The sequence below is a fragment of the Rattus norvegicus genome, chromosome 1, assembly GCF_021556685.1.
Source record: "Rattus norvegicus strain SHRSP/BbbUtx chromosome 1, alternate assembly SHRSP_T2T, whole genome shotgun sequence".
NCBI classification, from domain to species: Eukaryota; Metazoa; Chordata; class Mammalia; order Rodentia; family Muridae; genus Rattus; species Rattus norvegicus.
The window spans coordinates 91,500,937-91,637,908 of NC_141534.1; the positions used below are offsets into that span (position 1 = coordinate 91,500,937).

Consider the following 136,972-nt stretch of genomic DNA (forward strand, 5'->3'; position numbering starts at 1 on the left):
CCCCAGCCTCTCACTGGATTCTAGGCAAGCTCTGTATTGCTGAGCTACAGGAAGCTGAACCACACCTTGGGGCTTCCCTCCCATTTGATTCATCAGTAATCCCTCCTAGTTTTTCCTCTTGCAAATGTTTTGGGTTCTTTTTTCCCTCTTTCTCCAGTGTCTCATGTAGCTCAGGCTGACCTAGAACTTGCTATACACCTGATGAAGGCCTCGAACTCTGCATTTACCATGTGCTGGGATTCTAGGCTGGATCGCCACTCCTGGCTAAGAAGACACATTTGTAAAGATGTGGATTTCTGAGTGGTGGTTTGGGTGGCAGTTCCAGGAAACGGGGTTTTGCTCTGCACTGGACCTGTCACAGAACAAAGACAGAGTTAGAGTCTTTATAAATGTGATTTATGCGGCAGGAAGAGCGAAGCTAGGCTTAGACAGTGATTTACAGTAACAGGATAACCTGAACCCCAGCATGTGGTCTTGTGGAGTCACGTGGTGATGGGCGTATCGATGTTGTTTGTTCCTGTGTACCGGCAGAGTCGTGTGGGTGGTCGTGTTTTTGTATAGATCATTCATGGTCACAGGTGACCCTGGCCTAGGTCAGAGTGCTGTAAGATTATTTGAGTCCACTACAAACCTACAAACCGCCTGGCTCTTATAGTAACAGGGACAAGTCCTGACGGTTACCATTGGTTCCTTTCTCCTCCTCTCCGTGCCCTCGCATTCCAGAGAGTATCCCGTATAGCCCAGGCTGGTCTCAAATTTCCTATAGGACTGAGGATAAACTTTACATCCTTCGGCCTCCACCTCTGTTGTATTTATTTTTTTCTTCAAGCTCTGGGGATAGGATCAGGGCTTCATCCACACCAGGCAAACCATCAAACTTCCCTTTTTCATTTGGAAGACTGCCCAGTGACCCCAGTCTTCCTGCGCCCTTTATCAAGCCTGGGGAGGAGTTTGAAATAGGGTCTCACTATGTAGCTCAGGCTGGCTTCAAACTCAATACAATCCTGTCTGAGCTTCCTAAGTCTAGAATTTTAAGCAGGAGCCATTATACCCAGCCCTCCCTTCCTCCCTCTCCCTCCCTGCCCTCCATTCTTGTTTTTATCACTCTTGATTTCTCTGCAGGTTCATTGTCTAGGGTCTGTGATTCTGTCTCATTACATTTATTTATTTATTCATTACTTGGAGTTGTGGTACAGATATGTGGAAGGCAGAAGATACTTCTTAGGAATCAATTCTTGTGTCTCTCTTTCTACCATGTGGGTTCCAGGGATCCAACTCGGGCCCTCAGGTTGGAGACAGGCGTTTTTACATGCGAACCATGTCACACACACACACACACACACACACACACACACACACCCATATACAGTCTCTCTATGCAGCCCAGACTCCGGTCAAACTTAGGTTCTGTCTTGGCCTCCTACGTGCTGAACTACAGGGAAGCCCTGGCTCAGCTTCCCAATGTACAACCAGTGAAGATCTAAGTATGCGGCCGGCGATGCTGTAGATTGTACATCACAGGCACACACACAAGGCCACCCTCCCTAGAAGGAAATGGAAGAGGCATCTTCCAGGACAAGACTCTCTGAGAGGGAACCTCTATTCGTTTTCTAAACTGACCCATTTCTGTGGGTTAGATTGGACTGTTTCAGAACTCCACATAAAAGTCACACTGTGCGCTGCCTTGCTTCTGGTTTCATCGAGTCATTGTTTTAAAGATCCATCTATGTAGCTGTATACACCATCCACTGAAACCTTCCATTGCTAAGCGACAGTGCATGGGGTGGAGGGACCACTCGTGGTTTTATTACTCAATTAATTAATTATTTATTGAATCAGGCGATGTTGGGGATGGACCCCAGGGCTTCGTTCATGCTGAGTGAGTGCTTTACCACTAAGCCTTAAGTACTACCATCTCTCACTGAGGGAATCTAGGCAGGGGCTCTACCACTGAGCCACGCCCCCAGCCCCTCACTGGGGGATTCTAGGCAGGGGCTCTACCACTGAGCCACGCCCCCAGCCCCTCACTGGGGGATTCTAGGCAGGACTCCACTGCTGACCCCTAATGCACTATCCGAACTCTCCAACCACTATTTTTTTTTTTAATTTAAAGGACTTATTAGAGTGCCCAGCACACATGATAGTTGTGCAAGACTTGTTTTCATTTTTTATTCATTTTTTGAGACTTTCAGCCATGTTTGCAATGTATTTTGATCTATATACCTTTCTTATCACCTCTCGATAGATACCCGATATTATTTCCCAGCTTAATCATATTGAAAAGTCTACTTCTCAATTTCAGCTCGACGTGTAGCCCTTTATCCGTATTCCTCCACAGCCTTAATCTCTTGTAAGTCATAACCCACTTGTTTGTTTTGGCTTTTTGAGATAAGATCTCTTTCTGTAGTTCAGTGAGACCTGGAATCACCATGCCTCAAACTCATGGCAATCCTCCTGCCTCAGCTCCATGAGTGCTGTGATTACAGGCATGAGTCACCACGCCTGACTTGTAAATAACAGTTTTCCCAATTATTTAATTAATATCTGTATCTGCCATCAGACTGGGAGCTCTGCGAAGACAGACAGTAGTTCTGCCCCAGGGTCGCCAGTCCCCGAGCGAAGGCAGGCAGGCGGGCACACCGCAAAAGCTCAGGCCCCTAGCAGACCCTGAATGTCCCTGTCTCTCTTTGAACCCTGGTACTTCCTCTGCCTCTGAAACCCACACATACTTTTATCCAGGGGACTGGAGGGAACCTCTACTCCCGCCCTTTCCCTTCTTGGCAAAGGCACAGGGCAGGGGCCGCTCTCCCTGTGGGTGACGCACCTAGAGGCGGGCCCGCCCCACAGCGGACGCTGAGTTGGCCTGGTTGGGCAAGGCCAGGGTTGCCCCGGGGTAGGTTACTCATCTAAGGCTCAGGTAAGAGGGCCCGGGTTGGAAGGTGGCACACCCAGGGGGGACTCGGAGAGAGCAGGACACAGCTATGGATGCTGCCAGGAGAGGAGATACACAGCCAGTGATGTGGACCACCAGATGGCTGCTGCTGCTACCGCTACTGCTGTGTGAAGGTGGGTGTGTTGCAGGGAAGGTAGAGTCGGGGCCCCTAAGGAAAATGACTCCCCAGCTCTTCCCAGAAAGTCCTTTAAGGAAAGTTGAACACAACCAAAGGCAGTTCAGCTGCCCCTGCCCTGGGCAGAGGGGCTATAGGAAGTTCTCCTACACGGAGCAGGCACCTGAGAGAGTCACCCCTCCCCCTCCCTAAGAGGGGGGCTTCCCCGGCGGGGATCCCCTCCCTCGGGCATAGGCAGCTAGGAGAGGGGGAAACTCTCAATGCAGGCGCAGGGTGGAGAAGGAAAGGGGTCAGTGTGTCCTGCACCCCGAAACTTGTGGGAGGGCTTCTACTGCTGTGTTGGACGCACAGTAGAATCATCTCACCCCGGGACAGAGGCCACTAGGAAAGACGTTGTCCTTGTGGGGAGAAGGCTTTAACAAAGAACACTCGGTTCTACCCGGCCCTCGCCCGCAGGAGCGCAAGCCCTGGAGTGCTACAGCTGCGTGCAAAAGGCGGATGATGGATGCTCTCCGCACAAGATGAAGACAGTCAAATGTGGTCCCGGAGTGGACGTCTGTACCGAGGCCGTGGGGGCGGTGGAGAGCAGTAAGTGCCACCCGGTGGTCCCTGACTACCTCTTCCCGACTCCTCCAGTGTGGCTCTGCCTCCTTAGAGACCTTTCTGATTCTGGCCACGCCTTTCCCTTTCAGCCCTCACCTAGACCCTGCAGCACAGACTCGCCCTTCTTTCTTTGGGCTTAGGCGGGTAGTCAGGCTGAAGGCGGGGAGTCGGAGGCGGGGTGGGGGAGGGGAGGGGGGTCGGCGCGCTCTGATAGCTGCAGCCTGTAGAGGACCCACACCTTTACCACTTCTCACTCCCTGCAGGAATGCTTTCCCACCAACAGGGATTATTATTTAGTGGGGCCGAGGTCACCGAGAGTCCTTTGAAAGGGATCACTGAGGTTCCTAGTCAGACTCCACCCTTAACGCCTCTAAGTTTCCAGACCCCTTACTCAGGAATCCCACCTTCCCCAAGTCAGATACAGGACCTCCTCTCTATGCATCCTCCTGAAGTTGTGGTCTGAAGTCAGGACCAGCACACACATGCGGGATAGGCACTCTACGCCAAGCTGTTTCCTCAGCCCGTTTAAGTTTGTACTTTGAGACAGGGTCTTGCTGAATCGCTCATTTGGCCCTTGAACTCACTATGAAGTTCAGGCAGGCCCTTGTGGCGGGGAGTCTCTTCCTTCAGCCTCCTGAGTCACCTGGTGGCTTACCACCAGGTCTGCTGGTGGCAGGGTCTCCTTATGCGGTACAAACTAGACTGGAACTCGAGACCCCACTGCCTCAGCCTTCCCAGTAGCTGGGATTGCAGACTTGTACTGTCATGTTTGTCTCCAGACCTTTTTTTTTTTTTCCTTAAAGAAAAAAAAAGTTTTGAAACTACTTTCTGAGGCTCCTTCCCCCTTTCACGTAATCCTCGAGGCTTCGGTTTGAGCCCGGCTCTTGAGGCTGTTGCGTTTGACAATCAGCCTGTTCTCTGTGTACTGTATTCTTTGAAGCTCTTCCCTTTGACCACACCACCCTCCCTCCACCTGTAGCTCTTTGCTCAGGGATCTGCTCTCTTTGAGGTCCCCGCCTGCTGACCCAGGTGACCAAGACTATTGTTCATTCAAAGCTCCGCCCCACCGAGCCTTGTCTGTTCTGACCCCACCCCTTTTTCCACCGCAGTCCACGGGCAATTCTCTGTGGCAGTGCGGGGCTGCGGTTCCGGAATCCCGGGCAAGAACGACCGCGGACTGGACCTTCACGGGCTCCTGGCCTTCATTCAGCTACAGCAGTGCACCGAGGACCGATGCAACGCCAAACTCAACCTCACTTTGCGAGGCCTCAACCCTGCAGGTCGGTCGTGGGCGGAGCCACACTAGGGCTGGGAGCTGAGGCTTACTGCAAGCTGAGGCCGGGCTGCGGAGGTGGCGGGGTTGAAGACTGCAGACGTCAAACGATGTGTGCACCAGAGGTCCATACTGGGGGTGGGGCTAGGAGATAAGGGGTGGAGTCACAGGGACAGCTGTGGTTGTCTAGATCTCTCTGCGGGACGGGCTGGCCTTGAACTTGCTATCTTCCTGCCCTAGCTTCCTGAGTAGACCGTCGCACACTCTTGACCCTTCCTTTTCTGTTTCTGCTTCCCCAGGCAATGAGAGTGCGTATGAGCACAACGGCGCAGAGTGCTACAGCTGTATGGGGCTGAGCCGCGAGAAGTGCCAGGGCGCTATGCCGCCTGTCGTGAATTGCTACAATGCCAGCGGCCGTGTCTACAAGGGCTGCTTCGATGGTAACGTCACCTTGACCGCAGGTGAGTCAACCCCCTGAAAGAACTTGAGACTTGGAGGAATTGTGATAGTTGTCCTAAGGAGAGCGCCTCACTGAAAGGATTACCCCTCTGCCCTCTCCCCACCCCAAACACTGGGAACTGCTTTTAATTTGCTTTGTCCTACAGCATCATGGGAAATGTAGGCTATAGACTACCTGTATAGACTATATAGCCTACTTATAAACTCCCGCGATGGGGAGAGAGAGAGAGAGAGAGAGAGAGAGAGAGAGAGAGAGAGAGAGAGAGAGAGAGAGAGAGAGAGAGAGACCACGCCTATAGAAGACTGCAGGATACAGAATGGAAGACCATGAATGAAGACTTGGGTTTAAACTTAAAAGCTTTTTGTCTGTGTGACATGGGGAATCCGGTTTGAGCCCTGAAAACTTAGGTGTCCCACTTGTTCCACAATATTACAGGATGTAGTCCAGAGTTGGAGTCATAGGTTCAGTGGTAGGGCCCCTGCCTGGAATCCCCCAGTGAGGGGCTGGTCCTCACTCCATGGCGGGTGAAGTTTTTCAGTTCCTTCTGGTGCCAGGTGTTTCTCGGGACTTTATTTCAGATTCTAAGACCAAATTTAGCAGGGAGCTGAGAGAGGCAAAGGCAAGGTTATGTTTGAGTTTTGGTCACAGATATATTTCTGTTAAAGCCTTTGTTCCAAGACAAATCTAGAGTTTGGATTCCACCCTTCTCAAAGCATTTTGCAGAAATACAGTCCCTCCTGAGCAGATGCCAGTAGCACAATACTTTGCTCAAAGTGGGACCAGAGTTAAGATGTTCAGACACACGAGTGTACAGCCTTCTGTCTCATTTCAGCATTCACTGCTCCTGTCTTATTCCAGAAGTCCCTAAACTTTATTTGGGCTATGCTAACCTCTATATGTCCAATGACAGACGTTTCTGTGTCTCTCTCTTGCAGCCAATGTGACCGTGTCCTTACCTGTCCGAGGCTGCGTCCAGGACGAAGCCTGCACCCGGGATGGGGTGACGGGTCCAGGATTCACACTCAGCGGTTCCTGCTGTCAAGGGCCCCGCTGTAACTCTGACCTTCGCAACAAGACCTATTTCTCCCCTCGAATCCCACCCCTAGTCCTGCTGCCCCCTCCAACCACCCCAGCCCCATCCACTCGGACCCAGAACTCCTCCAGCACAACCTCTACAACAGCTCCAACCACGGCCACCACTACCATCAAGCCCACCACAGTCCAAGCCAGTCATACTTCTTCAACCCATGAAACAGAGCACGAGGTCATACAGGAAGAGGGGTCGCATTTGAGTGGAGGTGCTACGGGCCACCAAGACCGCAGCAATATGGGGAAGTTTCCAGAAAAAGGTGGAGCCCAAATCCCATCTAAAGGAGGCTCTGACGCTCTGGGGTCCTGGTTGTCAGCAATTCTGTTGACTGTGGTTGCTGGCGCGATGCTGTGAACGTCTCCTGTCGCGGTCCATCTCACCTTGTTTCCCTGGCCCCGTGGTACCAACTCCTTCCATTTCCCACTTGACTGGACTGGCTCCGCCCCCATCCTCCAGCATCCGCAGTTCCAACTGCACTGGTTTGCAGCTTCGGGAAACAGTCTACTGTTGTAAATACTCCGCTGGGGTGGCCCTACTTTTTGGATGCGGCCACAGCATTCCCCCTGACGGTGACCAGGACAGAAGGAAGAGAAATCTACAGGCTGAGAGAGGCCCGGAGAGTCCACGGCAAACCTCCTCTTCCCGTTTTCCTGACCAGGCTAGAAGATTACCCGGCAGGTGGACAATAGATTCATCCTCTGAGCGCTGCGCTTGCCCGGCATCTGTGCAGGAATCTGGTCGCCTGTCTTCCTTAGGAGACTGTGAACAACTCCACGACAGGGTCTTGCCTCTGGCCTCTCTATGTGTTCTGTCTGGCACAAGAAAGTGTCAATAAAGATTTAGTTACTTTGTATAGTGAGTTAACTGTCTTTCGTCTACATCTTTAATCTTTCGTATCAAGGTTTTGTTTGTTTGTGTTTCCAAAACGGAGCTAAGGACAACCTATTCTTACATAGTGAGTTCTCGGATAGCCAAGGTTACACAGCAAGACATTGTCTCAAAAAAAAAAAAAAAAAAAAAGGCTGTGATCTTCAGTTTGTCTGTGAAGCCCACAGGGTGGAGAAAATAATCGCTTGTCCTCTGACCCCCACTTGTGGGCCATGACATGTGTACTGTCCTTCCCACTGACAAAATAAGTAAATACATGTTACAAGGGAATTACAGGTGGACAGGAGGGAAGGTAGGACCACTGACCACCCGGATGGCCTCAGTCCTTGTACCATTAGGAAGGCCAGAGGGTCAGGTGGTTAAGAATGTAGATCTGAGCTGCACACGGTCTACCAGCCTGGGATCCCAGCCTTCGGGAGGCTGAGGCAGGATGGCTGTGAGTTTGCGGCCTAAGCCTCATAGGGAGTTCCAGACCATCGTGAGTTACATGAGATGGTATCTAAAGTGGTGGGTTTCAACCTTCCTCTTGCTGGCTCTGTAATACAACTCCGGTATTGTGGTGACCCCGCCGCTGTAGATTATTCCATCGCTACTCCATAACTGCAATTTTGCCATGGTGATGAGTTGTAATGTGAATATCTGGCATGTAGGATATAGAGGACATGTGACAACTGTAAGACGGTCATTTGACCCTGAAGGGGCCACGACCCCCAGGTTGAGAACCACCTTTGATTTTATATCATATCACCTGAATTCAAATCATACCATCTGCATTCAAATCCTGAACTGCCAGGTGCCATCAGGGAAATGTAGAAAAGTCGTTCCATCCCTCCTTGCCTAAATGTCATTTGTTTATTTATTTATGTTTGACTTTTTCGGGGTTTTTTGTTTTTGTTTTTGTTTGGACTTGAAAGAGGGTCTCATTGTGAAGCCCCGGCTGACCTGAAATTGCTTCCTAGGCCAGGGTGGCTCTGAGACAGAATCTTACCATGTATCTGTTTCACTAGCCTTGAACTCTGTCTCCGAAGTGCTGGGATTGCAGGTATCCACCCCACTTTAGCTTAATTTTTAAAAGAGGTGAACTAGAAAGTAAAGAAATAGGGGTTCGGTGAGATGGCCCAGAGAAAAAACTGGATCTACATTGTTCGAATCCCAGCTATAAGGGGTAGAGATAGAATTCCTGGGTTACAGACCGACAGACAGGCAGCGAGTGGTCCTGGCTAATGACAGACTCTATCTCAAAACGCAAGGCGCGGGTCTGGAGGGATGACTCAAGGGTTAAGGGCACTCGCTGCTCCTGAAGACCCAGCTGAGCCGCTTACAACCTTCAGTAACGCCAGCTCTCGTAGCTCCCTCTTCTGGCCTGCACAGGCACTGCATGTACTCGGAGCACAGAGACAAAAACACTAAATACACATAAAAATAAATAAATCTTAAAAAAAATAAAGGTGAACAGTGCCTGAGGAAGGCAGATGAGGGAGAACATGTGCGCACGCGCTCACACACACACACACACACACACACACACACACACACACACACACACCTACACACAGAACATTAGGGAATATTCAAGGATGGGGAGGGGTGTGTCCCAAAGGATAAAGGGAGGCGTCTTGGGGAGGATCCCTGTGACCAAATCTAGGACAAATGGAAGATCAAATTAAATAATCTTAGTAAAGAACTGTAACCCACCAAACAAACAGGAATCCTTATAGAAAGCCGCGGGTTTGTATTGAAAGAACTACGACTCTGTACGGAGAAATATGAGTCAACACTGGTATAAAGAAGTAAATAAGGTGGGTGTCACAGTTTGTGTCAATCTAGATAGATGGAGAAGGACTCTCAGTTGAGGCACGGCCTCCATCGGACTGGCCCGTGAGCACGTCTGCGGGATATTGACTGCTGGTCCACACGGGAGGGTCCAGTCCACTGCGGGCAGCAGCAGCCCTGGCAGGTGGGGCTGGGACGTATAGGAAAGCAGGCTGAGCAAGCCATGGAGAGCAAGGGCAGCAAGCAGCACTCCTCCGTGCTCTCTGCTGCTGCTCCTGCCTCCAGGTTCCTGCCTTGGCTTCCCTTAGACTGAAATGTGGAAGTATGAGCCAAATTAACCCTTTCCTCCCTCAAGCTTCCCTCAGTTGATATCCTACCGGGGATAGGACACTGGGCTAAGTCAGACCCTGTAGATAGATAGATAGATAGATAGATAGATAGATAGATAGATAGATAGATATAGAGATAGATAGATAGATAGATAGATATAGAGATAGATAGATAGATAGATAGATAGATAGATAGATAGATAGATAGATAGATAGATAGATAGAGTGAAAAGAGATGGGCTGGGGAGAGGACTTGATAGAACATTTGCCTTAGGATGCAGGAAGTCTTGGCTTTGAACCCTAGTATGTCACTAAACTGGGTAAGTTGTTTCACACTTGTAAAAAATGCACTTGGACGGTGAAGGACAGAAATGCCAGGGCACTTCAGGTCATCCTTGGCTACATAGTGAATTGGAGGACAGCCTGGGCTACAGTGAGACCCTAAAACAAACCCAAAAGAAAATTCCTTCCTTATTTATTTTGGGTTTTTATGTGTGTAGCCCTGGCTGTCCTGGAACTCGCTCTGTAGACCAGGTTGGCCTCGAACTCAGAGATCTGCCTGCTTCTTCCTCCTGGGTGCTGGGATTAAAGGTGTACCACCACCGCCCAGCAGAAAGTTATTTCTTGCGATCAAAAGTCAACTAACGTAGAGCGCTTGCCTAGCAAGCACAAGGCTCTGGATTCGGTCCCCAGTTCTGGAAAAAAAAAAGTCAACTAATGAAAACAGAAGAAATGTCCTGTCAGGCATGGACACAATACCTAAAAGTCTCAGCTCTTGGGAAGCTGAGTCAACAAGACTAACAACCCAAGGCTGGACCTGTGACAAGGGGACATGTCTCAAAAACCAGAAAATCAGGGGCTGGGAGATGATTTGGTTGACCCATGAGGACTTAAGTTTGGATCCCTAGGACCCAGGTAAAAGCTAACTGTGGTGCACCCTGTAAGCGGGGCTGTAGAGACTGGTAGATTTCCTGACCTTGCTGGCTGATCTAGTCATGTTCAGTGAGAGACCCTGTCTCAAAAACAAAGTGGGAGGCAGAGACAGGAGGATCCCTGAGTTCGAGGCCAGCCTGGTGTACAGAGGGAGTTCCAGGACAGCCAGGGCTATACAGAGAAACCCTGTCTCAAAACAATAACAGCAACAAAAACACTAAACAAAATGGGAGAGATTGAAGAAGGAAGGCAGTTCAAGTAGAGCACTGGCTACCATACCTCATGTACACGTTCACATGCCCACACACATGCACCCACTCCCACGTGAACACAAACACGTGCACGCATTTACACTGAACACAAGAACACGCACACACCCGAGCACGTGTTATGTGTGCGCGTGCGCGCGCATGAGCGCACGCATGCACACACACACACACACACACACACACACACACACACACACACACACTGTGCTGGTGAATTTCTCTCATCCTGACACAAACCGGAGTCACTAGAGAAAAGGGAACACCAGTTAAGGAATCACCTTCATCAGATTGACCTGTGGACCTGTGGGATGCGTGGGGGGACATAAGCCACCGTGCTCAGTGCCACCCTTGGGCAGGGAGTCCTGGTTGTGTAATAAGGAAGCTGAGTAAGACACAGAAGCAAGCCAGTAAGTGGCGTTTGTCTGCTTCAGGTCTCTGCTTCACGTCCTGACTTGAGATCCTGGTTTGGATGGATGCAAACTGAAAGAACATTTCTTTCCCACGTTGTTTTTGGTTAGTGTTTACCCCAGCGATGGAAAGCAAACTAGAGTACACACAAACATGCATCATTAAAAAAAATAAAAGAAAATCTGGCCAGGCAGTGGTGGCCCACACCTTTAACCCCAGCACTCATGGAGGCAGAGATAGGTGGGGGGGGGGGGCCTCTTCAGTTCACAGCCAGCCTGGTCTACAGAGAGAGTTACAGGACAGCCAGGGCTGTTACACATAGAAACGTTGTCTCAAAAACCAAACCAAACCAAACAAAGAAGAAAAACCATGACGGAAACAAGCGTCATCAGAACAATCACTGGTTTGCTTGAAAACCACTAACAAATGCCCACTCGGTAGGCACAGGGTATGCCCACAGGCGCCATTTAGATCGACAGTAGATGCCTGCACACACGGCAGAGGGAACTAGTGATTTCAGAGTCAAAACACGACCCAAGCCGCCAGAACCAAGTAATCAGGAGCGTGCGGAGCCACGGGACAGACAGACACCATGTGGGTTGAACTGGGCAGAAAAGACATGCGGAACCTGACTGTAATCACAGCGGACGCAGCAGACAAGCCCCAGCCGTTCAGGGAGTTCAGGGAAGATCGATGACCCACAGCAGAGTTGACCGAAACAAGGTGTGGGGGAGGGGCTGGCGCCTGAACTCTACGCTTCTCATGGACAATAGTACCATAAATAAAAGTCAGATTAAAAAAAAATCTAAGCAGAGGAGCTGGAAAGATGGCTCAGGGGTTACGAGCACTGGCTGCTCTTGCAGGGAGAACCCAGGTTCGATCCCGGCACCCACATACCAACCAGCCATTCCTTCAGAGTCAGGGATCCGATGTCCTCTCTTGATCTCTGCCTGCACTAGGCACTCGAAACATTCAAACGGTAAAATAAAAAGAAATAAATAGAAAAAATAAAAAGAAATAAATCTTGAGAAACCTTCAAGAATCACTAAGAGTTCATTTATGTTCCCATATTAGTTTCCATGTGTGCATTGTGTGCATTTAAGAGACGCACTGAAGTACATTTAGGGTGAAAGGGGCAAAATGTCAATCACTTTCAGACTGTTTGGAGTACAAAATATATTACTGGGGACTGAATAAGGGTATATAACAACTTTAAAAATTTTTTTCTTTGTTTTATGTATGTGAATACACTGTCTCTCTCTTCAGACACACCAGGAGAGGGCATCAGATCTCATTACAGATGGTTGTGAGCCACCATGTGGTTGCTGGGATTTGAACTCAGGACCTCAGGAAGAGTAGTCAGTGCTCTTAACCACTGAGCCATCTCTCCAGCTCTATAACAACGTTTTTAAATAGTCTTCCTATGAAGACCCTTCTGGCTGAGACTTTTAAGTTCTGAGAGATATAAGAATTCTTTGCACTGTTTTTGTTTATTTGTTTGTTTGTTTTTGTTTGTTTGAGACAGGCTTTCTCTGTGTAGCCCTGGCTGTCCTGGACTCACTTTGTAGACCAGGCTGGTCTCAAACTCACAGACATGTACTTGCCTCTGCCTCCTGGGTGCTGGGATGGAAGGCGTGTGCCACCACATCCTGCCTCTTTGCACTTTTTTTTTTCTTTTTTTCGGGGCTGGGGACCGAACCCAGGGCCTTGCGCTTCCTAGGCAAGCGCCCTACCACTGAGCTAAATCCCCAACCCCCTCTTTGCACTTTTTAAAAGAAAAAAGTCTCCTGTAGCCAGACTGCTCTTAAACCCACAATGTATCTAAGGGTGGCCTTGAACTCTCAGTTCTCTTGCTCCCAGCACCCAAGTGCTGGGGATACTGTGCCTTGTTACTTTCTTTATAATACCCTGTTTTGGATTGGCCCATCCCCTCCTTGCTGAGTGAGTTGGAGCATGTTAAATGGTGTTTTTTGGTTTTCAGTGTGGCCTCATCTTCAGAATAGTAAATACCTCATAATATGGGATATGGGTCTGAAGATAAGATCCCATAAATCACATAAGCCAATGCAGTGTGCACCCGCTGCTCAATAAATGTTAGCCTTATAATTTCCACTCAGTCTGGCATAGGCTACATACATCAATCCTTGTAGTTTTAATGGCTGTCCTGAACTCGCTATGTACACCAGGCTGGCCTTGAACTCACAGAGATCTGCCAGCCTCTGCCTCCCGAGTGCTGGGAATAAAGGTCCGAGCCACCATGGCTAGCATTTCTCTTAATTCTTTTAAAATACTTATTTTTGCGCACATGTGCATGTATGCACATGCATCAGAGTTCCTTGGGAATGGAGTTACAGGTGGGTGTGGGCCAGTGTGGGAGCTGGCAAAAGTATACATGCTCTTAATCCTTCTCTGGCTTCTGTAGCTAACCTTTTTTTTTGTTGTTTTGGACATCTCCCTGGCCCTCACAGGCAGATTACTTTCCCCCTAGGCCCCGCCCACATAGGCCCTATCATTAAGATAGATTCTGTTGTCAGTGAACTGTAATCCTAATTGCCGGGATGAATGGCAGGATAAACTTCCCAGTGGGCAGGGCGGGGGTTGCATTTATGCTGAAATCCGTGTCTGTCCTAGGCCTGCATTACATCAAGAGGAAGCTGGGCAAGCCGTTTGCATCCTGTTTTTACTGCCTAGGTGAACTGGGCAGGTGACTTCACGGCTGTGCGCCCACTGTCTCCTCTGTGTAATCACGTGGGCTTCCGGGCGCCAGCGTGAACCTGAGCGTGCGAGTTCTTCAGCAGAGGAACACCAACAGCTACTGTTGGGTCAGTCTGCTGGGTTGGGTCTGTTTTCTCTGCTTGAATCTCCCAGACCGCACATATCCTGATCCTGAAACACACAGAGGGATCTGAGTGCCAAGCTAGTCAGTCAGAAACTTTCAGGATAAGTAGGTTATAGCTTAGTTGGCAGAGTACTTGCCTGGAAAATAGACTGAAGACGTAGCTCAGCGGTGGAGCCCTGCCCAGAATCCCCCAGTGAGGGGCTGGGGGCGTGGCTCAGTGGTAGAGCCCCTGCCCTGTACAAGACGTCATGCTTCATTTCCAGCATCACAAAGAAACCCAGTTAACTAAATAAAGAATGCCTAAGTGCTTGTGTATACTGACTATCCCAGAATTTTGGAGACTGAGTCTGGAAGGCTGCCAAGAGTTGAAGACTCCTAACTAGGTAAGGCAGTGAGACCTTGTCTCAAAACAAACAAACAAACAAACAAACAAACATTGAAGAGAGGCAGAAACGAAGGGAGGGAGAAATCCTCTGAAGTCACGGAGAAAGAACGTCAGTATCTCTTCCCTGTGTTTCCTCAAGCTTTGAGCTTTGAGGTTCATGCATGAGGAACAGATTTCAAGAGCAGGCAGGGCTTGTTATAGACAAGGGAGGTGTGACAAGGGACAGGGTGGCTCTGCTTAAACTGGCCTTGCTGGTTCTCTTCTTTCCAGCTTGTGATTTTAATGAAGGGTTCATTTTTATGTAAGCAATTTATGAATATCTTCTTGCTATAAAACATTAAACACACATTCACACACACATACACACACAGTACACACACACATGAACACACTCATTCTCATGTTCACACACACTCCTACACTTACATACATGCACACACATACACACATATTCACATGCACACACATATACGCACATTCATATGCGCACACACAGATATACACACAGACTCACAGATACAGTCATGCACACATGCACACACATGCACACAGAGACACAAATGAGCTGAGCCCTTTGAGAACTGGGCTGTCAATCAGATGGACGGGGCAGGGAAGCTGGAAAGTGCCTGCAAATGCCTTTTTTTTTTTTTTAAAGATTTAATACTTCTTTTTGGATTTTTTTATTTTATTTTAGGTAATGTTTTGCCTGCATGTATGCATGTGTGTCACATGGATGCTTGGTGCTCTTGAATGTCAGGAAAAGACATTGCATTCCCTAGAACTAGAATTATGGCTGGCTGTGATCCACAATGCTTTTGCTGGGAATCAAACCCAGGTCCTCTGCAAGAATGAGCTCTCTTAACCACCAAGCCATCTCTCTGGCCCACATATATCTTTCAAAGTAATAACTGCACACCACTTATTAAAAAGTAATAGTGTGTGTGCATGCACATGCATGCAGAATGTATGTGTGCAGGGTGCACGTGCCATGGCAGGTATGTGGAGGTCATAGGACAATTTTGTGGGGTCATTTCTCTCTTCCCATCTTTGTGTAGGTTTCAGGGATTGAATTTAGGCTGTCAGGTTTTGAGGCAAGCGCCTTTCCCCAGAAAGAGAGAGAACTCACTTTGCATGAGGACATGAGTTCGAGACCATAGAAGTCACAGAGAAAGCCAGGTGTGGCTGTGGTGGTCTGTGTTTGTAATTCTAATGGTGGGGTGGGGGTGGGGTGGGGATGGGGTGGGGGTGGGGTGAGGTGGATCCTCTCCCAGGCAGCCAAGCCTGGTCAGCAAGGCCCAGGTCCCAGTGTGAGATCTTGTTTCAAGAGTAAGGTGGGTCTGGCTCTGAGGACGTGTGCCAGCTCTCAGAAGGAAGAGGCAGGTGTATCTTTGTGAGTTCCAGGCCAGTCTGGTCTACATAGTGAGTTCCAGGCCAGCCTGGTCTACATAGTGAGTTCCAGGCCAGCCAGACTACATACTATTTTTTTCTTTTTAAAGGTAGATGACATTTGAAGAAGGACATTTGAGGCTGACCTCTAGTCACCACATGCACATAAGTCTGTGTGCACCTTTACACACACACACACACACACACACACACACACACACACACACACTCACACACTTCAATCCCCAAGAGTAACATCCACTCCTCAGATAAATGCTAGGAATACGGTAAAAATGAGGAGAAGACTAGCCAGTTCATTGGCGGTGTACTCAGATAGTTTGAAAAACCATAAGCTTAAAACGTCAATGTAGTGACACACATTTGCAATCCCATCCTCTTGGGAGTCTGAGGCGAGAGGGTCACAATTTTGAGTCTGTTCTGAACTATGTAGCGAATCGGTCTCAAAATGAAACATTTAAAAAGGCCAGGGGTATGGCTAAGTAGCAGGACACTGGCCAGGTCTGAGGCCCTAGGCTAAAGTCCCCAAAGAGCCTACGCAAACAACTAAAACTAAAATAAATAAAAATATCAGGGGTTGGGGATTTAGCTCAGTGGTAGAGCGCTTGCCTAGCGAGCGCAAGGCCCTGGGTTCAGTCCCCAGCTCCGAAAAAAAGAAAAAAGAAGGAAAAAAAATATCAGCAAATATATGTATGTATGTATGTGTATGTATATATATATCTGGAACAGTCTTAAAGATTTAAAAATGATGACTAGTTTTTTAAAATAATTTCTTTTTATTTCACATACATTATTGATTTGCTTGCATGCATGTTTGTGTGAGGGGCTGGGTCCCCTGGAACAGGAGTTACAGGCAGTTGTGAGCTGCCACGTGTGTGCTGGGAATGGAACCTGGGTCCTCTGGAAGAGCAGCCAGTACTCCTAACTGCTGAGCCGTCTCTCCAGCTCCCATGACTTTAAAGACTTACTCTTATTGTCTTACTCTTACTCTTATTATCTTAAGCCTATCCAGGTGTCTGTGACTGTGTGTGGTATGGGAAGGTGCCCTCAGAGGACAGAGGTGTCAGGTCCCCTGCAGCTGGAGTTACAGGCAACTGTGAGCTCCGTGTGGGGGCTGAGAGCTGAACTTGGGTCCTCTGCAAGAGCAGTGTGTGCTCTTGACTGCCAAGCCATCTCTCCAGCCCCACTCCAAGCCTGTCTTTTAGCCAAGGGAATAAACAGAAAAGTTTGCTATCATGTAAACGATCTCTGTATAGATGCCTGCATGCGTCTAGGGTTTATTAAGAAATATTCTCGGGGCTGGGGATTTAGCTCAGTGGTAGAGCGCTTACCTAGGAAGCGCAAGGCCCTGGGTTCGGTCCCCAGCTCCGAAAAAAAGAACCAAAAAAAAAAAAAAGAAATATTCTCGGGGCTGGGGATTTAGCTCAGTGGCAGAGCGCTTACCTAGGAAGCGCAAGGCCCTGGGTTCGGTCCCCAGCTCCGAAAAAAAGAACCAAAAAAAAAAAAAAAAAAAAAAGAAATATTCTCAGGGTGTTGCACACCGTTGTCTGTGAATGAGGACCGGGTAGCAGAAGGTGGGAGATGAAGCTTCTTCATCATCCTTTCTGTGGAATCTTGGACAAATCTAGTGTCTTCTTTGGACCTTAACGTCCCCATTTAAACAGAGCCTGGAGGTCTTGCAGAGCGGTCTGCACCCTATCCTCCTGGCCCAGGATTTTAACTCCATCCAATCAGAGTCTGGAATAGACTGCAAGTCCGAAGTCCACAGCCCTCCCCTCAGGGAGAGTGCCACCTCCTCGGTGCTCCCGGGTGAGGGAGATGCCATCTTTTCGTTCCTACCCACGCTCTCCGCTTGTCCTCCCGGTGTTCCGGAGAACCCACGTCTGTCCAGTGCACTCTCTGGAGGGGCAAGTGCATCCTGGAAGGTCCTGCCTCACCTCCCTCACTGATAGCCAGGTCGAGTGTGGATATGAAGTGCGTCCTCAAGACCCACTCATAGCGCAACAGGATTCAGGGATGATCAATCTAATGATGGGTTTAGGGACATGATCGTAAGGCAGAGGTGGGATCCCTTGGAGCTTGTCCCTGTCTCGCCTTCCTCCTTAACCTCTTCCTCATCTCCATATCCCCCCACCCATCTCTTCTGTCTCCTACTATCTCCCTCCCTCCACGTGACCCACAGTGGGCAATCACCATGAGCAGAAACGGTAAGCTCGGCCGCAGATCATATTCAGGAGAGAATGTGGGTAATGTTTCCAGTTCTGGAAGCTGAGTACACCAACCTTCCAATGGTGGAGATTTGCCAGCTGGGGATCAAGATCAAAGGCTCTTTAGAAAAGAGTCCTTAAGCTTGGTGACAGGCTATTCGAGTGGTTAGTATGTGAGGCCTAATGTATGTGAGGTTTGAGGCCCTGGGGTCCAGCCTTAGCAGAAGAAAACAGAGTCCTGTGGATTCATGGAAAATGTCCTAAAAGCTAAGAACAAACCTGCGTGGTTTAAAGGTGTGTGTGTGTGTGTGTGTGTGTGTGTGTGTGTGTGTGTGTGTGTGTGTTTCGAGATAGGAATTCTCTGGGTAGCCCTGGCTATCCTGGAACACACTTTGTAGACCAGACTGGCCTCGAACTCTGAGATCTGCCTGGCTCTGTCTCCTGAGATTAAAGATGTGAGCCACTACCTCTCAGCGACATTGTTGTTCTGTTTTGTTTTTCCTCTCAAGACTGAGTTCAGACATCTTTGTCCTCAGACAACCTTCCTGGATAGGTGCTTCTAGTGGAACTTTCCTGTCTAGGGGAGTGACCCCATCTCTGCCACTGGACTTTGTGTCCCCTGACAGGGGCATGGCTGGATGATATGGTCCACATTATACAGCTCAGGGCTGGGCAGAGAAGTTTCCGGAAGTGTCTGTTGAGCGAAGGCTAACCGGATCCAGTCTCCTCCTCACCGCCCACTTTTCAATCAAGCCGTTTCTGAGAAGTGGGTGTGTGCTCTTTCCTTCTCTTCTCCTGGTTCTCTTCTTCTGCGTGACTTTCTTCAGAACAGAAACTCGACAGCCAGCTTACCTTGTTCTAGAAGCTACTTCCATGGCTAAGGCAAGTGGCTGTGACCTATGGAAAGTCCCAAGAAATCCCCACTCCCCTTGGCCAATGGCAAACTCAGCCCAAATTCCTTGGTTGATTCAACTCTCACAACATTTATTTAAAAATTTAAAAGAAAGGATTATGTTTATGCCTATGTGAGTTTATGTGCACCATATGCTCATAAGAACCCAAAGAGACCAGGCTAGGATATTAGATCACCCAGAGTTGGGGCATGTCCCTAGCCCCTCACTGGGGGATTCTAGGCAGGGGCTCTACCACTGAGCCACGCCCCCAGCCCCTCACTGGAGGATTCTAGGCAGGGGCTCTACCACTGAGCCACGCCCCCAGCCCCTCACTGGAGGATTCTAGGCAGGAGCTCTACCACTGAGCCACACCCCCAGCTCCTCACTGGAGGATTCTAGGCAGGGGCTCTACCACTGAGCCACACCCCCAGCCCCTCACTGGAGGATTCTAGGCAGGAGCTCTACCACTGAGCCACACCCCCAGCTCCTCACTGGAGGATTCTAGGCAGGGGCTCTACCACTGAGCCACGCCCCCAGCCCCTCACTGGAGGATTCTAGGCGGGGGCTCTTCCACTGAGCCACGCCCCTAGCTCCCCACTGAGGAATTCTAAGTAGGCGCTCTGCTGCTAAGTGTATTACTTTCCCAGCTCTTTCCTGAACTCCCTTCCTCCAGCCCAAACCAGAGCTCCTTTGTTTAAATCCTCTCTGTAAACTCTTGGGTTCTTTCAATGGCCTGGATGATAAAGGCTGCTAATCTTTCCAGTCATAGTGCCTCACCAGGTTTTGTGGCTTCCTGATCCACTGTTTCTGCTCTTGTCTGCTGTCTCTTTCTTAAACGCAACCCAATGACTCAGTTTGAACTTGGTGTTTGGTTCCTGCTGAGCGTCCTAAGCAGGTCGCTGCTCCCCGACACCAGCCCTTCCTTGTGTCTGTCCCAAATGCTTTGTAGGAAGTGGCCTGTTCATTAGCCTACAGCCCGTATACGGGCAGAGGCCTGCGGAGGTTATGAAACCAGCTTTAATTTCAGAATGAAAAAAAAATGGCCCACCCAGGATTTGAATCCCGTGGGCGTTTTAACTGTCAATAGAAATTGTTGAGCAACCAGGGGTTCCTGTTAGGGTCTTTGAGCAGGGCCGTTCAGATCGCGGCTGACGGCGCCGCCCTCTGGTGGCCATGAGGAGTATTACGCGGGGAGAGTTCCTATCCAGCTTTGCTCTGCCTTGCCCGGAAGCTGCAGCATAGTCAACAATAAATGTGGACTGTCCCACTCTCCAGGCCGATTTTTCTTTTTCTTTTTGGTGAAGGTAGAGTTGGAACAGGGCCTTAAGGGGAAAGTAGCACGTGCCGAACCCTTTGGGTGATGTGGGGGAAGGGTGACCACCGTTTGACAAAGAGCCTTAACTTTTAGAACTTTGTCCGGCAAACTTGGTTGGAACAAATAAACCTCAAGGATAAAAACTGAGGGTCAGAATGAAGTTAAAAGCAACCACCAAGGTGTGAGGTAGAGAGGACTGTAATTTCAGAGCTCCGGAGGCTGAGCTAGAAGAAAATGTGAGGTCAGGGTCATCCTGGGCTACATTTCCAGACACTCTGTCTCAAAACAAAACAAAACCCACTAAGGGTAGCCTGCGGTTCTGCTGCAAAGAACTAGCCTGACATGTTCAAGGCTGAATTTGATCATGGACACCACATGAATAGACACCCCTCACCCCCAACACACACATACCTTTGTTTATTCTGATATAGAATCTCTATGTACAGCCCAGACTGGCTTGGAACTCACTCTGTAGACCAGGCTGGCCTCGAACTCACAGAGATCTGCCTGGCTCTGCCTCCTGAGTGCTGAGAAACCCTGTTTCTTGTGTAGAGGTGTCAGAGTCAGTCTCTGTGGGGACAGCCCCCTTTCTCCACCCCGTACAGCTTCCTTCGCTGTCTATGACTTCTCTGAGTGGGCGCCATGACACCTCCTCAAACCAGCATCTCTTGCGCTTGGTCTGCTTCCGCCTCCTCTGACCGTCAGTCACTCCTACGCAGTGCCATGCTCGGGAGTGCTTTGTTTTCTGTGAGCGTGGGGTTTTAGTGTTTTTCCTTTTTTTTGTTTTTTTTTTTTTGTTTGTTTGTTTTTTCTTTTTTTTTGGAGCTGGGGACCCCTTGGTTTCTTTATACAAACCGTGAGACGCTCTAAAGATCGTACTGACAGAACAATCTTGTTAGCCTTAAACAGTGAGAGGTGGGTGGGGGATGGGAGAGATGGGAGGAGAGCGGGTTTTCCTTCTAAAAGCTGTATTCAGCTAAGCAGGGGAGGGGGGGGGCAGCATCCTAGCACGTGGGAAACAGGCAGGTGGATCAGAAATACAAAGTCGTGCTCAGCTACACAGTGAGACTGAGACTAATTTATCTTTAAGATAACAAAATCAATGGTTGGGAGTTAGTGTCTTTAATCCTAGCACAGGGAGACAGAGGCAGGTGGATCTCTGTGAGTTTAAGGCCAGTTTGGTCTCCAGAGTGAGTTGCAGGACAGCCAGGAGTACCTAAGAGGCCCTGCCTCAATCCGCACTCTCCACAATCAACCAACTAAACATTAAGTTGGATGCCAAATTCACAACTTTAATCCCAGACAGAGGCAGGAGGATCTCTGTGAGTTCCAGGCCATTCAGGACTACATAGCAAGACCCTGTCTAAAATAAAATAAATAAACGAGTAGGCGATATAGTCAGGACTAGTTGAGGTTGCTACCCAGATTACCCAATTACGGTGGTTTGGGCCAATATGCTTAGCCTTGCGAAGTGGCACTATTAGGAGGTGTGGCCTTGTTGGAGGAAGTGCGTCACTGTGGGGGTGGGCCTTGAGGTCTCCTAGTGCACAAGCTCCGCCCAGTGTGGAAGAGCCCCTCCTCCTGGCTGCTTGCTGAACACAGTCTCCTGCTGCTCTGGACTCCTCTTGCACTGTGCCTGTCTGGATGCTGCCATGCTTTCCGCCATGATGCTAGTGGACTGAACCTCTGAAACTGTAAGGCAGCCCCAATTACATGTTGTCTTTTATAAGAGTTGCCTTGGTCGGGCTGGAGAGGTGGCTCAGTGGTTAAGAGCACTGAATGCTCTTCCAGAGGTCCTGAGTTCAAATCCTAGCAACTACATGGTGCTCACCATCTGTAATGAGATCTGATGCCCCTTTCTGGTGTGTCTGAAGACAGCTACAGTGAAATAAATAAATAAATAAATAAATAAATAAATAAATAAATAAGAGTTGCCTTCGTCATGGTGTCTCTCCACAACAGTAAAACCCTAACCAGGACAGCAATGGTGGACCAGAGTCACATTCTAAGGATCTGAGACAAGAGCTTTGAAAAAAAGAAATGGGTAAAAAGTGTGACTCAGATCCTAACAAAAAAAGATTCAGGAGGCAGTAACTCCTGCCTAGGGCCATCTGTGGCGGCTGAGGGTGTGGCCAGTGTGCATAAGGTTCTGGGTTCAATCCCGGGCACCAGGAAACATCAAAAGGTAAAAAGCACAATGTCTGCAGGTGCCTCTCAGAAGCTAACCAAGACCATTGGCAATCTGGGCTGGCGGCAGGAACTGAATCCACTCTGTGCTGGGGAGCTGGGTAACGTAGCAAGATTCTGTCTCAAAATGAAAAGAAATTAAAACATGCTGAGGATGTAGCTCAGTGGTAGAGAGCTTGTCCTTAATACAACATCCTGGATTTGATCCCCAGGACTACAGAAGAGAGAGCAAGGGAGAGAGAGGGGGGTAGTCTAAGGGCTGGAGAGATGGCTCAGTGGTTAAGAGCACTGACTGTTCTTCCAGAGGTCCTGAGTTCAATTCCCAGCAACCACATGGTGGCTCACAACCATCTGTAATGGGATCCAATGCCCTCTTCTGGTGTGTCTGAATACAACTACAGTGTACTTATGTATAATAAATAAATCTTTTAAAAAGAAAAGCTCAGTGTTAGACTGGGCTAAGTCAAGTTCAAGGCCAGCCTCATCATGTGAGTTTCTGTCTCACAAATAAATTATACATATTTTATTTATAATATATAGTACTATATCACAGTATTATATATAATATATATTTTATATTAAATATATTTATAAATTATATATTAAGTATATTTATGTATTATATATTAAATATATTCATGTACTATATATTATTATCTTACATAATAATATAATAGATAAATTAGTCATATACTATATTAATTATTATCACATAATATGTAACATATCATGTTCAAGGCCCAGAGTTCAATCTCCAATACCACAATAAATGCATCTGGATTGTTCATTTTCTTGTTTAGTTCATTTCCTTGGTCTCTGAGCGGTAGGGACAGTGTGGTATTTCCTGACTCCTCGGTGATATTGTTTCTTGTTGTTGCCGTTGGGACAGGATCCTCTGTGGACCGTAGGAGATAACCATTCCCTGCTTAGTCTCCTGAGTGTTAAGATAACACACCCCGCCACGCGGCAATATGATGATTGCTTACAATGAAGGATACTACAGCAAGTGATGGTCTGGTTTGGAACTGTCTACCAGGGCCAGAGGGAGGGCTCAGCAGGTAAAGGCGCTTGCTGCCAAGCCTGACAGGCTGATTTTGATCCTTTGAGTCCACGTAGTGGAAGGAGAACCCACTCTGGCAAGTTGTCCTCTGACTTCTTCATATGTGCGATGGCAAACACACTAAATAAATACGTGTAAAAATTTTTTAAAAAGAACCCTACACCAACAACCAGATGGGGATAAATGGTAGTGATTGTGAATGTGGAAAGCACCCACAGCCTGCTAGGACCTCCTGAGCAGATCAAGAAAAGGGCGGCTCTTACTTCTGCAGTCCCAATCTCCTTCCGGACCATGCCTGTTCCGGAGAAGGGAATGCTGGGAATGATCCCGCCAGTTTAGCAAGCCGACAGGCGGGTGCAAGGATCTCAAGTGATGGCGACCTTTATGTCAGTTACTTTTTTGTGTGTGACAGATGCAAATACCTGACCTGCAACTTGAAGGTGGGTGGGATATGTACTCTGGCTTCCGGTTTCAGAGGGCTCACCCTGGCTTCCGGTTTCAGAGGGCTCACTCTGCGTGTGGTAGGGCAAAACTTCACAGTTTTAGGAAACTAAAAGGATTAGAAGGGTTGGGGATTTAGCTCAGTGGTAGAGCGCTTGCCTAGGAAGCGCAAGGCCCTGGGTTCGGTCCCCAGCTCCAAAAAAAAAAAAAAAAAAAAAAAAAAAAGAGACACCCACCCCACCCCCCTCCGCCAGGGACCGTCTCTCAGTGACCTACTTCCTATTTCCTCCAACCTGGTGCCGTACCCTAGAGTTTAGGAACCTCTGGAAATAACGCCACCAGCTCAGGACCAAGTGGTCAAAACAGGAGTCCCTAGGAGGCATTGCAGATAAAAACAAACTCCCCCATGAGACGTACTTGCCCATCCAGTCCATTTACTCTACTTCTGAGCTACAACCTATTCTTTGAAGGTTTAGTTTGAGTTTCTGAGGCTGGTCTTGAACATGTGATCTTCTCTTGGGCCTCACAAGTAGGCAGACCAGATGAAATGTCTTCTCTTAATATATACTCAGAAAAGACTTCAAGCTTGTGCTGTGTCGTTTCTGTGGTTTGGAAGACTCTCCTGAAGGATCAGAGTGTTAACTAGCAGTTCAGTCACCAGGCTGTGGTGCTTCCGAGAGATGGGATGACATCAAAGGCGAGCTTTTAAAGAGGTTACTCTCTGATTTCTTCCTCTTTGTTTTGCTTTCTGGAGGTCATGCAATGAGACCTCCCGTGGGCTCACACCCTGGGGCACTTGTGCTGCCCCAGGCCCACGGCAACAGGGAAAAGCAACCATGAATCTCTGAATCCGTGAATCACATAAACCTTTCTTCTTTACAAATTGATTATCCCAGGTGTTTTTTTTTTTTTTTTTTTTGGTTCTTTTTTTCGGAGCTGGGGACCGAACCCAGGGCCTTGCGCTTCCTAGGTAAGCGCTCTACCACTGAGCTAAATCCCCAGCCCCTCCCAGGTATTTTATCACAGCAACGGAAAGCTAACACATAGGTGATATTCTAAGAACTTTATTAAGATTAACCGAACACTAGTTCCAAAAACAACAACCATATAAGGAAGATACGTGCTATTTTTCCCAATATACAGACAAAGTAACATGGAGATTAGGGGTCACATGGAGAGAAACTGCAGAGATGGGATTCTGGCCACACCATTCAGAAGAGAGACGTGCAGCTTTGTGCAGCATTTCACTCAAGCATGCAACTCTGCTCCCCATTTCTGGACAGACGGACGAACGGACGGACACACACACACACACACACACACACACACACACACACACACACACCCTCTCCCCCCCCACGCTGGTTTTAGCTGTACAGACCTGAGGGAGAGAGCTCCACCTTGTGGTGAAAGGTGGAATCACAGCGCTGCTGCTGTTTCCCAGACCCCACCTCAGCCTGGTATCACACTATTCCGGAAGTAGTGGCATGAGGTCTAGCTCAGTTGGCAGATACTAATTCAGCATACACGAAACACTGGTTTTGACAGCCAGTGCCCCAGTTACTGGGGGTCTATGGTGCTTGCTGGTTTTCCTAGCACTTGGAAGTTGGAGGTCAAATCAGGAGTTCAAAGTCACTCTCAGCTTTACAGAGTTCCCGGCTAGTCTAGGCTACATGGTACCTTGCACGAACAAATGGGCAGGGTAAGGATAAATTATACATTTTACTCCAATGCTCAACATTTAACTTGAGAATATTTATTTATATGACTTGTATGTGTGCATTAGGCACAGATAGTAGTGACCTTCTGGACATGGGTGCTGGGGATCCAGCCATCTCTCCAGCCTCAGTCATATTTTTTTACAGTCTGGGCATAAGCAAATGCTGTTGTCCCAGAATTTGGAAGGCCGTCTAAATTCACATCTCTACACCGTGGGTAAGGTAGCACAGCTCTCAGGCTTCATCTAAGAAGTTTTTCTCTTTTAAAAATAAGGCTTTATTTTTAACTACGTCTGCGTGCGCGTGGAGTCGGGTGCCTTGGCAGGCCAGAGGCGTTGGAGTTAGAGTCACAAGCTTCAGGAGATTGTAAGGCACACTGTGTTAGAAACTGATCTCGGGTTCTGTGGGAGATAAGGAGGTCTGACTGCTGCCCCACCCCCGGAAGTTCCTTCATGCAGTGGTCTGTGGTTAAACGTCTTAGTTACGGTTACTGTGGCTGTGCCGAAACACCATGCCCAAAAGCAAGTTGAGGAGGAAAGGGGTTGATTCAGCTCACACTTCCACACCTCTGTTCATCACTGAAGGAAGTCAGGGCAGGAACACAGGCAGGGCAGGAACCTGGAGGCAGGAGCTGATGCAGAGGCCATGGAGGGGCGCTGCTTACTGGATGGCTTCCCCCAACTGGCTCAGCCTGCTTTCCTTTTTCTTTCTTTCTTTTTAAATTATAGGTTAAATTCAGCATATATTTGTTTGTTTAATTAATTATTCATTTACATCACAAATGCTGCTTTGCCTCCCAGTCCCCCTTCCCAGAGTTGTTTACCCCATGCCTCCCTCCCCTTCAGCTCTGAGAGGGTACTTCCTTCTCCCCCCAATCCTCCTTCCCTGAAGCATCAAGTCTCTACAGGATTAGGCGCATGCATCCTCTCCCACAGAGGCCAGACAAGGCCGTCCTCTGCTACAGATGTGCGGGGGTGGGGGGGGTTAGGGGGTGGGGGTTGGGGAGTGGGGGGTTGAGGGGCGTGGAGGGGCCTTGGACTTTAGAAGGTAAACAAGAAGGAGGATCCAAGTGAGGATGCTTCAATCCCACTTAGAAGGGGAACAGAGGGAGGAAGAGGGCGGGGGGGGGGGGGTCTGAGTGGGAGAGGGGAGAGGGAGGGGAGGAGGGGGCAGTATCAGGTATGAGGGGAGACAGGAGAGACCCAGAGGGCCAGGAGAATGAATGGAAACATGCAGCCTCTGGGGGTGGGGGTAGGGGGAACCTCTAGAAAGTCCCAGAGACCTGGATGTGAGAGGCTTCCAGGACTCAATGGGTTTGACCTTAGCTGAAATGCCCTACAGTGGGGAGGTGGAGCCTGAAGAGAGCTCCTCCAGTAGACAGACCGAGTCCCCAGTGGAGGGATGGGGTCACCAACCCACCCTGGTTTTTTGATCCAAAATTGTTCCTATCTAAAAGAAATGCAGGGACAAAATTGGAGTCAGAGACTGAGGGAAAGGCCATCCAGTGACCATCCATCCCTGACACTATTACTGAGGCTATACTATTGAGGTCATATTGTGCATTCAGACAGGAGCCTAGCATGGCTGTCGTCTGAGAGGCCCTACCAGCAGCTGACCAAGACAGACGCAGATATTTACAGCCAACCATTGGACTGAGGTTGGGGGTGGGCGGTGCTGTAGAAGAGTTAGGGGAAGGACTGAAGGAGCTGAGGAGATGGCAACCTCATAGGAAGACCAACAGTGTCAACTAACCTGGACCCCTGGGAGCTCCCAGAGACTGAGCCCCCAACCGATTAGCCTGCTTTCTTATAGCACCCAGGACCACCAGCCCAGGGATGGCTTGGGGGCACCTCCATTGATCACTAGTTCAGTAAATGCCCCACAGACTTGTGTACAGCCTGGTCACATGGAGGCTTTTTCTCAGTGAAGGCTCCCTCCTCTCAGATATTTTAGCTGGTGTCAAGTTGGCATAAGAAGCCAGCACACTGACACAGGACGTTCAGAACCAGTCAAAGTGTGGGGACTGAGAGTCCCCTAATGGGGATGGGAAGATTTTAAGCCCCAGAGGCCAAGCTGGTTAACCCAGCAGCGTGGAGTAGCCTGCCACCTCGTCAGCTAATGGTGAGGACGGGACAGCGGATGGATGTATGCTTGTGTGAAATTCTCAAGGGATTAATGAAAATATTATGTTAAAAACGATCCATTTTCACAATGGAACACTACTCAGCTATTAAGAAAGAGGGCATCCTGGGTTTTGCAGGCAAATGGATGGAACTAGAAAATAACATCCTGAGTGAGGTAACTCAGATCCTCAGAGCCCAAAGGACATGCACAGTATGTTCTTACTAATAAGTGGATATTAGCCAAAAAACCAAAAAGTACAGAATACCCAAGATACAGTCCACAGAACTCAAACAGGTCAACAAGCTGAAGGGCCCAAGTGAGGACGCCTCAGTCCCACATGGGAGGGAGAAGAAAGCAACCACAAGGGGGGAGGGAGGGGGAAGTGAGGGAGGGAGGGAGGGAGGGAAAGGGGATGGAGTTGAGGGGGAGAAAAACATGATCTGGTATTGGGTGGGGGCAAAGGACTGAAGCCCTGAGGGCCAGCAGAAAGAATGGAAACAGGTGACCTCAGGAAGAAGGAGGTTGGGAGGACGCTCTAGAATGTACCAGGGATCTGGGAAGTGAAACACTCTCAGGACTCAAAGGGGGAGGGGCGCTAGATGAAATGCCCTACGGTGGGGAGGAGGGAACCCACCTCCCGCAGAAAGACAGGGCATCAAGTGAGGCATGGGGTTGCCATCTCACAGTCAAAGCTCTGACCCATAATTCTTCCCGTCTGAAAGAACTGCAGGGATGGAAATGGAGAAGAATCCGAGGAAAAGAAGGTCCAGCGACAGGCCCAAAGTGGGATCCAGCTCAAGGGGAGGCCCCAAGACCTAACACCTTTACTGAGGCTATGGGGTGTTCACAAAAAAGGGACCTACCATGATTGCCCTCAGAAAGACCCAGCAAGCAGCTGGAAGAGTCAGATGCAGATATGTGCACCCAGCCAATGGACAGAAGCTGCTGAATTAGGGAAAACCTGGAAAAGCTGAGGAGGAGGGCGACCCTGTAGGAGGACCATCGGTCTCAATTAACCTGGACCCCCAAGATCTCTCAGACACTGGATCACTAACCAGGCAGCATCCACCAGCTGAGAGGCCTCCCAACACATATACAGAGGACTCCCCAGTCTGGATTCAGTCAGAGAAGATGCACCTAATCCTCAAGAGACTGGAGGACCCAGGAAGTTTAGAGGTCTGGTGGGGTGGGGAGATCTTTGGGGAGACTGGGTGGGGAGCAGGTATGAGATGTGGAACAGTGGTGGTGGTGGGGTAGACTGGGAGGGAAATAAAATCTGGAGTGTAAAAACAAATAAATAAAAAATAAAAATCCTTAAAGACCAAAAAAAAAAAAAAAAAAAAAAAAAAAAGTCTAACTCAGGAGACAGAGGCAAGCAGAACTCTGAATCTGAATCTGAGGCCAGCTTGGTTTACATGGTGAGTTCTAGGCCAGCCAGGGATACACGGTGAGACTGTCTCTCCAGGATCGGTGCACAAGGGCAAAAGGAACAGGACGGGTGACTGAAGGTCTATACAGTTTTGGGGAACAGAAGGGAGGGCAGAAACATCCAGGATGGGCCAAGGTCATTGTCTGAAGGCTTAGGACATTGTGGTGCCTCATTAGCACGGGGAAGCATTCAGTCTCAGATGCTGGCTGGATGGTTCTTCCCAGGAGACAGGAAGTTGAACCTGTCGTCTAACTCAGGGTACCTGACATTCTGCAGGGAGGTGAGGGGTGGAACTCCCCAGACAAGGTCAGAGCAAAGGAAGCCCTGCCAGTGTAGGGAGTCCTCCATGAAGCTCTGAGCTCAGGGAGCTGTTGGGTCAATGGCAGACCTCGAACTTCACTAACAGTTTCCCAACACAAAACAAAATCCAGAATAACCAAGTAAAACAAGACTAAAAATCAAAATGATGCCTCCCTCCCTCCCCCCTCCCTCCCCCTCCCTCCCCCTCCCTCCCCCTCCCTCCCCCTCCCTCCCTCCCCCTCCCTCCCCCTCCCTCCCCCTCCCTCTCTCCTCTTTCTTCCCCCTCCTTCCCCATTCCTCCCCCTCCCTCCCCTCCCTCCCTCCCTCTATCCCTCCATGTTTTTGCCCTTTCTTTCCTCTATATACCTCAGGACCACATCCATCCGTTCCTGCTGCTCACCCTCTGAAGGATGCAGAGAGAGGGGGGACCCTCAGGACATGGGGGGATGGGCTTGTTAGACCTGGAGAACCGAGGAGTCTGATTTTTCTCTTCATGCCCCATGGCCATAGCTGACAGAACTCTCAAAGCAGTAGACTTTGGCCTTAAGTTTAGGTTGGGAATCCTACAGAGAAATTAGCATAGGGTGAAAGAAAAATCAGACTCTTTGTCAAATACCTATGTTTATGTCCTGGCTCCTGCCTGAAGTCATTTCTTGATAATTTCTGTCCTCACTCATATATATATATATATATATATATATATATATATATATATATATACATATATATATATGATATACATATTTCTATTCTATTATGTTAAAATTATATGTATTATATAAAATCATATATGTCATATAAAAATAAAAATATATTTAATATGATTAATTAATAATAATTGGCCCAGAACTCCCCGAGATCCACTTACCTCTGGAGTGCTGATTAAAGGGGTTGAACACCCTGCTGTTTTCTGAGATGGGGTCTTGCTATGTCCAGCAGGTTGGCCTGACATGCCCCAAGAATTGGCATTACAGCCACGTGTCACCTTGCCTGTCTCTGGCTGTAGTTCATGAATGTGAGAAATTAAAATTCATCTGAACTGTTTCCTATCTGGAAAATCTGTATTTCAGACGTTAGGGGCTCCTCTTCTTCAGCACTGAAGCCTCACTTCATGGTTTGAAGCAAACACGAATCACAAATTTGGGTAGGTGAAATGGTTCAGTGGATTATGGAAGATCTGGGTGAGGGACTGAGGGACCAGGAAGGGATAGGAACTCCACAGGAAGACCAACAGAATCAACTAACCTGGACCCTTGGAACTCTCAGAGGCTGAACCACCAACCAAAGAGCACACTCGGGCTCCCTCACACTGCATCTGTTTCTGGAGTGCTGTACCCCACCCCCCAACACGTATGTAGCTGATGTGCAGCTTGGTTTTCATGCAGGTTCCCCCAACAACTGGAGCAGGGGCAATCCCTGCGACTGTTGCCTGTCTGTGGATCCTGTTCTCCTAACTGGGCTGGTTTGTCTGGCCTCAGTGGGAGAGGCTGTGCCTAGCCCTGCAGAGACTCCATGTGTCAGGGTGTGGGGGTACCAGGGGGGGTCTCCATCCTCTCAGAAGGGGAGGAAGGATGGGGGAGTGACTGTGTGAGGGGGGCTGGGAGGAGGGGGTGTGGTGATCGGGATGTAAAGTGAATAAACAAACAAATAAATTAATGAGGGAAAAAAAGTACTTGCTGAGCTGGAGAGATGGCTCAGTAGTTAAGAGCTCTGGCTGCTCTTCTAAAGCTCCTGAGTTCAATTCCCAGCAACCACATGGTGGCTCACAACCATCTGTAATGAGATCCGATGCCCTCTTCTGGTGTGTCTGAAGACAGCTACAGTGTACTTATATGTAATAAATGAATAAATCTTTAAAACAAAAAGTGCTCGCCACTAAGCCCAGTGACCTGAGTTCAGTCACTGGGACCCTCATGGTAGAAGGAGAGAACTCATTTCTTTTTTTTTTTTTTTGGTTCTTTTTTTTTCGGAGCTGGGGACCGAACCCAGGGCCTTGCGCTTCCTAGGTAAGCGCTCTACCACTGGGCTAAATCCCCAGCCCCGAGAACTCGTTTCTAAACGCTGTCCACCGTCCGCCCCCAGCCACGCAAACGCATGCAGGCGCACACATTGAATAGCAAGTCACTAATTTTATTATTCGTGTCCAATACACATGCAGCCTCTGTTCAACCCCACCCCAATCCTTCCGATTGGTATCAGCAGGCGGAAGGCTCCCTCCTAGCCAAGGCCCCAGTGTCTGGGACTAAGGCGTCCCCTGACCCCCGGTGTCCTCTCAAGGGAAGTAGATGAGGGGCAGCGACAGCGCCGGAAGCAGGAGCTCCAGCACCCACAGTGAGGTGGGCATCCAGGAGGCCCCGATCTCTGCCATTCGGGGGTGAAGGAATGACTGGTAACTACAGGTCTCTTTCACTGTCATGGGTCCCACCGACTCCATCTTGGCCATCAGTCTGCAGCCGATTGCAGTGGTGCAGCCTTTAACATGCACGACGGAGTCCATGCCTCCTATGAGCCAGGAAAGAGGGAGCAACAGAGGAAGCTTAGTGAGTGGGGAGCCCAGTCTTCCCTCACCTCGGGCACCCGAGCACCAGCACCCTGAGCACCTTTACCTCCAGAGAGCTCGACTCTTCCCTGGTAGCACTGAGTTGTGCCATTGGCACAGGGCATAGAGGGGGCACTGGAACAGGGCTCCAGGGCCAAGCATGTTGGGCAGTGGCGGGCTCCTGACATGTTGGAGGTTGCTGGAGAGGGACAAAGAGAGAGGGAGAGAGAGTTATGCTGTAGCCAGCACCCTGGGAAGCCTGTCCTGCCTGTTGTCTCTCCCTGGTCCGCGGCTTGTCGAGGCCCCACTAACCCAGACCATTACTGAATCCCATCTACTCCTTTGATTGGTTTTCTCTTCTTCAGAACCTCAGCCACTGGGCTGTGGAGACGATGCAGAGGGTAAAGGCATTCATGGTGCAAGCCTGGACACCCGAGTTCAAGTCTCAGTGCCCATGCAAGGTGGAAGGAGAGAATCAACTCTCTAAAGCTGTCTTCCTACTTCCACACACGTGCACGCACACACGCACACTAAAAGAGAAACCCCAGGGACCACATGACCTCCACACTCTGCTTAGACGTGGTGACTGAGGAGAAGGGACAGTTCTAGCAGAAAGATTTGTGGGCAAGCAGCGGTGTTACGAATGAAGCACTACATTCAAAGTCAAGAAATGGAGGGATGCCTAACTCTCAGGAGGCTCAGCAGACATCTTCAAGGAGCTGACATCCTAGCGGAGAAGGAGGCTGTATGTGAGCGTGAGCTGAGACTGAGGTGGGGACAGGGCTGCTGTTGGGGTGGTAGGCACAGGCAGGGGTGAAATGTTTTATTTTATTTTTATTTTTCACAAACCAACACTTGTACCATCTTCATTAAAAAAAAAAATCACCTTTAAATGTGTGTGTATGGTGCACGAGCGTCTGTGTGGGGTAAATGTGGGTGCATAATGTATGGAGGCCAGAGGGCAGCCTCAGGTGTCATCCTCAGGAATTCTGTCCTTTGATCCAGGGTCTCTCACTGCCCTGGTGCCCACCAATTAGGCCAAGCCTGGTTGGCAAGTAAACCAAAAGGATGATGCTCCTGTCTCCCTCTACGTCCAAGAGCTGGGATAACAAGCTCAGGCAGGCACTGTACCTGGCATTTTCTTTTTTCTTTTTTCTTTTTTTTATATGAGTTATGAGAAATCCAACTCAGGTCCTCTGGCTTGTGGGGCAAGCACCTTATCTACTGCCGGCTCCCATCTATGGTGTTACAATTTTAACGTGAGTCTGGGAGGGGCTTCAGTAACAACAACTCGGAAAAGGACCCGTGTTTGGCCCACAGGGAGCTTAGGCTGAGCAGAAGCACAGAGAAGACAGACCAACACCTTAGTGCTCACCCCCATGTCCCAGGTACCTGTGGGCTCTGGTGCTTGCAAGATTGAAGCTAAGTTGTTCCTGTTGTTGCAGAGGGAGTCATTGCAGTAGTTACTGTAGGAGATGGCCACCAGCCCAGGAGGGGCCGTGTACTGAACGAATGTCATCGTCTCTGCTCCTTGAGGGACACAGCTCTTACTGGCCAAAATGGCGGTCTTGGTTCCTTCTGTGACACAGGAAGTAGAGAAGGTGAATGGTGGGCCCCATGCTCAGCAGGGAGAAAGCAGATGATGCAGCTATTCTCCCCCTCAAGGCCAAGGGATCCCCGTCTCTGCCTCCCCGGAGCTGGGACTGCAAGCTCATGTCACCATGCCTGGCCATTTTATGTGGGTTCTGGGGATTCAACTGTGATCCGTATGCATCCAAGATGCGCACCTCACCGACTGGGCTGGCTTCCCAGTCGCCATCTTTATTGCCACAGGGTCTCGAGGTTAGCGATAAACACAAGTCAGTGGGAGGGAGAGGGAGAAGAGGGAAAGGAAGCTGAGAAGACAGGCAAGGCATTAGGCCTGGAGGCCAAACCGGACCACAGGACTGCTGCAATGAGGCAGCAATGAGGAACTGTGGAGGCCCATCATTCTCTTCTCACCTTACCTGCTTTAATCAACAGTACCGTTTCTTGGCAAAATTCTCCAGGATTGCACTTCTCAGCCTTTGAAGTCCAGTTAAAGGTACCGCTTGGATTGTCTTCCAAACTCAGGGTTCGACTCACCTCACAGTAGATATTTTGGACCACTGGGAAGATAAGAAAAAATAAAATTGCCCTTCTCTGTGGGGTGACCCTTCCCCACTACCCTCTGATCCTCCATACGTACGAGTCCAATGCGAGGCTATCAGAAGAAAGACGAGCAGGATGTACTGGATGCGGCAGGCTCCCATGGCTTCTCTGAGTTTGGGAAGAGCTGATCAGGACCTGGGAACTGATGGAGAACAGCACACAATTCAGCCAGGCAGACAGGGATTAAATCTTACTTTTCTCCAAGTGTCCACTTTGTGGTAGGTTTATGGTGTGCGAGACCATGAAGTCTGTCTTGAAGTAGCTTGTGGGTTAATAGCAAGGTCACAGGTTGATTGTGCCTCAGTTTCCACAGCTCTAAGACCCAGCCACCTATCATTAAACAATAGGAATTCGGCAACTGTCTTTCTTCAACTTCTACACACAGGAGAATGGGGTAAGAAAGTCTTCTGCTTTAAACCTCGGGGGCTTAAACTTAACAGCAGAAACCTCTCAAGGCCTCAGCCTCTCAGCCCTTAGGACCCAGCTCCAGCAGAACTCCAATTCTGAGGGCACTGTCCTCTTCATCCTAGGATTCAGGAGTTTGAGTTTCAGATACTTTCCTCCCAAAGGACACGTGATTCTGGGCAGCCAGCCTATTTCCTCAAACTCAGAAGTCTAGGGAATTCCACTCCTTGATACTGAAATATAGACTCCAGTCTTCTCCTTCAGAGCAAAAGTCCAGAACCCAGCACTCTTAAAAGAGGAAGAGAATCTAGTTCTTCTTCCTCACACATAGGGGTCCCACACCAGCCTCCCCTGCCTCAGAATACAGGCTGAGGGCCTCAAACTCAGTCCTTCACCTTGACCCAGGGCTCCAGATCCCTAGCTTCTTCCCTCAGACTCAATAGACAGACCCTTGCCTCCTCTCTCAGACCTAGTAGCTAGACCAGACTTTAGCCTCTTCCCTTAGACACAGCCACTGTTGGCCAGATTAGACCATAGCCTCTTCCTTCAGACACAGTTAGCCAGTCTCCTCCCTCAGACCCATGAATTCAGATCCCAGTCTGACTTCCTCAGAGCCCGGAATCTCGGGCTCCAGCTTTCCTCTTTCAGACTCAGAATTCCAAACCCCCTAGGCCTCCTCCCTCAGACCCAGGAATCTGGGTACCACTCCCCTTCTGCCCCCCACCCGTCTTACTTAGTGTTCTAGAGACTCCCAACCTTCCTCCCTCAGACACAGAATTCTAGACCCCTAGTCCTGCTCTCCCAGACCTAGTAGCCAGACCAGACATTAGCCTCCGCCCTCAGACCCAGTAGCCAGATGGTGTCTGGTCCTTCAGACTCAGGCTTGTTGCTCTCCTTCCTCAGACCCAGTAGCCAGACTCCTCTCTCAGACCCAGGAGGTCAGGCTTATCCCTCCTCCCTCAGACTCAGGAGACTGGGTCCCAGGCCTCCTCCCTCAGACCTCGGGGTCATGGCACCAGCCTTCCCACTTCTGACTCAGCTTTCCAGATCCCCAACTTCCCTCTCTCAGACTCCAGCCTTCCTTCCTCAGAGCCAGGAGTCTGGTCCTCTGGCTCTCCTTCCTCAGACCCAGGGGTCCCTCAGTCTGCTTTTTTCCCTCAGGAGTCCCGCCCATGACCCCTCCTTCCTCATTCCATTTAGCTTCTCTCCTTGGGCTTGGGAAATACCTGTCTATTTCTTTTTAAGCCGGCAAATTTTTTCAGGCCACAGTGTGTCCTCTGTGCACCCAGCTTTGATGGCGACCGGTACGGTGTGCGGTGTTCCTGGTGCTGCTTCAGGAGGCACGGAGGGCGGGGCCAGCCTGGCCAGGATACTCGAGGTCCCATTGGTTGAAGATGACTGCATGGTCTTATTGGTTGAGCTTGGAGAATCACTGCACCTCATTGGTCCCCAGAGAAGCTAATCACTGACTGCGCACATGCGCCCTCCCCTGGCTGTTGCTACCCCTGGAGTAAGTAGAAGGGGTGGCTCCGGGATACATGTTTCCCTAGTTTGCTGGACACTGTCTCAGCTCCTCCAGCCGCTCTAGGTAGTAAATTTGGCCTTTGCCCATGGAACTAAATACCCGAAGGGTCATTCATATCCTCGCCATGCCCTGTTCCAGCACCCACACAGAGGCCCTAACCACCATGTGTCAACTGATCTTCCTCCCTCTGCATTCGACAATGGAGACTTTCACCCTCTAATCCTGACCTAGAGGGCTGAGTAGAGGAGAGCCCTCTTTCCTGTTACTTAAGATGACTCTAAGTACTGTAGGTATGAGTAACAATTGGATTGTCAGTCCAGGTTGCCTGAACATCAAATGAAACCATTTGTGTTTGTCAAAACTGTGACAGAGACAAACATTTGGAATAGTTACACATGGATTTAAGTTCTTGCATTACATTTTAGAGAGAGAGAGAGAGAGAGAGAGAGAGAGAGAGAGAGAGAGAGAGAGAGAGAGTGTGTGTGTGTGTGTTTTCATTTGTGTGCCAAGGCACATGTCTGGAGCTTAGAGGTTGTCAATTCCCAACTTCCAGTGGGTCCGGGGTAATCAAACTCAGAATTGTTAGGTTTGTTAGCAGGAACTATTATCTCCTGAGTTATCTTGCTGCTTCTCAATTCTCCTCCTCCTCCTCTTCCTCCTCCTCCTCCTCCTCCTCCTCCTCCTCCTCCTCCTCCTCCTCCTCCTCCTCCTGCAGTAATTAAAACAAACAATGAGCGTTGCTTTGATTTTTAAATACTTTTTACTTTGTTCAACTATTGTTTTGTTCAGGCAGAATCTTCTAGCCCAGGATGGCCTTGAACCCTCTGTGTAGCTGAAAATGACCTTGACCGAACCCTCTTCCCAAGTCCTGGATTTAATGGTGGGTGCCACCATTTGTGCAGCAATGGGTACCAGGGATTATAGCCCAGGTACTCAAGCTGGCACGGCAAGCTCTTTGCCCATTTGTGTCATCTCTCCAGACTCCCAGAAATGTCATTTTTTTTCTGACACAGGGATTCCCTGTGTATCCCTAGTTGTCCTGGAACTTGCTCTGTATAACCAGGTGTGCCTTGAACTGAGAGATCCACCTGCCTCTGCTTCATGACTTCTGGGATTCAAGGTATGTACCATGAGAGCCCAGCCCCAAATGGTTTTTTTGAATCTTAACAATGTAAGAAACAAAATATTTCATTTGTATTGTTCATTGGTCATTTTTTAAAAAAAAATTTATTTATTTATATGAGTACACTGTCACTTTCTTCAGGCACACCAGATCCTGTTACAGACAGTTGTGAGCCACCATGTGGTTGCTGGGAATTGAACTCAGGACCTCTGGAAGAGCAGTCAGTGTTCTTAACCACTGAGCCATCTCTCCAGCCCACTCATTAGTTTAATAGTAAGAATTTGGCTTCCTAGGATACAATACTCTCCAGACAGGTATGTGATTTGTGGAGGGAAGGGGGAAGAATTATGACCAGATAGACTTAAGTCCCAGGATTATAGAGCATTATGTGTTGGGGACACTGGGAATCAGGGAAATGATTTTCTATTCTGTATAGCTGTAACTCTCTTTGGAATGCGGGCCGTGGTTTATTGGAGCTAGCTAACTCAGGAGGTGAATGTTTAAATTTTCAGAAAAAAACAGCCAAGCTAGTTTCTACAAATAGACATTATTATAAATTAAGGATTTACAATTCAGTTGGACGTTTTTTTCCCCCATCTTTATTAAATTGGGTATTTCTTATTTACATTTCAAATGTTATTCCCTTTCCCGGTTTCCAGGCCAACATCCCCCTCCCCTTCTATATGGGTGTTCCCCTCCCCATCCTCCCCCCATTACCACCCTCCCCCCAACAATCCCCTTCACTGGATCCAGCCTTGGCAGGACCAAGGGCTTCCCTTTCCATTGGTGCTCTTACTAGGCTATTCATTGCTACCTATGAGGTTGGAGCCCAGGGTGAGTCCATGTATAGTCTTTGGGTAGTGGCTTAGTCCCTGGAAGCTCTGGTTGGTTGGCATTGTTGTTCATATGGGGTCTCAAGCCCCTTCAGCTCTTTCAGTCCTTTCTCTGATTCCTTCAACGGGGGTCCTGTTCTCAGTTCAGTGGTTTGCTGCTGGCATTTGCCTATGTATTTGCTGTATTCTGGCTGTGTCTCTCAGGAGAGATCTACATCCAGTTCCTGTCAGCCTGCACTTCTTTGCTTCATCCATCTTATCTAGTTTGGTGGCTGTATATGTATGGGCCACATGTGGGGCAGGCTCTGAATGGGCGTTCCTTCAGCCTCTGTTCTAAACTTTGCCTCCCTATTCCCTCCCAAGGGTATTCTTGTTCCCCTTTTAAAGAAGGAGTGAAGCATTCACATTTTGGTCATCCTTCTTGACCATGTGTTCTGCGCATCTAGGGTAATTCGAGCATTTGGGCTAATATCCACTTATCAATGAGTGCATACCATGTGTGTTTTTCTGTGCTAGGGTTACCTCATTCAGGATAATATTTTCCAGTTCCATCCATTTGCCTATGAATTTCATAAAGTCATTGTTTTTGATATCTGAGTAGTTTTCCATTGTGTAGATGTACCACATTTTCTGTATCCATTCCTCTGTTGAAGGGCATCTGGGTTCTTTCCAGCTTCTGGCTATTATAAATAAGGCTGCTATGAACATAGTGGAGCACGTGTCTTTGTTATATGTTGGGGCATCTTTTGGGTATATGCCCAAGAGAGGTATAGCTGGATCCTCAGGTAGTTCAATGTCCAAATTTCTGAGGAACCTCCAGACTGATTTCCAGAATGGTTGTACCAGTTTGCAATCCCACCAACAATGGAGGAGTGTTCCTCTTTCTCCACATCCTCACCAGCATCTGCTGTTGCTGGAGTTTTTGATCTTAGCCACTCTCACTGGTGTGAGGTGAAATCTCAGGGTTGTTTTGATTTGCGTTTCCCTTATGACTAAAGATGTTGAACATTTCTTTAGGTGTTTCTCAGCCATTTGGCATTCCTCAGCTGTGAATTCTTTGTTTAGCTCTGAACCCCATTTTTTTAAATATATTTATTTATTATGTATACATCATATAGCTATCTGCCTGCATGTATGCCTGCAGGCCAAAAGAAGGCATCGGAACTCAATATGGATGGATGTGAACCCCATTTTTTAATAGGGTTATTTGTCTCCCTGCAGTCTAACTTCGTGAGTTCTTTGAATATTTTGAATATGAGCCCTCTATCTGTTGTAGGATTGGTAAAGATCTTTTCCCAATCTGTTGGTTGCCATTTTGTCCTAATAACAGTGTCCTTTGCCTTACAGAAGCTTTGTAGTTTTATGAGATCCCATTTGTCGATTCTTGATCTTAGAGCATAAGCCATTGGTGTTTTGTTCAGGAAATTTTCTCCAGTGCCCATGTGTTCGAGATGCTTCCCCACTTTTTCTTCTGTTAGTTTGAGTTTATCTGGTTTGATGTGGAGGTCCTTGATCCACTTGGACTTAAGCTTTGTACAGGGTGATAAGAATGGATCGATCTTCATTCTTCTACATGTTGACCTCCAGTTGAACCAGCACCATTTGCTGAAAATGCTATCTTTTTTCCATTGGATGGTTTTGGCTTCTTCGTCAAAGATCAAGTGACCATAGGTGTGTGGGTTCATTTCTCGGTTTTCAATTCTATTTCACTGGTCTATCTGCCTGTCTCTGTACCAATACCATACAGTTTTGTTTTTGTTTTTGTTTTTGTTTTTATCACTATTGCTCTGTAATACTGCTTGAGTTCTGGAATAGTGATTCCCCTGGAAGTCCTTTTATTGTTGAGGATAGTTTTAGCTATTCTGGGTTTTTTGTTATTCCAGATGAATTTGCAAATTGTGTTGTCTAACTCTATGAAGAATTGGGTTGGAATTTTGATATGGATTGCATTGAATCTGTAGATCGCTTTTGGTAAAATTGCCATTTTTACTATATTAATCCTGCCAATCCATAAGCATGGAAGATCTTTCCATCTTCTGAGGTCTTCTTCAATTTCTTTCTTCAGAGACTTGAAGTTTGTTTTTTTTTTTGTTTGTTTGTTTTTTTGTTTGTTTGTTTTTTTGTTTTTGTTTTTGTTTTTTTTGTTTTTGTTTTTTGTTTTTTTTTTTTTGTTTTGTTTTGTTTTGTTTTTGGAGCTGAGGACTGAACCCAGGGCCTTGTGCTTGCTAGGCAAGCGCTCTACCACTGAGCTAAATCCCCAACCCTGAAGTTCTTATCATACAGATCTTTCACTTGCTTGGTTAAAATCACACCGAGGTATTTTTTTTTTTTTTTTGGTTCTTTTTTTTTTTTTGGAGCTGGGGACCGAACCCAGGGCCTTGCGCTTCCTAGGTAAGCGCTCTACCACTGAGCTAAATCCCCAGCCCCACACCGAGGTATTTTATATTATTTGGGATTTACTTTTATGAAGGGTGTCATTTCCCTTATGTCTTTCTCGGCTTGTTTCTCTTTTGTGTAGAGGAAGGCTACTGATTTATTTGAGTTAATTTTATACCCAGCCACTTTGCTGAAGGTATTTATCAGGTTTAGTAGTTCTCTGGTGGAACTTTTGGGGTCACTTAAATATACTATCATATCATCTGCAAATAGTGATATTTTGACTTCTTCCTTTCCAATCTGTATTCATTTGATCTCCTTTTTTTGTTGTCTGATTGCTCTGGCTAGGACTTTGAGAAGTATATTGAATAAGTAGGGAGAGAGTGGGCAGCCTTGTCTAGTCCCTGATTTTAGTGGGATTGCTTCAAGTTTCTCTCCATTTAGTTTAATGTTAGCTACTGGTTTGCTGTATATGGCTTTTACTATGTTTAGGTATGGGCCTTGAATTCCTATTCTTTCCAGGACTTTTATCATGAAGCCGTATGGAATTTTGTCAAATGCTTTCTCAGCATCTAATGAATTGATCATGTGGTTTTTATCTTTCAGTTTGTTAATATAGTGGATTGTGTTGATGGTTTTCCGTATATTAAACCATCCCTGCATGCCTGGGATGAAGCCTACTTGATCATGGTGGATGATTGTTTTGATGTGCTCTTGGATTCGGTTTGCAAGAATTTTATTGAGTATTTTTGCATAATATTCATAAGGGAAATTGGTCTGAAGTTCTCTTTCTTTGTTGGGTTTTTGTGTGGTTTAGGTATAAGAGTAATTGTGGCTTCATAGAAGGAATTCGGTAGTACTCTGTCTGTTTCTATTTTGTGGAATAGTTTGGATAGTATTGGTATGAGATCTTCTATGAAGGTCTGATAGAATTCTGCACTGAACCCATCTTGACCTGGGCTCTTTTTGGTTGGGAGACCTTTAATGACTGCTTCTATTTCTTTAGGAGTTATGGGGTTGTTTAAATGGTTTATCTGTTCCTGATTTAACTTTGGTACCTGGTATTTGTCTACGAAATTGTCCATTTCTTCCAAATTTTGAAGTTTTGTTGAATATTGGCTTTTGTAGTAGGATCTGATGATTTTTTGAATTTCCTCTGAATCTGTAGTTATGTTTCCCTTTTCATTTCTGATTTTGGTAATTTGGACACATTCTCTGTGTCCTTGGTTAGTCTGGCTAAGGGTTTATCTATCTTGTTGATTTTCTCAAAGAACCAACTTTTGGTTCTGTTGATTCTTTCTACGGTCCTTTTTGTTTCTACTTGGTTGATTTCGGCTCTGAGTTTGATTATTTTCTGCCTTCTACTCCTCCTGGGTGTATTTGCTTCTGTTTGTTCTAGAGCTTTTAGGTGTGCTGTCAAGCTGGTGACATATGCTCTTTCCTGTTTCTTTCTGCAGGCACTCAGAGCTATGAGTTTTCCTCTTAGCACAGCTTTCATTGTGTCCCATAAGTTTGGATATGCTGTATCTTCATTTTCATTAAATTCTAAGAAGTCTTTAATTTCTTTCTTTATTTTTTCCTTGACCAGGTTATGATTGAGTAGAGCTTTGTTCAACTTCCATGTATATGTGGCATTCTTTCCTTATTGTGATTGAAGACCAGCTTTAGCCTGTGGTGGTCTGATAGGACGCATGGGATTATTTCTGTCTTTCTGTATCTGTTGAGGCCTGTTTTATGACCAATTACATGGTCAATTTTGGAGAAAGTACCATGAGGTGGTGAGAAGAAGGTATATCCTTTTGTTTTAGGATAGAATGTTCTATAAATATCTGTTAAATCCATTTGGTTCATAACTTCTGTTAGTCGGTCTATGTCTCTGTTTAATTTCTGTTTCTATGATCTGTCCATTGATGAGAGTGGGGTGTTGAAATCTCCCACTATTATTGTATGAGGTGCAATGTGTGTTTTGAGCTTTAGTAAGGTTTCTTTTACGTATGTAGGTGCCCTTGTATTTGGAGCATAGATATTTGGGATTGAGAGTTCATCTAGATGGGTTTTTCCTTTGATGAATATGAAGTGTCCTTCCTTATCTTTTTTGATGGCTTTTGGTTGAAATCTATTTTATTCGATATTAGAATGGCTACTCCAGCTTGCTTCTTTGGACAATTAGCTTGGAAAGTTGTTTTCCAGCCTTTTACTCTGAGGTGGTGTCTGTCTTTGTCTCTGAGGTGTGTTTCCTGTAGGCAGCAAAACGCTGGGTCCTCATTACGTATCCAGTTTATTAATCTGTGTCTTTTTATTGGGGAATTGAGTTCATCGATATTGAGAGATATTAAGGAATAGTGATTATTGCTTCCTGTTATCTTCGTATTTGGAGGTGAGATTATGTTTGTGTGCTTGTCTTCTCTTTGCTTTGTTGCAAAATGACTAGTTTCTTGCTTTTTCTAGGGTGTAACTTGCCTCCTTGTGTTGGGCTTTACCATTTATTATCCTTTGTCACACTGGATTTGTAGAAAGATATTGTGTAAATTTGGTTTTGTCATGGAATATCTTGGTTTCTTCATCTATGTTAATTGAGAGTTTTGCTGGATCCAATAACCTGGGCTGGCATTTGTGTTCTTTTAGGGTCTGTATGTCCAGGATCTTCTGGCTTTCATAGTCTCTGGTGAGAAATCTGGTGTAATTCTGATAGGTCTGCCTTTATATGTTACTTGGCCTTTTTCCCTTACTACTTTTAATATTCTTTCTTCATTTTGTGCATTTGGTGTTTTGACTATTATGTGACAGGAGGAGTTTCTTTTCTGGTCCAATCTATTTGGAGTTCTGTAGGCTTCTTGTATGTTTATGGGTATATCTTTCTTTAGGTTAGGGAAGTTTTCTTCTATGATTTTGTTGACGATGTTTACTGGTCCTTTGAGCTGGGAGTCTTCACTCTCTTTTATACCTATATCCTTAGGTTTGTTCTCGTTGTGTCCTGGATTTCCTGGATGTTTGGGCTAGTAGCTTTTTCCGTTTTACATTATCTTTGACAGTTGTGTTGATGATTTCTATGGAATCTTCTGCTCCTGAGATTCTGTCTTCTATCTCTTGTATTCTGTTGGTGATGCTCACATCTGTTACTCCTGATCTCTTTCCTAGGTTTTCTATCTCCAGGGTTGTCTCCCTTTGTGCTTTCTTTATTGTTTCTATTTCAATTTTTTTTTTTGGTTCTTTTTTTCGGAGCTGGGGATCGAACCCCAGGGCCTGCGCTTCCTAGGCAAGCGCTCTACCACTGAGCTAAATCCCCAACCCCCTATTTCAATTTTTAACTCCTGTATGGTTTTGTTCATTTCCTCTCCTGTTTTGTTGTTTTTTTCCAGTAGTTCTTTAAGGAATTTTTGTGTTTCATCTTTAGAGTCTTCTAGTTGTTTACTTGTGCTGTCCTGTATTTCCTTAAGGGAGTTATTTATGACCCTCTTAAAGTCCTCCATCATCATTATAAAATGTGATTTTAAATCTAGGTCTTGCTTTTCTGGTGTTTCAGTGTTTGCTTTGGTGGGAGAATTGGGCTCCGATGATGCCATGTAGTCTTGGTTTCTGTTGCTTGGGTTCCTATGCTTGCCTCTCTCCATCAGGTTGTCTCTGGTTTTACTTGTTCTGCTATTTCTGACAGTGGCTTGACCGTCCTATAGGCCTTTGTGTCAGGAGTGCTGTAGACCTGTTTTCCTGTTTTCTTTCAGCCAGTTATGGGAACAGAGTGTTCTGCTCTCAGGTGTGTAGTCATTCCTGTCCACTGGTTTTCAGCTGTCCCTGTGGGCGGGAACCAGCAGGGCCTGCCCCTACTTCTCCTAGGTCCCTGTGTACAGGGGCCCCAGATGGCACTAGGCGTTTTCCTCTAGAGTCAGAAATGTGGGCAGAGAGTAGTCTCCTCTGGCTTCCCAGGCATGTCTGCCCCTCTGAAGGTCTAGCTCTCCCTCACACGGGATTTGGGAGCAAGGAGCTGTTTGACTGGGTCCATTCAGATCTGGGTGCAGTCTGGACTGCAGAGCTCCTGCAGCTTGACTGCCGCTATCTTCCTGTGCCCAGAGGCCCTATACAGTTTCCTCTTGGGCCAGGGATGTGGACATAGGTGGGCAGGAGTGGCAGTCTCTCCTGCCCTGCAGTCTTAGCATTGCCCACATGTCTGGGTAATCAGCTCTCTCTTCCACGGGGTTTTTCAGTTGAACTTTTAAACTAATTCTTGGACAGCCACCACTTGCCATATTTCCCATGATTTTCGGTGTAATTTATCTCTGTCCCAGTTGTACAGTGGGAATATTATATGATTTCTTGTGACAATTCCTGTTTATTATGTATGACAGAGTGTCCCCAGGTAAGTAGAGCTGAAGTTTGCTATATAGAAAGTCTGGCCTTAAACTTCTTGGAAGTCCCCCTGCTTCTATTTCTCATGTGCTAAGATTATAGGTTTGTACCACCCATAGTATGGTTTTCAAACCAGGCCTTACATAGCCTAGGCTGGTCTTGAACTCACAGAGTAACCAGAGAAGACAGCCTTGAGCACTTGATCCTCCTACCTCCATCTTCTATGCACTGGGATTTCAGGTATGCATCCCATACCTGGTTCATACAGTGTTGCAGACAGGACGTGTACCTTATTCACGGAGATGAGCAGTCTATAGCCACAGCCCTGAGCATTGTTTGTAAATGGTAGTGTGTCCGTGTGTTCTGGGGATCTGCTGACCACACCGTGGACATACTCAACACTACTGAACTGGACACTGGAAACGCTTACAACTGCATTTTGTCTTCTCTGAATTTTGAGGCAGAATCTCAGAGCCCAGGCTGGCTCCAAAATGGATAATAGCCAAGGATGTCCTTGGACTTCTGACTGTTCTGTCCTCCACACTGGAGCCCTTTGATCATGTCCTCACATGTGTGGTCAGTGGCATCTTGGAGGCTTGAAATCAACCCTGGTTTGGGTAAGCACGCCCCTGAAACGGGGAAATACCAGGAAGTACAGCCTTTTTCTTCCTCCTCCCTGGGGAATCACTTGTTCAGAATTTGCCAGGTTTCAGTCAGTGTTCTGTAGCACTGTAGAGACAACATCCCCCACTGACACGCTTACTCCAACAAGGCCACACCTACTCCAATCCTTCTCAAGTAGTGCCACACACTGAGGACTCAGCCACAGCAACACAGCAAACCTGAGGGTGGCTTCTGTTCGGGGAATGCCCATTAGGAGGGCATTGCCGTCTGTCACGTAGAAGCCCCTCATATAAGGTTGCAAACTTCCATAGTTGACAGCATCCTCAGACATGGGGCCTGCCTGAGCCAAGCTCACAGTGGTCCTGAGGCTTTATTTATTCTTTACATACTTGAGAAAGATCTCACTGAGTAGCCTTGGCCAACGTGGAACCCCATAGGTAGACCACTTGGCGTTGAACTTGTGGTGATCATCTTGCTTCAGCATCATCTTTCTGCTGGGATAACAGGGGTGAGCTGCTGTGTCATGCCTTCCCCCACACCTCCTTTTGTGATCCTAAATACCTTCTTGTTTATTTCTAGATGGGGTTTCTCAGCGTGGCCCTAGCATTCCTTGAACTCTCTCCATAAAGCAGGGTGGCACTGAACTCAGACATCTGCCAGCCTCTGCCTCTCCAGGGTGGGCCATGACACCTAGATCTGTGGTCCTAAACTATCTGTACTAACTGGGTTCCCCTTCCACAGATCTTTGATGTGTAGTCTTGTTTCTCTCAAGCTTTCAACCCCTCTGCCTCTCAAGTTTATTTTTAATTAAGTGTGTCTGTCTGTCTGTGGGCATGGGCATGTGAGTGCAGTGCCCTCAGAGTCCAGGGGAGGGCATTGGAGCCTCTAGAGCTAGGGTTGTGCATGGTCCTGACCATCTAACCTGGGCGCTGGGATATATGAATTTCTGACTGTACAGCTGTCTCCCCAGACACGACAACATGTTTTAAATACGGGCTCTGTCCATTGGTTCTGCACCATGCGTTTCCCCTGAATCCTGATGTCATATCTGTAGGAAAATCTGTGTAGTTGGATGCGATGGTGCACACCTGTAAGCCCAGGAAGGGATGCCAAGACAGGATGGGGTGGGCGTTAAGATGTCTTGTAAAAGGCAGTTCTGATAGTGCAGGCGCTAACACCCATTCTGAGGTGCTGTTTTCTGTAATCTCTGCCCTCTTATGCCCATGATGCAAATTCCTGGTGGACATAACATTACAATGATAAAGCAATACCTCACAGGATAGTAACTCCTCTCTATGGAAAACTCCAACATCCATCTCGACAAATAAAAAGACTGTATGATATGTTTGGTGATTAATGTATTTAGAAAGGTGATATGAAAAGGAGACAGCGGGCTGGAGAGGTGGCTCAGTGGTTAAGAGCACCCGACTGCTCTTCCAGAGGTCATGAGCTCAATTCCCAGCAACCACATGGTGGTTCACAACCATCTGTACTGGGATCTGATGCTCTCTTCTGGTGTGTCTGAAGACAGTTACAATGTAATCATATAAAGTAAATAAATCTTAAAAAAAAAAAGAGACACCAGAGCATTAATGTAGCACATCTTTGGGGCTGTGACTGCTGAGTGAGTTTTCAGAGAGTATTACCTGAGTGCGGACGACCCACCCTGAATGAGGGCAGGCACATCTCATGCCTGGGACCCACCATTCTTTTTTTTTTTTTTTTTTTTTTTTTTTTTTCTGGGGCTGGGGACCAAACCCAGGACCTTGTGCTTCCTAGGTAAGCGCTCTACCACTGAGCCAAATCCCCAACCCCGGGACCCACCATTCTAATCTCTCCATTGTGGATCCAATGACAATATCTTGGCTTCATGCCCCTTCCCACACACACACCTGGTGCCACGCCCCCTACCACAATCAGCTTTTACCCCACCAGGAAGTCTTCCCTCCATTAACCTGCTTTCTTCTGGTTTCCATCATGGCAGTGGAAACATTAATTAATCCCCTGAGGAGGATGGTGGATGCACATGGACACCTCTGGGTCTGCAGAGTCACTCTTCCTGACACGCCACATCTCAGCACTGAGCTGTCAGGTCTATGGGGACGGCCTACTGCTTTCTGGGTTCTGACAGGACAGTGAGGTTGGAATATGAACTGCCTGCTCCTTCCCCACAGAGCCACCTGTGGGCAAATTTCAGCCCAGAATGAGAACCCTGAAGCTCTGTGGAGTCAGGTCAGTAAGATGGCCACTGTGGGCAATGGGCAGTGGCTCCTCCCTCAGGCCTGACGCTCTCAGTCAATCTCCCAGAAGCCACACTGTGGAAGGAGAGAACCAAATCCACACACACAAGAGATCCTGAGGGACACAGCCTCCTGCCCTCCTAGGGCACAGTGCGTCCTTCATGCTGCAATACCAAGAGGGCTCTGGGAGGCCCCAGGTTGGGAAGGAGCCTTGGAGTGACCCATGTATCATGTAGTCCTATGTTCCCGTGCCTAGGCTGGACCTCCTAATCTGGAAGTTAGACAGTTCAAAACAAAGACTCACACACACCCCACATGCCACCGTCCTGGGTTCACTGTCCCTGCCCTCTTCCCATGATCTCCCTGCACCTGACCCCTCCACTCTCCTCCCTCCACCCATCAACCCCTCCATGGCTGCCAGAAACTTGAGATGGAGGAGGTTCTAAGGAGTCTATGAGGGTGACTCTAGTTGAGATTCCTAACAGTGAGGGATACGGAGTCTGATGTGGCCAACTCCTGTAACCAGACAGGACCTTCCGAGTGAAGCAATAAGGACACCAATCCACCCATGAAATCTTCCACCCAAAATTTGTCCTGCCTACAAGAAGTTCAGGGAGAAAGATGTCACAGAAACTAAGGGAATGGCCAACCAATGACTGGCCCAAATTGAAATCCATCCCGTGGGCAAGCACCAACCCCTGACACTATTAATGATGCTGTGTTATGCGTGTAGACAGGAGCCTGGTGTAATTGTCTTCCTAGAGGCTCCACCAAGCAGCCGCCTACGCAGCTGCAGACACCCACAGTCAAATGTTAGACCAAGCTCAGGACGTCTATGGAAGAATTGGGAGAAGGATTGAGGAACCTGGAGGAAATAGGAACTCCACAGGAAGACCAAAGGACTCAACCAACCAGGACTTTTAGGGGCTCACAGAGTCTGAGCCACCAACCAAAGCCCATACAAGGCCTAGACCTGAGCTGTCCACACATATGTAGCACATGTGCAGCTTGATCTTCATGCAGCTCCCCAACAACGGGAGCAAGGGCTAACCCTGATTCTGCCGCCTGCATTTGGATCTCATTCCCTGATTGGTCTGCCTTGTCTGGCCTCAGTTGGAGAGGATGTGCCTAATTCTGCAATGACTTGAGGTACACACGTGGGCTGATACCCAGGGAAAACCTCCCCTTCTCAGAGGTGAGGAACGGGAGATTTTAGGAAGGGGCCTTGTGAGGAGAGTGACTGGGAGTAAAGAGGGACTATGATCTGGACATAAAAGTGAATATATAAATAAACTCATAGAGAACAATTCAAAATAGCTTCAAGAAGTCCCTGAAACCAAACAGATTCACCAGGCCTTCTATGCAAGGGAACATAATAAAAGCTGCAAAGAAGACTCCAGGACAGGCCAAGCTGCAAAGGAGGCTCTGACACCAGACCAGATGTCTGGAAGCAGAACCCATTCGAGCTGCCCGCAGGAGGTTTACACCAACTGGGGCACCTGGAAGGGGCGCCCTCAAACATCAGGAGCTGCTCCCTCCTGTACAGGGTGCTCCACGTTCCCAGGTTTGCGAGCTGTCCCTCATGCCGGGTCAAGCTTTGATGAAGCAGCTGTCTTTGGGTGACTTCTGCATAGTCCTGGAATTAACTCCACTGTAAACCTCATGGTTCACCGAGTTGGACTTTGGTGGTATTCATACATTGCACTGTCAAGGAATCGCGGTGTGGCTGAGTAGATGTTACTGTTGAGTCCCCAGGAAAAGTTTGGCCACACAGCACCATGGAAACCAGGCCTTGGCAGCTCGACTCGCCATGGACCCCACTGTGCGTCCTCATCTCCTTACATAGAGAAACCCAGGATTTGGAGAAACAACAGCAACTTTATTTTTCCACATGTGTGGTTGTCTGCTCTGGAGCAGGGTGAGTTCTGCGGCTCCCATATCTAAACATGAGGAGGCAGAAGTGTGTGGGTGAGGGATGAGGGCACCCGACAGTGCAGGCCAACAGTTCCCAGCCTCAGGTTTCGGATTATGAAGTCAGAGGAGGGCTGGGTATGGCTGGCCAGGAAATGGTTCAGCAGAGAGGAGAAATCCCTGCACACAAAGGGCTGAGAAGAGCTGAGAGCCCTAAAGTCCAGGTCAGGAGAGTGCCAGGGACAAGTACATGTGAGAGTGAATTGCTGCTCTTTACCTCGAGGATTTCTCTTACACTCATGACCCCGATTGAAGTTTGGTTGTTCAATAAGACATTGCGAGATGACTCCAGGCATCCAAAAATGTTTAAAAAGATACTGAGGCTACCTGTAAGGTAAGGATGAAGTCAGGAACAAGGGTCAGGAGGCACAGTTCAGGAAAACATTAAAAAAATTATACCCAGGATTCCAGGCCCTAGCCCTCCTCCTGAGGACCCAGGAATCTTGGTCCAGGGGCAGGATTCCTCCCTAACACCCAGAGTTATACTCTCCAGCCACACTCCCTCTGCAAAGCAGTGCAGGACTCTGCACACCTCCTTCAGAGCCTGGAGTCTTGAAACCCTGGTGTCACGCTCATTGTCTGCCTAATGCAGCCCTCATCCCTTACCTCCCTGGATTCCCATGGAACTGGCATAGCATTTAGTGTTCACAGGGCATAGAACAAGGTTGGACTTCGGGTCGCACGAACCCTTAAAATGCAAGCAGACAGGACACTGAAGGGTTCCCAGCTTAGAGGAGGCTGAGGAGAGAGAAGTGGGAGCTGTAGAGCGTGCTCTCAACTGCAGCCATAGGTTGTCGCTTCAAGGGCTGGGAGCCAGGGTCACACACCTGCAAGTGACAGGGAGTCAAGTAGCACTTTGGTGCTGGTAGCTTTGTTGCAGTTTTCAGTGCTACAGAAGTGGATATAAGAGGCAGCCACTATTCCAGGTCCAGAAGAAAACACTTGGGCTTTTTTGATCTCACCGGAAAGCTTGCTGAGGCCTTTGCTCCACAGTAAGACAGATTGTTCACCTAGAGGCATAACGGGGTGAAATCAAGGCATAGAAGAGGAAGATGGTAAGAAGTGGCTGTCCAGTTCTTGGGTCCTTTGATGCTCCCACATAGGGATAGTACAATCCTCAATGACAGCAGGACAGACCATGATCTGAGTCTGCCACAGACTGAAGCCCAAACCTGGCTCGCCCTGCTCTGTCCCTTGCAGATCCTGTTACCAGGCCCCTCCTCACTGTCTCCCCTGAGCCCCTGCACCATGCTGCAGCCTCAGTCTGGTCAGCATCTCCTCTCTCCTGCTGGGTTTCTCTCTACACTCTGCCCTTCACCCCACACTTGGCTCCCTGGGCTCTGCTTCTCTCTCCTCCCCACCTCCCTGTGGAGCTGCACAAGGACTCAGGCTTAGCAGAACAGGACTCAGGCACTCAGCATCCTCTCTCCCTCCTTCCCTCCCCCTCCTCCATTCCCCACCTCCCTTTTCCCTCTCTCTTCTGGGCTCTGAGTCTCCTCTGGTCCAGGCTGCTCTTGAACTCCCTGTGTTGCTGCAGATGAAGTTGGCTGTCTCCACCCACAGCCCCATGCTGGCACTGCAGGCACCCAGCACCCACCCAGTTCATGTGGTACAAGGGTTCAAGTCCAGGGTCTCACTCTAATTAGCATAGATCTTCCTTATAACCCTCATCACAGCTCAGCAGAACAAGGGTCAGAGACAGGAGTCCCTAGGCTTGTGGGGAGTTGGGCAGAACTGTAGGGCTTATAATCCAGGACAGGGTAGGGCCTGGACAGGTACAGGAGTGTCCCTCCATCTCAGAGCACGCACCTACATCTATGAGCACCAGTGTCTCCTGACACATCACCATTAGAGCATCTGATGATGCAGTCAGCTTTTCAACCCAGTCAACTGCTTCCTTAGTCAAGTTACTGCCGAACTTCACCATGGATCCATCAAGACAGGTCAGAGAATCTGTGGAGAGGAAAATCCAGGGTGTATGAGAGTCAGGGGGTCCACCATGTCTGTCCCTGCAGTTCCTGGGCTAGGGGAGGCCATCACATTCTGAAGCATACTCCCAGTGCCCTGGCTGAGACATCACTGGCTTGCATTAAGGAGGTGCTCAGAACTCAAAGCCTCCAGGCCTGCAGCCCTCCTCACCCAGTTACTGCCTAAACCCCTGCAGGGACCTCCTCTCAGAGCCTTGCAAGGAAGGCTGGCCTCTCCACTCATGGCTCCTTTTCAGGCATTCTCTACTCCCCATCTGGTTTCATGTTCTCATTACAATAGCAAAGGAGGAGGCCCGGAGCCATATATGTCTCTGTGTATCTGTGTTAGTGCTTGGGGAGCGTGTGCGTGGGAACATACACGCAGAGGACAATGCCCACGACCTTCCTTTATCAGATTTCAGTGTCTCTAGCTGAAATGTGGACTCACTCTTTTGGCCCGACCCAGGCATCAGTAAGACCGGCTGTCTTCCCCAGTCCTAGGGTCCTTTACCAACAGAACCATCACCCTGCATAACACGAACACAAACAGAAAGGTCCTGGATTCCCAAACAAAACTGCTCAACAGCTAGTGAGCACTGAGTGCTGCTCAATGTCTGGATACAGAAATGCATCTCCACACATGAACCCCCTGCATCCTCACTTTTTGTGTTTCTGAGACAGGATCTGGCTATGTGGTCTAGCCTGGCCTCTGCCTCAGGAGCACAGGGTCTGCAGAGCAAGCTGCTCTCTCCACTGTTGGTTCAACTGTGTCATCTCCAAACCGCAGGCCCCAGCAAGTGGCAGCAATGTCAAGGGAGGGCAACAGACAGGAGGAACATGCCCAATGCCACCCAGGCAGTAAGTGGCAGAGCTGGGCTCAGAATCTGGGCTGTCACCATAGGCTCAAGGTCACCAAACAATCTAGTTTGAGGATCCTGAACATGGGCCTCCCCTAAGGGACCTTGCAGGAGCATCACGTGTGCCCCATCATGCAGAAATTCTTGTACCTGGGACAGGTGTCCATAAGCACCCTAGCCCTCTCAGTGGCCCAAGTAGGGATCTGACCTTTTCCTCACTTCTGAGCTGCCCTCCTCCTACACACCAAACCTGCACTCTCTCTGATCCACCCCACTCACATTCTCTCCATCTTGTTCAAAGCTGGCTCCTTCCCCCAGTTGCTCCACCTGCCTCTCTGCCCCCATTCTCATTCTTCGTTCCCTGCAGCCCATGTTGCAGTCCCCAGGAAACCCTGTGGCCCTGCAGACCCTGACCACAGTCCCCACCTCTAATGCCTCCAGCCAGCTCTAAGATGACACAAGGACTTTCCCCTGCCTGTCCTGGGTCTCTCTGATCACCATTCTCTTCTACCCAACTGGATGTACCCCCAGCAGCACATGGAGTTTCTTAAATGGTTAGGTAATAAGGTCAGGCCCATGAGAAACTCTGAGAAGTCCTGAGAAGGCACAAACTTCTGGTAGGGCCCCATCTTTCCTAGAATAAAATTCTGACCTTAAATGTCTCAGTGCTTAGAGCACTCACTGTTCTTCCAGGAGCTGAGATGATTCCCAAAATGTATTAGCATATACCTTCATGCAGGCAGGCAGACCCACACAATTGAAGGTAATTAAAAATTAATAAAAATAAATCTAAAAACACGAGTTCTTAGAATGGCCCCCAGGATCCTCTATGACTCTGCCTTCCTATGTCTTCATGCACACATCCTTTCTTGCCTCTATGTCCGTGATACAGTCCCAGAGACAAGGGGTCATTCACAGGGTCTGAGAAGAAAAGCAGGAGGAGACACATTCTAGGGCGACAGAACGACTCAAGGGAAGCCAAGAAGATGAGGGACACAGGGGACAACAATATGGTGGGCACCCATTATTGATGATGGGACAATGGACGTGTAATCTGTGAATTCCTGACTGAAACTGTGGGCAGGGTGCTGGTCCCCTACATTGGGTAGGAGAGCTAGGTGTTGTCAGACACAAAGTCCTTCTCAGGCCTTGCACATGGTTTCCTCCTCCGTGTCTGCAGTTCTTTTCTCCTCTGTTAAGAGACACTAAGTGATAGGTGGGACATTCCGACACTCAAATGACGACGTGACAATTGCTCTTGTTCTATCCTCACCTGAGCAGGGGACGAAGCCCAGCAGAGAGAGGAGCAGGGCGTACTGGATGTGGCAGGCTCCCATGGCTTCTCTGAGACTGGGAAGAGCTGATCAGGACCTGGGAACTGATAAACTACAGGAGTGAATTCAACCAGACAGGGATGGGTTAATCCTTGTTTTCTGGCCAGGACAGTTCTAGGGAACATAAGACTGGGAAGCCAGTCTGTCTTAAGTACTTGGAGGTTCCAGCAGGCTTCCTGTGCCTCAGGTTCTCTCTGGCTGCATATCTCAGCTCTGGGTCCCCTGAGTCCAGGATCCCAGCGACTGTGTTCCTTCAGGGTCTAGATGCAGGACAATGGCCCGGGAGCCCCTGCTTTAACTAAACCTCAGGACTTCAGAGCCCAAGCCGAACCTTTTCAAGGCCTCAGCATCTCAGTCCTCAGAACCCAGCTCCAACAGAACTCGAATTCTGTGGGCCCTGGTTTGGCTGTCCTTGGAATGTGGCATTTAGATTCTATTTTCATAGCCCCAACTCCCCTGGACCCAGGATTCTTGTCACCCTTCTTCACACCTCGGCGTACAATCCTCAGCACCATGCCATGTACAACCCAGGCCTCTCCTTTATTCATGGGTGAGCAGACCCAGATGATTCCTTAGACACAAAGTCCACAACTGAGCACTCTTCGAAGACCCAGGGAACAGCCCCAGTAAGAGCAAAGCCCTCCTCCCTCAGATTTGAGCCTCCCTCAAAACCAAGACTTCAATATCCGGTTTCCCGTCATCAAACTCTGGCGTCCATACCCCAGCCCTCCTCTCTCAAACTCAGGACCCCCTTTATGCTCCTTCTCCCTCCTTCCCCTGCTCCTCCTCACTGTTTTTTCCTCGGGGCTTGGGAAATCTCGTCTCTCAAGGCTCCGTTTCCTTGTAAGCGGCAAAATTCTTTCTGGCTTCAGAACGTTCTCACCAGAGTGTCGGCATTTGAAGACTACAGTTGTGCTCTGACGTTGTAACTTGTCTGCGCACGCGCAACTCCTCTCAGGCCTGCCCATAGTGGCAACCGCAGGCAGACAAGACCACCGAAGCCCCATTGGTTGATGAATATTCCTCTCAGTCTTTGATTGGATAAGCCTGGAGAACCGCTGCATCTCATTGGTTCCGAGTGAGGTCAGTAACTGGCCGCTTCAGAAGGCACGCATGCGTATAAAGTGCTGCGTGTTCGGCCACAGTCCGTGGCAGTTGCTGTGGAGGTCATCCTCCAATCCCAGGGTCACATGGTATCTAGGAGGGCTCTGTGAGGAACTCCCTTTGCCCTGTCACTGGAGATGCCTCTAAATTGTACATATGAGTAGGGAGCTGGTGAGGGCACAGATTGCCATCACAGATATTTACCCTCCTCAGTCGCGGGAACATGAGCATTCAGATTAGATATAGATGTCAATTCTTTTATTCCATTTAATTTAGTGTGCTTGTGGGTTGGCGCACATGTGTCATGTTGCACATGACAGAGAACAATTCGGGAAGTGAATTGAGTCCTCCTACCATTTAGATCTCAGGAATCAAAATCAGGATGTCAGATATGGTAACAGATGCCTTTACCCTGAATCACCTTTCTGGATCTCAGTTCTTTTGTTAAAAACAAATTATTTATTTATTTATTTATTTATTTATTTATTTATTTATTATATAGAAAGCAGTTATTTCCTTGCAAAGTGTTTCTGAGTTCATATAATGTACATCACTCATGTAGTCCCTGAGCAGCTAGAGCTGTTAAAATGGCTGCGCCTGTCAAAACAGCACCACCTCCTGTACCTGCAGCTGTCATGATGTATAAAAATAGGAGCTTTTTTTCTGTTTCAGCCTATGTTCTTCGAGATATACCATCACAGGAGCTGTCCCCCCCCCCCCCAAAATTCTCCACGGTCACAAGACTTCCTCTCCAGCCCACCCAAGCACCTCAGCAGTGAGGACACTTCAGCCAAAGCCGGCTCTGGCTGAGGTCTCCGCATCCCAACCCATGTGTCAGATGCAGGGTAAAGGGGTAAAAAAAGCTACCAATCCCTGAGCTCCCTAACCTCAGGACTTGAAATCCAACCTATCCTCACTCTGGAAGTCTCTGCTCTGAGAAGCTCCGCCCCTTAAGAAATCCTATACAAGCCCTGCCCTTATTCAGGTCCTTGCTGTCCACTTAGAGAAGCAGAGGCAGCCACCCTTATATTCTCCTCTCCATTCGCGACCCTCCAATAAATCTCTTTTCATGAGATTTGCTACCTGGTGTGACTCGAAGTGGAAACTTTAAGGGTTCTTTGGAGAGTCTGTTGTGTTGGTAATGTTTTGCTCAGGTGAGGCATGTACTGAGGAGAGGCCTGTAGAGGACACACGATGTTTGGAGGGCATAAATAGGACCCCACATAGTGACAGAGTGAGACCCAGGATTACTTATAGAGCTAGCTGTGCAACGCTTGTGGGTCTTCGCTGATCTTTGCTTCCCTGAGAGAGGCATGGCCTTCTCCTGCTGTTCCTCCTGGTCCCTCCTGCTGACTTGGGCTAAGGATGAGGCCTGGCTGTCTCTGCTAGGTCGGGTCACCGCTGTTGATTGGTGTTTGCTATGCTGAATCCACTGAACTGGACTGCTGAGGTGTTTTCAAGTGGATCGAGCTGCCGCTGCTGACCTGTGAACTGAACTGCCAATTTCCAGGCAACACTGACAGGAGTTGCTCTAAAGAAACTTCCTAAACAGGTCCACTTCCCCTGTATCATTTCTTTGCTGGGTGATGGGCTACAAGGGAGGTTAAAGAGTCTAAGAACTATCATGAAATGTAAGGTTTGAAAAAAATTAAATTGACATGATATCAGAAGAAGCCAAGAGACAATGAAGAGAAGGGGAGTGGACCCTTCTCATGGAGAGTAAGTGTGAGGCCAGTCTGGCCAGCTCTAGAGTGGAGAACGTGCCTCTGGCAGTCTTGTTCCTCCCTCCTGTTCCCTCTGCCTTGCTAAACAAACAAACAGACAAACAAACAAACTAACAAACAAACAAACAACCTCTTAGGTTACATTCCTAAAGCAAGCTGCTAAGGTCTACTCCCTTATTTATCTACTTCCTCCTCCTGAGCTCACTTCCAAGATCCAGAATCCAATTATTGAAATACAGCACTCAAAAGCCCCATGGCTCACCTAACTAACATGCCCAATTAAAATTAACTATGTCATCCTAACCTGGGGTTCCCCTTTTAGCCTTATGAACTGCCTTTTTCCTGTGTGTCACTTCTGTCTCCTCTGTGTCCACAGGCAGTCCTTGGTCCTCTGGGACAGATCCTCCTTTTCCTCTTCCTCCATCTCCTGTCTCTGTCCCTTATCCCTACCCTCTGTGCCTCTGGACCAAATATACTACTATGTCCTACCCCATGCTGACACAGACCACCCTTTTCTTCTCTCCTTAAAAATTATACCCCTGCCCCTTGGACTGACAAGCCAGTGTGGTGTCCCCAGCACCAGGTCAGGGTCTTCTAGTGTCACCACCATGAAGAAGGTAGTTCAGCAGCTCCAGCTGGAGCTGGGCTCAACCATGCGAAGGTTTCCCACTCAGTTGCAGATGCTAAACACATGTGTCTACAGAGTGCTCATCATGACCCTCTGCTGACTGGAGTGTTTTTAAGTTCAAATCCCTCAGACCCCAGAAGTCTACTCCTTTTTGTATTCATACAGCTTAAGGTTTCTCAAAACACCTTTCATGAGCCAGTGAATATTTAGGAGAACTGTGTTTGGTCTGTACAAAGCTTCTCTTTAACTTTAACAGGTGTCATAGTACACTGTCCTCTTCTTGTCTGTTCTTAACGCCTACCTCTCTGAATTTTCACGGATTTGTTTCACCGGATTCAACTAATTTATATGCACTGGCTGTAGCACACAATAAAACAAAAAAAAATTATACCTTAATGTCATCTGCTGCTGTTTCTCCGCCTGAGTCAGCTAGCAGCCATTTTAATTTTTCCTCACTGCTTAATAAAAGATCTCTGTGCAAATGGATCTTTGGGTGTGGTTTGTGCCTAATCCTGGGTCTGGGTTGGACCCCCCACTGTGTGGAAGGTTTCCTTCAAAGTCTTCTCTATGGAAGACTCTAACATTTTCTGGACAAAGGGAGTGGTTGATTACTAGGGCAATATTGTCTTTTGGCAACATATAAAACATGAGAGACACCAGGACATCAATGTAGCACACCTTTGGGGCCGTGACTGCTGAGTGAGTTTTCAGAGAGTATTAACTGAGTGCGGACGACCCACCCTGAATGAGGGCAGGCACATCTCATGCCTGGGACCCACCATTCCAATCTCTCCATTGTGCATCCAATGACAATGTCTTGGCTTCATGCCCCTCCCCACACACACTTGGTGCCACGCCCCCTACCACAATCAGCTTTTACCCCACCAGGAAGTCTTCCCTCCATTAACCTGCTTTCTTCTGGTTTCCATCATGGCAGTGGAAACATTAATTCATCCCCTGAGGAGGATGTGTGGATGCACATGGAAACCTCTGGGTCTGCAGACTCACTCTTCCTGACACGCCACATCTCAGCACTGTGACTGTCAGGTCTATGTTTTAGGGTCTAAGGCTCCCTGAAGGAAGACCCCATACTCAAACAGTATGCACTGGCAAAGAACGTTTATTTTGCAGAAATTTTGCAGGGGTCAAACATTCATGAAAATGATGCCACGTGTAGGTGCTCATAAGTCCCTTTTATGCAGGGCTGGGGGAATTTTCCAGAAAGATTAGCTCACCCCTAATATGATTGGTAGGAGCAAAGCAGTGACATTAGTAGAATTCTGATTAGTTGCTAAGTTAGTTTCATTGCATTTGGTGAGAGCTTGAAGAGTTTCAGAGACCAGCTCAGTTCTGACCTTGTTATTCCTGCTGTCCAGCTGTCACAGGAGCTGTCTTCAACCCGGACATACCCTCCCTAAGTCAGGGTCACCACTGAGCAACAGCTTACTGTCACTCACTTCCTCTGAGAAGCTCAGTTTGCTTCCCAGGGAATAGGAAGTTTTTATTCCCAAGAGGTTTGCACTTCTCATTGGGCCTCTCCGTCCCCCTTTCCCAAGGTCTGAACCGCTGGTGCAGGTCTATACTGAGACCTAAGGACCACGAAGCTTTAGTGTCGAAATGTGGGCCTTTCTGTCTTAGCATCTCAGCTGTAAGGTGGGACAATGGATGCCTTAAGTTTCTTCTGTAACTGCTTCCTGCTGACATTAGGGCATTGCCCAAGGGGCCCAGGGAGGCTTAAGTGCTAGGCAATGGGGCATTCATCAGAAGCACTGGATTAGGTGACCCTGTGGAAAGGCAGGGGACTTTCTGTCCTCTGGCCTGATTTACATCAGTGTTGGAGCCAGCTGGGAACTTCATAGCTTCCTTGGGTGGAGTCCGTCAGCCAGGCGAGACACTGGTGAGGCAGATGCAGACCAGGGACAAAAGTGAAAATTGTCTAGTGGTTGGGGAAGGTGAGCAATCTCAAGAACAGGAAAAAATTTCTCATTTCAAGAACAGGCAGGATTACTCATCTGGAGTTCATCAGATCTGTGGCAGGTGGGTCCCAATTCTTACCATTGTTTTGATTCCCTGAAGCTTGTTTGAACTTTAGTTTACAAACAGTTGTATATTAGTGCTAGCCATCACAAGGAAATCCATATTTGGATTAAAATAAATGAATAGGTAGATAGATAGATAGATGGATGGATGGACGGACGGATGGTAGTTGACAGGTGTCTGTGAGACAGGAGTATGCTTTTGTTTTTTGTTTTTTTTTTTGTTTTTTGTTTTTTTTTTGGTTCTTTTTTTCGGAGCTGGGGTGGAACCCAGGGCCTTGTGCTTCCTAGGCAAGCGCTCTACCACTGAACTAAATCCCCAACCCCTAGACTCATGCTTTTGAGACCTGGTAAATCTATAGGTTTGGGTTAAAAGGCAGAAAACCTTTCTTCAGGTCAGAGGGTTAGATACACAGACTGAGCAGAGGTGTTTGTAACATGACAAGAAGCACCTCTAAGTCTCCATCCAGAAGACAGCCAAAGGGAATTTAAAACCTTCAGCTAGTGATGAAATTCTAAACAGCCAGTGCTCCATTAGCTTATTAAAATTTCACTGGTTAACGTTTAAATTCTGACCTTTTGAAATCTTAGTATAATAACAGCATGGGGTAAATATGAAAGATTCCCTTTTATGCATCATTCCTTATATTTTATAACTTGCATTAATATAACTTAAGATGCCTTCTTAGACCCTCTAATTTTTATAACTTGCCAACATTAAAACATCCTCCATTTGAAGTAATTTTTCTATCCTCTAAGTTTTCTCCTTACCCCTCCACATCCTCTAATCCTTACTGTTTGTATCACTAACCTCAATCATTTCCTAGACCTTTAAATATTTTTAGAAGCTCTTATATCCTCAGACCTTACATAAACTTTTAATCTCACCTTTTTTACCCTGAGATGTGGGCAGCTAATTCTTGAGAGCAGTCATCTAATATGAAGCTTATGAACAAGGCAAACATGCTTGCCCTTTTAATAAGAGCCCTGGTAGTTTTATCTAACTAATGAATTGAGCAATGAACTAAGACGGTGGTGAATTACCTTGAGGTAAGGGGCTAGTTGCCTATTGTCTGGCTGTTAAGCTGCAGTTAGCTTAGATGTCAATGTGATCAGAGATCTGAGGAGGATACATTGTAACCTAAATAAATGTCTTATGTGTCAATTAATATGACAGATTTACCCATTGCCCAGATGGCCATCCCATTAGGTTCCTGTGATGTTGATGGCTTGGTTGGGGGCACAGGTCCCAGGACTGGATCAACCTTCAGCTGCCAGGCTTGGCAAATCCTAGAGACTTTCCTGTGGAGGAGAAAGCTGGGTTCTTCTTGTCTTAAGCAACATGTAGCAATCAATTTTCCCGGTGTCCTATTGGTTCATGGTTCAGATTAGGCCCTGGCAGCAGATGAAGCTTTAGGACAGTTTCACCAAGTGGTTAGGGTACCACAATCCAGGCGGTGTCCTCTGCTGTTGTGCCCTTTTCTTCTTGGAGACCTTGGGGATCATTGTTAGGATTTGGGCGTCTCTGTCATAGTAAGTTTAAACATCAAATGCCATACTCAGCAGATCTCTGTCTGGCTTGGGGGCTGTCACCTACTAGGATATCTGAGTTAGACAATTTTGTTCTTAGTTACCTGTTTCAAGTAGTACCTTAGAAACATAAAACAAGAGACTGAATAAAGCTTTATCTTGAAATTAACGGCATCAGTACTTGGCGTGACTTTAAATAGGTTTCTGAACTAGAGGATATGATGGTTCATAAGTTTATTTATTGACTATTAACTGGTATTTCTTAATTATAGTAGCTTGTATGAGACTAGAACTTTTATAGCACCCTTAAAACTTATGGTTTTCGATTGAAGCTCTTCTAGTGTCAAAATAAAAGGTTTTTAACCCATAAACATATTTTGTAAGGAGACTAGGGATTGTTCTGACCTTGGCTGAGAGAGCTCTTACCTGTTCAGCTCTTGGACTGAGAGACCTCCTAGGGCCCAGGAGCTCAGGCAAACTGGAAGGTAGGAGCATGGATTCCACAGGTCAATGATTCCTAACCTCTTAAAGGTTTTAACCTTTCGATACAGTTTTTAAATGTACAAATTTCTTAATTTTCATTATTACATTTATATATATTTATAAACATCTTAATTTATAGGGCAATATATTTGGCATTATAAGAGGGAAATGAAACAGACAAAGCTGCAATGGATAAAGAGACCTCAGAAATGAATTTCTAACCGGTAACATGTTGCATTGATCAACAGCTGTGTTTTTAAAAGAAAACCTTCCGTTATCATAGTCATCATTTTCATCGTCCGATCCATGCCTATCATAATAGGAACCGTCTGAGCTCTTCTCACCATGATTGACTCCCCCTCCATGACTGGATAACCTGATTGCTGCTGTCCAGTAAAATTTCCTCCTTTAGGGTAGCCATCATATACCAACACAGATATCCCAATGAAACATTCAAGGCTTTTCTGAATGTCCCATAGCTTTATATATTTAACCATAAACTCTGGAAGACAAAAAACACTCTCAACTGTTTAAACAGTTCAGTGTCTGTAAAATCAACACCAAGTGTATTACCTTCACGCTACCAAGTTTGGCTACCAGCAAAAAAAAAAACAAAAACAAAAACAAAAACAAAACAAAACAAAAAAACAAAACAAAAAGCAAACAAACAAAACAAAAAAAAACCCAAAAAACAAAAAAACACAAAAACACAAAAAAACACAAAAACAAAACAAAACTAAAAAACCACGGCGACCAACACTCGAAGGTGCGCCTTCAATACCTCCCCAAAGAATCATTTTGAAATCCTATCTTTTGTAAGTCTGATTTTTTAGGGTAGGATAGAAATTGCATAAAAATAATATCCCAATTCAAAAGTACCTCCTGAGGCCTTGGTTAGCTCATTGCATGTGTTGTTGCCAAGAATGGCTTTAACCCTGAGTTGTTTTAAACCAACTTTCTGTTGCGGTGATGATAGATGATTAACCATATATTATAAATTGATATTGTAGGACAGGGACACACAAATCATAGTAAACTTACATTTAAGACTGGTCAGACACAGACATGCAATGGCCGCATACATTTACATATTTAAAACAGAGGACGGGACTTTATTTTGTTTGCTGTGATTTCAAGGGAGGCTCCTTGCTTCCTGTTGGATCCAGACAGACTGAGAAGCTCGGCAGCCTCACGAGCCGAGCCTGGCTTAGCGTGGACAGGCAGGAAGTAGGGCTCCGAGGGCGGCTCCAGTTTATCAGTTTTTGTCCCAATTTAGCCACTTTGTTGTTGTTGTCATTGCCATTGTTGTTACAACTAAGTCAAGGGGTGAGTGACCAGCGAATGAAGTTTTAACCATTTTCCCCCAGACCCAGACGTCCCATCAAAGAGACCCAGACGTCCCATGCTGCAATAGTTAAAGACAGAGGAGAGCTCCTGCAACCCAGGGCGAGTTGTCCAGACCATACAGTTGCATTTAGACTCCCTGCCAGGTATTTGAGGTCCCTGAGCATAACTGGACTAGGCCCAGCGGAGTGGAGCTGACTGTCTGTCCCTTGGTATCTCTCAAGGTAATAGGGGAGAGCAAATAAACCACAAGCACACAATAAGCCTCCAGAAGTTGGAAGAAGAAACCCAAATTAAGCTGACGGCGGCCTCTCCTGTTGTCAGACCCCGCCTTTCAGGAACGACCCACCAGCCTCCACCAAACGCTGTGCTTGGTTGGAGTTCTCCAGCTCCCACTGGCATGGGGTTAGTGTTCAGAGATGGTTGCCTTCCCTGCCCTCAGGATCTGCCTACTAGGTTCATTCTGGTCCTGTCACCTTCTACCAAAACCTGGCATAGACTACTTTACATTTCTCAACATAAGGGGTTCTGGAGTGTCCTTGAAAAGTCCAGGCCAGGAGGAAGCCTCTAGTGTTTCTCCCCTTCCTCCAGGGGCCTCCTGATTGTGTCAGCCAAAGAAATACAAAAGGAGAAAAAACAAAACAAAACAAAACAACAACAAAATACCCTCCCCACCCCCATTGAGCAGATCAGGAGACAACTCTGAGCAACTCAGGACAAGAGACAAAAACCACAAAGACACATGACACGGGGGCATGCCTCAGCTCATGGATCTGTGGAGAGCCAATTGCTCCCCTAGAAATGCTTGACCATGAAGTGGAGGGGTTGCCCAGCATCCAGCACAAGCCCCTAAAGGTTAAGGTTCAGAATTGCTGAAGCAAGGCTCCAGGTTTAAACACTATGCAATGATGAAGACTGCTTATTTTGCAAAACTTACTAGCATGTAGGGATCAAACATTCATGAAAATGACGTCGACTTGAGGGTCTTAGACAGCCAACCATTATGTTGAGCTCTGAAAGTCTTTTGGAAAAATTCAGGGAAAGATTGAGGAACCTGAACAGGATACAGATTCCACAAGAAGACCAACACAGTCAACTGACATGGACCCTTGGGGGTTCCCAGAGGCTGAACCACCAACAAAAGAGCTTACAAGAGCTGGACGTAGCCCCCCATAAACACACATGTGCAGCGCATGTGCAGCTTGGTCTTCATGTTGGTCCCTCAACAATTGGAGCAGATGCTGACCCTGACTGTGTTGCCTGCCTGTGAATCCTGTTCACTAACTGGCTGCCTTGTCTGGCCATAGATGAAGAGGATGCGCCCAGTCCTGCAATGACTTGAGGTGCAAACATGGACTGGTACCCAGGGAAAACCTCTTCCTTCTCAGAGGTGAGGAACAGGGGAGAATTTGGGAAGGGGCCTTGTGAGGAAAGTGACTGGGAGGAAAGAGGGACTATGATCTGGACATAAAGTGACTATAAATAAACTCATAGAGAACAATTCAAAATAGCTTCATGAAGTCCCTGAAACCAAACAGATTCACCAGGCCCTCAATGCAAGGGAACATAATAAAAGCTGCAAAGAAGACTCAAGGATAAGCCAAGCTGCAAAGGAGGCTCTGACACCAGACCAGATGTCTGGAAGCAGAACCCATTCGAGCTGCCCGCAGGAGGTTTACACCAACTGGGGCACCTGGAAGGGGCGCCCTCAAGCTTCATGAGCTGCTCCCTGCTGTGCAGGGTGCTCCATATTCCCAGGTTTGTGAGCTGTCCCTCATGCCGGGGCACGCTTTGGTGAAGCAGCTGTCTTTGGGTGACTTCTGCATAGTCCTGGAATTAACTCCACTGTAAACCTCATGGTTTACCAAGTTGGACTTTGGTGGTATTCATACATTGTACTGTCAAGGAATCCTGATGTGGCTGACTAGATGTTACTGTTGAGTCCCCAGGAAAAGTTTGGCCACACAGCACCATGGAAACCAGGCCTTGGCAGCTCGACTCGCCATGGACCCCACTGTGCGCCCTCATTTCCTCACATAGAGAAACCCAGGATTTGGAGAAACAACAGCAACTTTATTTTTCCACATGTGTGGTCCATGTGTGATCGTCTGCTCTGTAGCAGGGTGAGTTCAGCGGCTCCTATACCTAAACATGAGGAGGAAGGGGTGTGTGGGTGAGGGATGAGGGCTTCAGGCATCGCAGAACTGTAGGGCGCCCTCCTGTGGTGAACAGCGGTACTGCGCATGCGCGGGTTTTGCACCTGGCGGTACCATGCTAGTGAGGTGATTCATTCTCCGCCAATCCCTGGAGGACAAATAGCGGGGGTGATAGTGGGGTGATTCGTGCTCCACCAATCCCTGAAGGACAATTAGCATAGCCACAGCCTGTTGTGTATATAAGGCGAGTGTTTTTGCCGCTCGAGGTCCCTGTATCAGCAATGAGGTGGTCCTGCAATAAAGGCTGTTGAGAAGAATCCGACGGTGTTGCGTCTTCCTTGCCGGCCGAGGTGGGCGTGACACAGAACGACAGTGCCCCATCTCAGGTCTTTAGGTTATGAAGTCACAGGAGGGCTGGGTATGGGTGGTCAAGAGGGATTAAGAATGGCCAGGAAATGGGTTCAGCAGAAAGATCAGATTGCTGTAAACGAAGGGCTGAGAAGAGACCTGAGCCCTAACATCCAGGCCAGGAGCATACTTGGGACAAGTCCATGTGAGAATGGATCACCACTGTTGGACGGAAAACGGGTTTCTGTTATGGAGACTGTTCCAATTGAACTTTGATTTTTCAATAAGCGTTTTTGAGGATAGACCAGACATCCAGAAATGCTAAAGACTACATTGAGGCCACCTACAAGATAAAGATCAAGTCAAGGAGCAGGGATAAAGGATAAAGAAACCTTTAAAAAAAAATCATATCCAGGAGTCCAGGCCCCAGCCCTCCTCCTACGAACCCAGAAGTTTTGGTCCAGGGGCAGGATTCCTCCCTCACACCCAGAGTTATACTCTCCAGCCACACTCCCTCTGCAAAGTCCAGGCCTCTGCACACCTCCCTTAGAGCCCGGAGTCCTCATCCCTCCTCCTGAGCCGCTGGAATCATGGCCACTATCTCCCTCGTCCAGGGGAGGCAGCCTTCATCCCTTACCTCCATAGAAGGCCAATTCACTACTGTAACAACGAGTGCCTCTAGGGCAGAAGACAAGGTTGGACTTGCGGTTGGCAGAATCCTTAAAATGCAAGCGGACAGGACACTGGCTCCTTCCTGGCACAGGAGGGGCTGAGGAGAGAGGAGGAGGGGCTGTAGAGCATGTTCCCAGCTGCAGTCACGGGCACCTCCCTCAAGTTCTGGGTCCCTGGGTCACATACCTACACGAGGGATCGAGTCAAGTAGGACTCTGCTGCTATTTGAACTGTTGCACAGTTCAGAGTCACATACGTGGTAAAAAGCGATGGCCATTATTCCCGGTCCAGGGGCGAACACCGTGATATTTCTTACATTCCTATGATTCTCTGTGCTGGTACCTTTGCTTCCCAATAAGACAGATTTTTTGCCTGAAGGGGGGGCGTGATACAAGCATGGAATGGAGACACGGACAGAAAGGGTGCTGAGAACTGGATGCCTAGTTTGTGGGTCCATGGATGCTCCCAATTAGGGAGACTAGAGCCCCAGTGACAGCAGGACAGACCATGATCTGAGTCTGCCACAGACTGAAGCCCAAACCTGGCTCGCCCTGCTCTGTCCCTTGCAGATCCTGTTACCAGGCCTCTCCTCACTGTCTCCCATGAGCCCCTGCACCATGCTACAGCCTCAGTCTGGTCAGCATCTCCTCTCCCCTGCTGGGTTTCTCTCTACACTCTGCCCTTCACCCCACACTTGGCTCCCTGGGCTCTGCTTCTCTCTCCTCCCCACCTCCCTGTGGAGCTGCACAAGGACTCAGGCTTAGCAGAACAGGACTCAGGCACTCAGCATCCTCTCTCCCTCCTTCCCTCCCCCTCCTCCATTCCCCACCTCCCTTTTCCCTCTCTCTTCTGGGCTCTGAGTCTCCTCTGGTCCAGGCTGCTCTTGAACTCCCTGTGTTGCTGCAGATGAAGTTGGCTGTCTCCACCCACAGCCCCATGCTGGCACTGCAGGCACCCAGCACCCACCCAGTTCATGTGGTACAAGGGTTCAAGTCCAGGGTCTCCCTCTAATTAGCACAGATCTTCCTTGTATGCCCTCATCACAGCTCAGCAGAACAAGGGTCAGACATGGGAGATCTCAGACTTTTGGGGAGCTGGGCAGAACTGTAGGGCATAGAATCCAGGACAGGGTTGGGCTTGGCCTGGTGTAGAAGTGTGTCCCACCATCTTAGACCACGCACCTACATCTATAAGAACAAGAATCTCCTGACAACTCTGTTCACGAATAGTCATCATGGTGTTTTGTTCTCTCCATTCAACTGCTGTCTTAGTGAGACCACTGCCGAGGTGCATAATGGATCCCATCTGACAGGTCAGAGAATCTGTGGAGAGGAAAATCCAAGATGTATGAGAGTCAGGGGGCCCACCATGTCTCTCCCTGAAGTTCCTGGGCTAGGGGAGGCCATCACATTCTGAAGCATACTCCCAGTGCCCTGGCTGAGACATCACCGGCTTGCATTAAGGAGGTGCTCAGAACTCAAAGCCTCCAGGCCTGCAGCCCTCCTCACCCAGTTACTGCCTAAACCCCTGCAGGGACCTCCTCTCAGAGCCTTGCAAGGAAGGCTGGCCTCTCCACTCATGGCTCCTCTTCAGGCATTCTCTACTCCCCATCTGGTTTCATGTTCTCATTACAATAGCAAAGGAGGAGGCCCGGAGCCATATATGTCTCTGTGTATCTGTGTTAGTGCTTGGGGAGCGTGTGCGTGGGAACATGCACGCAGAGGACAATGCCCACGATCTGCCTTTATCAGATTTCAGTGTCTATAGCTGAAATGTGGACTCACTCTTTTGGCCCGACCCAGGCATCAGTAAGACCAGCTGTCTTCCCCAGTCCTAGGGTCCTTTACCAACAGAACCATCACCCTGCATAACACGAACACAAACAGAAAGGTCCTGGATTCCCAAACAAAACTGCTCAACAGCTAGTGAGCACTGAGTGCTGCTCAATGTCTGGATACAGAAATGCATCTCCACACATGAACCCCCTGCATCCTCACTTTTTGTGTTTCTGAGACAGGATCTGGCTATGTGGTCTAGCCTGGCCTCTGCTTCAGGAGCACAGGGTCTGCAGAGCAAGCTGCTCTCTCCACTGTTGGCTCAACTGTGTCATCTCCTAACCGCAGCCTCCAGCAAGTGGCAGCAATGTCAAGGGAGGGCAACAGACAGGAGGAACATGCCCAATACCACCCAGGCAGTAAGCGGCAAGCTGGGCTCAGAATCTGGGCTGTCACCTTAGGCTCAAGGTCACCAAACAATCTAGTTTGAGGATCCTGAACGTGGGCCTCCCCTAAGGGACCTTGCAGGAGCATCACGTGTGCCCCATCATGCAGAAATTCTTGTACCTGGGACAGGTGTCCACAAGCACCCTAGCCCTCTCAGTGGCCCAAGTAGGGGTCTGACCTTTTCCTCACTTCTGAGCTGCCCTCCTCCTACACACCAGACCTGCACTCTCTCTGATCCACCCCACCCACATTCTCTCCATCTTGTTCAAAGCTGGCTCCTTCCCCCAGTTGCTCCACCTGCCTCTCTGCCCCCATTCTCATTCTTCGTTCCCTGCAGCCCATGTTGCAGTCCCCAGGAAACCCTGTGGCCCTGCAGACCCTGACCACAGTCCCCACCTCTAATGCCTCCAGCCAGCTCTAAGATGACACAAGGACTTTCCCCTGCCTGTCCTGGGTCTCTCTGATCCCCATTCACTTCTACCCAACTGGATGTACCCCCAGCAGCACATGGAGTTTCTTAAATGGTTAGGTAATAAGGTCAGGCCCATGAGAAACTCTGAGAAGTCCTGAGAAGGCACAAACTTCTGGTAGGGCCCCATCTTTCCTAGAATAAAATTCTGACCTTAAATGTCTCAGTGCTTAGAGCACTCACTGTTCTTCCAGGAGCTGAGATGATTCCCAAAATGTATTAGCATATACCTTCATGCAGGCAGGCAGACCCACACAATTGAAGGTAATTAAAAATTAATAAAAATAAATATAAAACACGAGTTCTTAGAATGGCCCCCAGGATCCTCTATGACTCTGCCTTCCTATGTCTTCATGCACACATCCTTTCTTGCCTCTATGTCCCTGATACAGTCCCAGAGACAAGGGGTCATTCACAGGGTCTGAGAAGAAAAGCAGGAGGAGACACATTCTAGGGCGACAGAACGACTCAAGGGAAGCCAAGAAGATGAGGGACACAGGGGACAACAATATGGTGGGCACCCATTATTGATGATGGGACAATGGAAGTGTAATCTGTGAATTCCTGACTGAAACTGTGGGCAGGGTGCTGGTCCCCTACATTGGGTAGGAGAGCTAGGTGTTGTCAGACACAAAGTCCTTCTCAGGCCTTGCACATGGTTTCCTCCTCCCGTGTCTGCAGTTCTTTTCTCCTCTGTTAAGAGACACTAAGTGATAGGTGGGACATTCCGACACTCATATGACGACGTGACAATTGCTCTTGTTCTATCCTCACCTGAGCAGGGGACGAAGCCCAGCAGAGAGAGGAGCAGGGCGTACTGGATGTGGCAGGCTCCCATGGCTTCTCTGAGACTGGGAAGAGCTGATCAGGACCTGGGAACTGATAAACTACAGGAGTGAATTCAACCAGACAGGGATGGATTAATCCTTGTTTTCTGGCCAGGACAGTTCTAGGGAACATAATCCTGGGAAGCCAGTCTGTCTTAAGTACTTGGAGGTTCCAGCAGGCTTCCTGTGCCTCAGGTTCTCTCTGGCTGTATATCTTAGCTCTGGGTCCCCTGAGTCCAGGATCCCAGCGACTGTGTTCCTTCAGGGTCTAGATGCAGGACAATGGCCCGGGAGCCCCTGCTTTAACTAAACCTCAGGACTTCAGAGCCCAAGCCGAACCTTTTCAAGGCCTCAGCATCTCAGTCCTCAGAACCCAGCTCCAACAGAACTCGAATTCTGAGGGCCCTGGTTTGGCTGTCCTTGGAATGTGGCATTTAGATTCTATTTTCATAGCCCCAACTCCCCTGGACCCAGGATTCTTGTCACCCTTCTTCACACCTCGGCGTACAATCCTCAGCACCATGCCATTGGTACAACCCAGGCCTCTCCTTCATTCATGGGTGAGCAGACCCAGATGATTCCTTAGACACAAAGTCCACAACTGAGCACTCTTCGAAGACCCAGGGAACAGCCCCAGTAAGAGCAAAGCCCTCCTCCCTCAGATTTGAGCCTCCCTCAAAACCAAGACTTCAATATCCGGTTTCCCGTCATCAAATTCTGGCGTCCATACCCCAGCCCTCCTCTCTCAAACTCAGGACCCCCTTTATGCTCCTTCTCCCTCCTTCCCCTGCTCCTCCTCACTGTTTTTTCCTCGGGGCTTGGGAAATCTCGTCTCTCAAGGCTCCGTTTCCTTGTAAGCGGCAAAATTCTTTCTGGCTTCAGAACGTTCTCACCAGAGTGTCGGCATTTGAAGACTACAGTTGTGCTCTGACGTTGTAACTTGTCTGCGCACGCGCAACTCCTCTCAGGCCTGCCCATAGTGGCAACCGCAGGCAGACAAGACCACCGAAGCCCCATTGGTTGATGAATATTCCTCTCAGTCTTTGATTGGATAAGCCTGGAGAACCGCTGCATCTGATTGGTCCCCAGTGAGGTCAGTAACTGGCCGCCTCAGAAGGCACGCATGCGTATACAGTGGCAGTTGCTGTGGAGGTCATCCTCCAATCCCAGGGTCACATGGTATCTAGGAGGGCTCTGTGAGGAACGCCCTTTGCCCTGTCACTGGAGATGCCTCTAAATTGTACATATGAGTAGGGAGCTGGTGAGGGCACAGATTGCCATCACAGATATTTACCCTCCTCAGTCGCGGGAACATGAGCATTCAGATTAGATATAGATGTCAATTCTTTTATTCCATTTAATTTAGTGTGCTTGTGGGTTGGCGCACATGTGTCATGTTGCACATGACAGAGAACAATTCGGGAAGTGAATTGAGTCCTCCTACCATTTAGATCTCAGGAATCAAAATCAGGATGTCAGATATGGTAACAGATGCCTTTACCCTGAATCACCTTTCTGGATCTCAGTTCTTTTGTTAAAAACAAATTATTTATTTATTTATTTATTTATTTATTTATTATATAGAAAGCAGTTATTTCCTTGCAAAGTGTTTCTGAGTTCATATAATGTACATCACTCATGTAGTCCCTGAGCAGCTAGAGCTGTTAAAATGGCTGCGCCTGTCAAAACAGCACCACCTCCTGTACCTGCAGCTGTCATGATGTATAAAAATAGGAGCTTTTTTTTCTGTTTCAGCCTATGTTCTTCGAGATATACCATCACAGGAGCTGTCCCCCCCCCCAAAATTCTCCACGGTCACAAGACTTCCTCTCCAGCCCACCCAAGCACCTCAGCAGTGAGGACGCTTCAGCCAAAGCCAGCTCTGGCTGAGGTCTCCGCATCCCAACCCATGTGCCAGATGCAGGGTAAAGGGGTAAAAAAAGCTACCAATCCCTGAGCTCCCTAACCTCAGGACTTGAAATCCAACCTATCCTCACTCTGGAAGTCTCTGCTCTGAGAAGCTCCGCCCCTTAAGAAATCCTATACAAGCCCTGCCCTTATTCAGGTCCTTGCTGTCCACTTAGAGAAGCAGAGGCAGCCACCCTTATATTCTCCTCTCCATTCGCGACCCTCCAATAAATCTCTTTTCATGAGATTTGCTACCTGGTGTGACTCGAAGTGGAAACTTTAAGGGTTCTTTGGAGAGTCTGTTGTGTTGGTAATGTTTTGCTCAGGTGAGGCATGTACTGAGGAGAGGCCTGTAGAGGACACACGATGTTTGGAGGGCATAAATAGGACCCCACATAGTGACAGAGTGAGACCCAGGATTACTTATAGAGCTAGCTGTGCAACGCTTGTGGGTCTTCGCTGATCTTTGCTTCCCTGAGAGAGGCATGGCCTTCTCCTGCTGTTCCTCCTGGTCCCTCCTGCTGACTTGGGCTAAGGATGAGGCCTGGCTGTCTCTGCTAGGTCGGGTCACCGCTGTTGATTGGTGTTTGCTATGCTGAATCCACTGAACTGGACTGCTGAGGTGTTTTCAAGTGGATCGAGCTGCCGCTGCTGACCTGTGAACTGAACTGCCAATTTCCAGGCAACACCGACAGGAGTTGCTCTAAAGAAACTTCCTAAACAGGTCCACTTCCCCTGTATCATTTCTTTGCTGGGTGATGGGCTACAAGGGAGGTTAAAGAGTCTAAGAACTATCATTAAAAGTAAGGTTTGAAAAAAATTAAATTGACATGACATCAGAAGAAGCCAAGAGACAATGAAGAGAAGGGGAGTGGACCCTTCTCATGGAGAGTAAGTGTGAGGCCAGTCTGGCCAGCTCTAGAGTGGAGAATGTGCCTCTGGCAGTCTTGTTCCTCCCTCCTGTTCCCTCTGCCTTGCTAAACAAACAAACAAACAAACAAACAAACAACCTCTTAGGTTACATTCCTAAAGCAAGCTGCTAAGGTCTACTCCCTTATTTATCTACTTACTCCTCCTGAGCTCACTTCCAAGAACCAGAATCCAATTATTGAAATACAGCACTCAAAAGCCCCATGGCTCACCTAACTAACATGCCCAATTAAAATTAACTATGTCATCCTTCCCCTTTTAGCCTTATGAACTGCCTTTTTCCTGTGTGTCACTTCTGTCTCCTCTGTGTCCACAGGCAGTCCTTGGTCCTCTGGGACAGATCCTCCTTTTCCTCTTCCTCCATCTCCTGTCTCTGTCCCTTATCCCTACCCTCTGTGCCTCTGGACCAAATATACTACTATGTCCTACCCCATGCTGACACAGACCACCCTTTTCTTCTCTCCTTAAAAATTATACCCCTGCCCCTTGGACTGACAAGCCAGTGTGGTGTCCCCAGCACCAGGTCAGGGTCTTCTAGTATCACCACCATGAAGAAGGTAGTTCAGCAGCTCCAGCTGGAGCTGGGCTCAACCATGCGAAGGTTTCCCACTCAGTTGCAGATGCTAAACACATGTGTCTACAGAGTGCTCATCATGACCCTCTGCTGACTGGAGTGTTTTTAAGTTCAAATCCCTCAGACCCCAGAAGTCTACTCCTTTTTGTATTCATACAGCTTAAGGTTTCTCAAAACACCTTTCATGAGCCAGTGAATATTTAGGAGAACTGTGTTTGGTCTGTACAAAGCTTCTCTTTAACTTTAACAGGTGTCATAGTACACTGTCCTCTTCTTGTCTGTTCTTAACGCCTACCTCTCTGAATTTTCACGGATTTGTTTCACAGGATTCAACTAATTTATATGCACACAATAAAACAAAAAAAATTATACCTTAATGTCATCTGCTGCTGTTTCTCCGCCTGAGTCAGCTAGCAGCCATTTTAATTTTTCCTCACTGCTTAATAAAAGATCTCTGTGCAAATGGATCTTTGGGTGTGGTTTGTGCCTAATCCTGGGTCTGGGTTGGACCCCCCACTGTGTGGAAGGTTTCCTTCAAAGTCTTCTCTATGGAAGACTCTAACATTTTCTGGACAAAGGGAGTGGTTGATTACTAGGGCAATATTGTCTTTTGGCAACATATAAAACATGAGAGACACCAGGACATCAATGTAGCACACCTTTGGGGCTGTGACTGCTGAGTGAGTTTTCAGAGAGTATTAACTGAGTGCGGACGACCCACCCTGAATGAGGGCAGGCACATCTCATGCCTGGGACCCACCATTCCAATCTCTCCATTGTGCATCCAATGACAATGTCTTGGCTTCATGCCCCTCCCCACACACACTTGGTGCCACGCCCCCTACCACAATCAGCTTTTACCCCACCAGGAAGTCTTCCCTCCATTAACCTGCTTTCTTCTGGTTTCCATCATGGCAGTGGAAACATTAATTCATCCCCTGAGGAGGATGTGTGGATGCACATGGACACCTCTGGGTCTCCAGATTTACTCTTCCTGACATGCCACATCTCAGCACTGTGACTGTCAGGTCTATGTTTTAGGGTCTAAGGCTCCCTGAAGGAAGACCCCATACTCAAACAGTATGCACTGGCAAAGAACGTTTATTTTGCAGAAATTTTGCAGGGGTCAAACATTCATGAAAATGATGCCACGTGTAGGTGCTCATAAGTCCCTTTTATGCAGGGCTGGGGGAATTTTCCAGAAAGATTAGCTCACCCCTAATAAGATTGGTAGGAGCAAAGCAGTGACATTAGTAGAATTCTGATTAGTTGCTAAGTTAGTTTCATTGCATTTGGTGAGAGCTTGAAGAGTTTCAGAGACCAGCTCAGTTCTGACCTTGTTATTCCTGCTGTCCAGCTGTCACAGGAGCTGTCTTCAACCCGGACATACCCTCCCTAAGTCAGGGTCACCACTGAGCAACAGCTTACTGTCACTCACTTCCTCTGAGAAGCTCAGTTTGCTTCCCAGGGAATAGGAAGTTTTTATTCCCAAGAGGTTTGCACTTCTCATTGGGCCTCTCCGTCCCCCTTTCCCAAGGTCTGAACCGCTGGTGCAGGGTTATACTGAGACCTAAGGACCACGAAGCTTTAGTGTCGAAATGTGGGCCTTTCTGTCTTAGCATCTCAGCTGTAAGGTGGGACAATGGATGCCTTAAGTTTCTTCTGTAACTGCTTCCTGCTGACATTAGGGCATTGCCCAAGGGGCCCAGGGAGGCTTAAGTGCTAGGCAATGGGGCATTCATCAGAAGCACTGGATTAGGTGACCCTGTGGAAAGGCAGGGGACTTTCTGTCCTCTGGCCTGATTTACATCAGTGTTGGAGCCAGCTGGGAACTTCATAGCTTCCTTGGGTGGAGTCCGTCAGCCAGGCGAGACACTGGTGAGGCAGATGCAGACCAGGGACAAAAGTGAAAATTGTCTAGTGGTTGGGGAAGGTGAGCAATCTCAAGAACAGGAAAAAATTTCTCATTTCAAGAACAGGCAGGATTACTCATCTGGAGTTCATCAGATCTGTGGCAGGTGGGTCCCAATTCTTACCATTGTTTTGATTCCCTGAAGCTTGTTTGAACTTTAGTTTACAAACAGTTGTATATTAGTGCTAGCCATCACAAGGAAATCCATATTTGGATTAAAATAAATGAATAGGTAGATAGATAGATAGATGGATGGATGGACGGACGGATGGTAGTTGACAGGTGTCTGTGAGACAGGAGTATGCTTTTGTTTTTTGTTTTTTTTTTTGTTATTTTTTTTTGTTATTTTTTTTTTTTTTTTGGTTTTTTTTTTTCGGAGCTGGGGTGGAACCCAGGGCCTTGTGCTTCCTAGGCAAGCGCTCTACCACTGAACTAAATCCCCAACCCCTAGACTCATGCTTTTGAGACCTGGTAAATCTATAGGTTTGGGTTAAAAGGCAGAAAACCTTTCTTCAGGTCAGAGGGTTAGATACACAGACTGAGCAGAGGTGTTTGTAACATGACAAGAAGCACCTCTAAGTCTCCATCCAGAAGACAGCCAAAGGGAATTTAAAACCTTCAGCTAGTGATGAAATTCTAAACAGCCAGTGCTCCATTAGCTTATTAAAATTTCACTGGTTAATGTTTAAATTCTGACCTTTTGAAATCTTAGTATAATAACAGCATGGGGGTAAATATGAATGATTCCCTTTTATGCATCATTCCTTATATTTTATAACTTGCATTAATATAACTTAAGATGCCTTCTTAGACCCTCTAATTTTTATAACTTGCCAACATTAAAACATCCTCCATTTGAAGTAATTTTTCTATCCTCTAAGTTTTCTCCTTACCCCTCCACATCCTCTAATCCTTAGTTTGTATCACTAACCTCAATCATTTCCTAGACCTTTAAATATTTTTAGAAGCTCTTATATCCTCAGACCTTACATAAACTTTTAATCTCACCTTTTTTACCCTGAGATGTGGGCAGCTAATTCTTGAGAGCAGTCATCTAATATGAAGCTTATGAACAAGGCAAACATGCTTGCCCTTTTAATAAGAGCTCTGGTAGTTTTATCTAACTAATGAATTGAGCAATGAACTAAGACGGTGGTGAATTACCTTGAGGTAAGGGGCTAGTTGCCTATTGTCTGGCTGTTAAGCTGCAGTTAGCTTAGATGTCAATGTGATCAGAGATCTGAGGAGGATACATTGTAACCTAAATAAATGTCTTATGTGTCAATTAATATGATAGATTTACCCATTGCCCAGATGGCCATCCCATTAGGTTCCTGTGATGTTGATGTCTTGGTTGGGGGCACAGGTCCCAGGACTGGATCAACCTTCAGCTGCCAGGCTTGGCAAATCCTAGAGACTTTCCTGTGGAGGAGAAAGCTGGGTTCTTCTTGTCTTAAGCAACATGTAGCAATCAATTTTCCCGGTGTCCTTTTGGTTCATGGTTAGATTAGGCCCTGGCAGCAGATGAAGCTTTAGGACAGTTTCACCAAGTGGTTAGGGTACCACAATCCAGGCGGTGTCCTCTGCTGTTGTGCCCTTTTCTTCTTGGAGACCTTGGGGATCATTGTTAGGATTTGGGCGTCTCTGTCATAGTAAGTTTAAACATCAAATGCCATACTCAGCAGATCTCTGTCTGGCTTGGGGGCTGTCACCTACTAGGATATCTGAGTTAGACAATTTTGTTCTTAGTTACCTGTTTCAAGTAGTACCTTAGAAACATAAAACAAGAGACTGAATAAAGCTTTATCTTGTAATTAACTGCATCTGCACTTGGCGTGACTTTAAATAGGTTTTTGAACTAGAGGATATGATGGTTCATAAGTTTATTTATTGACTATTAACTGATATTTCTTAATTATAGTAGATTGTATGAGACTAGAACTGTTATAGCACCCTTAAAACTTACGGTTTTTGAGGTTGGGGATTTAGTTCAGTGGTAGAGCGCTTCCCAGGATAGTGCAAGGCCCTGAGTTCGGTCCTCAGCTCTGAGAAAAAGAAAGAAGAAAAAAAAAACTTACGGTTTTTGATCCTATTTACACACATTCTAGTGTGACAGAACGACTCAAGGGAAGCCAAGAAGATGAGGAACACAGGGGACAACAATATGGTGGGCACCCATTATTGATGATGGGACAATGGAAGTGTAATCTGTGATTTCCTGACTGAACTGTGGGCAGGGTGCTGGTCCCCTACATTGGGTAGGTAAGCTAGGTGGTGTCAGACACAAGGTCCTCCTCAGGCCTTGCACATGGTTTCCTCCTCCCGTGTCTGCAGTTCTTTTATCCTCTGTTAAGAGACACTAAGTGATAGGTGGAACATTCCAACATTCAAATGACGATGTGACAATTGCTCTTGTTCTATCCTCACCTGAGCAGGGGACGAGGAAGCCCAGCAGAGAGAGGAGCAGGGCGTACTGGATGTGGCAGGCTCCCATGGCTTCTCTGAGACTGGGAAGGGCTGATCAGGACCTGGGAACTGATAAACTACAGGAGTGAATTCAACCAGACAGGGATGGGTTAATCCTTGTTTTCTGGCCAGGGCAGTTCTAGGGAACATAAGACAATTGCCCTGGGAGCCCTCTGATTTAAGCCTCTGTCAGGACTTCAAATTCTAACCAGAATCTTCTCAAGGCCTGAGCATCTCACTCCTCAGGATCCTGCTCTCCCCAACCACAGGTGCCTTTCTGAGAGCCCTGGTTTGTCTGTCCTAGGGGTGTGCCACTTAGGATCCATTCTCACAGCCCCAGCTCCCCAGGACCCAGGAGTCTAGTCACCCAGCTTCCTTCTTCAGGCCTCAGAGTACATTCCTCAGCCCTGAGTCAGGAAGGGGTGCAAACCCGGACCGCCTCCTTCAGTCATGGCTGGTCAGACTCCACATGCTTCCCTTAGGCACAAAGTCTAGAACTCAGCATGCTTCAAAGACCCAGGGAACAAACCCATCTTCTTGAGAACAAAGCCCTCTTCCATCAGATTAGGGTGTCTGTGACCCAGTTCTCTTTCAAGACTAAGACTTCATTACCAGTTTACCCTGCATCAAACTCAGAAGACCATGCCCTAGCCCTTGTCCCTGTGAATAACGACTCACACAGACTCTTCTCCCTCCTCTCCCCTGCTCCTTCTCATGGGCTTCTTTCCTCAGGGCTGGGGGATCTGGAAAAAAGGATCACTGGTCTTTTTTTTTTCTCTTTTCTTTTCTTTCCTTTCCTTTTCTTTTCTTTTAAAGCAGCAAAATCCGTTCTGGTTCCTGAATCTCCTCACCAGAATCTCAGCCTTAAAAGGCACTTCCATTTTTACTCTGACGTAACCTGTTTGCGCATGTGCGACTCCTCCCTAGACTGCCTAACCTCATAAGGCACACATGCGCAGAAAGGGAGTGTTGGGCAAGTTCAGTGTCAGTTGCTGTGGAGGTCATCCTCCAATCGCAGGATCACATGGTATCTAGGAGGACTCTGTGAGGAACGCCCTTAGCCTTCTCACTGGAGATGCTTCTAAATTGTACATATGAGCAGGGAGCTGGTGACGGCACAGATTGCCATCACAGATATTTACCCTCCTCAGTCCCGGGAAGATGAGCATTCAGTTTAGGCAGATGTCAATCATTTTATTCCATTTAATTTAGTGTGCTTGTGGGTTGACATACATGTGTCAAGTTGCACATGACAGAGGACAATTTGTTGAATGAGTTCCTTCTATCATTTAGATCCCAGGAATCAAAATCCGGATGTCAGGTTTGGCCACAGATGCCCTTTTGCACTGAGTTATCTTGCTGGCTCTGAGTTCTTTTGTTAAAATCTAAATGATATGTAGAAAATGTTTGTTTTTTTTTTTTTGCAAAACAAAACAAAACAAAAAAAACAAACAAACAGAAAAACCAGGGGCTGGGGATTTAGCTCAGTGGTAGAGCGCTTACCTAGGAAGCGCAAGGCCCTGGGTTCGGTCCCCAGCTCCGAAAAAAAAGAACCAAAAAAAAAAAAAACAAAAAAACAAAAAAAACCCAGAAAAACCAAACGTGTTCCTGAATTCGTATAACGTCCTTCCCTTGTGGAGTCCCTGAGCAGCTTCCTGTTAGAGCTGTTGATATGGTGGCACCTGTCAAAACATCAATACCTGTGCCTGCTCATGTCCCGAGATATCACCATAGGAGCTGTCCTCTGTGACACCTTCATTCCCTCCTCTGCCTACAACCTTGAAGAAATCCCACCTCAGAAGCTGTCATTCACAGGAACTGTCCAAAGTCTTGACACCTCCTCTCCAGCCCACCCAAGCATCCAACTGTGATGACAAAGCCGGCTGTGGCTGAGGTCTCTGCATCCCAACCCATGTGCCATGTACGCGCGTCTGAGGGCCAGCTGTCTGTATTGAGTGCTTTCTGTTTGCACTCCCCCTACTATTCTTAGGAGAAGGACTTATCTCTGTACACACTGGATGGGTGGAGAGTGTGTGAGGTCTGACTGTCTACATCAAAGTGCTGAATTTAAAATTACGTGCTGCCACGGCTGGCTTTTACATGGGTCTCATATAGAATGCTTTCCTATAAGTTTGCAAATTTACAGCATTCATGGCATTCTACCAGATTCAAGAGGTCCTGTGGCTTGATTGATTGATTTGTTACAGAATCTCATATCAATAGCTTTGGGTGATATGGAAGTCCACAGGTAGCCCAGGCCAACCTTGAACTTACGGTGACCCTCTGTCTTCTGCTTTACCTTGCTTCTGTTGGTCCAACAGGGGTGAGTGTCCAGGTCAAGCTCCTGGAAGTGACCTCTCACCCAGGCACATTGCTGTACGAAACTCCAGCATAAAACCCATTGCTACACTAATTTGGGCTTTGGTCGTATCTGTACTTTGTTGTGTCATTGGGAGTTAAGCTGGCTTGAGCACATGTGTGTGTTTAGTCCCCTAAGTAGAAGCTTTGTCCCAGCAGGATTGGTCCCTGATCAGGGGAAGAGTGAGTGCATGGTTCTGCCTTCTGGGCATTGAGGTGAGGCCGAGAAGCCCAAGTGGGAATGTCTGCAGAGGAAGTTCCAACATGGCTGTTCTTCCCTGTACGGTGTGCACCTGTGAGCTAAAATGGCGGTTGCATGGTTCTTGCTATGGGTAGTGAGACATACAACTAAGGCTGAGTCATGGGGATTAGGAGTGTCTGGGGAAGGATCCCCTTGTGTGGTATGCAGTGGTGTGCCTGCTTGATGAGTGGGGTCCACCATGCAAATATGGAGACACCCTGAAAACAGTTCAGAGTTTTAGAGGTAATTCCAAAGTCTTTGGGATGAGCGCACAGGGTCAATACTGTGGGCAAGCAGCAGCAGCAGACGTTGCCTGGCCAGTAGTGTGTTGAAGTGGAATTTTCTGGTTTCTTAGGAGATTCAGTTGTGTCATGTGATATTTTCTGAAAACTGTCCTATGAGAGGATATTTTGCTGAGAACAGACTCAAGATGTTTTTCTGAAGGCATCCTGGAAAAGAGGCATGTGATGCTTTGCTATAGCATTTAGGGGGAGGCACTGTTTCTGTAATAGGTTCTGGATTTGGTCAATAAAGAAGGCAGAAGCCAATTGCTAGGTGAAGGGACTTCTGGGTCCGAGGAAGAAAATAAGGGACACAGGGAAAGAGGAGGTCTTTAGGCCAGGCTTTGTAACAGTAGGCATGCCACAACCACGTAAGATCTTGGGTGGCTGGGAAAAGTGGTCTCTGTTGCCGGGGGATGGCTGAAATAGGCTAGCTGATAAGGTTAGGGCAAGAGTTTTTAGGGTGGGAGTGCCCAGCAATGGTGCTATCTGGCTAGTTTTTAAATAAAACTGTCTGGTGTTTTCTATCTGCAGAGCAAATGTGGTCAGAGAAGGAAAGCAGCTGGGGCAATAGCCTGTGGCTTGGCAAAGCTAGCTGGGGACAACCGGATTGACAAATCCGGAGTGAGGAGAGGCTGGGGCAGCCAATCTCAGAGCTAAGTCCGGAGTGCAGGCTTCGGCCCGGACAAAGGACCTCAGGTGTTTTTAAAATTACACACAAGAGTAGTTTGAGAGGACATGTGATGTTTGGAAAGGGCATGGATATAACCCAACACACAGTGGATTGCACTGAATTAGATTGCTTTGCCGAGCCTCAATTTGCTTAACCTCATAGGGAGAAATGCACCAGAGAACTTCCGGTGGTGTTCTGGCGGCTTCTGCAGACTCAGAATCGGCTGGTTGGCAAAGCCTCTTCTGGTCTCTTCTGGATCAAAATGCTAATTCCCGAATGGTGTTTGGGAGTGGATCACACTGCCCCTGCTGATTCCTGTGAATTGAACTGCTGATATCCTAACAGTGGGAATTGCATTTGCCACTAAGAACTATTTCTAAATGGGTCCACATCCTCCTTTGCCCTATTAATCTCTCCTTTCCACTACCTCTTGTGGGTGGTGGGCTAGAAGGGAGGTCAAAGCATTTAAGTGCACTTATCAAGCCTGCGGGTGTGGGTAATCATCCTCCCAGTCTGTGGAGGGCACACTTCCCTCCAGCAAAGGGTTATACTAGGTGGAGATGGTTTGCCCAGATAGGAACCCCCGCCCTGACCCCAACAGCCAGGTAAGATGGATGGAGAGTCAGCCCCTGAAAGGACAGGCATTGGCACCAGACACCCCAAGACCTAGTTGTCAGCACAAAGGAGATTTATTTACCCAGAGGGACAAAGGGCAGGGAATAAGGGACAAATACAGGGGATGAAGGAGGAGGGGAAAGGAGTAAGGGAGAAGGGGAAAGGGGTGTTTGTCCTGGAGGGAGAGTGGAACAAAAAGCTCCCTCTGGATAGACAGGCCATGGAAGTTTATAAAGGTACAAGGGGAAAGCCCTGCATTAGGGTGAGGAGCTTAACTGTAATTGAGCATGTTACAATCAAAAGTCTAGCTTTTGATTGCTAGACTTCACACTTCGATAGCCACATCTGCGGGTCAGCCTCAAGAGGAACAAGTGGCCCAATAAGAGAATAGATAGGTAGCTGGCTTTAGGGATAGAATCTAACAGTTTTTTGCAACAGGCAATAGGGGAAGGGCAAGGTCTGCCAGAGTCATGTTTGTCATGCTCTGCTCTGTTCTACTAGAGCCCTTTTGACAGCTACAACAACAGGTATAGGCGAGAAAGCCATTCATTTTGTACAGTAAGAGCGTAATGTTGGGAAACACCCAGAGGAGTCACTCTCCTACAGAGGATGTGTTATCGAACCTTAGCAATAAGAGGTTGGGAACAAGCCCCGGGACTTTAGGAATGGAAACGAGATCATGATCAGTCTAGGGTATGGTTGAGGAGGAGGGTTTTATTGTAGTTATGAGGCCAGAGGCTTCACGACTTAGACTGTAAGACCCGATTACTGAAGATGCCATGTGCTTTGACTGTAGATCATAAAGGACTTCATTATTGGAAACTCCCACCCTACTAGCTGGCTCCCCTGGGGCCTTGAACTTACTTTCCCTCTATGAATAAATGGAGTCTGAAAGTGAAATGGTACTATTTAGAACAAGTTTCTTTTGCTTGTTCTTTTTTAAAAAAAGATTTATTTATTTAATGTATATGAGTACACTGTAGCTGTCTTCAGACACACCAGAAGAGGGCATCAGATCTCATTATAGATGGTTGTGAGCCACCATGTGGTTGCTGGGATTTGAACTCAGGACCTCTGGAAGAGCAATCAGTGCTCTTAACCACTGAGCCATCTCTTAACCAGGGGAGATGGAGGCAGCGAGAGAGCTAATATTTTTCCACCAGCCTCAGACAGCCCCTCCCATCCAGGAGGGAGTACACCAATCTCTTCTGGAGCAGTTCCTGGAGGCCAGGGAGCCCTGTCCTCACAGTAGGACTATCTCAACCTTATCTAATGGAATGCATTTCAAGGACCCCTGCCCTGGTTTGTAGATACCTAGGGGTCGATTGAGCCCACCAGTGTCCCTCCTGTATGCCCCATCTCCATCGCTGTAACCCACCCTTTACGGAATGTATAAAACTGTACTAATGAGGATTGTTCAGGGTCGCCTCTCCTCACGAGGTAGGCAGACCCCAGCTCGCTGGAATAAGCATAATTCTCATGCTATTGCATCAGTCTCTAGTCTCATGTCTCATTCACAGGAGTCTCCTGTAATTAGGACTCAGGTCAAGTCTTACATTAGGAAGATCAAAACCTCAAGGCTGTCTTCTCTGGTGACACTGAGAGTTCAAGTCCAGCCTACACAATATGAAGCCTGTAGTGAAAATTTGGAGATTTATTTTTTTCTGAAAAAAAGCACAGATATCATGGGAACGAGTTGGTAAAGGGCTCGCCATGCAAGCAGGAGGACCTAAGCTCCAATCCCTAGTACCCATGTAAAAGCCAGGCTCAGCAGCACACAACTAAGTCCAGTGATGTGGGATGCAGGCATCCAGCAGGCAGTAAGGAGCCTTTCTCAAGAGACTAATGTGGAGAGTGAGAATAGAAAGCATTCGATACAGACGACTAGCCTTCACACGTGCACTATGGAAGTGTCGCACACATACACATGGGCTCCACAAAGCACACTTCTCTGGGAATCCTAAAGGGACATAATATTATTCCTACGTCATATAGCTGAGTGACCATTTTTGGTATTTGTAGCATCTGACTGGAGGGTCATTTTAGTCAGTAGTTCTACATATATTCTACACAAAACTAAGAGCACCACTGAGCCCCTTTCCCGTTGTGACATTGTTTCTATATAAAAATCCGAGCCTAAAGATACGGGTCCAGGTTCAATTCCCAGCCCCGACACAGTAGCTCAAAACTCTGTAACTTCAGTTCCAGGCTCTCCCATTCCCTCTCCCGGCCTCTGCATGTACTGGGCACCCAAGTGGTGCACAGACATACATGCAGGCAAACACCCACACACATAATAAAGATAAATAAATATTAACCCACGACATCATGGGCATTTCCCTATGTGATAACTCACAAAATATTATCACAAGGTCGATGCCTCCTTCCTTCGCAGCAAGGAGCTGGCAGCCATGTGAAACAGCATGAGTCCCTCTGAACCCACACGTTACAGCTGTGCCAAAGAGCAAAGAATCAACACTCTGGGTGCCTGGGGGACGCCTGCCCGCCTTCGATAGTCACTGCACCATTCACAACAGCAGCGAGCCCAGCAACACATAGACAGCGTGCTGTGTGAGGCACAGTCCTAAGCGGCCTCCCCCCACCTACGTAGCAGATGTGCACCTTGGTCTTCACGTGGGTTCCGAAGAACTGGAGCAGGGGCTGTCCCAAAAGCCGTCGCCTAAACGTGGGATATTAGCTAGGCTCCCTAGTCTGACCTCAAAAGGAGAGGAAAAGCCTTGCCTCCCAGAGACTTGAAGTTCCAGGTAGGGGATACTCAGGAGGGTCCCCACCCGCTCAGAGGAGAAGGGGAAGGGAATGAGGGAAGGATTGTGGGAGGGGAGGACCAAGGGGGCAGTGACCCGGATGTAAAGTGGATAAGTAAAAAAAAAATGTTCAGAAAAAAGAATGTGGGAATGAAGAATATTACATGAACTTAGAAAAACTTTCCAAGGACTCTAATTACTATATGAACTTTTTTTTTTAAACAAAAGAAGTGAGAATCAGGGAGATGACTGAGCACATGAAGACATCTGTCACAAAACCTGACACCCTGAGTTTGATTCCTGGGACTGACACGTGGAAGGAGAAAACTGACTCCCCAAATTGTTCTCAGTCATGTGCACCTTGACACATGTCATCAACACACAAGTACATAAAATAAAGTGTAATTTAAAAAAAAATCATGGGTCTGGAGAGATGGCTCAGTGGTTAAGAACATTGACTACTCTTCCAGAGGTCCTGAGTTCAATTCCCAGTAACCACATGGTGGCTCACAACCATCTGTAATGGGATCTGATGCCCTCTTCTGCTGTGTCTGAAAAGAGCAACAATGTACTCACATATATAAAATAAATAAATAAATAAATAAATAAATAAATAAATAAATAAATAAATAAATCTTTTTTAAAAAGATTAAAAGAAATCATATCTGTGTCTAATCTGAACGGTCATCTTCCCGGGCCTAAGGAGGGTAAACATCTTTCATGGCAATCAGTGCTGTCACTTGTTCCCTGCTCCTATGTCCAATTTAGAAGGATCTCCAGTGACAGGGCAAAGGGCGTTCCACACAAAGCCCTCTTAGATACCATGTGACCCTGGGATTAGGAGATGACCTCAACAGCAACTGCCACTTACCATTGCCTAGATCTCATTTTCTGCGCATGCGTACCTTCTAAGGCATGCTGTAATTGGCTTCTATGGAGACCAATGAGATGCAGCAACTCTCCAGGCTTATCCAATGAAGCCTTGCAATGAGTTCTCATCGACCAATGGGTCTTCAAGACACTTGCCTGCCTGAGGTTGCCACTTTGTTGCGCATGTGCAGAGGTTACTTGAGAGCACATCTGGAAGCGGCTTCAAAGTCTGAGATTCTGGTGAGGATATTCTGAAGCCAGAGAGAATTTGCCAGAGGAAAAGGAGCAGTAAGGGACCACATCCCTGAGCCCCGAAAAAAGAGCCAGTGAGGAGGACCATGAAAGAGGAGGAGGAGGGGTCCTGCGTGAGCCTTCAGTCTGAGGATGGTGGCTGTGTCTGGACTTCTTCTGAGTTTGATGAAGGGAAACCAGGCACTGAAGTCTTGGGGCTGAGGGAGAACCGAGCCCTAGACACCCTAATCTGAGGGAGGAGGGTTTTACTCTTATTGGGTTTGCTCCCTGAGTCTTCGAAGAGTGCTCAGTTCAGGATTTTATGATCCTGCATGGTGCTGAGGATTGTACTCCGAGGTGTGAAGAAGGAAGCTGGGTGACTAGAATCCTGGGTCCAGGGGAGTACGGGCTGGGAAAACAGAATCTAAATGCCACATTCCAAGGACAGCCAAACCAGGGCCCTCAGAATTCGAGTTCTGTTGGAGCTGGGTTCTGAGGACTGAGATGCTGAGGCCTTGAAAAGGTTCGGCTTGGGCTCTGAAGTCCTGAGGTTTAGTTAAAGCAGAGGGCTCCCGGGCCATTGTCCTGCATCTAGACCCTGAAGGAACACAGTCGCTGGGATCCTAGACTCAGGGGACCCAGAGCTGAGATATGCAGCCAGAGAGAACCTGAGGCACAGGAAGCCTGCTGGAACCTCCAAGTACTTAAGACAGACTGGCTTCCCAGTCTTATGTTCCCTAGAACTGCCCTGGCCAGAAAACAAGGATTAACCCATCCCTGTCTGGTTGAATTCACTCCTGTAGTTTATCAGTTCCCAGGTCCTGATCAGCTCTTCCCAGTCTCAGAGAAGCCATGGGAGCCTGCCACATCCAGTACGCCCTGCTCCTCTCTCTGCTGGGCTTCCTCGTCCCCTGCTCAGGTGAGGATAGAACAAGAGCAATTGTCACGTCGTCATTTGAATGTTGGAATGTTCCACCTATCACTTAGTGTCTCTTAACAGAGGAGAAAAGAACTGCAGACACGGGAGGAGGAAACCATGTGCAAGGCCTGAGGAGGACCTTGTGTCTGACAACACCTAGCTCTCCTACCCAATGTAGGGGACCAGCACCCTGCCCACAGTTCAGTCAGGAAATCACAGATTACACGTCCATTGTCCCATCATCAATAATGGGTGCCCACCATATTGTTGTCCCCTGTGTCCCTCATCTCCTTGGCTTCCCTTGAGTCGTTCTGTCACACTAGAATGTGTCTCCTCCTGCTTTTCTTCCAAGACCCTGTGAATGACCCCTGGCCTGTGGCACTGTATCAGGGGCATAGAGACAGGTGGAGTCACAGAGGAGCCTGGGGGCCATTCTAAGAATGCAGACGTCTTTAGATGTATCTTTGTTATTTTAAATTATATGTAGGGGTCTGCTTCTGTCTGTCTGTCTGTCTCTGCCTGCAGGAGGCTATATGCTCATATGTTCTGGGATTCAAATTCAGTACTTGGAAGGCAGTGAGTGTTATAACCCTGAGACAATGTTTCAACTCTTGAAGATGAGAATTTTATTATGGGGGAGATGGGGCCCTACCTGAAGTTTCAGCCTCCTCAGGGCTTCTCAGAGTTATTCGTGGGCCTGACTTTATTATGTAAGAGTTTATTATTAAGACTTTATTATTAAGAGTTTCCTATGGGCTTCTGGGGGTAAATACAGTGGGAGAGAAGTGAAGGGAGATCAGAGAGACCCACGAGAGGCAGGGAAGACCTTGTGTCATCCTGCAGCTGGCTGGAGGCATTAGAGGTGGGGACAGTGCTCAGGGTCTGCAGGGACTGCAGAGTAAGTCACAGGGTTTCCTGGGGACTGCGACATGGGCTGCAGAGAGAGAACTAGTGAGAATGGGGCAGAGCTGGGCTGGTGCAACTGGGGGAAGGAACCAGCTTTGAGCAGGAGGGGGAGGATGTGGGTGGGGTGGAGCAGAGAGAGTGCAGGTCTGGTTTGCAGGAGTGGAGCAGCTCAGATATGAGTAAATAGGCAGCCCCCACCCCCATGGTTCACAGAGAATAGTGGGAGTGCTTGGAGGTAATGAGTTCTGAGTCCCACCTTAATGCACGACAGGGAAGTCAGCTATTCTGTATGATGCCAGAGTATGATTCAGAATGTGATGGCCTCCCTTAGCCCAGAAGCTGCAGGGACAGTCTTGGTGTGCTCCTTGACTCTCACAAACCCTGGATTTTCCTCTCCACAGATATGCTGACCTGTAACAAGGGAATCATGGTGAAATTTGGCATTGGCTTCACTAAGACAGCAGTTGAGTGGAAATCGTTTGAGAACAACATAGGTGCACCTAAGGAGATATGTCAGGAGACACTCCTGCTCATAGATGTAGGTGCGTGGGCTCAGCTGGAGACCACAGTTCTGCACCAGGCAGGGCACATCCCTGCCCTGGAATCTATGCCCTGTAGTTTCTGCCCGCAAGCCTAGGGTCTACTGTCTCTGTGCCTTGTTCTGCTGAGCTGTGATGAGGGTTACAAGGAAGATCTGTGCTAATTAGAGGGAGACCCTGGACTTGAACCCTTGTACCACATGAACTGGGTGGGTGCTGGGTGCCTGCAGTGCCAGCATGGGGCTGTGGGTGGAGACAGCCAACTTCATCTGCAGCAACACAGGGAGTTCAAGAGCAGCCTGGACCAGAGGAGACTCAGAGCCCAGAAGAGAGAGGGAAAAGGGAGGTGGGGAATGGTGGGGAGGGAAGGAGGGAGAGAGGATGCTGAGTGCCTGAGTCCTGTTCTGCTAAGCCTGAGTCCTTGTGCAGCTCCACAGGGAGGTGGGGAGGAGAGGGAAGCAGAGCCCAGGGAGCCAAGTGTGGGGTGAAGGGCAGAGTGTAGAGAGAAACCCAGCAGGGGAGAGGAGATGCTGACCAGACTGAGGCTGCAGCATGGTGCAGGGGCTCAGGGGAGACAGTGAGGAGGGGCCTGGTAACAGGATCTGCAAGGGACAGAGCAGGGAGAGCCAGGTTTGGGCTTCAGTCTGTGGCAGACTCAGATCATGGTCTGTCCTGCTGTCACTGGGGCTCTAGTCTCCCTACCTAGGAGCCTCCAGGGTCCCAAGGACTGGGCATCTATTTCTCACCATTTTCCTTACATGCAGAGTTCTCATTCTGATCCCTCTTAGGTAATAAATCTCTCATATTGGGGAGCAAAGGCTGTAGCAAACCTGGGGAAAAGAAGATCAAAAATGTCCAGGTGTTTTCTGCTGGACCTGGAATAGTGGCTGCCTCTTATGCCCACTTCTGCGACACTGAACTGTGCAACAACGCTACCAGCACCAGAGTCCTCCTTGACTCCCTGTCACTTGCAGGTGTGTGACCCTGGCTCCCAGCCCTTGAAGGGACAGCCTATGGCTGCAGCTGAGAGCTCGTTCTACAGCTCCCACTTCTCTCTCCTCAGCCTCCTCTGATCCGGGAACCCTCCAGTGTCCTGTCTGCTTGCAGTTTCAGGGTTTTTGCACCCACAATTCCAACTTTGTCTTCTGTCCTAAGGGCACTGATTGTTACACTAGTCAATTGACACTCCGGGGAGGTAAGTGGTGAAAGCCTCATGCCCAGGATGAGGGAGACTGTGGCCAAGACTCCAGTGGTTCAGGAGGAGGGATTTGGACTCCTGGCTCCCAAGGGAGAGGGCAGTGGCCTGGATTCATTGCTGTATCAGAAGGAGTATGTTTTGAGACTAGAACTCCTGGGTAAGAGGGAAAACTCCTGGACGTGGACCAAGACTCCTGGGTGCACAGGAGGAGGGCTAGAGATGAGACTCCTGGGTTTCATTTTTTGTTTTTTGTTTTTTCTTTCTAAGTTTGCTGAACTATCTTCCCCTACCACTTACTTCTGATTTGATCTTTATCTTCTAGGTGAGCTCAATACCACTTTAAGCGTTGACGGATGCCTGGTCTCACCTGTCAAATACTTACTGAAAAAGCAAACTTCAGTTGGGATCTTCTCTGCTATGGAATTCCTCGAGTCAGAGACAGGGGATCCACTCTCACATGTACTTGTCCCTGGCACCCTCCTGGCCTGGATGTTAGGGCTCTGGGCTCTCCTCAGCCTTTTGTGTGCAGGGATTTGTCCTCTCAGCTGAACCCGTTCCTGGCCAGCCATACTCAGCCCTCCTCTGACTTCGTAACCCAAAGGCTGGGCACTGTCTGTCGGCCTGCACTGTCGGGTGCCCTCATCCCTCACCCACACATCCCTGCCTCCTCCTGTTTAGATATGGGAGCCGCTGAACTCACCCTGCTCCAGAGCAGACAACCACACATGGACCACACATGTGGAAAAATAAAGTTGCTGTTGTTTCTCCAAATCCTGGGTTTCTCTATGTGAGGAAATGAGGGCACACAGTGGGGTCCATGGCGAGTTGAGCTGCCAAGGCCTGGTTTCCATGGTGCTGTGTGGCCAAACTTTTCCTGGGGACTCAACAGTAACATCTACTCAGCCACACCGGGATTCCTTGCCAGTGCAATGTATGAATACCACCAAAGTCCAACTCGGTGAACCATGAGGTTTACAGTGGAGTTAATTCCAGGACTATGCAGAAGTCACCCAAAGACAGCTGTTTCACCAAAGCTTGCCCCGGCATGAGGGACAGCTCGCAAACCTGGGAACGTGGAGCACCCTGCACAGCAGGGAGCAGCTCCTGATGTTTGCGGGCGCCCTTGCCAGTTGCTCCAGTTGGTGTAAACCTCCTGCGGGCAGCTCGAATGGGTTCTGCTTCCAGACATCTGGTCTGGTGTCAGAGCCTCCTTTGCAGCTTGGCTTATCCTTGAGTCTTCTTTGCAGCTTTTATTATGTTCCCTTGCATTGAGGGCCTGGTGAATCTGTTTGGTTTCAGGGACTTCCTGAAGCTATTTTGAATTGTTTTCTATGAGTTTATTTATATATTCACTTTTATGTCCAGATCATAGTCCCTCTTTACTCCCAGCCACTCTCCTCACAAGGCCCCTTCCTAAAATCTCCCCTGTTCCTCACCTCTGAGAAGGGGAGGATTTCCCCAGGTATCAGCCCACGTGTGTACCTCAAGTCATTGCAGAATTAGGCACATCCTCTCCAACTGAGGCAAGACAAGGCAGACCAATCAGGGAATGAGATCCAAATGCAGGCAGCAGAATCAGGGTTAGCCCTTGCTCCCGTTGTTGGGGAGCTGCATGAAGATCAAGCTGCACATGTGCTACATATGTGTGGACAGCTCAGGTCTAGGCCTTGTATGGGCTTTGGTTGGTGGCTCAGACTCTGTGAGCCCCTAAAAGTCCTGGTTGGTTGAGTCCTTTGGTCTTCCTGTGGAGTTCCTATTTCCTCCAGGTTCCTCAATCCTTCTCCCAATTCTTCCATAGACGTCCTGAGCTCGGTCTAACATTTGACTGTGGGTGTCTGCAGCTGCGTAGGTGGCTGCTTGGTGGAGCCTCTAGGAAGACAATTACGCCAGGCTCCTGTCTACACGCATAACACAGCATCATTAATAGTGTCAGGGGTTGGTGCTTGCCCACGGGATGGATTTCAATTTGGGCCAGTCATTGGTTGGCCATTCCCTTAGTTTCTGTGACATCTTTCTCCCTGAACTTCTTGTAGGCAGGACAAATTTTGGGTGGAAGATTTCATGGGTGGATTGGTGTCCTTATTGCTTCACTCGGAAGGTCCTGTCTGGTTACAGGAGTTGGCCACATCAGACTCCGTATCCCTCACTGTTAGGAATCTCAACTAGAGTCACCCTCATAGACTCCTTAGAACCTCCTCCATCTCAAGTTTCTGGCAGCCATGGAGGGGTTGATGGGTGGAGGGAGGAGAGTGGAGGGGTCAGGTGCAGGGAGATCATGGGAAGAGGGCAGGGACAGTGAACCCAGGACGGTGGCATGTGGGGTGTGTGTGAGTCTTTGTTTTGCACTGTCTAACTTCCAGATTAGGAGGTCCAGCCTAGGCACGGGAACATGGGACTACATGATACATGGGTCACTCCAAGGCTCCTTCCCAACCTGGGGCCTCCCAGAGCCCTCTTGGTACTACAGCATGAAGGACGCACTGTGCCCTAGGAGGGCAGGAGGCTGTGTCCCTCAGCGTCTCTTGTGTGTGTGAATTTGGTTCTCTCCTTCCACAGTGTGGCTTCTGGGAGATTGACTGAGAGCATCAGGCCTGAGGGAGGAGCCACTGCCCATTGCCCACAGTGGCCATCTTACTGACCTGACTTCACAGAGCTTTAGGGTTCTCATTCTGGGCTGAAATTTGCCCACAGGTGGCTCTGTGGGGAAGGAGCAGGCAGTTCATATTCCAACCTCACTGTCCTGTCAGAACCCAGAAAGCAGTAGGCCGTCCCCATAGACCTGACAGCTCAGTGTTGAGATGTGGCATGTCAGGAAGAGAGAATCTGGAGACACAGAAGTGTCCATGTGCATCCACCATCCTCCTCAGGGGATTAATTAATGTTTCCTCTGCCATGATGGAAACCAGAAGAAAGCAGGTTAATGGAGGGAAGACTTCCTGGTGGGGTAAAAGCTGATTGTGGTAGGGGGCGTGGCACCAGGTGTGTGTGGGGAGGGGCATGAAGCCAAGACATTGTCATTGGATCCACAATGGAGAGATTGGAATGGTGGGTCCCAGGCATGAGATGTGCCTGCCCTCATTCAGGGTGGGTCGTCCGCACTCAGTTAATACTCTCTGAAAACTCACTCAGCAGTCACAGCCCCAAAGATGTGCTACATTAATGTCCTGGTGTCTCTCATTTTTTATATGTTGCCAAAAACCAATACTGCCATGTTTTTCAGCCACTTTTTTTCTTTGTCCAGATAAACGTTGGGGTCTTCTATAGACAATGACCTTCTGCATAGTGGGTGTTCCACCCCAGACCCAGGATCAGGCCCTAACCACACACAAAGTTTCACTTGCACAGAGATCCTTTATCAAGCAGGGAGGAAAAATGAAAATGGCTGCTCTCTGACTTGGGCGGAAGCAGAGCAACAAATGATTTCGAGGTATAATTTTTAAGGAGAGCAAAAGGGTGGTCTGCGTTGGCCTGAGGTAGGTCGTGGATTTTTGCCCCAGAGGCACAGAGGGCAGGGATAAGGCACAGAGACAGGAGCTGGGGGAAAGCAAATGGGGAAGGTGAAGTGGAGACACCTTTCTGCTTTGGGAAGTCAGTTTTGTCCAATGATGTTTCGCCGAGGCGTTGTGCCAGAGTCGGTTTGCATGAGTCAGTCTCTGAGGAGAGAGTGACGGTTAGAGCAAGAAAGGCAGAAAGAAGACACAGAGGCAAGAGCTGGATTTGGGGCTGCAGTCTCGAGTTTAATAAGCACAACTTCTTTATACCCCACTGTGCTGTGGGAAGCATAGCCAACAGGCTAGCAGAAACAATTGCTGACATTTACATGGGACATTTGTCCCTGTCCAGAGGCCTCCCTGTTCCTTCCACCGAGGTCAATAGAAGCCCAGTCCCTCGACTTGAGCCTCAGCTGTGTCTGCTATCGTTCCATGCACCAGCAGACCTGGAAATCCGCTTACCCACTTCCTGCCAGACCAGCGATCCCTGAACACTTTTGACCCTGCCTAGCGGGTGGACTTGTACTTTGCTTCATCAAAGCAGGCAAATGGCTCCCTACAGGGCACACAGGTGAAAGGACGTTTTGCTAAAGCAGAGGCATAAAAGTACGTCTTCCTGAAGAAGACGCACGGAAGGATGTTTTGTTATAGCAAACGTGGAAGGACGCATGATGTTCGGAAGGAATAGAGATATGACCCCACAGACAGTGGGAGCTCAAGCTCTGGTTTGCTTTGCTCCACCTCCCTAGTCTTTACAAACTGTACGCATGCATTGGTTGGTCTTACACTGTGTGGCTGAGCTCTGTTTGTGATGCCATAGAGAGACACTGGCCAGAGAACTTCTTGTGAGGTTTCTGCAGCTTTTCACGTCTTTTGTGTGGCCATTTGGAGAGCCTTGCAGTTTGCTATGGGGCTGCCCTTGCTGGTCGTGTGTGGTGACTGCAGCTGCTCATTCCCATTTGGTGTTTGCTACTGGACGTGAACTGCTGCTATCCTGACAATGAAGATTGGACTGGGCCCCAGAGAACTATTTCTAAATGGGTCTACTCCCCCCGTGTCCTAATAACTTCCCCCCCATTACCTCTGGTGTGTGGTCAGCTGGAGGGAAGGAAGAACACTTATCAAAGCAGGTTGAGAAAAATTTATGCCTACAGGAAAGGAAGGGGTGTTTGTCCCAGAGGACCAAGGACTGCCTGTGGACACAGAGGAGACAGAAGTGCCACACAGGAAAAGGGCAGTTCATTCAGCTAAAAGGGGGACCCCAGGTTAGGATGACATAGTTAATTTAAATTGGGCATGTTAGTTAGGTGAGCCATGGGGGCTTTCGAGTGCTGGATTTCAATAATTGGATTCTGGATCTTGGAAGTGAGCTCAGGAGGAGGAAGTAGATAAACAAGGGAATAGACCCTAGCAGCTTGCTTTAGGAATGTAATCTAAGAGGTTGTTTGGTTGGTTGGTTGGTTGGTTTTTTTTTTTTTTTTTTTTTTTTTTCTTGGTTCTTTTTTTTTTTTTTCGGAGCTGGGGACCGAACCCAGGGCCTTGCGCTTCCTAGGCAAGCGCTCTACCACTGAGCTAAATCCCCAGCCCCGGTTGGTTGGTTTTTAACAAAGCAGAGGGAACAGGAGGGAGGAACAGGCCTGCCAGAGCCACGTTCCCCCTCTAGAGCTGGCCAGACTGGCCTCAGACTTACTCTCCCATGAGCCATTGGTCCATCATCGTAATGTTATGCAGTAATCTAAATGTCCACCAGGAGTTCACAGGAGCAGAAGAAGAGGGCAGAGATTACAGAGAACAGCACCTCAGAACTGGGGTTAGGGCCCACACTATCAGAACTGCCTTTTACAAGACATCTTAACGCCCACCCCATCCTGTCTTGGCATCCCTTCCTGGGCTTCCATGCGTGCACCATCACATCCAACTACACAGAATTTCCTACAGATAGGACACCAGGATTCAGGGGAAACGCATGGTGCAGAACCAATGGACAGAGCCTGTATTTGAAACATGGTGTTGTGGCCGGGGAGACAGCTGTACAGTCAGAAGTTCATATATCCCAGCGCCCAGGTTAGATGGTCAGGACCATGCACAACCCTAGCTCTAGAGGCTCCAATCCCCTCCCCTGGACTCTGAGGGCACTGCACTCACATGCCCATGCCCACAGACAGACACAGACAGACACACTTAATTAAAAATAAACTTGAGAGGCAGAGGGATTGAAAGCTTAAGAGAAACAAGACTACACAGCAAAGGTCTGTGGAAGGGGAACCCAGTTAGTACAGCTAGTTCAGGACCACAGATCTAGGTGTCATGGCCCACCCTGGAGAGGCAGAGGCTGGCAGATGTCTGAGTTCAGTGCCACCCTGCTTTATGGAGAGAGTTCAAGGAATGCTAGGGCCGCACAGAGAAACCCCATCTAGAAATAAACAAGAAGGTATTTAGGATCACAAAAGGAGGTGTAGGGGAAGGCATGACACAGCAGCTCACCCCTGTTATCCCAGCAGAAAGATGACGCTGAAGCAAGATGATCACCACAAGTTCAACGCCAAGTGGTCTACCTATGGGGTTCCACGTTGGCCAAGGCTACTCAGTGAGATCTTTCTCAAGTATGTAAAGAATAAATAAAGCCTCAGGACCACTGTGAGCTTGGCTCAGGCAGGCCCCATGTCTGAGGATGCTGTCAACTATGGAAGTTTGCAACCTTATATGAGGGGCTTCTACGTGACAGATGACAATGCCCTTCTAATGGGCATTCCCCGAACAGAAGCCACCCTCAGGTTTGCTGTGTTGCTGTGGCTGAGTCCTCAGTGTGTGGCACTACTTGAGAAGGATTGGAGTAGGTGTGGCCTTGTTGGAGTAAGCGTGTCAGTGGGGGATGTTGTCTCTACAGTGCTACAGAACACTGACTGAAACCTGGCAAATTCTGAACAAGTGATTCCCCAGGGAGGAGGAAGAAAAAGGCTGTACTTCCTGGTATTTCCCCGTTTCAGGGGCGTGCTTACCCAAACCAGAGTTGATTTCAAGCCTCCAAGATGCCACTGACCACACATGTGAGGACATGATCAAAGGGCTCCAGTGTGGAGGACAGAACAGTCAGAAGTCCAAGGACATCCTTGGCTATTATCCATTTTGGAGCCAGCCTGGGCTCTGTGAGATTCTGCCTCAAAATTCAGAGAAGACAAAATGCAGTTGTAAGCGTTTCCAGTGTCCAGTTCAGTAGTGTTGAGTATGTCCACGGTGTGGTCAGCAGATCCCCAGAACACACGGACACACTACCATTTACAAACAACGCTCAGGGCTGTGGCTATAGCTTGCTCATCCCCATGAATAAAGCGTGAGTTCTATCTGCAGCACCGGATGAACCAGGGATGTGGTGCGTTGCCTGAAATCCCAGTGCATAGTGTTATGGTGTCCACTTACGTTCAATGTAACTCAAATTCCAGGTGGACGCATTTGACAAGGATTTATTGTCATCAAGCTACTGTGGGTCAGTCGGGGCCACACAGCAGCCTGGGGAGCTGATCTCCACAAGGAGTCAGGATTTCACAGAATATATAAGCTTGCAGACTATAAACATTTGTGCCAAGTTATTGTAATATTTTTCCACCAGTCACAATAGGAGTTGGTTCCTGCACCTGGAAACATGAACTTAGTTTAACCCTGTGAGCATGAGCAAGTTGAGGAAATTGTCTCTTAGACAACTCGACAGAGACAACTGTAATCTTACAGTAGAAACTGTTCTGCTATTGGGAAGTCCCCGGCTCCCCTAGGGCCTCAAACCTTGAACTTAGTTTTTCTCTATTATTAAATGGAGTTTGAAAACAAAATGGCAGCAGTTAGGACAATAGTCTTTTCTTTGTCCCAGTAAGGACAAGTGACTGTTACTGTGGGTGGTGGCCTGTTCCTTAGCCCTGGCTGGACATCTAGTTACCCTGTCCAAGGCTCAGGAATCATCGTGGAAGAAGGGAAGGAAAAAAAGAAATGGGTGGAGTGTTGTTTAACAGCTTCTCTAAGATGGAAACATTCCACCCTGCAGGGAGTTCCAAAGTCAGGAAGCTAAGTGACTCAAAATAGCTTCAGGAAGTCCCTGAAACCAACCAGAGTCAAGGTAAGCAGTAAAAATTTCAAAGCAAGCTGCAAAGGAGGCTCTGACACCAGACCAAATGTCTGGAAGCAGAACCCATGCGAGCTGCCAGGGCGGGCTTTGGTGATGCAGCTGTCTTTGGGTGACTTCTGCTCCTGTAAATCACTTCTCACCCATGCATATTCCTGGAAGTAACTCCACTCTAAAACTCATTAGTTGGAGACACCCAAGCACATGCTACAGCCATGCCACCCTGAGGCAGGCAGAAGAAAGACTCCCAAATGCCTGCCCCGGCCCTGCCTTCCTGGAGAGGCTGAAAAGAAGACACACAAACTTATGTTGTGGGCACCACTACAATGGACCAACCTGCAAGGGAGAGCTGGGAAGGACGGAGCAGGTGGCAGAGAGATGGAAGAGAAAGCGAAGCTGAGGGAGTTGTACAATGTGGAGAAAGGTGGGGTTGGAGACCCTGCAGCAGTGAGGAGCAGGCAGCTATGAGGAGGCCATGCTGAGGTCCTGACCTGGGCTGGTGCCAAAAGTCATGAGTGCATCTGTGTTCCTGCTGCAGCTGGGGTCTGTGTGGATATCTGGAGGCCATGTTCCTTGGGGGGGGGCATGCTGATGTGAGTGCCCTGTGCTGCCTTCTCAGGCCATGGGGACACGTCACGCATGACACCACCAGGGCCATGTCCTCTGGTGGCCAGGTTCTGTGTTGATGCCTAAAGCCCATGTTACTACCAAAGGCCATGCAGATTACTCTGGTCTGGATGTCCCCTGAGTCACTGTGCTGAACTGGCTCTGCCCCTTGCCAGCCATCACACTCAGGAGAGCTGGGCCTGCCCCTAGCCTGGGCAGCACCATAGGGCAGACCCTGATGGCAGGTGAGCCAGCCCAGGGGTATGAGCATGGGAGAGACGGCCCTGTCCCTACTCAGCCAGGGATGCTGATGGAGATATACCCTCCCACTGGTCCCTTCCAGCCTTTGGCAGGAGGAAGAGATAGCTGAGGTCATAAGAGTGGGATAGCTGGCCCTATCCTTCACTGGTTGCAAAACTCAGGAACTCAGGACAGCAGGTTCTTCACTTCTCCTGGGTAGCGCAGTAGAGGTGGCCCTGGGGGTAAAGGCGTGGCTGGCCGAAAGGACATAGGAGTTGAGCTGGCAAACTGAGGCTACCCATTTCCAACTACAGCATTGGATGAGCTAGCCTTGACAGCGCTGGTGAGCTCACTCTGGTGTTACCTGCACAGGAGAGCCAGGGGCTGGCCAACTCAGCCACTTCCCGGCCCGAGATCCAGGGTTTTGAGTTGTCCCATCTTAACATCTAACCACCTATGAGCTGCTGGAGCATGGGAATGGCCCCATTCTACAGAACCAAAGCTGCCCCCAAACATCTGGGAGCACTGAGACCATCATTGCCCAAATTATTTTTTAAAAAAGTATATAAAACAAGACAAATTATTCTGAGGAGTAGCCCCCACACCCCACGCTTTATTTTAAAGTAATGTGAAAGTTGTCCGTTGGCTCTTTCCACAGAGGACTGGTCATGATGGTTGTAAGGAATGTCTATGATCAGGGTCATAGCAACCTGTTGGCAGAATCCCTGAAAAGGCTGAGTGCTGTGGGCAGGAACAGTGCCAGCTTATATTATGCTCCAGAGGCATAAATTAGCAAAAGCCAGTGCTACATCATCTGCAGTATTTAATAAAAAAATAATTTAATGAAGAATACAAATTTAAAGGCTTCACCTAGTTGGTTTTTTGGGGTTTTTTTGTAAATAGTTCTTTTAGCACTGGGTTATTTGTAAAAAGCAGAAGATATCATCTATGTAATGAATAATAAAAGCAAGAGGAGACAATTTTTAGTTCTCCTTAAAGCAATAGCAATGAACTTTGATATGAAGCTGGGCTATTTGTCATTTTTCATTTTTCCCCCTCTTTGAATGACTAACAACAGTTGAGGCACCGTCTGCCCTGGAGGGCTACAGCCAGAGATGACCCTTGAGTGTACAGAGGCCCAAGATCCCACCAAGAAGAAGGTAACCATTAGCATCTCCCTCCTAAAAGGACCATTAGCATTCTCAGTAAGCCAGTTGCTTGACAATAATCTTCCCGCCTCTCCATCACCCGCAAGGCGATTGGCGGTCTGCAGAAGATGAGAAACAAAAGTCTAGATGTGGCTCATCGAGCCCTGGGTCATTTAGGAAAGTTCCTCTGTCCTTTTCCCAGAATGCGGTAACAGTCACTCTTGCAGTGCCAAAGCGTTTGTTTGTCCCCAAGCCTCAGGAGGATGTGTCATCAGTCACTAGCGTTACTATGCTTGCCTTCTCCTGCTAACACTTCAAAAGCACATGATTTTCTGGATTTCTAATAGCTTGGTCCTGACAACTTGTTGAGTACTCGGTCTTTTACACTTATTTAGTGTCACCCCTGTCAGACAAGCTTTGCTGAGATCCTCCAGTCAGAGGGAACAAAATAGCCAGAAACAGAATCAAGCAGACGCTGTACGATTGGCCCATGCTGAGCACAAGCCTGCTTGGGAGGCTTAAGAGTCTTAAATGAACTGGAATATAGTTTTTAACTCATTTCCCTAGGTTAGCAGGATCCAGCATTCGCTCACCGGGAAAAGAAAAAAAAAATCCTTCCACGTCTTCTTCCGTGCCTGGGCTCAGTACAGGGTCTCTGGTCTGGGAGACCAGTATGGTGACTGAAATGAGAAACCTTCCCAACAATGTTTTCTGACTGAGAGCAGTTACTTAAGAGATGCAGGGGCTGGGGATTTAGCTCAGTGGTAGAGCGCTTACCTAGGAAGCGCAAGGCCCTGGGTTCGGTCCCCAGCTCCGAAAAAAAGAACCAAAAAAAAAAAAAAAAAGAGATGCAGTGAAGCAGCATCAGACAGACAGTCCCCACCTCACCAGGACCTGACTGACAGACAGGGGCTGGGAGCAGAGGGAATTGGAGCTGGAGGTGCAGGGGCAAAATCCCCACAAGGAGGAGGAGGAGGACCATCAACTCCTCACACACAGAGACTAGATAACGGATCCTCAGGGTTAATCCAGCTTCTGTTCTCAGTGTTAGCTCTGCTCTTCCCAGAAAACGTTCACTTTTCATTTTAACTGTGTCCCTTTCCTTTCTCACTGTTTTTCTTTCTTTCCACAGCCTAAAAGCATCACAAGGCACTATTTCTGGTTCTCTTGCAGCAAATCACCCTGAATTGCTCTTTCTAACCAGGACCAAGTTGTGGGATCCAGAGATCTCTCTTCAGGGAAAGAAGACTGATGTTCACTCACTAACTCCAGGGGTTTCATCAGCTGATGCTGTCCCACCTCAGCTCCTTCCCCCAGCAACAGAGTTGGCTGAACTTCTGCCAACAAAAGTTGTTCCTTCGACCCTGACTGCCCCATTATTTAAGATTCATTATTTAAGATTCCTGCCTTACTACACGTGTGTGTGAAGGATTCCTAGCAGTTCCTCACCTCCAACCTATTTCTCCTTTCTCCCTTTTCCGTTATAAAATCCCCATATTTCAGGTCCCTGCTCCTGGCAGCACTTATAAGCACCCGTGCTCTCCTACTGGGCCAAGGTCAACTGACATGGCTACAGTGATTAAACCAGGCCCGGTGCAGGGTCCGCAGCAAGACTGAGGCTGTGACAATTTGATTGAGAGCAATCAGACTGGTTACACCCTCATCAGAAACAGAATATAACGGCAATCGCCAGGATCAATACAGTTGTAGTTACCAGGATACAATGAAACTTGCAAGCCATACAGGGCACAAAGGATTAGTGTCTAAGATTGTCCTGTCAGGCTTCCATCCTTTCTTGACTATGGGAACATCCAGAGAAACAAAAATTAGCCTGAAGCTTCACTGCCACCAGGAGCACATTGTTCTCTCAGGAACTGGAAGCCATTTTGTGCCCCATGAGCCATGGACACTAACCTGAAAGACACATGCCTCTTAAGGCCGCTAGGCCAGGGAAAATTCCATGCTCCCCTGCACACATCTTGGCAGTTAGTCTCTTAATGGATCCCACTGTGCACCCTCGTCTCCTCACATAGAGAAACCCAGGATTTGGAGAAACAACAGCAACTTTATTTTTCCACATGTGTGGTTGTCTGCTCTGGAGCAGGGTGAGTTCAGCGGCTCCCATATCTAAACATGAGGAGGCAGAGGTGTGTGGGTGAGGGATGAGGGCACCCGACAGTGCAGGCCGACAGACAGTGCCCAGCCTTTGGGTTACGAAGTCAGAGGAGGGCTGAGTATGGCTGTCCAGGAACGGGTTCAGCCGAGAGGACAAATCCCTGTACACAAAGGGCTGAGGAGAGCCAAGAGCCCTAAAGTCCAGGCCAGGAGGGTACCAGGGACAAGTACATGTGAGAGTGAATTGGTGCTGTTTATATCAGAGACTTCCACTATGGAGAAGATCCCAACTGATGTTTGGTTTTTCAATAGTGTTTTGGAAGAGGTGACCAGGCATCCATCAACACTAAAGGTGGCTTTGAGCCCACCTACAATATGAAGATCCAGTAAGGGGCAGGGGGTGGAGAGGGATACTTCAGTCAGCTTGAAAAACAACACAAAGACAACAACAACAACAAAAACAACCAACTCCTGCCCAGGAGTTCAGGCTCCCGCCCTCCTCCTAAGGACCAAGGAATCTCAGTCCAAGTCCTGAATCCCTCCCTCAGACCCAGGAGGCAGCAGCACCCATCCCTTCTCCTGAGTCCCTGAAGCCATGGCCCTGGGCATACAGCTTTCCTAACTGACCTCCTTCTACAGTCATATCACTGATATAGCAGTGTGTGTCCGCTGGGCAGAAGACAAAGGTGATGTGCTGGGAGCAGGAACCCTGAAACTGCAAGCAGACAGGACACTTGGTGGTTCCCAGCTTAGAGGGGGCTGAGGAGAGAGAAGTGGGAGCTGTAGAGCGAGCTCTCAGCTGCAGCCACAGACTGTCGCTTCAAGGGCTGGGTCCCACAGTCACATACCTTTAACTGATAGGGAGTCAAGTAGGACACTGGTGCTCTCAGCATTGTTACACAGTTCAGTGTCACAGAAGTGGGCATAAGAAGCAGCCACTAGTCCAGGTCCAGAAGAAAACACCTGGGTATTTTTGCTCTGGATGTCCCCAGGGTTGCTGAGGCTTTTGCTAGCCAATATGAGAGATTTTTCACCTAAGGGAATACAAGAGAGAATGCCAGGCTAGAAAGGGGAGAGTTGCAAAAGAATAGAACAGCATAGCATAGCATAGCATAACACAGCACAGCATAGCATAGAACAGCATAGCATAGCATAGCATAGCATAGCATAGCATAGCATAGCATAGCATAGCATAGCATAGCATAGAACAGCATAGCATAGCATACCATAGCATAGCATAGCACAGCACAGCACAGCACAGCACAGCACAGCACAGCATAGCACAGTACAGCACAGAACAGAACAGCACAGCACAACATAGAATAGCATAGCCCCGATTTGGGTCCTTTGATGCTCCCACATAGGGACAGTACAATCCTCAGTGACAGCAGGACAGACCATGATCTGAGTCTGCCACAGACTGAAGCCCAAACCTGGCTCTCCCTGCTCTGTCCCTTGCAGATTCTGTTACCAGGCCCCTCCTCACTGTCTCCCCTGAGCCCCTGCACCATGCTGCAGCCTCAGTCTGGTCAGAATCTCCTCTCCCCTGCTGGGTTTCTCTCTACACTCTGCCCTTCACCCCACACTTGGCTCCCTGGGCTTTGCTTCTCTCTCCTCCCCACCTCCCTGTGGAGCTGCACAAGGACTCAGGCTTAGCAGAACAGGACTCAGGCACTCAGCATCCTCTCTCCCTCCTTCCCTCCCCCTCCTCCATTCCCCACCTCCCTTTTCCCTCTCTCTTCTGGGCTCTGAGTCTCCTCTGGTCCAGGCTGCTCTTGAACTCCCTGTGTTGCTGCAGATGAAGTTGGCTGTCTCCACCCACAGCCCCATGCTGGCACTGCAGGCACCCAGCACCCACCCAGTTCATGTGGTACAAGGGTTCAAGTCCAGGGTCTCCCTCTAATTAGCACAGATCTTCCTTGTATGCCCTCATCACAGCTCAGCTGAACAAGGCACAGAGACAGGAGTCCCTAGGCTTGTGGGGAGCTGGGCAGAACTGTAGAGCATAGAATCCAGAGCAGGGCTGGGCCTGGTCCCATGTAGAAGTGTGGTCTCCAGCTGAGCTCACGCACCTATATCTACGAGCAGGACTGTCTCCTGACATATCTCGTTAGGTGCAGATTCAATGGTCCCCAATGTTTTCCACTCAATTGGCGCCTTAGCAAAGTTACTGCCCAATTTCACCATGATTCCCTTGTTACAGGTCAGCGTATCTGTGGAGAGGAAAATCCAGGGTTTGTGAGAGTCAAGGAGCACACCAAGACTGTCCCTGCAGCTTCTGGGCTAAGGGAGGCCATCACATTCTGAATCATACTCTGGCATCATACAGAATGGCTGACTTCCCTGTCGTGCATTAAGGTGGGACTCAGAACTCATTACCTCCAAGCACTCCCACTATTCTCTGTGAACCATGGGGGTGGGGGCTGCCTATTTACTCATATCTGAGCTGCTCCACTCCTGCAAACCAGACCTGCACTCTCTCTGCTCCACCCCACCCACATCCTCCCCCTCCTGCTCAAAGCTGGTTCCTTCCCCCAGTTACACCAGCCCAGCTCTGCCCCATTCTCACTAGTTCTCTCTCTGCAGCCCACGTTGCAGTCCCCAGGAAACCCCGTGACTTACTCTGCAGTCCCTGCAGACCCTGAGCACTGTCCCCACCTCTAATGCCTCCAGCCAGCTGCAGGATGACACAAGGTCTTCCCTGCCTCTCCTGGGTCTCTCTGATCTCCCTTCACTTCTCTCCCACTGTATTTACCCCCAGAAGCCCATAGGAAACTCTTAAGTGATTACATAATAAAGTCAGGCCCACAAATAACTCTGAGAAGCCCTGAGGAGGCTGAAACTTCAGGTAGGGCCCCATCTCCCCCATAATAAAATTCTCATCTTCAAGAGCTGAAACATTGTCTCAGGGTTAAAACACTCACTGTCTTCCAAGTACTGAATTTGAATCCCAGAACATATGAGCATATAGCTTCCTGCAGGCAGAGACAGACAGACAGACAGACGCAGACCCCTACATAGAATTTAAAATAACAAAGATACATCTAAAGACGTCTGCGTTCTTAGAATGGCCCCCAGGCTCCTCTGTGACTCCACCTGTCTCTATGCCCCTGATACAGTGCCACAGGCCAGGGGTCATTCACAGGGTCTTGGAAGAAAAGCAGGAGGAGACACATTCTAGTGTGACAGAACGACTCAAGGGAAGCCAAGAAGATGAGGGACACAGGGGACAACAATATGGTGGGCACCCATTATTGATGATGGGACAATGGACGTGTAATCTGTGATTTCCTGACTGAACTGTGGGCAGGGTGCTGGTCCCCTACATTGGGTAGGAGAGCTAGGTGTTGTCAGACACAAAGTCCTCCTCAGGCCTTGCACATGGTTTCCTCCTCCCGTGTCTGCAGTTCTTTTCTCCTCTGTTAAGAGACACTAAGTGATAGGTGGAACATTCCAACATTCAAATGACGACGTGACAATTGCTCTTGTTCTATCCTCACCTGAGCAGGGGACGAAGCCCAGCAGAGAGAGGAGCAGGGCGTACTGGATGTGGCAGGCTCCCATGGCTTCTCTGAGACTGGGAAGAGCTGATCAGGACCTGGGAACTGATAAACTACAGGAGTGAATTCAACCAGACAGGGATGGGTTAATCCTTGTTTTCTGGCCAGAGACAGTTCTGGAGAACCTAAGACAATTGGCCGGGGAGCCCTCTGATTTAAGCCTCTGTCAGGACTTCAAATTCTAAGCAGAATCTTCCCAAAGCCTCAGCATCTCAGTCCTCAGGATCCTGCTCTCCCCAACCACAGGTACCGTTCTGAGGGCCGTGGTTTGTCTGTCCTAGGGGTGTGCCATTTAGGATCCATTCTCACAGCCCCAACTCCCCAGGACCCAGGAGTCTAGTCACCCAACTTCCTTCTTCAGGCCTCAGAGTACATTCCTCAGCCCTGAGTCAGGAAGGGGTGCAAACCCCGGCCTCCTCCTTCAGTCATGGCTGGTCAGACTCCACATGCTTCCCTTAGACACAAAGTCCATAATTGAGCACTCTTCAAAGACCCAGGGAACAAATCCAGTTGGAGAAAAGCTCTTCTCCCTCAGATTAGGGTGTCTAGGGCCCAGTTTTCCCTCAAAACCAAGATTTCAGTACCTGGTTTCCTTTCATAAAACTCAGGTCTCCAGTCCTTAGCCCTCCTCTCAGACTGAAGATCCCTATAGGCCCCTTCTCCCTTTTCTCCCCAGCTCTTTCTCACTAGCTTCTTTCCTCGGGGCTAGGGGATCTTTGTCTATCACTGCTTCTTTTCCACTTAAGTAGCAAATTCTTTCTGGCTTCAGAATATGGTCACCAAAACCTCGGGCTTGGAAGGCACTTCAGTTGCGCGCTGAAGTAACCCGTCTGTGCATGCGCAACTGCTGTCAGGCGCACAAAAGTGGCATCCTCCTTCAAGCAAGAGAGTTGAAGTCCCATTTGTTGAGAAAATATTCATTGCGTGCCTTCATTGGATAAGCTCGGAGAACTTCTGCATCTCATTGGTCCCCAGTGAAGCCAATAACTGGCCGCTACAGAAGGCACGCATGCGCAGAAAGAGAGTGTTGGGCAGTTGCTGTGGAGGTCATCCTCCAATCCCAGGGTCACATGGTATCTAGGCGGGCTCTGTGAGGAACGCCCTTTGCCCTGTCACTGGAGATGCCTCTAAATTGTACATATGAGCAGGGAGCTGGTGACGGCCCAGATTGCCATCACAGATATTTACCCTCCTCAGTCCCGGGGAAGATGAGCATTCAGATTAGACATAGTTATCAATTCTTTTATTACATTTTATTTATTTTTTTGTGCGTAGACACACGTGTTAAGGGTCACATGACAGAGGACAATTTGGCGAATTTACTCCTTCCACCATTTAGGTAACATGAATCAAATGCAAGATGTCGGGTTTGGTGACAGGTATCTTTATGCCTTGAGGAATCTTGCTGGTTCTTGCCATTTTTGTTAGAAATATTAATATATTCACTATTTAAAGTAATTAGTTTCATTGTAAAGTTTTCTTAAGTTCACATAGTATATTTTATTTGAATATTATTTCTTCACGCAGAGTCTTTTTTTGGTTCTTTTTTTTTTTTTTTTTTTTTTTTTTTCGGAGCTGGAGACCGAACCCAGGGCGTTGTGCTTCCTAGGTAAGCGCTCTACCATTGAGCTAAATCCCCAGCCCCCTTCACGCAGAGTCTTGAACCCTCTGTGTAGCTGAAAATGGCCTTGAACTTCTGATCCCTCTGATCCAGCCTCCTGAGTCCTGGGTTGAGTGGCAGGTGCCACCATGTATGCAGCAGTGGGATGGAAGCCAGCGCCTGTGCACACTGGCTGAGCACTCTACAGCTGAGCCCTAGCCTGGGCTCTTGGTTCATGTCTATGTCTCCTATTACCCTTCCACCTTCTCAACAGCCTTTCACTTCCTTGTCCTTCTCCTGTCTGGATTCCACACAAAGGAGAACCCATGTGCCCTTTGTCTTTCTGACTCCGGCTGGTCTGCTTTACACAGTGTCCTCCTGAGGGGGCGGGAATTTGTGTATAATGGCCGCTTAGGACTGCGCCTCACACAGCACGCTGTCTTTACGTGTCGCTGGGCTCGCTGCTGTTGTGAATGGTGCAGTGACCATCGAGGGTGGGCAGGCGCCTCCCGGGCACCCAGAACACTGATGCTTTGCTCTTTGGCACAGCTGTAATGTGGGGGTTCAGAGGGTCTCATGCTGCCTCACACGGCTGCCAGCTCCTTGCTGCGAAGGAAGGAGGCATCGACCTTGTGATTGAGTTCTCACATAGGGGAATATACACGACATTTTGAGTGAATATTTTTCTTTACTGCATTACGTGTTGTGTGTCTGTCTGCATGTATGTCTGTGTGCCTGGTACATGCAGAGGCCAGAAGAGGGCATGGGATGCACAGGATCTGGAGTCACAGACAGTTCTGAGCTGTTGCATGGGGGCCGGGAATTGAATCCAGGTCCTCTTGCAGAGCAGGCAATGCTCTTAACCACCCAGCCGTATCTCCGGGCTCTAATATTGATTTTAAATAGAGAAAATGTCACAAGAAGAAAAGGGGTCAGTGAAGCTCTCAGTTTTATGTGAAATACACGTGGAATTTCCCATGACTTAAAGGAACTGCCAATCAGATGCTTCAAGTGTGAAGGAACGGTAACTCAGCTACATTACGTAGGGGAAATGTTATGCTCCTTTAGTATACAGAGAGATGTGTTTCATGTGTTTGTGTGAGTCACTGTTCCATGCGTGCCGAGAGGTCCGAAAACCTTGGGAATTAGAATGTGTCAATTTCCCAGGAAAATGAACACAGTTCCTTGGAGGAGCCACAAACAACAGACCCTCATTAATAACAGTCCTGACATTAGACCAAAGGAGGACAAAGTCTGGAGCAGAGTGGGCCCCTGGGACACCTGGCTGGCGCAGATTACAAGGCCAGCGCTGAGCTGGTTTCTGAGATTCCTCAAGGTCCCACCAAAAATAATAGATCTAACATAGCAACCAATCAAAACCGTACTAATGTCGCTGCTGCTGCTGCTGCTGCTGCTGCTGCTACACTTCTAGCCAATCGCCTTAGAGGTCTGGAAAGTTCTCCCAGCCTACATAAAAGGGGGCCTGTGAGCCCCTCTGCTCAGCACCATTTTGATGAGTGACTGACTCCCCTCCTGCTGTTAACTTCTGCAGAATAAACATTCTCTGCCTTTGCATAGTTATTTGAGTCTGGGGTCTTCCTTCAGTGAGTCTTGGACCCTGACAGTGCACATGTGAAGGCCAGTTGCTTGCACTGAGTACTCTCCTCTCTCATTCTCTACATCATAAGTAGGTGAAGGGCTTATCTCTGTACACACTGGATGGGTGGAGAGTGCGTGAGGCCTGCCTGTCTATATCAAAGAGTGCTGAACTTAAAATTACGTGCTGCTACGGCTGGCTTTTACACGGGTCTCATATAGACTCCTTTCCTATAAGTTTGCAATGATCCCGTGGCTTCACTGATTGAGCGATCAATTGATTTGAGACAGGATCTCACATATATCAATAGCTTTGGGTGATGTGGAAGTCCACAGGTAGCCCAGGCCAACCTTGAACTTACGGTGACCCTCTGTCTTCTGCTTTACCTTGCTTCTGTTGGTCCAACGGGGTGAGCGTCCAGGTCAAGCTCCTGGAAGTGACCCCTCACCCAGGCACATTCCTGTACGAAACTCCAGCATAAAACCCATTGCTACACTAATTTGGGCTTTGGTCATATCTGTACTTTGTTGTGTCATTGGGAGTTAAGCTGGCTTGAGCACATGTGTGTGTTTAGTCCCCTAAGTAGAAGCTTTGTCCCAGCAGGATTGGTCCCTGATCAGGGGAAGAGTGAGTGCATGGTTCTGCCTTCTGGGCATTGAGGTGAGGCCGAGAAGCCCAAGTGGGAATGTCTGCAGAGGAAGTTCCCACATGGCTGTTCTTCCCTGTACGGTGTGCACCTGTGAGCTAAAATGGCGGTTGCATGGTTCTTGCTATGGGTAGTGAGACATACAACTAAGGCTGAGTCATGGGGATTAGGAGTGTCTGGGGAAGGATCCCCTGTGGGCAGGTCTGTGCGGGCAGATTGGGCACACGGTGGGATTCTGTGGTGACTCCTAGCCATGCCAGGGTGCAGGCATAGCAGCTGGTGGGCACAGAACGCTCGGCAGTCAGTATTTCTGCAGCTCGCAGAGGTTTAAATAAGAGAAGGAACAGTGTATATGGAACAGCAGAGCATAGAAAAGAAGTTCAGAGAGTGTAGGAGCCACAGAGGGGTCTTGGAGCAGACGGAAGAGAAAGCAGAGCCACATGCAGGTGCAAAGTTATTCTTGGCCAGCAAAGTGCAAGGTTAATATTTTGAGTATGAGTTTTCTGGGTGGAGGAAGCTATTCCCGTCACCAGTGGAGGATGGTGGGCCAAGGTCAAGAGACAGGTGTCCCAGGAATCAGTCTCGAGAGGCTCTAAGGAGATCTCTGGGAACAAGGGGCGGTCACCCAGATTCCATCACCAAGAGAAAAGGCACAGTTGTCCCTTGAAGAAATCCAGGACCTGTTGTCGGGGTTTTTCGAAGGGAGAGGGACTCCAGCTTCTGGCAGTACAGCCACCAAATGTGTAAGGAAAGCGTGCCAACCCTAGATCTGAACAGCATGTGCTTCTCCAAAGTATAGGAGTGCAAGGAGTTTAGGGGGGACTCACCAGTTAGCGACTGTTGGATAGGGAGGGCCGGTGCCTGTGTAAGACCTGAGCTAAGGGTGTGTGTGTGTGTGTGTGTGTAGGTAAAGTGTGTGTGTGTGTAGGTGAAGTTGTGTGTATGTGTAGGTGAGGTATGTGTGTGTGTGTAGGTGAAGTGTGTGTGTGTAGGTGAAGAGTGTGTGTGTGTGTGTGTGTAGGTGAAGTATGTGTGTGTGTAGGTGAAGTATGTGTGTGTGTAGGTGAAGAGTGTGTGTGTGTAGGTGAAGTGTGTGTGTGTAGGTGAAGAGTGTGTGTGTGTGTAGGTGAAGTGTGTGTGTGTGTAGGTGAAGTTGTGTGTATGTGTAGGTGAAGTATGTGTGTGTGTGTAGGTGAAGAGTGTGTGTGTGTAGGTGAAGTGTGTGTGTGTGTAGGTGAAGAGTGTGTGTGTGTGTGTGTAGGTGAAGTGTGTGTGTGTGTGTAGGTGAAGTTGTGTGTATGTGTAGGTGAAGTATGTGTGTGTGTGTGTAGGTGAAGTGTGTGTGTGTGTAGGTGAAGTGTGTGTGTGTAGATGAAGTGTGTGTGTGTGTGTAGGTGAAGAGTGTGTGTGTGTGTAGGTGAAGTGTGTGTGTGTGTGTGTGTGTAGGTGAAGTGTGTGTGTGTGTAGGTGAAGTTGTGTGTATGTGTAGGTGAAGTATGTGTGTGTGTGTAGGTGAAGTGTGTGTGTGTGTAGGTGAAGTGTGTGTGTGTAGATGAAGTGTGTGTGTGTGTGTAGGTGAAGAGTGTGTGTGTGTAGGTGAAGTGTGTGTGTGTGTGTGTGTGTGTGTAGGTGAAGTGTGTGTGTGTGTGTGGGGGGGTGCGTTCTGTAGGCTGAATCCAAGCCACAGCAACAATGAAAGGATCCGTGTCTGCTCAGGACTCCCTATGACCCAGATCTCAGCACAAAGGAGATTTATTTGCTCCAGAGGGTCAAAGGGGCAGGGAATAAGAGACAGAAACAGGAGCTGGAAGACAAGGGAGAGGGGGAAGGGGTATTTGTCCCGAGTGGGGAGTGGACAGAGGACTGCCTCTGGATGAAGAGAGACAGAGGTGGCCCATAGGAAAATGGCAGTTTACAAAGGTATGGAGGGGGGAAAACACCATGTTAGGACGGGGTGTTTAATTTTGATTTTTTAAAATGTTTTTTTTTAAATTTAAGACCTTTATTAACAGGTGCTTGCAGTTTGTTGGCTTTTTAAAAATCAATTGTAAACTTTATTACAAATTAAAAATGAAGTTCTTAAAAATCTCAACTTGACCAGATATGAAACAATTTAAAACCCGTTAAAGGTGCATTGAGAAAAAAATGAGCCTTGTTTTTCTTCTTAAAAAACACATTTGTCGGGGTTGGGGATTTAGCTCAGTGGTAGAGCGCTTGCCTAGGAAGCGCAAGGCCCTGGGTTCGGTCCCCAGCTCCGAAAAAAAGAACCAAAAAAAAAAAAACACCCACATTTGTCATTATCAAAAAGAGACATCTTTAAGTAAAAATAATAAGAACCCCGCGTTGTACAGACAATGCAGAGAGCTCTAGTGTATCCGGTCAACGGGCCAAAGCAAGACTTAAGGTCTTCAGCTCCAATCTTTGTTCATTTCTTATTGCTGGAATTTCATATTCATTTCTTCTTGGTGGATGACCAAACCTGATGACTGTAGGGATGGTGAGCCGGCATTTACTCAGCCCCACCCTGCTCAGCCTCGGGAGCGGACGAATTCTCGCTGGTGGATCTACTGCTTTTTGGGTAATTGAAGTTGCGTTGATACCGACGTTGAGATGGCTGCTGACCTTGAGTCTCATCACCTTGATTTTCTTTGTCCTCTTCATTGCCATCCTCCGTAGGTTGTCTTTGGCCAGGAGGGCCCCTGTGGAATCGTGGTCTGTAACCCCATACATATTCTGTCTCCCTGGTCTACCTTGCTCTCCTGCACCCTGGCTGTCAGCGCCCTCCAGCACTTCTCCTTGCACAGGGGGGTTGGAATTCTGTGGTCAACGCACATAGGGTTGCTGCATGTAGCAAGGCGAGAACCTTCGCCTGAGATAGTTTTCCCATCCCTCATTCTTTTTTCCACTCTCGCTATTCTGACAATTTTGCTGGTAATTGCGTGGAGGACCCCTACAACGTGGATAGCGTCTATTATGGTTCTGGTCTGCTGCTGCGTATTTACTGCCTTGACCTGGAGCAGCACCAGGGCCTGTAAGGTTTGCTGCCTCCGCACCCTTTTCTCCTTCAACAACATCAAACTCCAGTCTCTCTGTCTCCTACACTGCGAAGGTCCTTCTTGGGGTTATTCTTCCTCCGTGTACAAACATGTCTTCCTTGGTATCATTTCTGTTGATGAAACCATATCGGTTCCTTACATCGAACCATTTTACTGTTCCCAAAACCTTCCTTGAGATGACTTCTTGTCCCAGCTGCCCGGGCCATCATTACACGCATCGCTGCCTGTGGAGCCGGGCTTGGTGCTGGCAGCGATGAGGACCAGGGCGGGCGGCTTCTGGGTCTCAGCCTGGCTGCTCACGGCTGCAGTGATGGTGACTGGGGCTGGGACCGGTGGCGACCGCCAAGGCTCCTCCTAGGTGTGATGGTGACTAGGTCTGCAGCGGTGGGGTTCTCAGGGCTCTCTGGGGTCCGCTCTCTGCTCCCGCTGCTGATAGATCTAACTCGCCGTTTAATTTTGATTGGGCATGTGAATTGGGTGAGCCAAAGGGGGCTTTTGATTGCTCGATGTCAATACTTTGACAGCTGGACCTTAATAGTCAGCCTTAGGGTTAAGAAGTGTCCAAATAAAGGAATAGACCTTGGTGGCTAGATTTAGGAATGGACTCTAACAATTTTTAGCAAGACAGATGGATTAGGGGAGAAGGACAAGGCCTGCCAGGGCCATGTTTGCCGGGCTCGGGACAGCTTAGAGCCCCTTCATTAGAGACAGACTGACACCATGCGTACACAACAGATAACAAACAGACTACAGACAACAGGGATAGGCAGAAGACACAGAGAAAGCAGAGAGTTCAAATTCTCACTTTGGGTCTAAACTCCGCTGAGAGGAAAATCTTTTGATTCTTGAATGTCGGACAGATAACAGCCAGTTGTCTTTCTTTTAAACTTACCTTAATTGAAAATGTGCTTGATTCTTAATAATGTTTGTGTTTAGAAACTAGCTTCCACTTCTCTGAAAACTTTAATGTCAACTCTCATGGACTGAAATTACCCACCACATACCACTGTCTACACCCCAAAGAGAACGAACCAGATAGAACTAGAATTAAGGGATCTCGTTTTCTCTGGTGCACAAAGACCCCCAACCCATTCTGTCCATTCTAGGACCTAAAAGTGTCTGGCCTAAGTCTTCCCCATCCCCTCCTAAAGTCGCCAATCACTCACCTGTCTGAAGATTACTGAATTCTCCGAGATGGCAAACGGTGTTTAGGACTACTGGATAATGTAACCACTGTGTCTTAAAAAAACACTTTTTAAAGATTCATTTATTTTCTGCTGTATACAGATGTTTTACATGTATGTATATTTAAGCACCATGCTCATGCCCAGTGCTCTAGGAGTTCTAAAGAGGTTGTCAGATCCTATGAATCTGAAGTTGGGGGTGGTGTGAGCTACCATGTAAATGCTGGAAATTGAATGTGGGTCCCTCTGCAAAAAGAGCAGGAGTTCTAATCCCGGAACCCTCTCCAGTCCTTTAAAAAACAATCCTGTTGGGTCTGGAGAGCTGAGTCCCAGAGCAACGGTCCCTGCCAAACAAGCATGAGGTCCTGAGCTCAGATTCCCACGACAAAACACACACACACACACACACACACACACACACACACACACACACACACACAGAGCAGGGATCGCCTGTGACCCAGCTCTAGAGGACAGAGACAGAGTTGGTGAGCTCCAGACCCAGTGAGACTCTGTCTCAGAAAACAAGGTGCAGATCAGTAAAGAAGACGTCCTTGTCAACCACTGGCCTCTGCACATGGGCACGAGAGCACTCATCTCTGGGAACAGGTGTCATACTGTTCCTCATATTCCTAAGGCGATGAGGCCAAGCCACAACTTTGTAAGATCTGCAGCGCCTGGTTCTAGAGCAACAGTTCTCACCGTATGGGGGTCCGTCCTATACGGGGCGCAAACCACCTTTCCCAAGGGGTTCATATCAGACATCCTGCATATCGGATACTTTCATTTTTTGTTCACATGTAGCAAAATTACAGTCATGACATAGCAATGAAATAACTTTACAGTGGGAGGGAGGCAGCACAACCTGAGGAACGGTATTGAAGGGCCGCAGCATTAGGAAGGCTGAGAGACGCTGTGCTAGGGTTTAGTCATTTCAAATTCTAGGCACGTTTTACACAAAATTAAGAGATCTACAAAGTCTTTGGTTTTTCTTCGGACTTTTCTCTTGTAAGAATAAATGCTTTCACTCACAATGTCTATTTATGACACTGTCTATCTATTTACACTCTATGCTCCATATCTACTTACACTATAACTCACAATAACAGTTCTGAACCTATACAGTGTCGACCCTTCCTTCTTAAGCAGCAAGGAGCTGGCAGCCATGTGAAATAGCATGAGTCCCTCTGAACCCACACGTTACAGCTGTGCCAAAGGGCAAAGCATCAGCGCTCTGGGTGCCTGGGGGACGCCTGCCCGCCCTCGATGGTCACTGCACCATTCACAACAGCAGTGAACCCAGCAACACATAAAGACAGCGTGCTGTGAGAGGCGCAGTCCTAAGCGGCCATTGCTAGACCAGTGACATCGAAGGAGGTAAGGGACGAAGGCTGCTGCATCTGCATGAAGAAGTAGGTCTCTCTCAAGGCTACCCAGCAAAACAACAGCAACAATAAAAACTCCCCAGCTGGGGCTGGGGATTTAGCTCAGTGGTAGAGCGCTTACCTAGGAAGCGCAAGGCCCTGGGTTCGGTCCCCAGCTCCGAAAAAAAGAACCAAAAAAAAAAAAAAAAAAACAAAACTCCCCAGCAACGTTTTTATGGACCATAAAGCCCAGTTAGAGACAGAAAAATAATGACCAAAAATCTATGCCAGGTTTTGCGCAGCAATGGAGGGAGGGGTCGATTTACCTAACTCAGAGTGAGAAATAGTATTTCATCAGGGCAAGGTTGCTCATCGATAACTCAAATTGTTGCGTGACTACCCTTGCCTGGAATAGTCTGAGTCGCGCAGGGAGGGCACCCACGATCGGTCACTGACATACACAGCAGCGCAATTCCCTTCCCAGTAACAAAGTGGAGCACAGGTGGACCAGGTGCATAAGCCCAACACGCACAGCAGGCACAGATGCAGACAACTTAGCAAGGGACAGCAGCTCTGCAAGCCCACTTTCCCCCTGGGAGCTCATCGAGCCCTCCCCTCGGCCACTAGTTTCTTTGTCCGAGTCACTGTTGAGACACAGACTGTTTTCTGTAGCTTGACAACCCCATCACCCCATTGTAGCCTTGAGGTAGATCCACTAGCCTCCATGCTAGGATATTCGACTTGCATACCCTAAAATTAAGATATAAATAAGAATGGTGTCATTGAGGGGAAAACCATGGAGTTGCCCTGGCCTAGCTGCCTTACGAGGCATGGGTCTGAGGTAGAGTCCGTGGCTCCTAGGGCACAGTGTTCCCTATGTTCCTTATGTTTAAGAGTGGCTTTACCTGTTGATGCAAAACATGGAGGTTTCTCAGGTCCTCCCTGGTCATGGCACTGGGGAAAGTGCCAACAGAGGGCCATGAACTGGGAGTCCCAGTGGCTGTGGCATTTCATCACCATGGCAACCGTGTGGGTTCCACTGGTCTTTTTGGGTGAGTCTAGAAAGCCAGGACAAGCCAACAGGAACAATACGAAAGGGAGAATGTCTGGTGGGGAGTTCCTCCCGTGAACACCATTCCCATCAAGAGGAGCCCCAAAGCCAGTCTGTGAAAGGATGTTGGGGAGCCAGGTTAGTTCCTGTTAAAGAAAATTAAGAAGATGGGCTTGGTTGCTCCCTCAGCCTGTTGGAGCACAGCATGTTGAGGACCCACGTTCCATCTCCAAAACCCATGTGAAAATCTGCATGGGGAGCCAGCCCCGCAGCCTCTCCTCCTGATCCTTCCACATGTGAAGGGTCCTGGGTGACGTCCCTGCAGAGATGAAGCCACACTCCCCAAACGTCCCTTAAGCTGGCTTTTGTTAAGCTCAGAGGAGTGGCGGACTGGGGCAGATGCTTTCTGTGTCTCCAGACTCCCCAGCAGTGTGAGCATGGGCTCCCATGAGTGGAAACAACCTTATTCCATCCATGTGGGGTCCCCAGAGGACTGACACTGAAATATAGACCGTCCATTCCCCTCTCACAGAGCCATCATTGAGCAATGCAGGTGTCAGCCTGGAATGAAACTGCCTATAACTACAGCTGGCCTTTGCTACTTTGTGGGTTCTTCTTTTTCCCACCGTTATCCCCTCCATCTCGTCTCACCCCCTAACACTAGGTAGGAGAGAAAACAAGGATAGGGGAGAGAGGAATTAGGAAAAACCCTGAGTCTAATTCCTTTCCTTTTGTTTCTTCCTTGACCATGGCTACTGACAAACCACAGCCAACCTCCCAGGGTGACCATCAGCTGCCCACCCTGCACCTTCCTCACATTTCTATACCACCTGAAAAGTTCCCAGAATTCCAAACATCACAGAGTTGTAGACATTATCTGCAGCTGGCAAGGCCACACTTGTGCTAGAGCCCAAGGCAAATCACAGTCAGCTGCTGTGGACAGGCTGAAGCAGCCCCACATCCCCACACCTGGGATTAAAACTAAAGCACATCCTTACAATATTTCTGCTTTTTTTTTAAGAAACCAAAATTCCAAAATTCTTAAAAATGGCACTACATATAATATCTTTGTTTGACTGTGTGTGTATGAGTGTGTCCATGCAAGTGTATGTGTGTGTGTTTGTATGTAAGAATATGTGTTGTGAGAGTATGTCTTTGTGTGTATGAGTGTGTGTTTGAGAGTGTGTGTAACAGTGTGTTTGTGTGTGTGTGTGTGTGTGTGTGTGTGTGTGTGTGTGTGAGAGAGAGAGAGAGAGAGAGAGAGAGAGAGAGAGACACTTTCCTGTTCGGGGTGAGTGGACCTGTGTGTGTGTGTGTGTGTGTGTGTGTATGTGAATGCGTGTGAGTGTGAATGTGTGTAAGTGAGTGTGTGAGAGTGTGTGAATGTGTGAATGTTTGTCAGTGTGAGAGTGAGTGTGCATGAGTTTGAGTGTGTGTATGAGTGAGAATGAGTGTGTGTGAATGTGTGAGTGAGTGTATGTGTGAGTGAATGTGTGAATGTGTGTGTGAGTGTGTGAGTGAGTATGAGTGCATGTGAATGTGTGTGAGTGTGTGTGTGTGTGTGACTGAGTGTTTGTGTGACTGTGAGTGTGTGAATGTGTGAGTGAGTGTGTGTGTGTGAATGTGTGTGGATGTTTGTGTCTATATTCTGATCTTCACCTTCTCAAGCCTACCATGGCAGCACTCACATGGTGCAATGGCCCTGAGAAACAGTGCCAAGCCTTTTCTCAGCTCATCTTTCATCCCATGAAAATTAGCATGGCTTTGTGTCAGTCATTCACACTTTCTTGCTCAACTGCTCAGGTGAAGCAAAGCCCTTTGCTGTGGCCCTGGCTGATGAGGAAGAAGCTGAGAGACACAGCCTCCTGCCCTCACAGGTCACAGTGAGGCCCAGCACTTCCTGCTGCAGACCAGGAGGGCTCTGTGAGGCCACAGGTTGGCAAGAAGATGTGGGGTGAACACGAGGAGGCTGCGCCCTGGCAGAAAGTCTCTCATGGATCCCACTGACTGCGCTCATGCCCTCACACAGAGAAACCCAGCATTTGAGAAACAACAGCAACTTTATTTTTTTCCACATGTGTGGTTGATGTGTGGTTGTCTGCTCTGGAGCAGGGTGAGTTCAGCGGCTCCCATATCTAAACATGAGGAGGCAGGGGTGTGTGGGTGAGGGATGAGGGCACCCGACAGTGCAGGCCGACAGACAGTGCCAGTGCCCAGTCTCAAGTCTTTGGGTTATGAAGTCAGAGGAGGTCTGGGTATGGCTGGCCAAGAGGGAGTAAGAATGGCCAATAATGGGTTCAGTGGAGAGGACAAATTCCAGCACACAAAGAGCTGAGAAGAACCAGGAGCCCTAACATGGAGGCCGGGGAGGAGGCTGAGGCACCATCAAGAAGAGGCTTCTCATCATCTTCATCCCCACGCTCATTCTCAGAGCTCTCCTTTGCCGAGAGGATCCCAATTGTTTTGGAGTTACCCAATAATGATTTGACAGGTGAGGCCATGCACCCCTGAATGCTCAATGTGGAAGACAGTCCACCTGGAGGGTGAAGACAGGTCAGGAGCAGCACAGTTCAGCAATGAGTCCAGACCTCAGAGGAACTGCCACTCCTCCAACCATGACTCTAACCCCTGCCTTCCTTCCTCCATCCAGGACTCCAGGTCCCTGCCCTCCTCCCTCAGACCCAGTGGTCCAGGCCCCAGGCCTCCTCCCTCAGACCCAGTGGTCCAGGCCCCAGGCCTCCTCCCTCAGACCCAGTGGTCCAGGCTCCAGGCCTCCTCCCTCAGACTCAAGGGTCCAGGCCTTAGCCCTCCTCCCTCAGACCCAGTGGTCCAGGCCCCAGGCCTCCTCCCTCAGACCCAGTGGTCCAGGCTCCAGGCCTCCTCCCTCAGACTCAAGGGTCCAGGCCTTAGCCCTCCTCCCTCAGATCCAGAGGTCCAGGACCCAGCTCTATTCCATCTGAGACAGCCTCATCTCTTCTCCCTCAGACCCGGGAGTTAGGGCACAACCCTCTCATCCTCAAATCCTGGAGTCCAGGCCCTTCGGCCCAACAGTCCAATGATCTGCACTCACCTCCTCTTAGCGCGATGTCACCTCTATAACAGTGAGTGGCGCCCCGAGGACAGGTGACAAAGTCAGACGTCTGAAAGCAGGATCTGAATAACTGTACACACACGGGACACTTCACACTTCCTGGGGGAAGGACCTCTGAGGACAGAGAGAAGGGTTGAGGTGCATGCTCTCAACTACGTCCACTGGCTTACCTCCCACGTGTCTGGGTCTCTCCATGTCGCTGGATCCCATACCTGGACGAGGGAGGTTGCTTAGAAGGACGCTGGTGCTGCTGGCTGCATTGCACAGGTTGGAGGAACAGAACCGGGTATAGGAAGCTACCACCATCCCAGGTGGCCGGGAGAATATGGAGACACCAACATCGTTCTGTGCTCCAAGACTGCTGCAGCCTTTGCTCCCCAGGAGGGCTGATTTTTGTCCTGCAGGGTATGACAGTGAAAGCCAGGATCAGAGTGGGAGAAAGGCATGGACTGGGAGACCAGCTTTTAGGTCCCTCCCAATCTTAGGGGGACTACAATCCCCAGGGACATATTCTGAATCTGCCAAAGACTGGCTCGCCCTGCTCTGCCCCTTGCAAATCCTGTTACCAGGCCCCTCCTCACTGTCTCCCCTGAGCCCCTGCACCACGCTGCAGCCTCAGTCTGGTCAGAATCTCCTCTCCCCTGCTGGGTTTCTCTCTACACTCTGCCCTTCACCCCACACTTGGCTCCCTGGGCTCTGCTTCTCTCTCCTTCCCACCTCCCTGTGGAGCTGCACAAGGACTCAGGCTCAGCAGAACAGGACGCAGGCACTCAGCAGGCATCCTTCTGTCCACCTTTCCATGCATCCCTCCGTCTATCCTTCCCTGCCTCTCTCCCTCCCTTCTTTTCTCTGTTTCCCTTGATCTGTGTCTCTTTGACAGTCTCAGATAGCCCAGCCTGGTTTTGAATTCACTATACATGGATCTCAATGTAAGCGTTCCAGCTCAGGCTCTCCCACTTTACCTGAGGCTGGAGATCTAATTCAGGGCTTTATACAGGCACTGTACCAACCACTGTACTACATTGCCAGCCAAGCACTCCTTCAAATGATCCTGCATTCCAGCACTGTTCTTGTCACTGGGCATGGGGCGACCATATATCACCACCCAGCAAGACGAGGTGTGAGGGAGGAGCCAGGTGTGAGGGTGCTAGGCAGGAACTACAGGGCATAGAATCTAGGGCCCGGCTGGGACTTGCCCAGTGCAGAAGTGTGTCCCTCCAGCTCAGCCCACGTACCTACATCTATGAGCAGCAGCGTCTCCTGACATATCTCATCAGGTTCACACACCTGAGACGACAGTGGAGTCCACTCGACAGCTTTCTCAGCAAAGCCATTGCCAATCTTCAACATGGTCCCCCTGTGACAGGTCAGAGAATCTGCGGAGAGGAAAATCCAGGGTGTATGAGAGTCAGGGACCCCACTATGTCTGTCCCTGCAGTTCCTGGGCTAGGGGAGGCCATCACATTCTGAAGCATACTCCCAGCGCCCTGGCTGTGACATCACTGGCTTGCATTAAGGAGGTGCTCAAAACTCAAAGCCTCCAGGCCTGCAGCCCTCCTCACCCAGTTACTGCCTAAACCCCTGCAGGGACCTCCTCTCAGAGCCCTTCGAGGAAGGCTGGCCTCTCCACTCATGGCTCCTCTTCAGGCGTTCTCTACTCCCCATCTGCTTTCATGTTCTCATTACAATAGCAGAGGAGGAGGCCCGGAGCCATATATGTCTCTGTGTATCTGTGTTGGTGCTTGGGGAGCGTGTGCGTGGGAACATGCACGCAGAGGACAATGCCCACAATCTTCCTTTATCAGACTTCATCTCCCTGTTTAAGACAGGGTCTTGGGGACATGTAAGCCATGTGACCAAGGGAGCTGGTCTAGGGCAAGAGGTTGAGACATGTCCAAAACCCTGAAAATAAATCTCATCTTGCAACGGGAGTAAGAGTCACCCTTTTCTTGTTCCAGGCCTGCATGCCCCAGAAGTCTCATAGCCTCGTGGCCAAATTACAGGGTTAAGTGCCTGGAATCCCTTTTCATGCAAATCAACCATTCCCAGCATGCAGACCCCACCAATAATGTACACTTTCCCTGCAAACCCCTACCCACCCCCTAAGGTTTAGTTGGCCCTTGTTACTCCCCAATAAAGAGAGCTACTGTTTCTCTTGGCACAACAGAGAAGAGCTTGTCTTTGCCTGGCTCTCAATGGTGCCTGAAACCCTAAGGGCAGAAGCAGAGCCTAATAGCACTCACTCGCTTGGCCTGACCCAGGCATCAGTAAGACCAGCTGTCTTCCCCAGTCCTAGGGTGCAGACCCTTTACCAACAGAACCATCACCCTGCATAACACGAACACAAACAGAAAGGTCCTGGATCCCAAACAAAACTGCTCAACAGCTAGTGAGCACTGAGTGCTGCTCCATGCCTGGATACAGAAATGCATCTCCACACATGAGCCCCCTGCATCCTCACTTTTTGTGTTTCTGAGACAGGCTCTGGCTATGTGGTCTAGCCTGGCCTCTGCCTCAGGAGCACAGGGTCTGCAGAGCCAGCTGCTCTCTCCACTGTTGGCTCAACTGTGTCATCTCCTAACCGCAGCCCCCAGCAAGTGGCAGCAATGTCAAGGGAGGGCAACAGACAGGAGGTGTTGAGGAACATGCCCAATGCCACCCAGGCAGTAAGCGGCAGAGCTGGACCTGATCAGAATCTGGGCTGTCACCTTAGCTTCAAGGTCACCAAACAATCTAGTTTGAGGATCCTGAACTTGGGCCTTCCCTAAGGGACCTCGAAGGATCATCACGTGTGCCCCATCATGCAGAAATTCTTGTAGCTGGGACAGGTGTCCACAAGCACCCTACCCCTCTCAGTGGCCCCAGTAGGGGTTTGACCTTTTCCTCACTTCTGAGCTGCCCTCCTCCTACAACCAGACTCACACTCTCTCTGCTCCACCCCACCCACATCCCCCCTCCTGCTCAAAGCTGGCTCCTTCCCCCCAGTTGCACCAGCTCCAGCTTTGCCCCATTCTCATTCTTTCTCTCTCTGAAGCCCTTGTCGCAGTCCCCAGGAAACCCCGTGACTTACTCTGCAGTCTCGGCAGACCCTGAGCACTGTCCCCACCTCTAATGCCTCCAGCCAGCTGCAAAATGTCAGGGCCCTGGCCCAGCTGTTGAGAGTCTCTCTGAGCACTGTCCCCCATCTTATTTATCACCTGGTGCAGCCCTCCGGGTCCTCTTAAAGCATTAGGTAATCATCTCTGGTCCCTGGGAAACTCTGAGAAGACTGGAGAAGGTGGAAACTTCAGGTAGGTCCCCATATCCCCCGGCGTAAAATTCTGACTTAAACTGACCCACAGGGCCCTTGTGTGTCTTGACCTCCCTACTTTGTCATGAACCCATTCCCCTCTTCTACCTCCTGGTTACGATGTCACAGACAAGGTTCTTAAGGATAGGGGTATGATACGGTGTCAGGGGCCAATGGAAGACAGAAGGATGTGCCAGGTGGGAGATCTGCTCAGGGGTCAGCAAGAGGAAGAGGACGAGGGCAGGGAGCAATAAGGTGTCACTGTCGATGAAGAACTGCCTCCCTCAGGAACTGAGCAAGATGTCTGGGGACCAATGGCAGGCCAGCACAGACAGGGAATGTGGGAGGCGCATGGCACACCTCTAGATACATGCACATGATCCTGTCCCCCAGTATCATATTGCATTCTATCTGCCCCCTCGCCCTGATGAACGAGGCTCAAGGAAACGTGCAGTTTTGACATCCAAAGGGAGCTGGGGCCTACCCTTCTCGCTGATGTAGATCTGAGGCTTTGAACTGCTGGGTTCTGGCCTTCTGTTCCTCTGACCACTGCCCAGTTCCTCAGAGAGGCTAACAGTGTGTCCCGTGACCTAACTCTTTGGGTCATCTTCAAAATGGCATTCTGTGGGCATCAGAATGGTCACAACTAGTCCAACTTGTGAGTTTTTGCGAGAGCTGTTCTGTTCCCTCAGACTGACTGCTCCTCTTCTAGCTCCCTCCCTCCCTGACAGCCTCCACCCCTAGCATCTGCCAGTGGGTCTTGCTGCTTCTCAATAAATACTGGCCGAATTGCATTTCCAAGGCTTGGCTCAATGCTGAGAATTCCTTACCTGCAACATAACGGGTATGCTTCATGCAGCATGCCTGGGGTTTATATGTATGCTGTGTGGGGATGCGAGCGGTGTGCAGATATATGACATATGTGGCGTGGCTTGGTATGTGTGTCAGGCATGATGGGTGTTCTGTATTATCTGTGTTTACTTTGTGTGTGACCTGTAGTATGTGCTTCCATGTAAATAAAGGACACAGGCTCCAAATGTATGGCATGCGACGTATGGCATGGATTGAAGCACAGTGTGATGTCTGCGGCTGTGGTGTCCATCATGTGGTATGCATGTTACATGTGGAATGTGTTTTCTCTTTTAAAACAATTTACTCTTATATGTATGGTGTTTTTCCTGTGTGTGCGTCTATGAACCACATGCGTTCGATCCTTGTAGAGGCCAGAAGGGGGACACTGTGTCCCTAGAACTGAAGTCATAGACTCACCAGTCATAGGTGGGTGCTGGGAATTGAACCTGGGTCCTCTAGAAGAGCAGCAAGTGCTCTTAACTGCTGAGCCATCTCGCCAGTCCCTGGGATATGTTTATAAAGCACACTTGTAGACTGTCTGTTCCACAGTCCCAGAGACGATGGCCAGACCTGATTAACCTGCATCAATAGGAAGGAAGCAGGGTGGCCCAGCCTCTGCCTCTCCCTCGTCTTTGCAGCCTTCCATGGCTTTCCACTCTTGGGAGAGATCCAACCTAAGCCGGGCCTTCCAGGGTGTCCCAGGCATCACGATTCTACATAGCTCTGTGCCCCATCACAGGGTGTGGCCCCTACGCTGGCCTTGCTGATTTCTCTGCTTGAGTAGCTCTCCCTTCATCCCCACACCTCCACTTAGAAATCACAGCTCGCTACCACCAGCTCCCTCTGTCCTTGTTCTCAGGCAGCCTGTCTGTCCTATGCCAGGGCCTTTGCACTCAGAGTTTCTTGGTGATAAATATTTTCTATTTTATTTGGTGTGTGTGTCTGTCTGTCTGTGTGTGTGTCTGTGTCTGTGTGTGTCTTCTGTGTCTGTGTGTGTGTCTGTGTTTGTGTGTGTCTTCTGTCTGTGTGTGTGTCTGTGTCTGTGTGTGTCTTCTGTGTCTGTGTGTGTGTCTGTGTCTGTGTGTGTCTTCTGTGTCTGTGTGTGTGTCTGTGTTTGTGTGTGTCTTCTGTCTGTGTGTGTGTCTGTGTCTGTGTGTGTCTTCTGTGTCTGTGTGTGTGTCTGTGTCTGTGTGTGTCTTCTGTCTGTGTGTGTGTCTGTGTCTGTGTGTGTCTTCTGTGTCTGTGTGTGTGTCTGTGTTTGTGTGTGTCTTCTGTCTGTGTGTGTGTCTGTGTCTGTGTGTGTCTTCTGTGTCTGTGTGTGTGTCTGTGTCTGTGTGTGTCTTCTGTGTCTGTGTGTGTGTCTGTGTGTGTCTGTGTCTGTGTGTGTGTGTACGTGTGGGTGTATCTGTCTACCTGTCTGTGTGAGTACATGTGTGTGTGTCTGTCTGTGTCTGCGTGCATGTGTATGTGCTCTGTGTGTGTGTACATGTGTGTCTATGTCTGTGTGTCTGTCTGTGTGTACGTGTGCATGTATACTTGTGTGTCTTTGTGTGTGTACATGTGTTGTCTGTGTCTGTGTGTCTGTGCATGTGTATGTGTGTCTCTGTGTGTGCATGTGTACATGTGTGTCTGTCTTTGTGTGTGTACGTGTGTGTCTGTGTACGTCTGTCTGCATGTGTATGTGTATGTGTGTGTGTGCATGTGTACATGTGTGTCTGTGTCTGTGTGTCTGTCTGTGCGTGTGTATGTGTGTGTCTCTGTGTGTGCATGTGTACATGTGTGTCTGTGTCTATGTGTCTGTCTGTGCATGTGTACGTGTATGTCTGTGTGTGCATGCATGTGCAAAGTCTGGACAAGAATGTCAAATGTCCTTTTCTCTCACACTCCTTATCCTCTCCCCTGAAACAGTGTCTCTCACTGACCTGGAGATAGGTGGCAACCAGAAAGCTGCTGCATCCCCCGTCTCTGCCTCCCACAGCACCGAGGTTATGGGTGCAAATGCAGCCACACCCAGCTTTTTAGGTGGAGGCTATGGATCTGAGTTCAGGTCTTCGTGTTTGCACAGAAAATTCTCTTACCCACAGAGCCCTCTCCCCTGTCCCTGGCAAGTCACTTCCCAGACACCAGCATCCATCTCTGTCTGTTCTGGGCCCCATATTCTATACCGTTACAGAATGAGCAAGCCGAGGCTTCTCCTCCACCCGGGCCCAGGGGGCCCATTAGGCATGGATGGGGTGTTATTCACCCAAGGGTTCTGGGGACCATAGGGTCCTGCATGGCCTCACATCGGCACGCACACCCAGGGCACCTGATTGAGTCGGTCCTCGTCCATACAAAGCCCATATGCTTAAGCTTCCTGCTCTAGCTAGGGACGTGAGGAACTGCCAAGTGTGCTCTTTGTCTGTGGGGCTTTAAGAGTTAACGGTACACAAGTACTAGGAGACAAGACTCTTCCTTCTCTGATTTCCTTTCCCAGGGAGCAGGCAGCCTCATGGATGAATATGAATGAAGGTGGTGTAGAGAATGGGGGCTTCGAGATCTGGGCTGACCAGAGGTTGGGGTAGGTGAAAATGAAATCGGAAATAAATGCTCGTGTCCCGGAGGAACCCTGCCAGGTGCCAGTAGCAAAGTGACCCCGTTGCACCCCAACTGTCCTCCCTCGTCCATCCAACCTCCCACATGTCAGATGGAGCAGGTTCGCTGTTCATAACATTTTCTAAAGCTCCCCTCAATGGGCTCTGGTCTCCTGGCCTTGAGCCACACTCCCTGCCTTTCTCCTTCAACTGGACACCTCTCTTTGGCCCTCCACCTCCCAGCCTCCTTGGAGCATCCCTTCTCTTGTTCACAGCTGAGCGGGTGATGCTCATTCAAATGGCGGGGGTGGTCTGGCCTCAGTTGATAACTGTGGGTGTCCCACACCCCGTGAGGATCATTTTGCCTCGAGGCTGCCGTGCAAAGTGTGACCCAATTTTTCCCACATGCAACTCACTTGACCGAGGGCTGCAGTCCTCACTCACATCCACAGGTCCGATTTTCTGTGTGCCATTGAGCAGGTTGCAGCCTGGCTGGGACATACAGCCCTGCACCTTGAGTTTGGAGATGATCTCTCCTAGGATAGGAGGAGAGGGGAGAGACGGAGATGCTCTCACACAGAGGCCCTGTGAGCCTCAGAGGCTAGCCCAGCTCTGGGAGGTTGGCTCCACACTCCTTGGGGCTCACCGTGTTCTGTCCCCCAGGGTCCCCATGTCCAAGCTTACCTCCCCTGAGGCTGAGGACTCCACTGTAGCAGTGCGTGCTGCCTGCAGGGCAGAACTGCTCTGGAGCATTCTCGCAGGCTTGTGCAGTAAAACAGAGAGGACAACGTGTGTTCCCTGGGGCTGGAGAGCAACAGACATAGTGAAGGACAGTGGGAAGCTCTGGGTTCGGATCAGACACCCCTCTTAGTTCCCCAACATACCTGAGTCTCTCTAAGGAGCCTTCCAGGCTCCTCTCACACAGGGCCAACTACAGGGCACTGGGGTTGTGGTTAGCAAGAAAGCAAGCAGAAAGGGAAGCCTGCAGACCTTGGGTTGAGAGCATGCGGGGATCTCTGAGGCTAGACACAGACTTAGACAAGTCAGGGAAGGAGGGGCCAAGGAAGGACAGGAGGCTTCATACACAGCTTTTGCTAAATAGTTGAGGAAAATACCCACGTCCCAGGGTTACTCCAGAGAACACAGAAACACGAAGCCTGCCAGTTTAACAGCAGTCAGGGAGAGTGAAGCGTTCCAGCCCAGTGTCCAGGAGGAAGAAGAAATGCGACACTCTTGAACGAGGTGTGAGTGAAGCAAACCCAGTCATATGGCAAGAGGGAAAAGAGGCAGGACAGCAGGCTTGGCCTGGGCCAGGGTGTGAGACTAGGGCTTCATCAGAAACCCACCTAGACTATCACAGAGATGGCTTAGCAGGTGACATGCCTGCCACCAAGCCAGATGGCCTGAGGGTAACCCCTGGGACCCATGTGTTGGGGGACAGACCAGACTCACGAAGGCTGTACACACTCAGTCGTGCACACAGGCAACCTAGACTCAGAATGAAGTACAATAAGTGAGGAGAGAAAGAGGAGATGGTCTGGGGCTGGAGAGATGGCTCAACGGCTTTAAGAATGGATAACGTACTTGCAGAGGATCCAAGTGTGACTCCTAGCACCATGGCGGGAGGCTCACAACAACCTCTCACCCCACCTCCAGGGGATCCAACGTCCTCTCCTGGCCTCTGCAGGTGTCTGCACACACGCATGCACACACATGAACACTCACACTCTAACACAACTGAAAAAGATCTTTTAAAGGAAGGAAGGAAGGAAGGAAGGAAGAGAGAGAGAGAGAGAGAGAGAGAGAGAGAGAGAGAGAGAGAAAGAAAGAAAGAAAGAAGGAAAGAAAATCCGATTCATCCAGGAAGCGGTCAGCCAGCGGAGTTTGGAATTAGTGTGGGTCTCAGGGAAGTGCAGATCTCAGGGAAATTAAAGGAATGGAGAAGGAAGAGCCATGGAGAAGAGGACTGTGGAGAATGTGAGGGTAAAGTAGAGGGGGCGAGCTGGCTGGCTGCTCTCCGGTAAGGGAATGTATGCAAAATGCATAGAGTAAATACATTTCTTCCCTCCTACACAGTTCAGCTGGAACCCTGCCTCCCTTCCTCCCTGGAAGCCAGCTTCCTTCTGATGCCTTCAGGCACCTGTCACCGGAGGTGGAGCCCAGAGAGGGACTGTGGTAGACAGGTCATTGCATAAGTCTTTTTCACGGCATACTCGGGTGTAGGAGATGACAGCCAGCCCCGGGCCAGTCCTGTGTTCCGTGACTTTGGCCTTGTGGTCCTCAGCGGCAGTGCAGCCCTTTGTGAGAACCAAATTCACGTGCTCTCCTGGAAAGACAGAAGGGGTCAGGCTGGGCTGGAGGCCAGGGCTGTTGCCCAGTAGGGATAAGGAGGCAGGGCCGAGTACAAAGGGTGGGTCTCTGCACAGAGGGGCCCCTACCGTTCTCTATTATCACCAGCGTGTCTTGGCAGCCTTCACCTACATTACAGGTTTTCTGCTCAGCTGTCCACTGGAGAGGAAGTTTCGATATATGCTGCACTGCCTCCAGTGTCCCATGCTGGCATTTCAGAGACTCTGCAGCTAGAAAGAAGAGAGCAGATCCCTTTCAGTATGGGACTTCATTCACAGGCAGCAGCACGTGCACTCTTCCAGAACCTTCTCTCCTGCTCCTCAAGGCAGGAAGCCTTGGTGCTGGACACACCCGGCCCATGCCCTTGAGTCTCAGGTTCTAGCTGTGGAAACAATGAGCCGGCAGAGACGAACTGAAGATGTAAAGTTAGAGAGACACAGGCAGAAGAGGAAACGGAGACAGAGTCTGAGAAGACCTGGTGAGCCAGGATTCCTACTGGATCTTCCTTCCCTGCCTTGACTCCTGTTGCAGATTCTCTTGGTGTCTGCCATTACCCGGGCTGGCCACGGTACTCTGCCCTGCCCTGTGCACAACTGGCAATGCACTTGAGTGCATCGTGGGGGCGCTCTAGAGTCCCCACGTAGCCCTTGCCTTCTGCATGTCCCTAAAGGACCCTTGGATCTCTCTGATTTTCATTTCTGGGGTCTCACAGTCCTGTGGGTGGGGATGGCTGAAGACAGAAGAGAGAATGGGAATTTGTCAAAGAGAAGGCAGAAACCCAACTCACCTAAATGAAAACCACAGCTCTCATGTAGTTTTATGGGTCCGATTGTCTGGATGCCGTTGAGCAGGTTGCAGTCTGACTGGGACTGGGACTGGGACGTGCATCCCTGTACCTTCAGATCAGAGATGAACCCTCCTAGGATAGGAGGAGAAGGGAGAGACAGAGATGCTCATGTACAGAGACTCTGCGAGCCTCAGAGGCTAGCCCAGCTCTGGGCGGCTGGCTCTACACTCCTTGAGGCTCACCGTGTTCCGTCCCCCAGGGTCCCTGTGTCCACACTTACCTCCCCTGAGGCTGAGGACTCCACTGTAGCAGTGTGAACTGTCTACAGGGCAGACCTGCTTGGGTCCGTTCTGAGGACAGCCATCTTTAGAAAGGCAGAATGGGCAGCTCACATTCCCCAGGCCTGGGAGATGACAGATACAGTGAGGGACTGTGGGAGGGCCTTGGTGGTCCTAAGAGTGAAGTTACTTAGTGCTATCTGGATCTCATGAGGGCTCAAGGACAAGAATACTGTGTCTTAAGTGGGCACCATGCCCAAAGGCAAAAAAGACCTGTTGAGCTCTCAGGGCCGAGGGCCAAAGTCTGCCCACCAGCAGTTTCTTTTCTGTGTGACTGGATAGAGATATGGACTTGGCCAAGGACAAGAGGGGGCATCCTGGAAGGTACCAGTGACTTCAAAATCTATTAAGTGGTCAAGGAGGACAAGGTGCCAATATTCTAGAGAAGTATTCCTTGTACTCTGCTTAACAAATATCAGGTAAAAACAGTGGGATGTTAGAGGCCAGTAGCCTCTAGTGAGAAGACAAATCCAAAAGAGATATTCTTGAGCAATCCCAGCACAGAGAAAAGGGCTATTCAGGATGAGCAGGGTCAGGCTATGGCCAGAGTCTGAGGTGATTTTGCCTCAGAAAAGCCACCCCATGGGCTGGGAAGAGGTTCTGTGGGCAAAGTGCTTGCTATAGAGCTCCAACCTCACCCCTTCAAAGGCCTACTCTCATAATGCCAGAGCTGGGGAAGGAGAGATAGGTTGGTCCCTGGGACTCACTGGCCAGCCAGTCTACCCTCATCAGTGAGTTCAGGGCCAATGAAAGACCCTGTCTCAAAAAATAATGTGTATGTTTTCTGAGGAATGTCACCTGAAGTTGTCCTTTGGCTTCTACCCAACTGCCTGCATGCACTTGTATGCTTATGCAAACACACACACACACACACACACACACACACACACACACACACACACAGATCACTGTTCTGTGACTATGAGACAATTGGGCTAGGGAGTTTAGACATGTAGATTACAGGGCAAATGGAAGAGAAAAAAACAGATGGGAGGGAGGGAGTCTGTGAGGAACAGGAAGTCCACGGTGGGACAGAGCCTTTGAGCCAGCAAGGGACAGCCTGTAAATGAACCAGCCCTTTGTGCTCTCTTCAGAACTACAGCTCAGTCCTTCTTTCTGCCACCCCTTCTCCCACTCATGTGGCCCCACCTCCCTCTAGCACCTTCGACAGGTGGTGGTGGGAGCCAGAGAGGGTGGGTGGAGGACAGGTCATTGCAGAAGTCCCAGTGGCGGCACACATGGCTATAAGACACGATGGATAGGCTGGGACTCAGCCTATGCCGAGTGATTTGGGGCTTGTGGTCTTCTTCTGCTGTGCAGCCTTTGATGAGCACCAGGTTCACAAGAGGTCCTGGAAGGAGAGAGAGAGGCCGCAAGGGTGGGGATGAGGTGCCTGGTGGGATGTTGTGCCTCAGGGACTGGGGCAGGCTGCTGGTGGTGAGGTGGTGGGTGGCACCTGGGCGCGGGAAGGACCCTGAGTCTTGGCTTCAGGAATTCCAGGCAGAACTGGGCCGGGAGGTGGGCGGGGCGGTGGGCGGGGCCTGGGCCAGAAGGATCGAGTCTCACACTGAGGCTCTTTTCTCACCATTCTGTATGAGCAAGGCAGTTTCCTGGCACCCTTCGCCGATTTTACAAGTCTCCCAGGCGGTTGTCCAGTCCAGGGGCAGTGAGGACACTTTCCTTAGGCCTTCTGCCCACCCACTCCGGCATTCTAGTGCCTGAGCGCCTGGGATAGGAGGAACAAACCTATAACAGAGGTCTTTCAGCTTGATTCCCAACTGCTAGCCCCCCCAAGCCACCTCTGTGCTACGTGAAGCAGTGACACCCAGCTCAACTCAGCTGACGATGACGTGGGCAAACAGGTTAAAACTCAAACAAGGCAGCGCTTGCCTAGTAAGCGCAAGGCCCTAGGTCCGGTCCCCAGCTCCGAAAAAAAGAAAAAAAAAAAAGAAAGAAAGAAAGAAAGAAAGAAAGAAAGAAAAGAAAACTCAAACAAGGCCGACATGGCGCAAGGGTTTATGATACATATGGACAAGCTTGCCCATGTGAGTTCGATCCCCAGAACTCACTCCACAGAAGCAAATAAGTAAATGTACTAAAAATATAAATAAAACAGGAACATTTGAGAAACCCTTTACAATTTGTGTGTGTGCATGTATATGTGTGTGTGCATGCCTGTGTGTGTGCAGGTGTGGGTGTGCAGGTGTGGGTGTGCAGGTATGTGAGCATTCATATGTGTGTGTGTGTATGAAGATGTGGGTGTGGGTGTGCAGGTGTGAGTGTGCAGGTGTGAGCAGATGTATATGTGTGTGCAGGTGTGTGTGTGCAGGTGTGTGCAGATGTGTGTGTGTGCAGGTGCAGATGTGCAGGTGTGGGTGTGCAGTTATGTAAGCATTCATGTGTGTGTGTGTGCGTGTGTGTGTGTGTGTGTGTGTGTGTGTGTGTGTGTGCATGTAGAGGCCAGAGGTTGATGCTGGGTATCTTCCACCTTATCTTTTGAAATGGAGACTCCCTGAACCCAGAGTTCATGGACTGGCTAGCCAGTGTGCTCTACCTGCTCCCAGCTTCAGTGCTAGGGTTCTGGGTGTGTGTTGCTATGCTCAGTTTCAAATGATGCTGGAGCTTCAAACCCTGAGCTTCATGGTGTGTGGCAACTACTTTCCCCACTGAGCCATCTCCCCATTTCCCTTTACACACTCTCCCTGACGCTCTGAGGGTTCAGATGACACAGACATATTAGGAAATTGAGTCGGGGCCAGATAAGACCATGCACCTAGGGAAGCTACTACTCCTAATCCATTTTCCATCCCCATGATAGCTTCCCTTCCCTTGCAACCCTTCGAAGAACCTCAAAGGCCACCTCAGTCTGCCAAGAGAGTACCACTGTGGCTGTCTGTGAATGCCCAAGTAGCCCCTACTTAACTCTTGCACTCTGTCACAGCTTAGTCCCCTGATTCTATTCCCTGGTTTTCTTTCCTATGGAGCAAGGCTGCTGGATACTATAGCTGAGGATGGGAGACGGTGATGGAGAGACTGGAGGTAGTTGAAAGGAATCGTGAGACCCAAGGTGATGCTGGGTCCCGTGTATAGGATCAGGACAATCAAGCACTCAAGATGGTGTACCTGGCACTTTCCTACTGACCCTATCGCTCCACGAGCACAGCCCACTTGTATCAGAGTTAAAGCCCCTGACAAGGCTTTTGTCTCCTGGTTCTCCCCCCTCCCCCAACGCCCTCTCTCTTTCTGTCTGTCTCTCCCTCCTTTACTCAGACACTTTTCAATGTTGCTGCCATAGCCTCCCTGGAGAATCTCCTCACTTGCTTGCACACATCTGAGTGGGTATCACCCCTTTAAATGTCTCGATTGGCTAGGCATGATTGATTGTTTGGGGTGTCCCACACACCATAGGATCATCTTGACTCAGGCAGTGGTGCCAGAGATTGCCTCGCTTTCCTGTGCGAAACTCACCTGACTGGGGACCGCAGTCCTCACGCACACCTATAGGTCCAATTGTCTTGGTGCCATTGAGCAGTCCACAGCCTGGCTGTGAAGTGCAGCCCTGCACTCTCAAATTTGTGGCAATGGCCCCTGGGAAAGGAGGAGATGGGGAGAGACGAAGACACTCATGTAAGAAGTCATGCACTCCTCAGAAGCTAGCCCTGCCGCAGGAGGCTGTACCTACTCCTACTCCTACTCCGGTTTATGCCCTGCCTCAGTTTACCCTCACTTCCCAGACACCAGATCTCAACTTCCACTTTTCTTCATCCACACACCTCCAGGGTCGCCATGTCCGAGCTTACCTCCCCGGAGCCTGAGGACTCCATTGTAGCAGTGTGTGCCTTCAGGACAGACCTGCTCCGGTGCATTCTCACAGTCACGCGTTGAAAGGCAGTGTGGGCAGCGCAGAGTCCCTGGGACTGGAAGCAGTAGAAGCAGTGAGGGGGCTGTGGGAGGGGCAGAGGGAGGGGGCAGAGGGAGGGGCAGAGAGGGGTAGTGGGAGGGGCAGAGAGGGGTAGTGGGAGGGGCAGCAGGAGAAGCAGAGGGAGGGGCAGAGAGGTGTAGTGGGAGGGGCAGTGGGAGGGGCAGTGGGAGGTTTCTGAATTTGGTTCAGAGAACCCCCAACTCATCCCCCCCAGTATGCCTCAGTCTCTCTGTGTAGGCCTAGATGCAGGGAATTTGAGCTGCAATCTAGTAGGGGAGCAAAGGTAGAGAGAGGGCAGGGAGCACCAGAGCACTATTTTCCCAGGTGAGGTTCTGGGCAGAGACTTTTGAGGCTGCACAGAGGTGGGAACCTAGACAAGGAAGAACGGGGGTGTCCCAAAGGGACCACTAGCCTTACGACCAACTTCTTTTAAAAGCAAGACTGATTTGTATCCTCTTCAGCTATGTGTATTTGTGTGTGGGCAGAGAGCGAGTTTGCATGTATGCGTAGGCACCCACACTTCATGTTCTTTGGGACTAGAGTTATAAGAAGTTGTAAGCCACCCAAGGTGTGTGCTGGGAACTGAATTTTGGTCCTTTCTTAACTGCTGAGCCATCTCTACACATACACACCCCTAACTCCCCATTGATTCCCAATTAAATAACTAAGGGAAAGAGAGCTCTCCTGTTCTTAAACTACTTCAGAATAGAGAGATGTAAAGCATTGTCTTGATCTATTTCTAATACCAAGCAACGAGGAGTAGGGAATGTTCTAGACTAATATTCAACAGGAAGAAGAAATGCAAAACACACTAAATGTGGCATCAGGAGTCTAAATCAGCCTTGGAGAAAGCAGAAAGAGCAGGGTGGGAGCACGGCCTCTCTAAGATGGCGCAGCATCAGGAAACCTACCCAGTTTCCTGTTCCAGAAATGTTGGGAAAAGAGACCAGGGGCATTGATGAAGGGCATGGAGACAAGACCAGCACAGTGATAGGAACATAGAGGAAGGAACCACAGAAGAGATGCAGTGAGGGACCAGAGAAGGACCTGAAGGATGTGCAAGCTCTTCAAAGTCAAGGTGGAGGGAGCTAACAGATGCCAGGTCATGGTGTTGGTAGTGGTGACTTTAAACAGTCCCAAGGGTGGGGATGTTACTTGGTGGTGTTTGCCTAGAATCTCCCAGTGAGGGGTTGGAGGCGTGGCTCAGTGGTAGAGCCCCTGCCTAGAATCCCCCAGGGAGGGGCTGGGGGTGTGGCTCAGTAGTAGAGCCCCTGCCTAGAATCCCCCAGGGGGGGTTGGGAGTGTGGCTCAGTGGTAGAGCCCCTGCCTAGAATCCCCCAGTGAGGGGCTGGGGGCGTGGCTCAGTGGTAGAGCCCCTGCCTAGAATCCCCCAGTGAGGGACTGGGGGTGTGTGGCTCAGTGGTAGAGCCCCTGCCTAGAATCCCCCAGTGAGGGGCTGGGGGCGTGGCTCAGTGGTAGATAGACATTAACCTAGGATGTTACAAGGCCCTGAATTGTATCTTCAGTACCACCAAAAGTAAAAAATTACAATAAAATAAATAGTCCCTGTGTTTTTACTTTCCTCCAGACAGCCCCCTTCCCTTCTCCAGGGATTTGCCTCCCCTGGTACCTGTGTCAGGGGGCGGGATCCAGAGAGTTTCCGTTGAAGACAGGTCATTACAGAAGTCCCCGTTGCGACATACATGGACGTAGGAGACGATGGAGATTCCCGGACCTGTTCTATGCCTGGTGAGTTGAGCCTCTCTGTTTACACTGCTAGTACATCCCTTAGTGAGAGCCATATGAATTTCTTGTCCTGGCAAGAGAGGAAGGCTGATGGGAATACAGACCTCCCTTGACCTCCCACATCCTAGTGGGCGGTGCTTTCCATGTTGGTGAGGAGCCGACAGGCACAGGAGAGGATGCACCAGCTCATGACGGGGTCCTAGATACCAGTGCCTTGGGGGTGAGTTATGGAGTCCATCCCAGGACGTTTGGAGAGGGCCTCGTGAGAAGAGTGGAGTTCCTTCTCACCATTCTGTATTAGCATGACTGTTTCGTAACACCCCTCGTCAGCCTCGCAGGTTTTCCAGCCAGTCGTCCAGCTCAGGTGCAGATCAGATACGTCCTTCACAATGTCCAAACTCGCACTGTTGCAGTCCAGAGCCTGCGGACCTGGAGAGAGACATCAAATCCACCTTAGGGGCTTCCCCGGCTCCAGGTCCCGGGAACTTCCTTCCTGGTGGGACAAGATGGTGGACCATCTCTGATGCTACCCGAAGCAGGACTCCTTGGTGTTCGTGGCATCCAGCCTGTCCCTTTAGTTTTCCATCTAGTTGGGTAAAGATTGATGCCAGGCTGGGAGGATGTGGTTCCGTTGGGAAGGTGCATGCTATGCAAGCATAAGGGGTGGAGTCTGGATCTCCAGCACTCATGGGAAAGCTGAGTGTGTGGGGCTGGACAGGTGGTTCCTCTGCAAGAGGACCTGAGTTCCGGTCGGAGCAACAAATGACAGAGAGCTCACGACCACCTATAGCACCTGCTCCAGAGCCTTCTTTCCTGGCCTCTCTGGGAACCTTCACACATAAAAACAAACATAAAAAAAACAAAAAAAAAAAAACAAAAAAAAAAAACTTCTCAAAAAGCCGGTAATCCTCACTGATGCTGGGGACACAAACACAGGTAGATTCTTGGGGCTCACTGACCAGCAAGTCTAGGCTAATTGGCAAGTCCCAGGCCCTCGAGAGACCACACCTCAAAGGAGGTAGGTGGTGTTCCTGAGAATGATATCTGAGGTTGTCCTCTGACCTCCACACATATGTACACATGAACATCTAGACACACACATGCACCTATCCACACATGAACAGCCCCACGTGTGTGCCTCCCATGTCCGTTAAAGCAAAAGACTTCCAGGAGACCTGGGCCTCCCTAGTCCGTGCTGTGAAGTAACTTGTCACCCTCCCAAAAACGCCAGCAGCTGGTTCTGAACTGAGTGCTGCGAACTATTACAGAAGCAATTCCTTTCTTCCTTAGCCTTTCTCCTCCTGGCCCAGATTTAGAGATCCCAGATTTGGGCTCGATGTTTGCTGAGATGCTGCTGCTTTAACCCTGTCGTTAAGTTCTGACTGTGACCACATCCCCTTTCTTCTCTCTTTCAGCCGTGCATCTCTTGCAGACACAGACTCCAGCCCTCCAGTCACCCCAAAGAGCCAGTCCCCTCCCCCTCTCTCTTACAGTGAGTGATGAAGGATGTGAATGTTGTGGGAATGGCCGGCCTCAGTCAGTGGCTTTAAGTGCTCAATGGTTTACAAGGGTCGTCTTGTCCTGAAGATCAGCCTTGGTTTCTGACTCACCTAACTGAAGACCACAGTTTTCACTCATATCCAAGGTCCCAACTGCTGTGGTGCCATTGAGCAGGTTGCAGCCTGGCTGGGCCATGCAGCCCTGGACCTTGAGATTGGTCCTGATGCCTTCTGGGAAAGGGAGAGAGGAAGAGAAGAAGAGATGGAGGGAGAGAGAGAACTGACATAGAACCATCCAAATCTCAGGCAAACCTAGCTGCAGGAGGCAAGCCCTACTTTCTTGTAGGTTCCACACCCAACCTCAAGGGTACCTTGGAGTACCTTTGTTCTCCAAGATACTCATATATCAACCTTATATGCCCAGTCCATTCTCCCAGGGTGCCCTTATCCAAGCTTACCTCCCCTGAGCCTGAGGACTCCATTGTAGCAGTATATGCTTCCTACAGGGCAGACCTGTTCTGGTGCATTCTCACAGTCATTGTTAGAAAGGCAGAGCGGGCAGCGCAGGGACCCTGGGACTGGAGGTGACAGATGAGTCAGTGAGGGGCAGCAGGAAGACCTGGTTTCGTTCAGATGCCTCCTCCCCACTCAGTTTTCTCAACGTGCCCCTCCTGAGGCTCCCCTCATACTGGTCTGGCTGCAGGGAAACCAGGCTGTGATCTAGTGGGGAGGGTTCAAGGACAGAGGTCCTGGGAATATCAGCAGAGACTCTGGGGCTGAGGTCAGAATGCTGCTGGGACCGAGAAAGGTATGGAGAAAGGGTTTCTGAGATAGGCACAGACCCATGGAAAAGAGGGTGCCCTAAAATGAAGCCGTAGTTTCACCCACAACTTCTGCCTAACAGTGAAAGAAAATAAGCATTGATTCAGGCAATCCTTCCAGCACACCAACAAGAGCAAAGGCAGGGAAAGTTCCAGGCCAGGGCTGAGGTTTCCAGCACCCATGTATGAAAGTAGGTACATTCCCCCACTGACAATCCTCATACTTAATGGGCAAGTGGACTCCTGATTGTTGCTGGTCAGCCAGCCTCACCTAATCTGTGAGTGAGCTCCAGGTTCCATTTGGAAACCTTGTTTCAAAGACATTAACTGAGGACTCTGGCTCCTAACCATCGCACTCCCCCCCACCCATGCACCTGCACACACAGAAACATGGATACAACCACATCCTCATACAACATCCATCCACCCAATCAACAAAGTTGGAGGGCAATGCCCCTTCAGAAAAGGAAGCAAAGAAAGCCCTGTGTGAGAACTGATAAAAAGAATAACAGCCCCTCCCCCCTTCTTCTCCTCCCCTCCCCTCCCGCCACTCTTCCTCTCCAGGCACCTGTGGGTGTGGATAGGTCCTCAAGGATCCTGGTGCTGGATGCATTGTTACAGAGGTCACCATGGCGACACACATGTGTGTAGGAGACGACAGAGAGCCCAGGGCCTGTACTGAGCCAGGTAACCCGAGGCTCTTGGTCCTCAGCCTTTATGCAGCCCTTGATGATCACCAAGTTGATCAGGGGTCCTGGACGGAGAAGGGAAGGTGGGGAAGGGAAGGCAGGTAGAGGTGGGGATTAGGGTGTTAGGGTCCTGGAGCGAGGTTGGGCACCCTGACGTAGGTGGGACGCTAGAGAAGAGAGGACTGGGCATGGATGGCTGCTCCTGCGGGTACGAGTTCCTCCCACAGATGCAGGCGGCCTGAGGACAGTGGAGCAGGTCTTTGCAGAGAGATTTGTTCTTACCATTGTGTAGGAGCATCACCACATCTTGGCAACCCTCGCCGACCTCGCAAGCTTTCTCACCCGTCCCCCACTCGAGGGGCAGCTCTGACTCGTTCCTCACGGTCTGTATTCTGCCTCTCTGGCAGATCAGAGCTGGGACACCTGGGATGGGAATAACAGCTCCATTTCAGCTGGTTATCTTATGCCACGTCCTGGAACACACACACACCCTTCCTGGGCTGGGTTTCTTACGCACAGGGTAGCAAGGTGCTGACCCCCAGGAGGGTCAGCACTGGCATAGGATTCATGACTCTGGTCTGTGGCTGGAAATTTCTC

General features: G+C 48.9%; 8 protein-coding genes, 3 long non-coding RNA genes and 3 pseudogenes across 25 annotated transcripts in view; 7 read left to right on the top strand and 7 right to left on the bottom strand.

Annotated features, from left to right (window-relative positions):
* The first annotated feature begins 2,901 nt into the window (after window positions 1–2,901).
* On the top strand, window positions 2,902–7,346 carry Lypd3 (Ly6/Plaur domain containing 3). The gene is made up of 5 exons (NM_021759.1): window positions 2,902–3,066; window positions 3,525–3,656; window positions 4,781–4,951; window positions 5,244–5,405; window positions 6,340–7,346. Exons 1-5 carry the CDS (start codon window positions 2,982–2,984, stop codon window positions 6,846–6,848), a joined length of 1,059 nt encoding a protein of 352 aa, NP_068527.1. The 5' UTR covers window positions 2,902–2,981; the 3' UTR covers window positions 6,849–7,346.
* Window positions 7,347–31,505: 24,159 nt separating this feature from the next.
* Tex101 (testis expressed 101) lies at window positions 31,506–35,872 on the bottom strand. 2 transcript variants are annotated; one of them, NM_139037.2, is made up of 6 exons: window positions 35,757–35,872; window positions 34,163–34,267; window positions 33,942–34,082; window positions 33,328–33,513; window positions 32,003–32,134; window positions 31,506–31,898 (listed from the first exon to the last, which is right to left on the bottom strand). In NM_139037.2, the coding sequence occupies exons 2-6, from the start codon at window positions 34,224–34,226 to the stop codon at window positions 31,669–31,671; spliced, it is 753 nt and encodes a 250-aa protein (NP_620606.2). In that variant the 5' UTR covers window positions 34,227–34,267; window positions 35,757–35,872; the 3' UTR covers window positions 31,506–31,668. The 2 variants fall into 2 exon arrangements, with proteins under 2 accessions (NP_620606.2, XP_087467542.1); XM_087611416.1 differs by lacking the exon at window positions 35,757–35,872 and adding an exon at window positions 35,531–35,640.
* A 13,578-nt stretch (window positions 35,873–49,450) lies between these two features.
* On the bottom strand, window positions 49,451–54,643 carry Lypd10 (Ly6/PLAUR domain containing 10). 5 transcript variants are annotated; one of them, XM_087652742.1, is made up of 6 exons: window positions 54,513–54,643; window positions 53,661–53,765; window positions 51,373–51,516; window positions 50,391–50,573; window positions 50,170–50,301; window positions 49,451–49,890 (listed from the first exon to the last, which is right to left on the bottom strand). In XM_087652742.1, the coding sequence occupies exons 2-6, from the start codon at window positions 53,722–53,724 to the stop codon at window positions 49,664–49,666; spliced, it is 750 nt and encodes a 249-aa protein (XP_087508868.1). In that variant the 5' UTR covers window positions 53,725–53,765; window positions 54,513–54,643; the 3' UTR covers window positions 49,451–49,663. The 5 variants fall into 5 exon arrangements, with proteins under 5 accessions (XP_087508868.1, XP_087508878.1, XP_087508885.1 ...); XM_087652752.1 differs by having other exon boundaries at window positions 53,661–53,773; XM_087652759.1 differs by lacking the exon at window positions 50,170–50,301.
* Window positions 54,644–56,509: 1,866 nt separating this feature from the next.
* LOC148007281 (guanine nucleotide-binding protein G(I)/G(S)/G(O) subunit gamma-5 pseudogene) lies at window positions 56,510–57,387 on the top strand (annotated as a pseudogene).
* Window positions 57,388–64,622: 7,235 nt separating this feature from the next.
* Window positions 64,623–70,196, bottom strand: Cd177l1 (CD177 molecule like 1). Its single transcript, XM_087599973.1, has 6 exons — window positions 70,066–70,196; window positions 69,212–69,316; window positions 66,928–67,068; window positions 65,933–66,118; window positions 65,712–65,843; window positions 64,623–65,417 (listed from the first exon to the last, which is right to left on the bottom strand). The coding sequence occupies exons 2-6, from the start codon at window positions 69,273–69,275 to the stop codon at window positions 65,200–65,202; spliced, it is 741 nt and encodes a 246-aa protein (XP_087456099.1). The 5' UTR covers window positions 69,276–69,316; window positions 70,066–70,196; the 3' UTR covers window positions 64,623–65,199.
* LOC120096889 (uncharacterized) lies at window positions 69,215–71,419 on the top strand. Its single transcript, XR_015646290.1, has 3 exons — window positions 69,215–69,824; window positions 70,147–70,357; window positions 71,020–71,419. It is a non-coding gene; the product is annotated as an uncharacterized LOC120096889 (long non-coding RNA).
* Window positions 71,420–72,028: 609 nt separating this feature from the next.
* On the top strand, window positions 72,029–72,880 carry LOC148007282 (guanine nucleotide-binding protein G(I)/G(S)/G(O) subunit gamma-5 pseudogene; annotated as a pseudogene).
* Window positions 72,881–73,759: 879 nt separating this feature from the next.
* Window positions 73,760–77,954, bottom strand: LOC120096890 (uncharacterized). Its single transcript, XM_087600015.1, has 5 exons — window positions 77,733–77,954; window positions 77,016–77,123; window positions 76,555–76,633; window positions 75,892–76,010; window positions 73,760–74,551 (listed from the first exon to the last, which is right to left on the bottom strand). The coding sequence occupies exons 2-5, from the start codon at window positions 77,080–77,082 to the stop codon at window positions 74,511–74,513; spliced, it is 306 nt and encodes a 101-aa protein (XP_087456141.1). The 5' UTR covers window positions 77,083–77,123; window positions 77,733–77,954; the 3' UTR covers window positions 73,760–74,510.
* Window positions 74,488–89,418, top strand: Lypd10l1 (Ly6/PLAUR domain containing 10 like 1). 4 transcript variants are annotated; one of them, XM_087599991.1, is made up of 6 exons: window positions 74,488–74,694; window positions 85,900–86,007; window positions 87,315–87,455; window positions 88,241–88,426; window positions 88,516–88,647; window positions 88,973–89,418. In XM_087599991.1, the coding sequence occupies exons 2-6, from the start codon at window positions 85,941–85,943 to the stop codon at window positions 89,197–89,199; spliced, it is 753 nt and encodes a 250-aa protein (XP_087456117.1). In that variant the 5' UTR covers window positions 74,488–74,694; window positions 85,900–85,940; the 3' UTR covers window positions 89,200–89,418. The 4 variants fall into 4 exon arrangements, with proteins under 4 accessions (XP_087456117.1, XP_087456137.1, XP_087456131.1 ...); XM_087600005.1 differs by having other exon boundaries at window positions 74,541–74,694; window positions 85,892–86,007; XM_087600002.1 differs by lacking the exon at window positions 74,488–74,694 and adding an exon at window positions 85,037–85,097.
* A 10,873-nt stretch (window positions 89,419–100,291) lies between these two features.
* Cd177l2 (CD177 molecule like 2) lies at window positions 100,292–104,795 on the bottom strand. Of its 5 annotated transcripts, none has more exons than XM_087581613.1 (6): window positions 104,506–104,795; window positions 103,862–103,966; window positions 102,434–102,574; window positions 101,210–101,395; window positions 100,989–101,120; window positions 100,292–100,729 (listed from the first exon to the last, which is right to left on the bottom strand). In XM_087581613.1, exons 2-6 carry the CDS (start codon window positions 103,923–103,925, stop codon window positions 100,503–100,505), a joined length of 750 nt encoding a protein of 249 aa, XP_087437739.1. In that variant the 5' UTR covers window positions 103,926–103,966; window positions 104,506–104,795; the 3' UTR covers window positions 100,292–100,502. The 5 variants fall into 5 exon arrangements, with proteins under 5 accessions (XP_087437739.1, XP_087437752.1, XP_087437760.1 ...); XM_087581626.1 differs by having other exon boundaries at window positions 100,989–101,076; window positions 104,506–104,776; XM_087581634.1 differs by having other exon boundaries at window positions 100,989–101,076; window positions 103,862–103,974; window positions 104,506–104,761.
* Window positions 103,900–104,862, top strand: LOC134482929 (uncharacterized). Its single transcript, XR_015646297.1, has 2 exons — window positions 103,900–104,167; window positions 104,691–104,862. It is a non-coding gene; the product is annotated as an uncharacterized LOC134482929 (long non-coding RNA).
* Window positions 109,756–111,261, bottom strand: Ybx1-ps6 (Y box binding protein 1, pseudogene 6; annotated as a pseudogene).
* The window catches only part of Cd177 (CD177 molecule), a 20,570-nt gene continuing 58 nt past the window's right edge, over window positions 116,461–136,972 (bottom strand). Inside the window, exons 1-21 of one of the 3 annotated variants that reach the window (XR_015635404.1) lie at window positions 136,893–136,972; window positions 136,658–136,798; window positions 136,255–136,440; window positions 135,324–135,443; window positions 134,977–135,096; window positions 133,655–133,795; window positions 133,251–133,436; window positions 131,499–131,615; window positions 131,167–131,286; window positions 129,284–129,424; window positions 128,861–129,049; window positions 127,641–127,763; window positions 127,361–127,492; window positions 126,663–126,803; window positions 126,365–126,550; window positions 124,909–125,028; window positions 124,641–124,760; window positions 118,798–118,886; window positions 117,723–117,908; window positions 117,490–117,624; window positions 116,461–116,955 (exon numbers count right to left, since the gene is read on the bottom strand). The exon at window positions 136,893–136,972 is cut by the window's right edge and continues 58 nt beyond it. Coding sequence is in view for 2 of the 3 variants with exons in the window: in NM_001401810.1 (NP_001388739.1) it covers window positions 116,717–116,955; window positions 117,490–117,624; window positions 117,723–117,908; window positions 118,746–118,886; window positions 124,641–124,760; window positions 124,909–125,028; window positions 126,365–126,550; window positions 126,663–126,803; window positions 127,361–127,492; window positions 127,641–127,763; window positions 128,861–129,049; window positions 129,284–129,424; window positions 131,167–131,286; window positions 131,499–131,642; window positions 133,251–133,436; window positions 133,655–133,795; window positions 134,977–135,096; window positions 135,324–135,443; window positions 136,255–136,440; window positions 136,658–136,798; window positions 136,893–136,944 (3,063 nt within the window). In the remaining variant the exon portion in view is untranslated. Of the gene's footprint in view, window positions 116,956–117,489; window positions 117,625–117,722; window positions 117,909–118,745; window positions 118,887–124,640; window positions 124,761–124,908; window positions 125,029–126,364; window positions 126,551–126,662; window positions 126,804–127,360; window positions 127,493–127,640; window positions 127,764–128,860; window positions 129,050–129,283; window positions 129,425–131,166; window positions 131,287–131,498; window positions 131,643–133,250; window positions 133,437–133,654; window positions 133,796–134,976; window positions 135,097–135,323; window positions 135,444–136,254; window positions 136,441–136,657; window positions 136,799–136,892 lie in introns of all 3 variants that reach the window. The other 2 variants (NM_001401811.1, NM_001401810.1) reach the window with 2 other exon arrangements.
* The window catches only part of LOC148007283 (uncharacterized), a 3,525-nt gene continuing 2,849 nt past the window's right edge, over window positions 136,297–136,972 (top strand). Inside the window, exon 1 of the long non-coding RNA XR_015646298.1 lies at window positions 136,297–136,373. This is a non-coding gene — a long non-coding RNA (uncharacterized LOC148007283). The remainder of the gene's footprint in view (window positions 136,374–136,972) is intronic.

Bases quoted from the DNA above. Each gene is read 5' to 3' on its own strand.
- Lypd10 (XM_087652742.1), bottom strand. From the start codon at position 53,724: ATGGGAGCCTGCCACATCCAGTACGCCCTGCTCCTCTCTCTGCTGGGC. The intron at 50,302-50,390 runs GTGTGTGACCCT...CTCTCTCCTCAG, and splicing joins TGACTCCCTGTCACTTGCAG to CCTCCTCTAAGCTGGGAACC. The intron at 49,891-50,169 runs GTAAGGGATGAG...CTTACCTTACAG, and splicing joins TTCCATGGGAATCCAGGGAG to GTAGCCTCAGTATCTTTTTA.
- Lypd10l1 (XM_087599991.1), top strand. From the start codon at position 85,941: ATGGGAGCCTGCCACATCCAGTACGCCCTGCTCCTCTCTCTGCTGGGC. The intron at 88,427-88,515 runs GTGTGTGACCCT...CTCTCTCCTCAG, and splicing joins TGACTCCCTGTCACTTGCAG to CCTCCTCTGATCCGGGAACC. The intron at 88,648-88,972 runs GTAAGTGGTGAA...TTTATCTTCTAG, and splicing joins TCAATTGACACTCCGGGGAG to GTGAGCTCAATACCACTTTA.
- Lypd3 (NM_021759.1), top strand. From the start codon at position 2,982: ATGGATGCTGCCAGGAGAGGAGATACACAGCCAGTGATGTGGACCACC. The intron at 3,657-4,780 runs GTAAGTGCCACC...TTTCCACCGCAG, and splicing joins CGTGGGGGCGGTGGAGAGCA to TCCACGGGCAATTCTCTGTG. The intron at 5,406-6,339 runs GTGAGTCAACCC...TCTCTCTTGCAG, and splicing joins TAACGTCACCTTGACCGCAG to CCAATGTGACCGTGTCCTTA.
- LOC120096890 (XM_087600015.1), bottom strand. From the start codon at position 77,082: ATGGGAGCCTGCCACATCCAGTACGCCCTGCTCCTCTCTCTGCTGGGC. The intron at 76,634-77,015 runs GTGAGGATAGAA...TCTTTTTCTCAG, and splicing joins CTTCCTCGTCCCCTGCTCAG to AGCTGAGGACCGAACTCAGG. The intron at 76,011-76,554 runs GTAAGTTTTAAG...TCTCCTCCACAG, and splicing joins AATCCCCAACCTCAAAAACC to GAAAGTCTCTAGGATTTGCC.
- Tex101 (NM_139037.2), bottom strand. From the start codon at position 34,226: ATGGGAGCCTGCCGCATCCAGTACATCCTGCTCGTCTTTCTTCTGATA. The intron at 32,135-33,327 runs GTACCTGGGACA...GTCCCTCTCCAG, and splicing joins GCAAGCACCAGAGCCCACAG to CAACCTCCAACATGTCAGGA. The intron at 31,899-32,002 runs GTAAAGGTGCTC...CCTGGCTCATAG, and splicing joins AAGAGTCGAGCTCTCTGGAG to GAGGCATGGACTCCGTCGTG.
- Cd177l2 (XM_087581613.1), bottom strand. From the start codon at position 103,925: ATGGGAGCCTGCCACATCCAGTACGCCCTGCTCCTCTCTCTGCTGGGC. The intron at 101,396-102,433 runs GTGCGTGAGCTC...GTATTCCCTTAG, and splicing joins AGTCCTGCTCGTAGATATAG to GTGAAAAATCTCTCATATTG. The intron at 101,121-101,209 runs GTATGTGACTGT...CTCTCTCCTCAG, and splicing joins TGACTCCCTATCAGTTAAAG to CCCCCTCTAAGCTGGGAACC.
- Cd177l1 (XM_087599973.1), bottom strand. From the start codon at position 69,275: ATGGGAGCCTGCCACATCCAGTACGCCCTGCTCCTCTCTCTGCTGGGC. The intron at 66,119-66,927 runs GTGCGTGGTCTA...CCCCCCCTTCAG, and splicing joins TCTTGTTCTTATAGATGTAG to GCAAAAAATCTGTCTTATTG. The intron at 65,844-65,932 runs GTATGTGACCCA...CTCTCTCCTCAG, and splicing joins TGACTCGATCCCTCGTGTAG to CCCCTCCTGTGCCAGGAAGG.